Source organism: Ailuropoda melanoleuca, chromosome 19 (genome assembly GCF_002007445.2).
Source record: "Ailuropoda melanoleuca isolate Jingjing chromosome 19, ASM200744v2, whole genome shotgun sequence".
In the NCBI taxonomy this organism is placed as follows: Eukaryota; Metazoa; Chordata; class Mammalia; order Carnivora; family Ursidae; genus Ailuropoda; species Ailuropoda melanoleuca.
The window spans coordinates 5,577,971-5,722,149 of NC_048236.1; the positions used below are offsets into that span (position 1 = coordinate 5,577,971).

Genomic DNA, 144,179 nt, shown 5'->3' on the forward strand with positions numbered 1-144,179 from the left:
AGGTATCTTCCTTCTTCCCTAAATAATGAATGATTAATTTCCCTGAAATACTTTTAAGTTTTCAAAAGAAAGAAACTTTCTTTCGAAGGAATACTACCTTGTTTCTATAAGACCATTTCGTTAGTCCAGACAATTTAAATTTTTTTTTAAAGATTTTATTTATTTATTTGACAGAGAGGCAGCCAGTGAGAGAGGGAACACACCAGGGGGAGTGGGAGAGGAAGAAGCAGGCTCCTAGTGGAGGAGCCTGTTGTGGGGCTCGATCCCAGAATGCTGGGATCATGCCCTGAGCCGAAGGCAGATGCTTAACGACTGTGACACCCAGGCACCCCTAGACAATTTAAATTTTACTCTGGTCTTCCTAAATATTGATCGCAGTATCTCATTTTGCACTATTTTCAAAGTTAATTAATGCCATTTTCATTTTCCCCTACTTACTAATAATGGTAGAGAATAAAACTGTCTCCAAGTCAATGCCAAAGAATCACCATTTGCGAACGTCCCTTCTCCCCATCCTCCCCTCCTAGCACTGAGTCACCAACCATCCTCCCTCTGAGCTGGCGGTGCCCTTGGCTCCTCATAATAGTGATTCCTACCACTTACCCTGCCGCCGCTGGCCGTGACCCAAGGGCCTGGATGCTCTTTTTTTGCTACAGAAAACTCCCAAAATCAACTCAGGCTGCAAACTCTTCCATCTATTCTGCTGTCCAACCAGCTGAATGAAAGTTAAGAAGCAAGTAAAGAAGTTTTGCTGCTTCTGTGACCAAATTCCTCAAGAGAAACGATTACTAACCACAGTAAGTTTTTATTTTTTTTATTTTTTTTAAAAGATTTTATTTATTTATTTGTCAGAGATAGAGACAGCCAGAGAGAGAGGGAACACAAGCAGGGGGAGTGGGAGAGGAAAGCAGGCTCATAGCGGAGGAGCCTGATGTGGGGCCCGATCCCACAACACGGGGATCACGCCCTGAGCCGAAGGCAGACGCTTAACCGCTGTGCCACCCAGGTGCCCCCACAGTAAGTTTTTAATATCCTACATAATATATTTCCCCTGTTGAAGAACGTGGTCATGATGTTACCACTTTTAAGGAAATTGGGTAGAGAAGGGTCAGGCCATCCAAAGTGATAGTCCCTCCCATACCATGTGTCTGATCACAAGCTCCTTAGATTGATCCTGAAAACCATCAGCAAAAAAGAAGTTCGGTGTTAGGTCCTGGATAGCTCGCAGGGCTAAAAAATGGGGTGCAATGGGGCCCCTGGGTGGCACAGCGGTTCAGCGTCTGCCTTCGGCTCAGGGCGTGATCCCGGCGTTCTGGGATCAAGCCCCACATCAGGTTCCTCTGCTATGAGCCTGCTTCTTCCTCTCCCACTCCCCCTGCTTGTGTCCCCTCTCTCGCTGGTGTGAAAAAAAAAATAGGGTGCAATGCTCAGAAGGATGGGACAGAAAGCAGTTCTGGGGATCTTGGTAACCAGAACTAACGGAGGGCCCTTTGGGGAGTGAGCCCCGGGATCACATAGTGCCACAAGCATCGTTGATGCCACGCAGACCACAGGGATCGGGGAAGGAAAACCTCCTCAAAGAAAAGTGACAGTCTCTTTAAAAGGAAGAAAGAAGAATACTGAGCATGCTAGTGTGCAAGCGTTTGTGTACATGCCTGTGTTGCAAGTGGGAAGAAGAAAAACCTGTTCATAAAAACCGTCCAAGTCACAGCCATAAGGAATTACAGGAGCGGTATTTGCATCTAAATAAAGGCAGCCAAGAGACTGTTCAAAGCTGGGCTTTACCAGCCACTGGCTTCCACCAACTCTCTAAAAGACTGAACTGCAGTTTGGGAAGTTTTGTCATTTGTAGTGTTGGCTTTCCTGGAGTAAGGGGGATGGGATTACCTGAAGTTGGAAAACGTTTGGAATACTGGCTACAATATGCTTGAGAGTGTCTCCCAAAAAGGTCCGTGAGCTGTTGTAAGCTTCTCTATAGGTCTGGTACTGACGTGCACAGGTCAGCCAAGCGCGGCCCTGGAGCCATGAAAGCAGCCTGGGAACCTCCTTGCCAGCTCAGCTCTGATGATCCTTCCAGCAAAATGTGCTTCGCTCACCGTCTTATGCCTTGGGGGGGAGGGGTCATCCAGTAGAGGTGCTTATCCTCTCTGTGCAGGAGGAAGGCCTGGCCAGACTGTTCACATTTCTTAACTTCCTAGCCCTGGAGAAAGCCCTGTTTATGTGACAAAGGGTCATGAAATTCAGCCTGAGAGCCCAGAACGAGTCCATGCTGTTTTCACCTAAAAGCTTCTTCAGCTTTCTGTAATCAGCATTTTTCTTCTTTTCCTTTATGTAGCCCTTCAAAGCAGAAACTTGAGGCCCTGGCCCCTGAGGTCAGTCATGGGTGGGGGAACCATGGGGGAGTTGGGGGAACACTGCCTGGGTTTTTATGCAGCAAGAGCTAACTCTGTCACTTCACACCTCAGTCACTGACACTTCTCCAAGAGACACAACCACACCTGTCCATTCATGACTAGCTACATAATTTGAACAACATGAAAATGCGGGGCCCTGCAAAGTACTAAGTACAGGGTCTGTGGCCCAGGTTGTGTGCCCATTCAGGTTTCTGACGGATTGAATGAGGCCCACCCACAATTAGAAGGGTAATCTGCTTTATTCTGTGTATCAGTTCAAATGTTCATCTCATCTGGTAACACCCTCGCAGACCTACCCAGGATAATGCTTAACCACATATCTGGGCAACTCTGGCCCAATCAAACTGACACACAAAATCAACCATCCCAGTGCTCTTTCTCTCCCTTGTCCCGATCCTTTGCTAGAATGCTCATCGTAGTTTTGGCCCCTCCAGCAGAAGGTGAGAGCCAAACCCAGCTTTCCAGAGAGTCGTGAAGCCTGTGAAAGAAGTCTGTCTCCCCACCCTGGCCTCAGACCTGCTCTCCTCCCTCAGGAGTTATGTGCACCCACTCTGTGTAGCCAGGGAACTCTTCCTCATCCTCTGTGGTGGCCATCAGTCCCTCCAGCATCGGAGTTAGGCTCCCTCAGCTTTTTCTCAGCCTAACTACTTAGCATATCTCTCCCAGCAGAAAGTCTCAGTAGACCATCTGCACTCTCCATTCCCAACATGTGAGTGTTTTCACAGCAACTTTCTAATAACAGACCTTTTTCTTCTTTTGATTATTTCATCCATTTGCTACCCTGGGGGTTGAGCTAACATGTCAGACAGAAAGAGCCATGATAGGTCACTTGGGACATTTGGGGGCAAATTTCTCTGTTTGGCAGAGCAACCCTGGATGACACACAAGGGCATTTGTGGGAGTCGGGGTAGCTGGGCTTAATTTTCTGATGTTTTCCCTGTTCCTGCCAGAGGAATAGGGTTACTCCCTTCGTGCGGCCCTTGGCTATACCTGCTTGGTAGGGAAGAAAGAGTTGAGTTTTGGAGTGAGACCTTCTCATTAGAGCGAGACCTGAATTAATTGCTGACTTGCTTTGTGGGCCTGGACACAGTTCTTAAAGTTTCTATCTGCATCTTGGCTTCCTCATCTGCAAAATGGGAAGGCTAATATTTACTCCGTGAGATTGATATGTAAAGCACCTGGCATGTAACAGAGGCTCAGAAGACGGCTGCTCACAGCCAGGTTCCTTGTTCTACGACTCCATCCTTGCTCCCTCATTCTGAAAACCTGGGAACGATGAGCACGCATGCTGGGGGAAACTTGGACAGGCTGGGTGTGGTGTCCCTCTTCAAAGGAGTGGCCTGGGGTGTGGTGAGCCTCTTGCTTTCCTTTCCCCAAATCACTTCCCTTACTGGCTTCCTGCAGCTCATACCACCCTGGGGTCACCTCAAGCTTCCTGCCAGCATCCTGCCCCTCCCTCACTCCTCCCAGGGCAAACATGTCAGCACTTGGTGTTCAGAAACAGTTTTGAGGCCCATCCCCAGTGTACCCAGTGGCCATAAAAGAACCACTTGGCCTTGATCCACATTTGGCAATTAGAGAGCACCTAAGGATATGCAGCTTGAGATCTATGACTCAGGCAAAGAAATCCCCTTTCTCCTTTTCCTTCTTAATGTGCTGTTTGCAGAATGCCATCCATAATTGCTTAATAATTACATACACAGACCAGTATCTTTCTACCTCGGACTTCCCCACACACGTGCCTTAAACTCTTGAGGCTCCAGGGCAACTAAGATTTATTCTCCACCCCATACATAAAAGTTAAAAGGCAAGGCTTCTAGGTTCCCACATTCCTCAGGGGTTATTCAAGGTATACATCCAGCTATTCTTAATGGACACATAAAACTAGCCTCCCTTCTGTTTTGAGACCCAGGCCTGCGTCCCACTGAGGCTTTCTTGGCCTCCCTCAATCAACCCCTTCGTCCTTCCCACCACCCTCTCAGTGGTCAGCCCTGCCTGTGTGGCTACTCCTTGTATCATCAACCTTTGAATGACCCCTCAGGCTGACTGAGGGTCTCCGACACAGGTTTCTGTATGGCGGGGATTGGCCCAGGTGTTCTGTAAAGGGCCGGATTGTAAATAGTTCAGGCTCTATAAGCCAAGAGGCAAAAATCAAAGGTATTATGTGGGCACATCTACAACCCTTTAAAATGCAATGATTTTTTTTTTTTTACTTTTGTTAAATGTAATTTTCACTTCTTTTTTTTTTTTTTTAAGATTTTATTTATTTATTTATTTGACACAGAGAGAGACAGCCAGAGAGAGAGGGAACACAAGCAGGGGGAGTGGGAGAGGAAGAAGCAGGCTTCCAGTGGAGCAGGGAGCCCAATGTGGGGCTCGATCCCAGCACCCAGGGATCACTCCCTGAGCCGAAGGCAGACACCTAACAACTGAGCCACCAGGCGCCCCTAGTTTTCACTTCTGAACATTCTATTTGGTTGTCAAAGAGGACTTGTCACTTCAATAGTCTCTTGTTTTTCACTGCTCCACTTGATAATGTCTTTTCTTTGTTAAACATATTAAATAAACTTAAATTTATTCCATAATCAACAGCCAAATATCTGAAGTGTTTGTCAGCCTGATTTGCTGGTTTTTGTTGGTTCTCTCTAATGATGCCTCAATTCCTTGAGTATACCATGATTTTTTTTTTAAATCGTGAACCCCAGTTCAATGGAATGTTATATCTGGGAATCTTTGAGGTTTCTTTTTTTTTTTTTTAAGATTTTATTTATTTAACAGAGAGAGACAGCCAGCGAGAGAGGGAACACAAGCAGGGAGTGGGAGAGGAAGAAGCAGGCTCCCAGCAGAGGAGCCTGATGTGGGGCTCGATCCCAGAGCACCAGGATCATGCCCTGAGCCCAACGCAGATGCTTAACAACTGCACGACCCAGGTGCCCCTCTTTGAGGTTTCTGATAAGGATGATGCCTTCAGTGAGGATTTGATTTTTTTCTACACTGAGTGCTGCCAACTCTGGACCACAGGAAAACAAATTATCCATTCAGGTTTTTCAAACTATACTGAGAGCGTCAACTTGGCTGCAAGCTTGCATAGAGGTTAGTGTGTAGTTATCAATTCTCAGATTTTTCTTCCTGCTATCTAGAGCCAGGGCTAAGACAGGCAAGTTTCCTTTCTATCCTCTTCAGTGAGGAAATGGAGTCCCAGAAATTCCTGGTTTAAACTGTCATTGAGGAGGGGCCCCTGGGTGGCTCAGTCAGTTAAGCATCCAACCCTTGATCTCAGCTCAGGTCTTGCTTTCAGGGTTGCAGTTTCAAGCCCCATGTTGGGGCTACTTTAAAAAGTAGACTCCATGTGGAGTCTACTAAAAAAAAAAAATTAAACTGTCACTGAGGAGACATCCTTTGGGGTCCGAGGTAATGCTTGAGGGTCTCTGATCTGACTTCTCAGGTTCCCCGAGACTTTGTCTCACGCTTGCCATGCAGACATTAAACCAACTCTTTGGGTCACTGGAGGGCAGAAAGATGCCCCCGGGGCAGCCTTCAGCTTAAACACTCATTTAAATCTCTGGATTCATTCTTCCTCGTTTGCTTCCTCGTTTCTTGTTTATTTTGCCCCTTCTTTTCCAGTAAGCATAGCAGTGCCTTCTTAAAGATTTTTAAAGTTTTTTGTTAAGAATATTTAGGTGTTTAGGGTGCATGGGTGGCTCAGTCATTGAGTGTCTGCCTTCGGTTAAGATCTTGATCCCGGGATTGAGCCCCATGTCTGGCTTCCTGCTCAGTGGGGAGTCTGCTTCTCCCTCTGCCTCTGCCCCTCCCCCTGCTCATGCTCTCGTGCTCGCTCTGTCTCTCTCAAATAAACAAAATCTTAAGGAAAAAAAAAAAGAATATTTAGGTGTTTTAAAGAAGGAAACTTTTAGGATATCCAGAGCATCGTATTACCTGTGGTATATGTTTTGAAAGCTCTAGTGTCCCCAAAATATGATTTTGTGGTACCAGAATATTTGAGATGGTCCCCAGTGCTCCCCAATTTTATTTATCCCCTTATATAATTTCCTTCCATGTTGTATCCTGGGGAGTCTGAGTGACCAGTAAAGTATAGCAGAAGTGATGCTTTGTCAGAGGCTAGGTCATAAAAGCCACTGAGCTTTCTGTTTGTTCTTTCTTTCTTGATCACTCATTCTGGTGTGGGCCAGTTGTGAGAATATTCCCATATGGAAATACACATAAAACTGAAGCCCCCCTGCCAATGGCCAGATAAGTGAGCTTCCAGGCAGATCCTTCAGCCCCAGTCAAGCCTTCAGATGATACAGCCCTGGCCAATACCTTGATAGAAACTTCATGAAAGACCCTAAATCACACCTACCCAGCAGAATGGTTTCTGAATTCCTGACCCTGAGAAACGGTGTGACATAAATGTTTGTTGTTGCTAAGTTTGGGGGAGAATTTATTGCATTATGATAGGTATCAAATATAAACTCTTTCTCTCTACCTGTAATCCCAAAAGTTTTAGAAACGTTTTATGGCAATATATCCAGAAATTCCTCATTACAATATCTCTCTGTTATGTGGGTGGGTTAATATATTAATATTTCACCCCAGATTCTCTTATATAACTAGCTACCACCCTTCAGAAAGCAGACCTGAGGTGTGTGAGACATAGGATGGGTAAGTTATGTCAAAAAGAGGGTTGTGGTCTGCAGTGAAGATTGCACTTAAGAATGGGGAAGAGGAAGGAGAGTGGGTGACATGATGTCATGGAGTGACTGGGGTCACCAATATGGAGCCCCTCTCCAACAATTGTGCACACTGCTTTCTTCCCTTACAATCCTGCTTGGTCTTCTCTGGTTTTCTGATCCCTATCCTTTCTTTGTTCAACTCAAGTTTCATCTCAGTGCAGCCTTCTCCAACTGCAAAGAAAAGAGTGATTATTGCTCTCTCTTATGAGCTCCTGTGGCTCTCACGGTCTACAGGGCTCAGGCAGCACAGAGCATGCAGCACCTACCTTCAGAGTCAGGTTTGAGACATCTAGGCATCTATGCAGCCCACCGTATCCTAGAACCTAGCAGAGTGTGCAACAGTGACACTGACCAAGGCCGACATCGGGAATGGCTTTTCTCCCAAGCAAAGCCTATTACTATTTATGTTGTAGCCTTATATGAGATGTTTCAGTCTTCTAGCACTTAGCTTCCTCATTGGCAAAAGGGGGTGCACCTATAGTAGAGCAGATGAAAGTTTTCTAGGGCCACCGTGTATAGTTACAGTGTGTCTACATTTCATCACAGACCCAACTGAGGGGTTGGTAGGGGTTGAAATCCAGCCACCACTCCCCTCCCCAAATCTTGTGCCAGCTCAGAAGAAAAGTCACATTTTGTCATTCATCCACCCAGAGGGCACCTTTTGTAACACACACAGCGGTGGTCAATGTGCTGGCAGGGCCCTAAGCCCTTCACACTACAGAGTGGCATGGTCTTGCCAGCTAAGACCTTCCCTAAAGGACAAGCCCTGGGCTCTGCTGGGTCTCCCAGAGTCCTGGGATCATCAAGGAGGCATCAAAGACAGGCAGGAAGTTGGTTCTGTTTCTTGAGCAAATGGTAAAGAAGTGAGTGCTATTTGCTCTCTTCCCAGTGTGACTGATTGTAACTGACTATGACCTTGATTTGGATATTTCTTCCCTGCCTAGGATTCCTGTGGGTTGCCACGTTGCTCTTTCCTGACTCTTGTTCATTCTCTCCTTTTTGTGCATCTTAATGCTCATTGTTTCCTGGTTAAACCAGTTTTCAGTGTTGATATTTAATACATCTGCTTTTAGTAAACCTTGTAGGGTGTTTCCATTTATGTAAACAGAAGAAAAAGTCAAATAAATGGGCCTCACAACTGCCATTTGAATGAGCTAATGATAAAACCATGGCCCTTTTGTTCAGATGTACAATAGCATGGCCACTCCTTCCCACCCTCTTTCTAAAGGCTTCCTGTATCTCATTAGACACCTCCTATGACCAGGAGAAGATACTTGTATTTCCTTTGACTACCAGGGTATGTTCCGGATTATTTACCTGTTTGTAAACCTAAAACTTATCTTCACCAAATTTCTAACACATTCTAACTGATAGGAAGTTGACGCATATTCTCAAATTTACCAAATCCTTTCTTATTATGTCTTTCTGCAACAAGACAAAAACTGCCATTCCAAAACCCCTATTAAGATCATAGATACCTTGGGGCGCCTGGGTGGCACAGCGGTTAAGCGTCTGCCTTCGGCTCAGGGCGTGATCCCGGCGTTATGGGATCGAGCCCCACGTCAGGCTCCTCTGCTATGAGCCTGCCTCTTCCTCTCCCACTCCCCCTGCTTGTGTTCCCTCTCTCGCTGGCTGTCTCTATCTCTGTCGAATAAATAAATAAAATCTTTAAAAAAAAAAAAAAGATCATAGATACCTTTCCAAAGAAATGGCCTACATGCACCTTTGTATCGCTATGAAATGGTTAATTATTTCTAACGTTTTCCACCTACATGGTAAATAATAGGTATGAGAGAAGGCCTAAAAGCCAGAGATCAGAGTCTCCTAATTCTCTCAGCCATCCTGGATGCCTGGGATTCTAATACTTAGTTGTTCCCCAAAGTGCCAAAGGATAGCCTGCTTCTGTCTCCCATTGTTCACCTGTTCTTTTCATTGTTATTTTTTCAACTCGGACCTTGTTTTCCTTCATGTGGGTCAGCATCATGAAGATGTAATGTTGGAGGTTTTCTATGGGCCAATTAAGAGAGAAGTAGGGAAGACTTCCTAAAATACAGATACTGACAAGTACCACATGCCCGAAATCCAGCACGAATGAGTCTTCCTTGGGCTTAGGTCTTGCTTTTCCCTAGGGTCCCCAACTTTCTTTTTCCTCCCAATATTTTATTATGAAAAATGTCAAGCATATGGAAATATTGACAAAATTGTGCGCTGAACACCACTAACCCTTAGATTCTATAATGAGCATTTTGCTGGCCAGTTGACCTTTGAACAACACAGGTTTGAACTGTGTGGGTCCACTCATATGTGGGTTTTTTTATGGGAGAACACTGTAAATGTATTTTCTCTTCCTTGTGAGTTTCTTAGTAACCTTTACTTCTCTCTAGCTTACTCTATTGTAAGAATACAGTACATAATACATATAATATATAAAATATGTGCTAATCGACTGTTTATGTTATCAGTAAGGCTTCTGGTCAAAAGTAGTTAAATTTAGGGGAAGTCACAAGTTATACATGGCTCTTTGACAGCATGGGGAGTTGATACCCCCTAACTCCTGTGTTGTTCAGGCTCAACTGTATTTGCTTTATCACATAGCCAGGCATCTCTCCATTCTCCATTCATCAATGCATCGTATTTTTAAATGCATTTCAGAGTGAGTTGCAAACATCCGGACAGTTTACCCCCAAATCCTGCAACATGTGTATCATTAACTGTAGTTCAACATTTGTATAGTTTCTTTTTTTTTTTAAGTATTATTTACATACAATGAAATGCACAGATCTTAAATGTGGCAATGAGTCTTCAGTTGAGTCTTCTTTCAAAATACAATTACACACACACACACACACACACCTCAGAATAACTCCTGAAGTCATTCATATCTGCTCATAAACTGAATTTACTTCTTTGTTTTTCTCTCCAAAAGGAGTAACACACCCCAGGATGAAAATACACAGCAAAGGGGGCGCCTGCGTAGCGCAGTCGTTAAGCATCTGCCTTCGGCTCAGGGCGTGATCCCGGCGTTCTGGGATCAAGCCCCACATCAGGCTCCTCTGCTATGAGCCTGCCTCTTCCTCTCCCACTCCCCCTGCTTGTGCTCCCTCTCTCGCTGGCTGTCTCTATCTCTGTCGAATAAATAAATAAAATCTTTAAAAAAAAGAAAAGAAAATACGCAGCAAAAAGCAAGTGTACACATTCTACCTCATTAATTTCCCTCATTGAAGCTTCATAGCTATTTTTTTTAAGTATGTAGCTCTCAAATTTGAAATATATTTCTGGTTTCCAACAATAATATTGTGGAAATCAATATTTCTAGGTAACAAGGTCGTCTTCACCAGCACATCATTGACCATGCACTGAACTGATTTCTTTAAGGGCATACGTCATTCGGTCTTTGCTACAACCATCTTGAATTTATTATTACCATTATCATTATTTTACAGTTATAGAAATGAAGGTCCAGAGAAGTTAAACAACTCGCTCAAGGACACACAGCTTGTAAGTGGTGCAGCAGAAGCTCAGAACTCAGCATGTCTGACTCCCAAGGCCGCTCAACAGTCACTATTCCACCAATATTTACTGAGCATCTCCTAAATCCCACCACAATTCCAGGCACCAGACCCACAATGGAAATCAAAACAGAGTTGGTGCCTAGAAGAGCTTATAGTGGTGCAGATGCATTAAACAAATAAACACACCAATTCTGTTTGCTTAACGAATTTTCATGGAAATCATGGGTGGTAGATTTTTATTAACCCTGATTTAGCAATGAACAAAACTGAGATTACCAAAAATAAAACTGGCCCCAGATTACAGTCCTAATAAGCAGGCCAATGGTATTGAAACAAAGAGCACCTCCAAATGTGGATCATTAATAATAGCACAAAACAGATTTCTTTTTTTTTTTTTAAGATTTTGTTTATTTATTTAAGGGAGAGACCGTGCATGATCAGGGTAAGGAGCAGAGGGAGAAAATAGCTCGTGACAGTTTTGTTTTTTTTTTTTTAAGATTTTATTTATTTATTTGAGAGAGGAAGCAAGAGAGGGCAGGCATGAGCAGGGTGAGGGGCAGAAGGAGAAGCAGACACCCCACTGAGCAGGGAGCCTGAGGCAGGGCTCGATCCCAGGACTCCAAGATCATGACCTAAGCCGAAGGCACACGCTTAACCAACTGAGCCACCCAGGCGCCCCACATGATAGTTTTTGATGGGGAAGACTTTCTAAAGCACATTGAGGGGCGCCTGGGTGGCACAGCGGTTTAGCATCTGCCTTCGGCTCAGGGCGTGATCCCGGTGTTATGGGATCGAGCCCCACATCAGGCTCCTCCGCCATGAGCCTGCTTCTTCCTCTCCCGCTCCCCCTGCTTGTGTTCCCTCTCTCGCTGGCTGTCTCTATCTCTGTCGAATAAATAAATAAAATCTTTTAAAAAAATAATAAAGTACATTGAAAGCAAAAGAAAAGGTAACAGTGATTACAATCAAAAAAATCCTGAAATACAACAAAAAAGAAGACAAATTCAACTGAGCACAGAAAACAAATCATAGAGCCTGAGCCTGGCCTAAAGAAAGATGAGGTAGCCTGTGGAGTAAAGATTGGCCAAAAAGAAACAAATCTCTGGAAACTGGGTAAATTGCAGCAAAGTTTCCTCAAAAAAAGCAATGTGAAATAGACTTGGGAGGGATCATCAAAATACCTTTTTAAAGATTCGTCTCACATGATGGAAGAGCAACATCGGCTATGGTTTCCACTTTGGCACTGTTATACCCACATTTCTGTAGTTACACAGAGCACGTATACGTCTAGGATCAATCTACAAGAATCGAGACCAAAAAATCTTTGAATAAAAATCATAGGAAAGTTTTAGGACCCATGCTCGATAAATAGCGATGATGGAGGATCAAATTAGATTGTGCCAGATCCTTTTAATTCATGTCCCAGTGTATGTGATGATGGTGGACCAATATCATTGCAGTGATCTCAAAAATAATTAAATCAGAATTTCTGGGGAGGGCGTCTAGACATCAGTACATTGGAAAGGCTCTCTGGGTCCTGGGTTAATTCTAATGAGCAAACGGGGTAAAGAACCATTGACATTGAAGAAGAGACTGAGGGTCAGAGTCAGGGAACTGAGTTTGAACTGCACCTAGAAGTTACCTGATTTGTGGCCTTAAAGGAAGCTACTAATCTTTCTCATTATGTTTCCCCATTCATAAAATTGAGATGAGAACATCTACCTCATAGAGATGTTGTGATTATTCAGGGGGACGATATAAGCAAAGTGTCTGACATAATGCCTGCTAGAGCGTAGAGGCCCCATTAGAGTCACTGAGGGTGTTCTGGGCACATCGTCTAGTAGTAATAAACACTGTCAGATTTAAGAGATTTTGCTAATGGCCACCCACCCTACTGTGCCTGGATGAATAGGAGACACCAAAACAACCCTTTTCTTCCCCCATTACACATTGTGTGTGTGTGTGTAAATGTGTGTATATGTACACACACACACACACACACACACACAGCAATGCTATCCAAGGGAAGCCGCAAATAATTTCTGGTTGGGAAACTATGCCCCCAGGACCAGGGGAAAGGGGACTAGGAAAGTAAAACATAGTCACAAAGGGCTGAATGAGGAGCTAGGACATCTCAGCAGGCTGGGGAAGGCAGGCTTAGAACAAGAGATGAACTGACATCTTAGAAGGGCGAACAAGGGCCAAGAACATGCCCTTCACCTAGGAAACTAAAAGGGACAACCAAGTGAGTTAAGAACTCTCCAAAGGAAGACCAGGGTCCATCCTGCATTTTGTTTCCAAACTACATACGGTTAGTTCCTTTATATAGCCTTGACTGTTTGTAGCAAAGTAGTTGCCGCTAGAGCCAAGCTAGCTGGTCTGAATGTGTTCCATCATTTCCAGTAGCCAGAGCTAACAACGAAGGAGCCTCTCCTATGGACCACACACCACACTAAGCCCTTTATATGCATATGGTGAATGAAGGTAGGGAATGCCTTCCGAATAGGTATATTCCTCCTCCCATTTTACAGATAAGCGTATATGAGAATGGGGTAACTTGTTAAGGAACATGTAGTTAGTCCAGGGATGGCAACATGACACATTCTGGTCCATTTGATTCCAAAGCTGAGGCTCTCAGAAGCTGTGCTCTGCGCTCAGACCTGCAGGTGTGACAATCCCTACACCGATCAATAAAGATTTAGGAAGCAACTGCTTCAAGGAAGAAACACTGGGGGATGCAAAGATAAATGAGACGAGATTGCTACCGTCACATAATGTGCGACCCAGTGCAGGAACCAGAGAAGCAAACGCACAACTATCCATTAAAAAGAGTCCGGTGTGAAAGGCTGCCAGATTTAGCGTGTGTGCAATACAGGCTGTTCAGTTAAATCTTGATTTCAGATAAATGACAGAAATTTTTTAATATAAGTATTTCCCGTGCAATACTTGGGCCATACTTACACTAAACCAATTTACTCATTGTTTATCGGAAATTGAAACTGCACTGGGTGTCCTGTATTTTATCTGGCAACCCTACTATGTAATGGGTTTTATGACAGAGAATCGTGGTAGAAATACGGAAGAGAGAAAGCTCTGGGAACCATTAAAATCAAGATATGAAAAATGGCCAACAGATGGGGCTGAGATGATCCAGGAGAAGAGATCTCACTTAGTTGCTAGGAAGGGCTACAGGTGGTATTTGTGCTTGACCTTAGAAGGTGAGTAGGTTTGCCTATATGCGAAGGAGTAGAGAGAGACTGCATCTCAGGCCAAGATAATGGTGTAAGCAACGGCGTGGGTGTGGGGAAAAGTACTTATAGCTCAATATAGCTAAGAATAATGAATAGAGCTGGATTAGAACCCAGGTTTTTCTGTTGCCAGAGTCCATGCCTATCATTCTAGTGTTAGAGAAGAATTCTCTACTAGTTAGAGAAGAATGAGGTCTGCTCAGTGTAAAAGCCAGTGACAACGGTTGGTTGGGAATAGACTGTCCAGGGACTAGAATACCAGGCTGGGTCCTGTGGGCTTAATTAAGAATAACTCAGTATAAGGAAAGATACAAACTTCCAAGGACACCACGTGCCCAAACCACAGCTAAAAGAAGGATTCCAGAAACTCTTGGGGCTATGGGTGAAGAGCACCGCAGGGGTTCACAAAGCTGGTCAATTGGCCAAATGCTGTCTCCACCACCCCCAAGCCATACCCTCTGTGGAACTCTGCAGCACGTATAACTTAGTGTGGCTGGAAACCAGACAGGCCTGTGGCATTTTACTGGCCAAAGATGCATTTGACTTCAGCTAAGTATCAGTGTTCCATGCACTGCATCCATTTTGTGCTGGTTTTTACCAAAAAAGTTGCGAACGTGTGCATCTCCATTATAAAGTCAGGGAAAAAGAGAAAGGCAATTTAATAAGCTCATCCATGATTGTGCAGAAAACATCTTCCTGATGAAGAGCTGGGTTACAGCAACAGTCATTCTAACCTTATCCTGGTTGCAAAAATATGTCTTCCCACCCAGTTGTGGGGTTGGGGGAGTTGGTGGTGGAGGGAGGGTCCAGGGCAGGGAAAGCGGGCAAACCGTGTGTGGTGTCTCGTCTGCTTGTTACTAATGACACATTAAGGATACCTGAGCTCTGGGGGCTGCATGTTAGAGCAAACCTGCCCGCCACACAGGCATTTGCCTGGTTACTCATCCATATGAAGCCGTGGAGGGAGTTAGGAAACTGTCCCATTCATAACCATGCTCCTGATCTCTATATTAAAGAGCTTTGTGCGTGATGTTCCCTGGGGGGGAGGAGAGCCCTTTAGGAAGTTGGCTCCTCGTAGGCAGGGTGTTGAATGAAACCTTTCCTGGCCTGAGAAAGGACAGTATGCATGGGTTAGCAGCACAACCCAAGAAACTGCTGTTTGCCAGTACCTGCTATGTACCCTGCACTGTGTATCTTTGAAAAGTGGGCAAGTTTCTTCTTTGATTCTGATGTTAAACTCCCTTAAAATGTTTTTCCCTGGGGCGTCTGGGTGGATCAGTCAGTTAGTTAAGTGTCTGATTCTTGGTTTTGGCTCAGGTTCTGATCTCAGGACAGGGAGATGGAGCCCCGCGTTGGGCTCTGCACTCAGCGGGGAGTCTGCTTAAAAATTCTCCCTCTCCCTCTGCCCCTCCTCCCCTTTAAAAAAAACAAAATAAACAAAAAACGTTTTTATCCTGACCACTCTGAATGTGGCTCAAAGACACATGTTTAGCAAAACTAATTTATGGGGACACAAATCAGAATATTATTATACCTGGGTGGAGAAAAAGTTGACTAGAAAGGGCATGAGATAATTTTCTGGGGTGATGAAAATAGTCAGGTCTTATTTGAGGTATTGGTTTCAGAGGGTATGCATTTGTTAAAATTCATCAAACAGTACATTTAAGATCTATGCAATTTAGTGTATATAATTACACCTCAATTTTAAAAAAACTTTTTAATTCCTGCTTTCTGATCCTACATCTTAGAGCCAGTTCCTGCCACATGCCCTTGGAAATCAACTCTCATCTGAAGCCTGGCTAGCCCTGTGGCCCAGGAAGGGAACTCAGCAAATTCTACACCCCCGCAAAGCAATCCAGAAAACCCCTGGTAGTGACAGTCCAGTTTCTTACGTCTGCTATTTAAATTCTTTGTAGCTATGCATTTAAGGTTTTAATTTCTGTTCTGCATTTTAACATGTGTTAGGCCAGCTGGCCCATAAGTACATGGTTATACAGCTATTTCTTAAATGAGACTGACTAGGTGATGGATTTCTCCACTTGCTTCGACGATCTCATCCTCTTCCTTTATTCACAGAACTCAAGTTTTTTTCAGGTCACAATATTCCCAGTTAAAAAAATATTTATCTCCCCAGACTCCCCTGCAGCTATGAGTGGTATGTGACCCAGTTCAGACCAATGAGATGTAAACAAACGTCTACTGAATGAGAATTTCTGATGGAAAGGGTCAGACAGTTGGCAGATGTCTTTTCTGTTCACTTCTCTTGGATCTCCCCATCTCCGGCCCAGAAGTCAGGTAAAACGGCTAGACGAGGTATAGATATCTTGGACCATGAAGCTACTAAGCATGAGAGAGGAGGAAGAAAGAAAGAAGCTGTTTCGTTGAGCAGCTGTCTATGTCTTCAACTTTCTAACCGTCATTTCTTTATTACATGAAAAACAACCCCCTTATTGGGTTAAGCCACTGCAGTTGGGTTTCTTTTATATCTAGCCAAATCCAATTCTGTACTTTAAATTTCAAATTTTCAACTTGAAAATATAAGTGATCCATGATTATGCAAAAAATATGAGACTAAAGTGATGACATCTAAGTGTGAGATGACATCATAAATATAAGACCCAAGTGATGACATGTAGGTGTGATGATGGCCCAAGTATGAGACCTGAGTGATGACTTTACTACACTGTGACCTCCTTGGGGACAGGGACCATGTCTAATTGTTGTTACACCTTTTCATGAGCCCAGAACTGGAACACAGTGTATGCCCAATTTATATTTGCTGGATGGAATCTCCTTACAACTCAAGGAAGGAGCCACGTTTCAAGAGGACCTATCTCTCAGGTCCCCAAATTTGTTCTCTCTGTAGCAACCTGACCTGATAGAGACAGACCTTGTATTTAAAACTTTTTCAACCAAACTTGAATTCTTCCTGAGCCTATGGTAAGGATTCTACACACTCCTTTCCCCCAGATTTACTGAGATGTAATTGACCTATTATATTGTACTAGTGTTAGTCCAAGGTATACAATATAATGATTTGATAAATTTTTAATAAATGTATATAATGCAAAATGATTACTACCAGAAGTCTAGTTAACATTCTTCACTTCACATAGTTAAAATTTTTTCCTATGATGAGAACCTTTAAGATCTATTCTCTTAGCAAGTTCCAACATACAATGCAGTATTGTTAACCATAGTCACCATGTTGTACATTGCATCCCCAGGATTTATTTACCTTATAGCTAGAAGTTTTTACCTTCTGACCACATTCCCTCTTGATCTTCCCTTATTCAGGGCAGAGATACTCCCATTCAGAAAAGTACAAACTTTAACCCAGTACAGATTCTGAAAGCAGGTTATTTCCCTGATGGTACCACTGAGCTCAGTGTAATGTTCTGGCCTGCCTGTGTGAGGGTTATCTTGAGACCCCGCCACCCACCATGAGCATTTTTTATGCTTTTTTGTGTGTGTGTGTGTGTGTGTGTGTGTGTGTGTGTGTGTGTGTGTGTGCTGGGGGCAGAATTTGAGCTTCTGTAGTGGTGTATTGGAACTGCTCTGTGCCCATCTTCGCCCCACTCTTGGCTCAGGGACTTAATGTTGTAACTTGAGCTCAGCCATCATGGGAATATTTATGCTGTGGAAATAGGTAAATGCTATAAAACAGTGCTCCCCTCACCCCATCTTTGTTCCAAAAGCCTGTTATTACATTTTTATGAGCACACCACTCTGCTTATCTGTCAATGGTCCTTGTTTCACGTAATCACTCTAATGCTGAGAATGACAGGGCCTTACAGAGGTATCCCCACACCTTTCCAAAGTTTGCATTAGGCCACTTTGCTTTTACACAAGACCTACATTAGTCTTTGTTTTTGTTAACTGAAAGAAATCCAAAGACGATCTTTGCACTTACTAAAAAAGGAGAAATGCAAAAATAGCAGTCAGCATTTGTTTTTGCAGCAAGCTGTTATGAAGACGGCACACCTGAGCTGGAAGAGTGGCCCCGCCAAGCTCCTTCCCCAGGAACTACACTTGGCATCCCAGCATCAAGCTGACAAAACTTTAAGCTGTGTCTGGGAGCATCTATGTTTTATCTCCATTTATCCTGTCCACTCATTAGCAAGATGTGTCCTAAAGTATCTGAAAGGCCTAAGAGAGATTATTTGGGGGGTCTGGGAACCCTCAAAAATTTTGCATCTAAATTAAGGGAGATTGCTTCTTCCCTTTACTCCATTTCATATTATGAAAGATTTCACAGGAAATGTTCCAGTTATGAGTAGTGGGGAAACCTGTATTTGGATGGTGTGTTACAATATTTAAAGTGGCATCACATAAATGATTTCATTTGCCTCTCACGGCAACCCTAAGAAGTAGACAAGGAGGGGCGCCTGGGTGGCACAGCAGTTAAGCGTCTGCCTTCGGCTCAGGGCGTGATCCCGGCGTTGTGGGATCGAGCCCCACTATATATATATATATATATATATATATATATATATATATAAAATCTTACAGTATCTGTAGGTCAGAAGTCTGAAATGGGTCCTAAGGGACTAAAATCAAGGTGTCAACAGGGCTGTGTGTCTTCTGGACGCCAGGAGGGGAGAATCAGTTTCTCACCTTTTCCAGTTTGTGTCCCTAGGCTGCCTGCATTCCCGGTCTAGTGGTCCCCTTCCGTCTTCAAAGCCAGCAACCCTATCGCTCCGACCTCAGCTTCTGTGCTCACACCTCTTCCAGCACTGACGCTTCTGCCCCTCTTTCACTTATAAGGATTCCTGTGATCACGTTGGGTTCACCTAGATAACATAGGATAATCTACCCATCTCAAGACCATTAATCACATCTGAAAATCTCCTTTTGCCATTTAAAGTAGCGTATTCACAGGTTCCAGGGATTATGATGTGGACATTTGGGGGAGGTCATTACTCTATTTATGACACACCCTTTTATCAACCGGGAAGCCAGCTCTGAAAGATAACAGTCCTGCTCAAGTTCATGAATGTGTCAGTGGCAAGAAGGGACTTGGGCCAAGGCCAGTGCTCTGTCCACTGTGGTGCGCTGCCTCTCTTTGTAAATATTTGTCCAACAGCTAGCCCAGGAGGGGGCACACACTGGGGCAATGGGTACAGCACAGCTAAGGATAGACAGAGCCTCTGGGGGACTGATTTTAAGATTTATGAGCCCTCCCGGGCCCAATCTTCCACCAACCAAACATTCTTAGTTTTCCTTCCCAGCATCCCGGGGAGACTTCAAGGTCGAAGTATAGTGACCTGAAGTCCTTAAGAGCTGGATTTTCTAAGTGTTGGTCAAGATATAACTGAGGACTTGCCAAGACACATGAAGATGTTTCCTTCCACCCACTCTAGCCATTCACCAATTTGATTAACCCCTTTCCTTTCTGGAGCTTTGCCTCCAGCCTCGGGATGATCCATGGCCCCTTATTCTCTCCCATGTGGCAACCACCACCTCCATCAGTCAGATGAAACAGTGGGTAAGTGTGGGAAACCATTAGAATATCAAAACACCGTAAGGGCATCTGTGACACTCACACGGATTAGAAGGTGACCGCCTTGGGAATCCAAATTGGAAGAGAGAGTAGAGTTCTTGCCTGCTCCTGCTGCCCTATGTCAAAAGAAGGTAACCTACAAGATGCTGGATTAGGAAGCCTGTTTCCTCATTCACATTTGTCTTCCAATTCATTGCATGACTTCTTGTCCTTATCTGGATGGACAAAAGGAGTGGTTCACTCTGTGAGGTCCGATGCCATGATGTGACCGATGGTGCCAGATCTAGCGTCAGACCCCCTGTGTTCCTAACCCTGCTTCCACCACTGGTTGGAAGCCTGAAGTTGGGCAGAAGACAACCTCTCTGTGTCTCATTTTTCTTATAAATAAAATGGAGATCCTAATAACATCACCATCCTTAGACTTATTGTGTGTAAGGATTAAATGATATAGTGTAATTAATGCACTTAGCCAGTGCCTGGCACATCATAAGCCCTTGATAAATGTTATTGTTGTAGCAGATTAGTGGTTCTTAAAGAGTGGTCCCTGAACCAGCAACATCAGCCTCATCTGGGAACTTGTTAGAAACACACATTTTCAGTCCCATCCCAAACCTTGTGAACCAGAAACTCTGGGGGACTGGGGCACAGCAGTCTGTGTTTTAACAAACCCTCCAGAGGATTCTAAAGCTACATGTTAAAGCTTGAGAACCAAACGCTGGTGCAGATGATTCTAAGATCCCTTCCAATTTGGGAATTCTATTTTTTTCCTGCAAATGTATACGTTTACCCAGGGCCCCAGGAAATCATTAGTATTTACCCACATCATCCCACAAACATTTATTAAAACTTCTCTTCGTACTGGAATCTAGGGATAAAAAGTGAAACAAGAAATGGCATATGAGCTCAAGAAGGTGACGGTTCACCCCACTACACTTAATTTATAGCTTCAAAAATATGACTTGGTAAATGTTTCTGCATTTGTTCATGATACCGGAGTTTCACTCTATGAAAATAGTATCTTTTTTAAAGAAAAGTATTTTCTTCAGGTTACAATTAGAGCAAGATACTAGCTAAGTGGCCTTGAGTCTCAGTGTCTTTATTTCTAGAACAGGATTAATTATACCTATCTCACTCGTTTGTCGTGAAGATTAATATGATTAAATGTGATGACATGTGTGAAATGACAGCTCATTATCGATGTCCAGTAATGCTTAGTTAGATCTCAGTTAAAATCTAGTTCATAATTAAGTATTGTTGATTAGTATTGATTTGGCTTTATGGTGTGCAGGACTGATACAGAGAATTTTTTAAAAAAATAAATAAATCCATTATGTGTTGAAATCCAAGGCCTGAGTGCTGTAAGATATGTTCATCCTTTCACTTTCTCTTTTCTGGAATTCAGGCAGTGAAGGCCCGGAAGTACAAACAGGCTCATTATACTTCAGAGGTAAGTCGGAGAACTGGCTGGTGTTTATCCAAAGGCAACCCTGAAGGCCAGGAGTCAAAGCAAAGTTCAGTCTTGGTTCCAGGCTCCTCAGCTGCTTACAGTAAACACTTTGAAATCCCCCCTGGAAACGTCCCTTTTAATTCTATCAGAATCAGATTTTATCTGATTCACCAGGCAGTCCACAGATTCCAAAAGAGTCCCATCCCTCTCTGTGTAAAAGCCAGTACCTGCCTTGAGCTTGAACTGGAAATGGGGCTCTTTGCGGTTCCCCAAATTTAATTCAACAAAGATTGAATTGCTGAAAGACCACAGGGGACTGCTTTCGAAGTCTGTGGCTTCTTCAAGCAAGAAGGCTGGCTGAGGGCTCGAAAACATTCTACGCGTGCAGAGAAGGCACCCCCAGTGACTGGCACATAGTAAGTGTTCAGCAATTTTCTTGGGATGAAAAAGAGTGAAGGCAGTATATGACAAGGGTGTTACAAAGAAAACCGTGGGCCCAAAGTGGCTTCACTTAAGCCAAGTAACCAGACTGGGGCTTAATATCTAACTTAATGTCAGTTTCAACCTCCCCCAGGAATGTAATCTTAACTGGTCAGTCGGGAATTTTCCGATCAGCACCAATAGTCATCTGTCATATGGGCCCTCCCAAAGAAAGAAAGATGAGGTAATCTACCTAATAAGATCCCCTGCCTGGAGGTGACCTTGCCTGGAACATCCTTTTATTTTGTTTTATTTTGTTTTATTTTATTTTATTTTATTTTATTTTATTTTATTGTTTTGTTTTGTTTTGTTTTGTTTTGTTTTGTTTTATTTTATTTTATTTTATTTTATTTTATTTTATTTTATTTTATTTTATTTTAGTATTTTATTTTGCTAGCAGATTCTTTGCCCTACCCTCCTACCTATACAAACCTTCCATTTGGTACAACTTCTAGGAGCTCCCTCTGCTTGCTGCCCGATTCATGAATCACTTAATAGAGCCAATTAGATCTTCAGGTTTATTCCACTGATTTTTTGTTCTTTAATAAGAGACAAGTTGTACAGAAAACAAGATCGAAAGAGCTACTAAAAATTTTGAGAGAAGGAGAAGACAGTAGTGGGCTGGAGCACCCAGCATTCTCACATTATGTAAGAGAAAACTGAGGCACAGAAAGGTTAAGTGAGGTACCCAAAGTCACACAGCTTGTAAGTGGTGGAGGTAAGATTAGACACAAGTTGTCGGGTGCCAGGTCCCATGCTCTACCTGTATAATCAGTTCGTATTTTAAGTCATATATTTCATCTGTACTGGATAAAAATATAAGTATGAACCAGTGATTTCATGGATATTATTGCTTAGAATGAGGATAAGAAAGTCCATTTAAAGAAAATAATAAGAGGATGGTTCTCCAGAGAACGAGAATCAGGAAGGTGGAATGCTGATGACTAAATAATTATCTTTATGAAACATGTAATTAACTGTGATAAAAGTTAACAGACCCATTATTTACATACCTGGGCAAATAACTGATGAGATACATTATGATGTCAGGTTGACTTGACCCAATGGAAATTTATTGGCTGGTTAAACCTTGCTACTATAACCTTAGGAACTCTCATTCCATTGTCAATAAATTCCTTTACACTTTGGACCTTTGCCCTCAATGCTTTCATCTTTTCCTCTTTCTTCCACTTGCTTCCATCACCGAAAAACTAGCTCTGTCTTTAACCTGGCTTTTCACCCTCTTGAGTAGAGTTTACTTTCTTCCTCATTTCTCCTTTACCTCAAAGTCACCAGTGGGGCACATTCTCATTGCCTTCTCCCCCCTTTGCCTCCGACCATTTTTGCATTGCTTTTCACCTTTTAAATTCAACTATCTCTCCTCTCTTAAAACCCATATCAGATTATCACCTTCTCTCCATCTTTGCTCTGTGATCCACCAACTTTCAAGTTATTTTTCCGCATTCTGAAGATTCTGATCTCAAAAATAGTTGAATGTGACTACCTTCTCCTTTTTGAAAACTTTTCCTTTGTTCTTTGCTGTCTTTGTGTCCCTCCACCAAAAAGGTAGGATTTCTTCAAGGTCCCACATGCCGCCCTTAACTCTTTTCCTTTCGTCTTCTCTTTCTGGTGAACTTCAAAGCTTCCACTTCTATCTCTTTTCAAATGTCTCTCCAACCCACATCTCTTGCTCAAACCTTCTCTCAACTACAGGTTGGAATTTCCAGATGTCTTTGCACTATCCCCATGATATCCTACCAGATCCAACAAATTTTATCAAAAATGACACTCACTTTCTTCTGGTTCCCCATCTGGACCCCTTTTCTCAGTGAAGGGTAGTGTTGTAGAAGAGAATGCTCAGAGTTACTTCCAATGCCTTTCTCTCTTTCATCATCCCAATATGCCTTTGGTCACCATGCCTCGTCAATAAATCACTATCCTTCTGTTCTTACAGTTGCTCAATCTGACTCTCCTGTATGCTTCACCTCATGGGTCATGCATCCTACACCTGCTAACAAAACAGACTACTTAAGGTGATGGTAGAATGTGTCATTTTCAGGCTCAGGGCTCTTCCAAATATTTTGCCTATACAATGGAGTTAAAACATTTTAGTTGAAAGACCAAGATTCTCTCCTGACCTATTTTCCCCCTCACCTGTTCCTATATACACCCTATTTTAACCAACCCAAATTTCTTGATGGTCCCTGAATCATTCATTCATTCAAGAATTATTCATTCAAAAAATATTTATTAAGCATTTGGTATTAGCCCAACACTGTCCTAAGTGTTGGAAATATAATGGGGGACGTGACTTCTGGGTTTAGACTTAGATGATAAAATCAGTGGAAAGATGCATGGGAAGTACTAATCTAGGAGGACAGCTGGGTACTATGAGCAATCACCTGGCTGCTCCTAACTGCACAGGGGCAAGATTTGGGGAATAGGGAGGTAGGGAAGGCTTCCCAAGGGAAGTAATAACTGAGCTGAGAACTGAAGCTAAATAAGAATTATTCAGATATAATGGGGGGGCATTGTTATTAATACAGAAGGAAATGTATGCAAAAAGACTTGGGGCAAGAAAGGATGTCCAGAGAAAAGGGAAATGAGAATAGAGATCAGAGGAAAAGGAGGAAAAACAAGGTATTTTTGGCAGAAGCAAAGGGATGAGTGAGAAGGCAAGAGTGGACCACAGTATTGTCAAGAAATCAGATAAGATGAGGACTAGAGTGTCCATTGGATTTAGTGTGGAAAAATCACTAACAAGCTGGCCAGGAGCCATTTGAGCAAACAATGTAGGCAAGGCCAGATCACAGTGGAAAAAGAAATGTATGGAAGGTAAGGCACGGAAGACTAGAATTTTAGCCAAATCTTTATGAAAATTCGAAACTCATTACATCTTTATGCCGTTTGCTCATTCTGTAGTTTCCTCCTGTCCTGCTTCTTTCCCTGTTTTGCTTATGCTGTTATTCCCAATTCTCTTCCCACTGAAACGCTGGCTATCTCTCAAGACCAAATCAAATACTACCGTATCTTGTGCTTTTTTGAACTCCTGGCGGTTTGAATGGATTACGCAGGACTTGCCACATAAATCGTTGCTGCATTAGCAAAGTGTTTTCGCTGGTCACATGGAATTTCCCTGTACATCTCTTACAGCACTTGCTTCTTACTAGGTTGTGGTCTATTTATTTGCACATACCTGTTTCCCTGACTACATAACTTGATGGCAAGATAGCTGTATGTTAGTCATCTTTGAACTTCTCATAGTTTCCAACTAAGTGCATTGGGAACTGTTGTCATCTAAATTGAACTCAACTGACTGTTCTCTCTCTTGCACTGATGTAAGCACATGCTATGTACGACATGATTTTTGTCCTTGCGGACAATGATTTCTAATAGCGTCTATAATGAGAATGGAAAATCTTAGGATTTGCTAGAGTTAACTTTAATCTCTCAAAATATATCCACTATTATTCACGTTTTGCATATTCCAAATGCTATCGATCATTTTCAGCTTGGTTCTCTGTATGAATGAATACTCTACAAACCAACTTTCTGATTCAAGTGAAATGACCCACTCAACTTTTCAGCTCAGAGTACTCAAGTAGCCATTCATTAATGAGGTTGAGTTAATATTCACACATCTCTCTCTTTTCAAAGAACAACCTAGGAAGTTGTTAAACTAAGCCAAAATAGAAAAGTGATATTGAACTTTTGGCTTTCTAAGGACTGAAACCAAAAGAATAAGTCATATTCTTAAATTCTAAGTGCCTAATGATCGTTCAGACGTGCTAATTTCTGGAAGGCAAGGACAATAGTTAGAATGATAGATGAATTTGTTATCTTGTAGGCAGACTTGCAAAATCTTTCAAAAATTTTAGTGGTTAGGGAAATTAAGATCCACTTCCACTCTGTTTGATGAATACAATTGATAAACTCCATTAAAAATATTTTAGAATTTCTATCTATCAAGCATATTTTATAATTCTTCTGCAACAGAATCTGGAACTTCAGTCACCTCCCCCTTCTCAAAGCCTAACCTTTCACTGCATTTAGCAGCACAGAGATAACCAAATCATTCCTAAATCACAACATAGAATTGGGATTAAGTACAAAGCTCCATTTCTTCGAAAAATAAAGCAACATTGGCAAAATATTAGTATCTAACAAAACTGGATAGCGGATATCCAGGTTATTGCAATGTTACTCTGTTCTTTTCTCTTAGTGTGAAATGTTTCATACCTTTAGAATGAGAGAAAAAATATCCATGCAGTGCAAAATTACTGGAGAACTCAATAACTGAAAGAATTTCTTATACAGATTCGAAACTATCCTATTTCTCTGCTGTTCCATGAATACTTAGGTCAGAGTTGTAGTCTTCAATTTCTAGAGGAAGGAACAAATTTAGTTAAGAGAAATTAAGTGATTCTGAAGCAACAGCAGGTCCAAGATCAAGTCAGAATTAAAAGTCCCAAGGTATCAAAGGACGGGAGGCTGCCTCCAAATACTGAGTGGCACGATAGACATTCAATTAGTATTTATTTGATTAATTGATTGCTTGTTTAACAGGAACAAGAGCTCAGCCCCTTGGGAAAGATGGCATATGTCACCTTCCATCCATCACTGACCATGGCTGTGTTGGCCCAAACTCAAGAGACCCTTGTGTGACTTCAATATTGGCAACAGTTTAATGTGGAGCCAATGTCATACTCTCAGCGGTCCCTGCATTTAGAGAGTGGCTGGCCGAGCGTTATGGGTACTGGTAATAGCCTTGGTGTGAAGCAAAATTAATTAATCCAAGACTAGGAAGAACCACAGAACTTAAGGACAAGAAAGAGCAAAACTATCTCCAAAGACATTGGCTTCCTAGCTGCTCCCTCCTGTTGCCAGCATTTCTGTTGCGAAGGGCATGGCTGCATGGTGCTGACTTGGGTTGATGGAAGAGTCCACCAAACAAGAAAGGGAATGATGGAAGGCACTTCCACAATGGTGGTCCCAGCACAGCTTTTTAATTCTGCTGTGTTCTTGAGTTCAACACAGCAGCATTTATTAAGCACTGACATTTACTGACCATTAGCAGTAAGGCACTACACTGTCTTTTCTTTCCTCCCTTCTCAACCTCAATGTGTTATCTGTCAGTCTCTCTCTCTCTCTCTCTCTCTCTCTCACACACACACACACACACACACACACACCTAATATTGCTAGCAATTTGTCCTGCCCACAGGAAACCCATGTTCAAAGTCTGTGAGGCATCACTGTAAGCAATTATAGTGACTGGAACAGACAAAGGAAGGCCAAACACTCCAAGGCAAGATATTGGCTGAAAAAACAAACTGACCTCTTGTCAATGCTCATTTCCTCAAAGCTGCTTAGGATTTCTTAGCAGTGCTGACAACCAAGTCTCTGCAATCGACTGCCTGTCCCACGAGAACCTTAGAGGCAACACACACAACTTTCCAGACGCAGGCTGTTCAGCTTATCCCCAGTGCCCTTGACAGGTGTCTCCTCTGTCTCCAACATCATCTCCCACTACCCGTGAAGCTGCCTCACACCGACAAGTGCAGGCTTGCCAGGGGCCTCCTCTTTCCTGTGCTTCTAGGAGATCTCCCTGTGAATACTCCACTTACCAGATCCCCCCAATCCTTCCCATCTTCACTGCAGATGCATCCTCTGGAAACCCTCCCTGGGCTTATCTGCTCCTCAGCTGGAAGGAGGACTCTTATGGCCTCTCTCCTCCCTGGGGATTTACCAGATAAGCTTCTCTATGGGATTGAGGGTTGGTACCGGTCTCCTTTAACCAGACTGAAATGTTCCTTCCACCTGAAACCCTGGCCTGTGCACATCTGAGACGGCCCTGTGGATATGCATCTCCTATTGACCGTTGTTGACATGGGCTCAGAACAGCAGAGAAGAGTCTGGCAATTCAAAGGAATGGGGCAGAGCAGAGACCCCAGGCAGTGGTGTGACTTGGGGATCACACAGGCAAATTCAACATAGAATTTCCCTTAGCTCGGTCTCCATGACAGGCCTTAACGTGTGCGGGAGGATTAGCTTCTTGGGGAAAATGTGATTTACATCCCTCCTTCCCAGAGAGAGAGGAGTCAGGGTCACAGGAAGCAAAGCTTGTGCATGTGTCGGTCAGTATGACCACGTATGTGACTGTTGCTTGTAGGCACGGTTTCTACACGGTGCTCACTTCCATGTACCCACACTGGGCAGCCACAGCCCCAGCAGGAGCCAGGATTCTACCCAGCCAACACACTGAGAATGGGAAGGTGGTCAGGGAATCCTGGAAGCTGGGGATCCTGAAGGCCCCCTGTCACACCAATGGAGAAGTGGGACCTGGAGATGGTGCAGAGCTTGGATCAGGCCACGGCTGAGCAAGGGCTGTAACTCAGACTCACTTCCGACCTGCCTTGGGGTGGGGCACAAATGCCCGCCGGGAGCCTTCTTTGTCACCCATAAACCTCTGCCAGTGAGGGAGAGTGGGAGTAATGAGACTCACCTCTCATTAAGTCCCCATCCTAAGCTTGGCAGGACATAGTGTCTTTCTAAACCTTGCCACTGGAGCTGGCAGTACAATTTCTCCTCAGAGCCTCCAGAGAGTTAGAGAAGGCTGAAATAAGTGCAATGAATAACAGGTGGGAGAAAGGGCCACACAAGAGGAGAGGAATAGGAGGTGAGCCAAAGAGAAGGCCAGGTGAGCTGTGGCCACATGACTGCCAAGGTCCCTGGTCCAGTTGAGCAATGTGTTTTCTCCTCTCTGCAGGGGAGGAAAGCCAGAGCAGGCAAGTTCAGGGAGTTGCCTCTGAAAACCCCAGCCTGCTGAGTCCTGTGGTTTGCATCAGCTAGAAATGTCTGGTGAGAAGATAGCAGAGAAGCAAAGCTGGTGGGAGGACGAGTCCCAGAAATGCATAGGGAGGTCCTCTAGATCATTCCAGCCTTCTTACGAAGACTACCGTCACCACAGCTGGGAGCCCAGAGCTGGGCTAAACCTCAGAATAGGGCAGTTCCTTTGGGACTTCTTGTCAACCCTTGGTCTGAACCTGCCCAAGACCAAGTCAGCTTGTGCCTCAGCCAGCCTAATCCTTCTGAAAAATGCTTTCATCTCACCCCTCCCCGGATCAGAGCACTCCCCGGGCTCCATACTGCCTCCTGCTTCAAGTCTAAACTGCTCTGCCCCCAGTCCAGCCCTGCCTCCCTCCCCATCCTTGGCACCCCCCTCACCTGATACCCACTTCAGTCAGAACAGCCCTTTACTTCTCCCCGGGCTCTCTGTGTACACTTCTCTCTTGCCTCTTGCCCTCCTCTCTTACCTGGGGAGATCCTGTCTTCTCCCCCTGTCTAGAAATGATTTGCCTATCCATAATGTGTGGCTTAGGCTTACTTCCTCCAGGAATACTTCTTTTCCAGTCCACATTGATCTCTCCCTTCTCAAAATGTCCTTGCAAAATCCAGTGTACCCCAGGCAATGTCAAAGCTCTGTAGAAAGTTCAGGCTTACTCCTGGGGGGATCAAGGCTTGAAGTTCCAAATGCCAAGTCGGCTGGGCCCGGGTTCACACGGCTTCTACCAATCAGCACGGCACCTGTGTGCCCATCAGAAAGACCTGGGCAAAGGTACCCAGCAGCCTCAGTGCAAATCCCTCCTCTGCTGCCCAGCAGCTGTCTGACCTGAGGCAAGTCCTTAACTTGTCAGCCTCAGCCCCTCACTTGTAAAATGGAGAGCATCGTGCCTACCCTGCTGGGTTGTTCTAAGAGCTAAGTAGAAATGCTCTAAAGGGCTGGGCACTAGAATCCACTGCGTGGTCACTAAATGTTGGCTGTGACTGTCATTAGGCTCCTACCTCTTCCATGAGCTGTCTCTTGAAAGAAGAGGGGGCATCAGTAAGATAGCAGCTGCCATCTCCTTCCTTCTCCTCTTCGTCCTTTGCCATCATAGCACCACATCTTATAAATGGCAATTTCAAAGACCCCAGAATCAAAACTAATTTAGTTGTGGGGAAAAATTATATCTGAGGGCTGCCGTAGTCATATTTAGCCTAAGGCAATCCAGGCCTCAGGTATATGAGAGAGAGAGAGAGAGAGAATTACCCTCTAAAGCCGGGGAAAGGGAGTGAGGAAGTTTTCTCTAAAGCCAGTATTTGAGAGTGGGAAAACATAAGACCAACTGAAGTAGATACAGAAATCAGCCCATGTAAGGATATAAGGCTGACTTGGGCGTTTCTTAATGATTCGATGAATTGACTTGGGGGTCTAACACCCTAAAGTTCAATTCCTCTATCTGCCCCTTACTGGCTGTGTGACATTGGACAAGATACTTAACTTCTCTGTGCCTTAATTTCCTTATCTAAGGATAGTAGATGAATGAAACCACATAAGAGATATAGCGTGGCGGTGGTAAGTGTCCCCATATGTTGTGGATACTTACTGTGTAAGAGGCCCTCGGTGGTACCCAATGACAGGAGAAAACTGTCCATTCCTCAGCTATGAGGCCATTGATAACCCTTACCAACTCCCCCAAAATCATTCCTGAACCAAGGGTCTTGGAAAACCAGGATTCAGGTTGAGGAGGAAGAAGGAAAAATAGGAACATTTGCATTTATCACAGTAATTCTCTTATCCCTCATCACATACCTGACAAATTACACATGTACATGGAATTCAGCTGAAGGCGTGTATAAACATCCAGTTAGTATTTAATGTAGCCTGCTGAATTATTTAACTAGAGCAGAGCTCATGCTTCCTGAATTTATTTTGTATTTTTTTATTGTGAATAATTTACACAAAAGTAGAAAAGTTTAATAAACCCCAGTGTATTCATCACCTGGCTTCGAGAATAATCAACTCACAGCCAGTCATGTTTCATTTATGTCCCACTCTCTCCCTGTCCAAACCCAAATTATTTCGAATGAAATCCCAAACACCGAATCATTTCATCATGAGAATATTTTTAACAGAAAGGAAAGGGAGAAGGGACATATGCCTTTTTTTTTAAGATTTTATTTATTTATTTGCCAGAGATTTTATTTATTTATTTGCCACAAGCAGGTGGAGTGGCAAGCAGAAGCAGACTCCCCGCTGAGCAGGGAGCCCGATGTGGGACTCGATTCCAGGGCCCCGGGATCATGACCTGAGCCAAAGTCAGACACGTAACCAACTGAGCCACCCAGGCACCTGGGACACATACTTTTTACATAAATTTTACTTTTCCTGAAACAAGGCATGGGGCATGGCAAAGAAGAAAGCAAGAAACCCAGTTGCCAGGATGGGCAGAATGTGACTAATTCTGTGCCATTTTAATTGCTTCTCCCCCGTGCATTTATTCCATTTATTCTTTATCATTGTTGTTATATAGCTGCCCTGTAATCTGTAGCTGTAATAGTCTCACTTGGGTTTGCCTCACCAACTGCAATTGAATTGGAAACACCTGCTAGCAAGAGCCACGTTTTCTTCTCACTGAATTTAACGTTGTATGTTCTAGTGAGCCATATGACATCTGGCCTACCTACCTCCTTTTCTTCGTAATGTTCCGTCTTCCTCCTAACCTCCTAATGACTCCTAAACTTCCTGTTATTAATTCCATCAACTGGAATTTACTGGGCACAGCTCCTGCCGTACAGCCGACAAAAATTAGATGGGAACAGCTAGCAGACCTCTGGAGGCTGAGAGGTAGCAGGAAGCTGGGAGTGCAGCTGAGTCTTGCTGGGAAATTAGCCAACCAAGGAGGAGGTTGGGGGCAGCTGAGGGTGCAGGAAGGGCGTTCTACATAAGAACTGGGGAGATCGGTAGGGGAAGAAAGGGATAAAGAAAGGGGGGCTGATCAGAAGGGGGAATGAAGCATGAGAGACTATGGACTATGAAAAACAAACTGGGGGCCTCAGAGGGGAGGGGGATGGGGGAATGGGATAGACTGGTGATGGGTAGTAAGGAGGGCATGTATTGCATGGTGCACTGGGTGTTATATGCAACTAATGAATCATCGAACTTCATTTTTTAAAATTTTTTTTTAAAGATTTTATTTATTTATGTGACAGAGAGACAGCCAGCGAGAGAGGGAACACAAGCAGGGGGAGTGGGAGAGGAAGAAGCAGGCTCCCAGCGGAGGAGCCCGATGTGGGACTCGATCCCAGAACGCCGGGATCACGCCCTGAGCTGAAGGCAGACGCTTTAACGACTGCACTACCCAGGCGCCCCTCATCACACTTTACATCGGAAACCGGGGATGTACTGTATGGTGACTAACATAATATAATAAAAAAACATTAAAAAAAAAAAAAAAGGAAGGGCGTTCTAGGCAGAGGAAGTAGCCCTGACAAGGGTCTATGAAGAAAATTTGGGGCCTACGTGGGGGACTGCAAAATATATCATTGGGCTAGACCAATAAATTTGAGTGGATAAAAAGGGGAGAAGGATGAGGGTTGAAAGTATAGAATTAAGCACAGTCCAGGTCCTCGGAGGTCAGTACTGATAGGATCAGGATGGGAGCTGGCTGGAGTTGCACTGGCGGGAGAGAAGTGTCCCAACAGGATGGAGACACAGCCATGACACACTCCCTAAGCTCCTGGATTCACCGTGGCACTTTTCACCTTCTGCAACGTCTCCTGTGAGCACACGCCCTCCCAGGACTAGCATATCTCTTGGATAGTTTCCTAGAGACTGATGCCTCCCCCAAAGATGCTTCCTTGATATAGAGCCTACATGCCAGACTAGGCATATTATTCAGGCATGCACATTTCGTTTGCAAACATTTGTTTTCTGTGAAAATGTTTTCAAAACAGAAAGCAGACCAGACCTTATTATTTTCATGTATTTCTTTCGGTGCAACAAAATAACTGCTAATTGGAACGAAAGGGTGGTAATGTAGATAAATTGTTTTTACTGCGCCTGTTATTAGGTTCACTGTATCTGCAAATGCACCTGTGGAAATATATTTGGAAATATTCACTTCGTAGCGCAAGAGCTATGTACTCACGTAGCTGAGGCTTTGAGCGAGATTCGTAGAACTCAAAATGAAATCCAGAGTTGCCGTTTGGCTGCTGAATTGTAGTGCGTAAATAATCATTGCCATGGAATTATCTCTTCTGGCTATCGTCACCGCCCCAATTTGCTTGGCAGTTGAACATCCCACACTTTGCACTTGAGTGGTTGCACTCGACTGGTTTCAGAGCTCAAGGGCTGGAGGGATGTTTGTCAGTTTCAGGGGTCATGAATTTGAATTGCAGTGAAGTATGCGATAGGGAGTTCTGGAGTGAGAAGTGTGATTAAGTGACCTCTAATGTTCCTTCCATTTACATAACCCCCTGTCCTTGGGCTGCAGATATCTGAGGCTACTACATTTATAATCATTTTCTTCTAAAATAAAGTTAACCAAACTTTAGCCGGATGACTCAACGACCAGTTGGAATGGTGGAGGGGAGAATTAGACCACGTTGAGATCTAGTTTCATACTTTATGAGATTTAGAACCTTGCTCAAGGACAATGCCGAGTCCCCTGCATCCAGACATGACTTACTTCCACTCATTTGTCCCCCATTTGTGTCAGGGGTTCACTCGCCCATTTTCCTCATTTGTGGCCCTTGGTTTTCAATGCCCTGACTGTGTTGTCTTGCTGGGCTTCTGTTCACACGTCTCACCCTCATCTTTAAGCTCAATTGTGTCCCCCAGGGATAGAGCTAGTCTTATTAGAGAAGAAGGGCTATTTGGGGGTACTTGGAGACTAAAATCCTCTTTAATGCCCCCACTCTCAGACCATCCCTAGTGTGGATCTTACCTCTGTTTCCCATCTTTGAGGGGCGGCTGACCTGACACATGCCGCTTGCCTTCTAGATACTAACACCCTGCTCTCTGGGCCTTGGCTGATCTCCCACCCTATTCCTGCTCAAAGCCACCACTGGATTTGAAAACTGTCCTTGTGACCTCTAAATTCTAGATACCTGGGACACATCCTATCTAGAACCATACCCCCATATATCTCCCAGCTGGGCTTCCATGTGGACCTTCAGGCCTGACGCCTTGACATCTCAGCTTGGGCTCGGAACCACACAGATGCCGAGTCTGTCCCAGCCCCCGCCAGGCCAGAGGCCCCACTTAGGACCCTGGACTTGGCTTCTGACTGAAGTCGAGGTAAAAATCTCTGGCTCTGTCAAAGCCTTGCCTCGGTCATCAGCACCACATTATCACTTTCTAAGTGGCTTTGCCAAGTAGTGATTATTTTGCTACACATCTGAAAGCTGGTCGTTGACCCAGAGCTTGACCTGACCGTGGTATCAGGAACCATTTTATGCCTCTTGCTTCCATGGAACTCTCGGGGCCTCTTCAGCCACCAGGTTATTACGTTAACTCTGACAGCTGGCTCACATGTGCTCAGACCTTCCCGGCCTTAACCAACAGACCGGCGGGCCCAGATCTTCTGACAGTAAATCACTGTTCTTTCTATATGCCACAATGCTATGATCTATCGCACCATCTTCTAGACTCTTCTCTGTAGAAAATTACTATTCCATGAGACAATAGGCATTTGTAGAACAAGCAAATGAATTCACTAAAAAGCATTTATATGTGTGTGTATTTCGTGGTCATGTGAATTTGGAAAACGCTGTGTTAAACGATGTTAAATGGGTTACCTCGTTACAAGACTTCTAGGGCCCCTAATATGCTACTGTAGGGCATTGTAATATTCAAGAGGTGGAAAGAGAGAAGCAGAGTACATAACCTTTTCAAATTTATTGGCCTATGTAGTTTTTTCTGTGGAACTCTCCAAACATGTCACCAGACTTAAGTGCCATTCTTTGACACTGACCTGGAGTCACCTGAACAAATTTCTCTCAGACTTAAAGTAAAGGGAGCAGGGGAGTCAAGACTTCCCTAAAAATTAGAATAAAACTGGACCCTTATCCTACACCATTCACAAAACCCAACTCAAAATGGAGTTTATGATTTGAAACTATAAAACTCCTAGAAAAAACACAGGGGAAAACTTGACATTGGTCTTGACAATGATTTCATGGGTAGGATGCCAAAAGCACAGAAAACAACAGCAAAATAGGCAAGTGGGGGCTCCTGCATGGCTCAGCTGGTTAAGCGACTGACTCTTGATTTTGACTCTGGTCATGATCTCAGGGTCATGAAATCGAGCCCCGTTTAGGGCTCTGTCTTGGGCATGGAGCCTGCTTAGGATTCTCTCCCTCTCCCACTGAAGGAAACGGTCAACAGTGAAAAAGCAACGAGTCGGATGGGAGAAAGTATTTGCAAACCATTTATCTAATAAGGAGTTAATTTCCAAAATATATAAAGAACTCCGACAACTTGGTAGCAAAAAATAACCGTAAAAATATGGGCTAAAGACACGAATAGACATTTCTCCAAAGAAGACATACAAATGGCCAAGAGGTATACAAAAAAAGATGCTCAATGTCACCAATCATCAGAGAAATACAAATCAAAACCACAGGGAGATGCCACCTCAAACCTGTTAGGATGGTTATTATCAAAAAGTCAAAAGATAAAGGTTAACTAGACTTACTGTGGTGATCAGTTTACAATATATACAAATATCAAATCATTATGTTGCACACCTGAACTAACATAATGCTGTATGTCAATTATAACTCATTTTTTTAAAAAAGGCAAAAGATAACATCTTGGTGAGGATGTGGAGAAAAGGGAATTTTTGTACAGTATTACTAAAAATGTAAATTGGTTATAGCCCTTAGGGAAAACAATATGGATATTCCTCAAAAAATAAAAAAATAGAATGACTATATGATCCAGCAATCCCACCTCTGGGAATTTATCCAAAATACTTGAAATCAGAATCTCAAAGAGATACTAGTTCCCTCATGCTCATTGCAGCCCTATTCGCAACAGCCAGGATATGGAAACAGACTAAATTTCCATCGAGAGATGAATGGATCAGGAAAATCTGGTCTATACATACAATAGAATATTATTTAGACTTTAAAAAAGAAGAAAATTCTGCAACGTGTGACAACATGGGTGAACCTTGAGCTCATGCCTGTGAAATAGCCGGTCACGGAAAGACACTGTGATTTCATTTACGCGAAGTATCTAAGATACTCAAACTCATAGAATCAAAGAATGGAATAGTGGTTGCCAGGAGCTGGGAGTAGGGAGAAAATTGGGAGTTACTAATCAAAGGTGATAAATTTCAATGAGACTGCCCTGTACACTTAAAAATCTGTCACGAGGTCGATCTCATGTTTAAGTATCCAATAAATGAAATTTTTTAAAGAATGAAATTATGGCAATTAAATAGAAGTGAGCATCTGAAAGGTAGCACTTTTTGATTTTAAACTCTTACCCATTTGCCTGTTTCCATAACTATAAATTCAGGTTTCTACTACTAGACACATACTAGAATGACTAAAATAAAAAATACTGAAAATATTGAGGACTCACAAGGATGCAGTTATGGGATCTCTCATGTATCAACAGTCCCACCACTGCGAAAGCAGTTGGTTGGTTTACTAATAAAGTTAAAAATGCACTTAGCACTTTATCTGACAATCCTACACCTGAGTATTTATCCTAAGGAAGTGAAATTTGTTTCCACATAAAGCCTACACACAAATGGTCCTAGCAGCTTTATTTGTAATAGCCAAGAAAATAGAAACAGTCCAGATGTTTTCCGATGCATGAATGTTTAAATGCACTATGGTACTTCCCTACCGTGGAATGCCACTCAGCAGTGAAAAGGAACAAAGTGCTCATAGATGGAACAATTTGGTTAGATGGCAATGGAATTATGCTGTGAAAATAAGCCAATCTCAGATACATCCTGCATGGTTCCATGTATATAACACTTTCTAAATGACAAACTCGTGATGGGAAGCAGTGGTCAGGGTTTAGGGTAGAGGGGAAGGTGTCATTATAAAGAGGCAGCAGGAGGGAGTTTCTTTGTGGTGGTAAAGCAGTTCCTGGGATGCCTGGGGGCTCAGTCGTTTGAGCGTCTGACTCTTGGTTTTGGCTCAGGTCGTGATCTCAGTGTTGTGAGATCCAGCCCCAGGATGGGTTCTGCGCTCGGCAGGAGTCTGCTTGAGATTCTTTCTCTCCCTCTCTCTCAGCCCATCACCCTCTCCCACGTGCACTTTCTCTCTCAAAAAATAAAATCTTAAAAACAAAAGCAGTTCTGTATTCTGCTTATGGTAGTGGTTTCATGAATCCACATGTGATAAAATTGCATAGTACCATACACACATCAAAAACAAAAACAAAAACAAAAAAAACCAAAGTGCTTGTAACACTGGTGTGAACTGAGTAAGGTCTATAACTCAGTTAATAAAGTTGTTTGAATGTCAATTTCCTGGTTTGGGTAATACTATGGCTATTAAAGATGTTATCCTGGGGAAGCTAGGGTAGATAGGAACTCCCTACATTACTTTAGAACTTCCTGTGTATCTTAAATTATTTGAAAGTTAAAAAAAAAATTTTAACAAGGAAAAAGCCCCCCACCCCCCGAAAAACAGAAAGAAAGAAAAAAGAAAAAGAAATACAGCAATTCGACTTTGGTTGAGTCCAGATGAGAGGCTCTAGAAAGACAGGCATCCACTCCATCCTATTTGTCATTTAGGACCACGCCTGGCTCACGCAGTTCTACAATAGCCTTCCAGGTTCCACCACTTACTGGCTGTGTGACACGGGGGAAGGCACAAGCTATCTGTCCATCAGTTTGCCCATCAGCAGAAGGGAAGTTCAACAGTTCCTGCATCAGAAGATCAACCTTAAGATTAGAGTGAATTATACTAAGAGCTGTGGATACTTTATGGGAGGAGGAAGCGGAGTCCCGTGAAGGGACACATACATTCGGTCCGCTGAACATGTGATACGTGCAAAGCAGCCACAAGCCTGAGCCTCATGTCTCATAAGGATGGTCAGCCGATGTAGAAACAATATGAACTCCTTGTTTGCATAATAATGTCTACAACACCTATGTTTTCCTTCTGGATTGCTTCTCCTTTTCAATCTCATTCCCCAAAGCTTTGAAATACATGACACTGCAACTGTCAGCCCTTTGTTTCAGGCGCAGTTTTCTTTGAAATTAATAGGAAGGGAGACTTCCACTAAAAAGCTTTGTGATCTTTTCCCTTAATTCATATTCAGTTTCTAACTCTCCTAATATCCTCTTTGTATTTCTATCATTTCATTTAGATACATTGGATTATAACGACCCTATGTCTGTTTCCTTTCTGAGACGTGAACTTGAGGTCAGGCCCTACATGCTGTCCTTTATTCAACGTGCAGTAACAGAGCACCTACCACATTCCAGGGACTGTTCTAGATACTGAGGATACAGCATCAAACAGAAAAATGCCCTGGTATCGATGGTAGCTACCATAGTCTTGTATGCAATTCTTCTTTGTATTCTTAGCTGCTGGCATAGCGCCTGACCCACTGTGGGTGTTCAACTGTTTCGTGGATGGATGAGTGTAGTGATAAAATGAACATTTCCGCTGGTGAGTACCCTATATTTGAACAAAATGAGCCAAAACCTAGTGTGGAATCAGCTGTGCTAATTTCTAAAGAGAATGAGGAACAATTTTCATAGGACTATTGGAAATGAGCTCCCTTTTTGTCTCTTCCACCTCCCTCATGAGCTCTCCAGTTTGGCGTCCTGCTATGGACACGGCAATAGGTAAGTGAAAGCGAGACCATGCTGGTGCAGAACAGAAGCATATCCTCTGGACAGACGAAGATCCACCCAAAGACTCTTAAGAAATCTTTGACCTTTTTCCTCCTGAAGCTATTAATTACAAGTGATTCCCATATTGAGAAATAGAAAAAGATTGGCCAGAAAATCGCCGCGATGTTCCACGTCTCTAAATTTCTAAGTTTGAAGTCTCTCCATTTCAATTTTGCATTAATTAAGTCTGTTTGGGAGCCAACTCCAGGAAAAGAATCTAAAATCATAGAGGTTGGGGTTGGTGGTGAGCAGAGCAGGACACCATCTCCCTGCGGATTTTACAAAAATGCCCCTTACGAAACTATTACTGACATTTTAAGTCTGGTTCACGCGACTCTTACCTTGGTCTTCACGAGCGTATATTCCCTGGATGCCTCAGAAATATTCTAAAAATAGTTTTTATTTATAATTTTTTCAATTCCACAACATACGTACATGGTACAAACCTCAAAAGGCTGCCAAGAACAAATCATGAAAAGAACATGTCCTTCCTTTCCCCTTCCTGTCTCCTGGACAGCCGGTTCCTCTCCCTGGAGGTATCCACTGCTATGTTTTTGATATACCCTTGTAAGGTATTTTATGAATATCTGTATTTTGGAAATGATAAAGACGCTGGCATCCAACATGCTTCACATGTTCAGCTCCTTGACGTCAACTAGGGTAAAAACTGTTTTGGATTTCTAATTCAAATAATTCTTGTTCGAATCGTTCACTTCATGTTCTATTTCCTTTCAAGAAAGAGGCAAAATAAGGATCTTGGAACAGTGTAAGAGTGCTGGCAGGGACTAAGGTAACCGGGCTCTGCCATTAGGTAGCAGAAATGAGCCTAACTTCCCACCTGAAGGCCACACGATTTCTACAACATGTCCAAGTGTCCTTACAAAGGTAAGGGCCACAACTCTGCTAACCGAGAGATGGATCACATCTCCTTTGCTCAAATCGCAGTTTAAGATCAGTGCCTGATGCATCTACAGGACTTACAATAGGACTGATGCTGCCAGAGCCCAGGGGCTACAACAGTCTGAGATTCTATGACATAGTGCGGTTTATGGCTCATCAGCTCTTTATTTTTTGCAAATTGGCAAACCTTCAATCAAACATATATAGAAACACAAATCAGAATAACATCACATCCCAAATGTTCTTGGTTAATCATACCTTATACATAATGCTCAAGGCCACGAAGCATTGATTGGTTGCATCAGTTAATTGTTCATCAATGCAATGAAGCTTTAAGATGTTGCCCCCCTCCATGCTTGGTTGTGTATCAACACAGAATTTTACAGTAGGGTTATAGGTCCTAACGCAAGTCTGCAGAGGTAAGTGGGACTATGTATAGCAAAATCACAATTGCAGATTTCCAGGTTAACTCCCTGCTAAGATTTATCCATCAGATCTGGGGTGAGGATTGAGAAGCACTGTCTTCACAAACTCTTAAATCAGTGGCTGTCCAAGCTGACTACACATTGGTGTCTCCTGGGGAGTGTTAAAAAATGCTCATGCCTGGGTCCCAGGCCCTTAAAACTCTGGCATAAGTGATACGGAGTTTAGCCTGGGCACTGGATTTCCCGAGTCTCCCCTGCTGATTTCGATGTGCAACCAGGATCAAGTCACTGCGTGGACCTTGACCAGGACTGCCTGACTCTGGAAATCTCCTTGGATCGTCAGGAATTGTTTACTTCTCTCTTTGGAATTGGTGTAATCTTCTCCCATATCAGCACTACTCTGCCGGAAACAGAGGCATAGTCGCGGGCTTTTCAGGGTGATCTGGAGGCCAGCGGCACCCACATCACCTAGGCACCCACCCCCCTCAACAACTGAAACAGAATCTGCATTTTAACAAGATCCCCAAGTGATTCATTTGCTCATTAAAGTTTAAGGAGCATAGCAAAGTGGCCTCAAGTTATGCATTGTAACAAGCTCCCAGGTGCTGTGGCCGTCCACTGTGGCCAGGATCTCAAGCACTTAGCCCAACGTGAGTTTCCAGGAAAAAAGGAGTGAGATGCTGGATCTCTCCTTCACTGCAAACCTTCTGAATCGAACTCTCTGGGAACCTGCCTTTATAAGACTGCTCATTCCCAGGTGATCATTTACAGGCAAGGTTGAGAACCGCTGAAGCCCGTCCAACGTTTCCCCAGAGTAGGAGTCATTTTCTCCTTTGAAAAGCAGCCTGCTCTAATTGTTTAAAAGCTCCTGTGCATTTAACCTAAACTGGCCTAGAGGAAACAGTATTACTCTCTAAAGAAAAAGAAATTGCCTCTTCCTTAGCCCTGCAAATAACTGAAGATAGTTTTTCTCCCACTCAAACGATCTCTGTTGTAAGGTTTAGATTTCTCAACAACTGCTCCTGATTCTGTTTCTTATTCTTCTGGTTATCCCTCCAACCCCCACATTGGAAACCTTCTAGTTCAGCATAGCCCTCGAAGGCAGGCAGCTCAAACCAGAGAAAATCTCCAAAGTGAGCCACATCATACATAAATCAGACTGTCATAAACTCTGACCCAAACATTGTGTGTGTGTGTGTGTTTATTTTTATTTTTTACTTTTTTTTTAATAATGCAGCTTGGGGTTGCTTTTTTGGAGGGGGTAAGCTCTATATTAATTCAATATTAAGCTTCTGCTTTACCACAACTTCTATGCCCCTTTCCCTTGGATCATCACCCCATTCCTATACGTTCACGATTATTTATTGAATTTAAGAATCAGGCTTTCCTTATAAGCCAAATAAATTCCATCACTGTGATCTCTGTGTCCACTGATTCAGACTGACAAAGCAGTTCTGGTTATCATCAGCCCTGAGTAAACAGCCTTGGATTCAGATTTAAGTCTGATCTCTCCAGCTCTGTTGGGGAGCCTTAAGCAAGCTGCATAGCCTTTAAAGCTTATTTTTTCATCTACAGAATGGGTACCATAATAGTACCTGTAAGATACTTCTGAGGTTTCAACAAGATAATGTAAAAAACACTTTTTAAAGTATAAAGCTGCATAAATGGTTAAGAAAATAATAATCCCCAAGCTAGGAATAACTTACAAACTTAATAACCACAACACTGATTTATGTTTTCAACCCCCACAAAAAGAAGTGGCAGTCTTTAAATCCTCTGAAAAACACACTCTGTCTCCTCCGCTACTATCTCTAACCCACGCTAGTTTGCTTTTTGTTTGTGAAGTTTCTGTCTTCCGTTGACAAAAGAGGAAGGGAAACCTGGCCTGAGAACCATAAAACCAAATGCCAGAATGGTTCTCTAGAAACCAGCCACATGGAAGTGGATGAAAGCAGAAAACCCCTTTAAGGTCACTGACATGGGAGTCAAAGTGTTGGGAGAGGCCACCTACTGCTACTTTCCCACTGAAAGAGGAACTCAGAATTGCTGATGTCCTGGTCATTGGAATTCTATAGAGTCGGGGTTCCCAGGCTAAGGCAGTTAAGTGATCAAATATGAGATACAATATAATATACAACAATACATACAATATGATGTAATATATCCCATCAACGTAAGACTTTGCCTTGCCCTATGCCGAAGAAAGCCCCTTGAAGTTACTCAGGGAGAAAGAAGTTTCACACAGAAGCCTGTGAACGGCTATAGACCCCCCACGACTGGTAAACTTCCTAGATGGACACGAGTAAGAATATATTCCAGGGCCTGGTGATTATTTCTACCTCTCCCCCTCCAAATCCTCAGTTCTTAAAATAGGGACAAACTCCAGAACAGGAGCCTCAGATATACCCTCGAAAGACAGTAACCTGGAAATGTTCGGTCATCTTTAATGCTGGGCCATCCTTCCCCTACGTTTCTCCAGATACTCTTCCAGACACAAAGCTTTGTTGATCTGCGTGATTTACAGACCCGAAAGGCTGAGATTTTTAGGATACACACGTCTTTTTCCAAGAGACTCATCAAAGAGTTGTAACTTGAGCACATGTATAAGGCAAGTAGTGAATACACTCAAACCACTCGAGTAACAAACACCTAATATTTATTAATAAATTAGTACACTTGAAGGCATTTTTCTGTTATCAGTCCCTCACCAAGACCCATAAACCCCACCCACACAAAAGGAGTCCACACCACCTTTGCATCTGAGCCTGCCAACGGAGCATTAGAAAGAGCAGGTTTGTAAATGGGAGCAGAGTTGCAAATATATCAGACAGGAGTTCTTACAGCTGCAGCCATTTTTAATTAAAGTGATTGAAGGACGAAGGAGACCCACCAAGACCAAGGCCTTGAGGCGGACTGGACCTACCGACTATGTGTGTATAAAAAACAAGACATCTTTTAAAGCAAAGCTGGGCAAATTCCCAACTGGCACTCAGTTGTGACTTTCCAAAGTGCAGCAGTGTGTTCCAGAACAGCTCAATTCCTAAAAGATGAAGTTCAAGTTCTTTGGTGGCCCAGTTGTCAAGCCACTTAAATAGCAAGTTCTGCTGGCTTGAGGATTTCAGGTCTCCAGCCCAGAGCATATTAGCGTAAGAGGAGCACAAGTAATCAAGCATTCTACACGGTGCTCCAGTGAGAACCATACAATCAGCAACAGTGTGGTCAAGTTTCGGCCATGAATATGAACTATACACCAAGGCATACTACAAAGAGAACTCAAGATCTAATTGTATTACAGTAACTCAACGGGGTATTACATTTCCTCAACCCTTAAGAAAATTGGTAAATTACAAATAATAAAAATAGTAATCATTTAAAAAAAATGCAGATGTGGATGTTGAGACATATATAGACTGCTTAGAGAATTGACAAGATGCCATTATACTTTTAAGATGTTAAGAGCCTCACAATCCAGTGTGCAGGGAAAGCCACACTGCATTCATGGTACATTAAGTGAATTTAAAGTGCACAGAACAATTCTGAAAATACATAAAGAAGTCAAAACAGAAAATATGGAACCTAAAAAACTTTAGTGGTGGGTATTTTTCAACAGTTACACCTTGAGAAGACTTATAAACTAACTTCCTAGAAGGGTTAAAAAAAGAAAGAACTCAAAACACTGGCCATATATTCTGTTAAACACACACACACACGTGCACGCGCGCGCACACACACCCAAAAAAACTAGAAAAACAAAAACAAAACCAACGAAAACCACCCTGCCACTAAACTGAGTCATTTCCAGAGTGCAGTATCCCTCGGCTCTACAACAGGTCGGGAAGATGGCTATACACAGAGTCCAAGAGGGTCTGACTGGCTTCCTGGCTCTTGACTCCGATAATCTCAAACAGCCGGTCCAGCTTGTCCTCAGCCTGAGGAATCTCTTCAATCACCCGCAGCTCCTCAGGATTCAGAATGTGGAGCATGTCGTCAAAAATAGGCTGCAAGTCACAGGGGTCCAGGCGTACCTGCCGCAACACTGTGTCCTTCTTTTCTGCAGGGAGGAGAGAGGAGGGAAGGGGACAGACGTAAGGGACTGTACTGGGGAAACCGAGGAGAGAAGGAGCGCTAGGAGGGACAGCTCCCCTCCCCGCAGGCTGTCCCCACCCCCACCCTCAAGGTGAGGAAGGGAACCTTTGGCACATTTTAAAGAACACAGTAGCTTGTACGTGCCCTGCACTTAAGATAACAAACAAGATTTGACTCCTGGAGATCAGACGAGGAACCACTTGAATGGGTCGTCGATTGTCATTAGTATGACTTTGCCTAGACTTAAAAGACTTCTAGATTCTTCTAAAACTCGGGAGAATGCTGACATACTTACAGAAACTTAAAGAAATAAAACAAAACAAAAAACCACTCTCCCCATCTGTGTTTACCAAACAAAAGACATCAGCTCACCTACGCCCCTCAAAAATTCCAAGTCAATCTAATCTGCTCATCTGACTTTCTAATTACACTGATAAATTTTAAAACTAAACTGCTAAAAATGAAAGCACACAAATAAGAAAATACTGCTTCTTGGGTCAGACCTTACACAAGGAGGGGAAGGACTATAACTTTCATTACTATTATAAAAAGCTTTCCCTAAAATAGAACATGGAACATAAAATACAAACTAAAACATAAATCTTTCATATAAATACAAAATAGATCATCTAAATGGGTGAAGTATAGAAAATAGGACATATTTTATAATCATAAACTACAGCATAACATAAAATATAACCCTTTCACGAAAATTATAACTGGAATTACCCAAAGCGGGAAATTTCAAACAAAAATCTGTCATCAATACAGCGTGCCTGCCAATCCCTATCCTGCTATTAAAAACTGCCAAGTGGCAAATTATTTACCAAATGTACTAACCCACAATATTTAAAACACTGCTATTCCAATTTGTTTGCGTCACCGAAACCAACACTTCTGACTCAGAAGATAGGTTATACTTTAAATCCTTGGATTCTACAAACCTGGTAAATAATTTTCAAAAAAACCTGCCAGACTACATTTTATCAGACCTTCCTGAAACACCTTCGATAGCATCTTGAGGATAAAGGGCGACCAAAGCAGACTCTCAGCCAGAGATAATCAGAGCTGTAAAGACCTGGGTGGGTCCCGGCTGGCTGGCTGGTGACGTCCTGGGGTCTACGATAGGTCTTGCCGGGCAAGTCACCCAAATGACCCAAATCCCACTGGATTGTGGAACTGGCCAGGGAGAAGCCCCGGGGGCTCCTCTGGGGGAGGCTTACAGAACGAATACTCCTTACAGCGGTCCTGCCAATGTCCCTACCTTTGGTAATAAAGGAGCCCGTCCTGCTCAGCGCTGAGGAGCCGCTGGATGTGGAGTCACAGCGAAGAAGGGGCTCCGACTCATCCACGAAAAAGCCCTTGTTCTTATCCAGAGGGGAAGGCTCCACTGTCAGCAGAGTGGAATTCTCAAGTTTCGTGTTGGGGCTGGGGATGGGGCTGGGGCTAAGGGGGCTGGGGCTCATCGGGAGAGCCAGCTTGTCAGTTTCCAGCTGGGGGAGGAAACAAACAAAAATGTTTTTTATTATATACTTCAAAAACTGTTGAGAAAAAATGAAACTGAAACCCCCTCAGGTGTTCTTTTTGTTCCATTTAATGTTTTATAGATAAATGCTGCTGTTCTGACAGCCCACAACTTACATCATTGCGAGACACTACATATGTACACACACACACACACACACACTTTTTAAACTCTTTAAAAATATACATGGGGCTACGTATAAGCATTAAAAATTAGGAAGCCGGGGTGCCTGGGTGGCTCAGCTGGTTAAGCATCTGCCTTCGGTTCAGGTCATGATCCCAGAATCCTGGGATGGAGCCCTGCATTGGGCTCCTTGCTCAGTGGGGAGTCTGCTTCTCCCACCAGCACCCTCCCCCTCGCTCAAGCTCTCGCTCTCTCTCAAATAAATAAAATCTAAAAAAAAAAAATCAGGAAGCATATGCACCAAGCTGTTACCTCTCAGGAGAGGAACAGGACAAGGGAGTGAAGAGGAAGAACTGCAGCTTCAAGTATAATTTCATAGAGCTGGGAAAGGTCTTAGATAATATCTAGCACATTCCCCTCTGTCTGGGTTGAATTATATCCCCCCAAATTCATATGTTGAAGTCGAAACTTCCTGAGCCTCAGAATATGACTGTACGTGGAGACAGGGCCAACTAAGTAACTTCAGAAAGAGGTGATTAGGGGATAACTGGGTCCTACTCCAATATGACTGGAGTCCTTATGAGAAGCCATCAGAACACAGACACACATAGTGTGAAGACAGAGGGTGAAGGTTACCATCTTCTACAAGCCAAGGAGAGAAGCCTGATGACACCTTTCAACTTCTAGCCTCCAGAATTGTGACAAAAGAAGCTTCCAGTCTGTGGTACTCTATCATGGTAGCCCAAGCAAACTAATACACCCTCTCTTTACAAGCAAGGAAACTGGGGTCTAGAGAAATGATGTGACTTTCTCAATTATGGGCCAGTAAGAGGCAGAACTAAGGCTAGACCCTAGGCTTCCTGACTCCCACTTCAAAGCAGCTCAGGAGAACACCAGAGGCAAAAGCAGCTGAACGGAGAGCGTGAGGACCACCCCACTGGAGCCAGGGTACCACTCTGAAGGATTTAATGGAGACAGTGAAGCTCGCATTCTGGAAGGCTGGGTCAGAAAGACAATAACAAGGAAGCAAGCAAACAAAATGTTTTCAGATGGAGACGGTGAACTTCATGACATTGGCTGGTACATGGAGAATGGATTTTAGGGAGGCAAGAAACAAAATAAACCAGTTAGGATGTTGCTACAGCTGGCCGGGGGAGGTAAAAACCACCGAGGCGGGGAGTGAGGAGATGATAGGTGATATCACCCCATTTTACAGGTGAAATGAGTAAGGCCCAGAGAGGGCACACAGCCATTGGGAGAAGGCTAGTCCTCAACTCAGGTCTGCTTGATATCTCTACTTGGCCTGTCGTTTGCCACTAGGCTTTAGAACTCTGGCAGGCACTTGTGGCATCTTCCCAGTCCATTGACCTTAATCTTTTTATTGGCTCTTCTGGCACGGATGCAAGTCTGGAAGCCAGGTGGCCAGATCCCATGGGGCAGGGTTCAGTTAGAACCCTCATGACTTCACTCACACATGACAAGCAAAAGATTTTCAAGTTCCTCAATCGGGAAGACATTGACCCTAATTTCAAAGTATTAGGCTGAAGAGTTGGAAAAAGCACAAAGCAAACACAACTGCCTCTTTTACTACCTGTAAGTCCTGAGAAATTCTTGCAACCGACTGCAGATTCCAAAGACCACCAGTTATGGCACGTGTCTACTGTTCCAACAGCATTTGTCCTCTGCACAACCACCCACACCCCGCTTCTGCCGCCAGTACAAGTTTAAGACCTGGGTAATGCATTCCCAGCTGCCCCCTTTTGGTCCACAGACAAGTTTTATGTATATGCTTTTAAATTTTTTTAATTTAATAGGGCCCTGGCATGTGCCCCTCCTCTCCAAAAATGCACATGGCCATTCATGCCAATACACATTTTTTATTCACTCAATTAGACAAAGAGCACTTGTCTACACTTTGGTTCTCAGGGACAACATTACATTGGACAACATGGTCAGTCAATGTAGTGCACTGTTCTTGCTTAAAAAAAGAAATTCCTGCCCACAAATCACACGCCAACAGACTAAGGAGTCCACCCACCCATTTCCTGAACTTAGTTCAAAACTTTAAATATTTAATTTTTCCCCACTTTTGTCAAAGGATCCTATCCATGGAAATTAAGTACATGATTTCCAACATCATTCAGAAAGACAGCAGGCTGCAGAATGCTCTCTTGTAATTAACAATGAGTCGAGTGAATATGAGAAAATGCCCCTAAGAATGGTTTTAGCGTGGCCACAGTGGGGCTAACAACCATAGCCAAAGGCCGAGATCATGTGACAATCATCTTTCTAAAAAAATCTATTCAGCTACTAAGTATAGGTATCCCTTGTTTTATGCAGGATACACAGCAGACAGTTGCATTCCAGATTTCTCTAAAGTTATTTGCATTTTTTTCCTATAAGAAGAGAAAACCTTAATCATAGAAACTTAACTTCTTTCCTCCCTTGACCTATTTATATATCCATCAAAATTGATTGCAACACAGCAGTTCAAGCATTGTATGACCTACGATAGCTCTAATCGGAAATGAAGTCATCAGGATATGTGGAATAAATTAATTCTGTATTGATTCAGAAAGTGCACTGTTGAGTTCACAGCAAATAAAGAATACCTCTAATGAGATCTAGATACTAAAAGATTTAGATACTAAAAGATATTTTAAACAAGAAAGCCAGAAAAGGGTCTCATCCTCTTGCAAAAGCTGTAAGCATAAGCTTATCCAAATATTCATAAAATAGATTACAAGTGACTTAATTTATTCCTTATGCATCTTTGAGCCTTCCAAATTCTCCACAGGGACATATGAACTTTTATAATTATAAAAACAATAGATGTTATTTTTAAAAGCAGTTACCACTGTATGTTTTCCTTTTGCTAACTTGAAAATGTTATGGCTGCCGTGGTTCCTATTTATATCGGTAGCCAAGGAACAGGAGGGTTGGAAGATCACCTACTTGGCCGAGCGCCTCTGTGGCTTTTGTTTAGAGTTCACAGGCACAAAAGGGCAACACTGCCCCCCAACTTATTGCAGTGAGGTAGATATTAAACCTTGAGAGAAAGGCCTCTCGGGAAACTTGGCCAGCGAAGGCCATCTATCCACCAGATAATCGAAGTCCCTTTGCAGGAACTTAAAAAATGTAATTCTTTTTGCCTTTCAGCCATGAGAGAATCATGCTTCCTTGGAAGACTCACTGGGGAAATGAGCCAGAGACGGTAAGACCCACAGGAAGGGGAGGAGGCAGGGATAATGAGGGGAGAGCTCCCCAAGCAGCCAAAACCAGACTGGTTCTACTGCGTGAACTTCAAGAGCATGCAATTTATTTTGGGCCAAATGAGCCCCCAAATGTCCTCCTGATTGGTCTCCATGCAAGCACACTTAGTCCTTCCAGATATTTGTATTTATTAGTCCCAAGTTATAGGGGAAGAGAGATAAACGGTTCACCTCAACTCCACGGCTGAGTCACTCCTGGAGCTCCTCTCCTGACCTGACTGTTTTCCTTTCTGATCACCAGAACCACTGAAGACAAGGAACCAGCCAGATGGATGAGGTAAACAAGGTATTGATTGAAATTTGTGGGCTCGAACATCTCTGGGCTATAGAGGTATGTTGTGGCATTTGTGATTGAACTTGCATTTGGGCTACGGTGGAATAAGCCATTTCCAGCCGTGAACCCGTAACCCTCTGCTCCTACAGGTTCCAAAGTGAAGTGCCTGCTCCGGGCGCTCGGCTAAATTACAACTGGAAACAAGTTCAAAAAGAAGTCTTCTCTTTTAATATCAAACCAAAACGCACTTTCCCCGTTGACTGGCCCTTCTTAAGAGGATACACTGTGGAAGGCTGAAGAGTTTTCTAGTCCTTGGGGACGGTGCACCCATGGGTGGTAAAGGGACATCCTTGCAAGGCTTGGTCACGGCAAAAGTGATTTATAAATGAAACAGGGTTCTAGGACCACCTTTCTTCCCTCCTGTGATCTAGCAGCTTTCCTAAGTACACATTCAGCCTCAGAAGCGGTCTTTCCAGCATGCACTGTATGTTCCCCACTGTCAACTCCTAGACATCAAAGTCATTAATATCCTGGGATGTCATTGCAAGGGAAGAAAGGGAATAGACCTCTAACTAGCTGTGTGGTCTTAGAAAAACCCCTGCCCTCCTTAGACTTGTTTCCTCACTTCTGAACAAAAAAGATTAGACCAGGTCATCTCTGTTCAACTTATGTTTTATTCCTTATCTGCCCTACAATTGCTATGTCATTCTCCCCACCCCCAACCCACCCACCCCAACGCCCTTTCTCCTTCCAAGTTACCCCCAACTGGTTCACTCAACTAAGGTTTACCAGAGTTATTTTCAATTACTACCCAATTACAATCTCCCTGCAGTTGCACAATCTGTTTTCATAAAACTAATTAACAATTTTGATGCATCAATGACCCCCTGAAATGAAGCATTAATTACCCAGCCGAGATGCTCCTTGCCAATCTGCTAAAGTGGTTCAACTTAACCCCTTGGCTCCTGGCATTACCCAGCTGGATTCCACAAGGTCTCCCTTTCCCCCTAGATAGCCAGATATCCCGATAGACTCAAGAAGAAGCTTCTTCACAGTCAAAGGCTACCACTGAACTTTCCCTCCAGATCTCATCTAACACTGAGAAAGAAGAGAAAATCCTATGCCACATTTGTGAAATTTTCCATCACTTTAATAATGGTTTTTAAAAGCCCATTTGCTGAAGTCAATGAAAACGAATTGCTATTCCATCTGAGCTGACCAACTTGTTGCTCAGATCCAGTAAACAAGAGGGACTTTAAGAAATAAAGCATTACCAGTGCTGTGCAAAACAATTCAGCATGAAATATAAGTAATCCGTTTGCTGTGAAGGTAGCTCTTATCAGCTTCATCTGACATGAGAAAACGGAGCCACTAAGAGGGTTGCATAACCTGCCCAAGGTCACAAAGTGAGGATTCAAGATCAGGTCCATCTGGTTTCCAAGTGATCCTCCTTGCTGAGCCATGTCACTTCTCTGTCCGGACCCACTAGACATTTACAGGAAATGTCAAACCTCTGTACACTCGATACAAGCAATCACATGTCCACAAGGAGCTGCTCCAGCTTCTGAGCCAGAGGGAAGGGGCAAAAGGCAGGGTCTGCGAGCTTCCACTCTGGCCCTGAGATAAAGATGAGAGATGCTGTAAATATCAGACACCTCAACTGTGGCCCAATAACTTGGTTTTGTATTTGCAAATATTCCAGATCCCAACAGACCAGTGACTGTTTAAAAAAACAAACACATTCAATTTCCACTAAAGCTTTATCTCAAAGGAATTACAGTCACAAATAAATACATAACTAAAATTATTTAAGGATGATGATAGTATCTCGAGCTTGTTTCCCCTGCTCTCCCACGTGCTCATGTCATCGAAATCAAATTAGATTTCATGACCTCCTATAGGTCTAATAAGTATGTAAGAACAGGCTCTGATAAAAGCAAGGGCCATCTCCCTTGCCATACGGGTATCTAGATATCTGAATCTATGCAGCTCCTACGTTTAGAGAACAGGAATGCAGATAATAAGGAAAGCTTTGTTATCTAAATCTATGTAGTTCCACGATTTCAGATATAAATGAGGATTCAGATAATGACAATTACCAACTGTCTCTCAAAAAATTATCTGAATCTATCCAATTTCCAAGTTCAGATAGTAAAGAACACCTGAGAAATACAATGATTTCTTCCTTAAAAAAATGAAACAAACACAGCGGTGGTCCCCAACTTAATAAAAGGGAAAAATGGGTAGGAGACAATGACTTTATTCTTCTAGTGTGAATTCTTATTAAATTCAACTCAGAATAGAGGTCTTGGCAAGAATAACCCAAATTTACGCAGTAATTTTTTTGGGGGGGGGCAAACAAAAAGAAAAAAAAGAAGGGCATGGGAAGATGCTGATTCCTTAGTCCTTAGAAGTAGTTTCAGTTTTAAGAAATTTAGAGGTAAGTTTTGGAAGTGGAAATATGAGCTAGAAATACACATGCATAGATCGATCGATAGATAGATAGATAGATAGATAGATAGATAGATAGATAGATGATTGATAGAGCAGATGTTAAAATGTGAATTAATTATTAAATCTAGGTGGTACGTTTATAGGTGTTTACTGTACTGTGTTTTCAACTTTTCTGTGTTTCCTAAGCCTTATTTTTTTAGTTCAGAAAATAATTTTACAAACGGGCTAAGAGCCAAATAACTATAAGACAAAAATTCCCCAAACTTTTCCTAGGCTTCTGATTCTTTAGCCTGTTGTTATCTTTCCTTCTTTCTTCTCTTGCCCAGCCCCTGCCACAGGAAAGCAAGACAAGGGGGTGCTTCCATTGCATCAGCAGGGAACGGGGCTAACACTTAAATCGCAATCATCAGCTGCCCGGTGGACATTGCTGGGCTTATGTGGTCTAGATCCCCCCAGGGCCACTGGAGGTCATGGGATGGAAGCAGGAACAGGAGTGCAATGCCAAGAAGCCCTGCTCAGCTTCCCTGGGAAGCCCTGTGTCACACCAGGAGGGTAGCAGGGCTGAGTGGACACTGAGCTCTGCATTGCCCCCCAGGGAGCTGGGAGCCCCAGCAGAGCCGACAGAACGAAGGAACTCACCCTTGGGAAGCTCAGAGGATTAATTTGGGCAGAAAATGGTAAAGGCACTGGGAAATTATTTTAAAAGACATCTCACACCCACCCTAGATCTATCCAAGCATAGCATAATGAAAGTATTTTGTATCGATTGCAATCTCACTTAAGGCTATATTTAAACTTTATCCCAGGTTAGCTGGCCAGAGTGTGTTGTTTCTCCTTTAACTACCCCAAGCCCAAGTCAAGGTAGTTGCAAGTCTTGCGTGTATATGTCATATGTCATCTGTCAATTCTGTTTATTTCTAAGAGTTAACTTCAAAACTGAATCCCAAAGGCTACGAATCCACCCACATTTAAGTGGAGGTGGCTAATCCTTGCCCGAAACAAGGGATCTGTTCCTCTCCTGGATGTAGAGAGCCACAGGAAGCCACAAGGAGTGCTGTACGAAGCTGCCAGAGCTGGTAAGAACCAGCTGGCTCTGGAGGGAGAAGGAAGGGAGGGTGAGCCCCGCCCAGCTGCTGGCGCATGTGTCTGCAAGCTGTCCAGGCTGCTGACATCAACGGTAGTGTTGCAGCCCTGAGCTGACTCACTGACTAGCGTTCTCGAAAAAGGAAGTGATGATAGAAAGAGTAAGTGGGCTCTCCTGGTTCAGAGCTGGAGCTCACTCACATTCAGACATTCTGCTGAGCCTTACAAGACTCAGCCCCACGGACACATGAGGAGATCATACTGTTGGAAATGACGTGGGCTTCCCTAAACTTCACTCACTGAGAACCCATTAGGGAGCCCTTCCCATAAAAAAGCCTTTGAACAATTCTAACCATGAAAAGAAGTGGCATGAATCTTACGAGCTTGCCTTAGGCGTTGTAGAAGATAGAAAGTAACTTCATAGGAAACTCGTGACCTTGAGGTAAGAAGGCTCAGGCTCATCTCAGGGACTCAAAGTGTTTTGAGCTTGCTCAATTTGATTAAATTAGTTTATTTAATAAAATCATTAGCTGGGTGCATGCCATTAGAATTAGAATATACCTGGTACACAATTCCAAAAGTATGAAAGGGGCTACTGTGAAAAGTACTTCTCCCTTATTCACCTCTGACTTACAGTACTCAGCTACTCGGTCCCCTGCTGGTGGTGACTCTTAACAATTCCTCGAGTCCTCTTCCACACAGTCCATACACCAGTAAATAAGTAATATATATATTCTCCACCCGACCCCAGCTCTTCTGTTTTTATTACACTTTTCTACTTTTACTTTTTTTTTTTTTAAACACAATATGGCGGCCAGGGGCACCCACTGTGCTGCACTGTGCCTTTTTTTCATTTAAAAATAGTTCTTGAGGTAAGCACACAAATGGCTGACTCGCTCCTTTCGACAAGTGCAGACTGTTCCACTGTGTGGATGTTCCGCAACTTCCACAACCAGTTTTCTGCTGAAGGGCATTTATGCTGTCTCCACTCTTATTTACAAATGATGCTACGAGCAATATTTGGACTTGTAATATTCTACACACATGGTGGAGGTAGGTGAGACTATACGTAGGACATATTCCTGGGAGTGCAAGATCAGTAGTCAACTGCCATATACTTTGGGAGATAATACCAGATGGTTCTCCATAAGGGTTGGGCTAATGTACACACATATGAGCAATGGCTACTGTACTTCTTTCCCTACACCCTCACAACACAAAAATGGTGTCATACCTTTCCCTCCCTACCATCTAAGAGCTTAAAATTGTGTATCTCCGTGTAAGTTTCCATTTTAATTGTTCTTGTTCCAAGCAAGGCTAAAAAACCGATACACCTTTAAGAATCTTCAGTATTTCCTTTTCTCTGAACTCTCCTGTTCACAGACTGCCCATTTTTCTTTTGGATCACTGGTCTCTTCATTAATTTGTAAAACCTCTTCATTTTTTTTTTTTAAGGCTATTAACCCTATGTTGCGAACAACTTCTCCCAGTCATTATTCTGCCTTTTGATTCTGCCTATGATGTTTTCTGGCTTGTACAGTAATTGTTAAGTACTTGAATCTTTCTTGAATGACTTCAGTGTTTTCTATCATTGTCAGAAGAGACTTACCTACTGTTATGAGAATAAAAACAAAGAAGAATTTCCCCATGTTTTTTTTTTTCTAGTTCTTTTTTGGTGACAAGTCATTTTAATGGTTGGTCATTCCAGACTGTTCCCTGACAAAGCCCAACTGTGGATAAATCAAACATTCTCTGTGAAAAAAAAAAAAAATTAATGGGAAAATCAAGAGTGACAGTTGATGCTCCCAAAAAATAGGAGGAATAGGTTTAAAATGTTGAAATCAACTGCTGTATCATAAAACCTACTGTTGACCATGATGCAATTTGTCATTAGCAAGTGTGACTGCTATTGGCACATGAGTTATAACAGATCAAGAGACAGCCTCGTAAACATAGGATGGAGAATCTAGGCCCAAACTGGAAGCTGTGAAGCTTTATCCAGATATGAGTTTGGGCTTCAAAAATAAATAAAAATATGATATTCGACACAGGTAGTCAATGGAGAAAATAAGCTTGTTTTCGCGATATTGATTCTGATTCCCTCTCAGTGGATTCTCCGAGAAAGCCAGGAAGGGTGTGGATTAAGGGGTGGAAAGTTGTCATCAGCTAATAAATTCTTCTACCTTTTCTGAACACGGAGACACTGCGTCGCAGGAAAAAAATAAAAGCCCACTTCAAATCCACAGAACACCCTCGAAATTGTGGCTCACGTAGCTAACCCTCTTATAAAACTGTCAGCATATCTTCAGACAGGATTCCCTGTCTTTGTGCTTTGTTTTGTGTGTATTTTGTATGCATGTGTGTTTATCTAACATCTCCAGTGCCCGGCACAGGGCTCGAAATATAGTGTTTACCAAATAAGCTGCTTATGTCAATCCATCTTATCCTTAAAGGCAATCTTAAAAAGAAAAAAAAAAAAAAAAAAAAGCCTGTGTGAATACATGTTAGGATAGAGTGTGTGTCGATCTCAAGACCCCAAGAATCTGTTCCTAGACTTCTCCTTATAAACTGTACACTCAAGCTCAACTATCATATTTGATTAATCCTATGATGTAAATTTTTTCACATTTTAACGTCTCTCAAATAGGGATGTATCTTATAACTATAAATGGCAATGTTTTAATAGCTTCCTCAGTCATGTGTATAATGGTGCTTCATACACTGAACATGGCCTTCAACAAAATACAGAAATATGTCTGAAATCTAATACCGACCTATACCTCTCAGGACCGTGAAAGCTTGCTAGGTCATCACAGATGTCAAGCACCCAGACAGTGTTTGGGACACAGTAGATACTCAGCAAATGTTGGTTCCCTTTCTCCTTAACGTGCAGAGTGGTATCATTTGCTCTTGAGTCAAAAAAGGAAAATGCAGAATTCAAATTTCAACATAGAAGATAGCAGCAAACATGTATGGAGCCCCTACTCAATATCAAGTGCAGGACTGGGCATTTACACTCGTGATCTGCAGTATCTATGCTCTGTCTCTAATCCTCCCCAGATCCTTACAGCTAGTTATGAATTTAAGAAGTCAAAAGTCAAACTGTTGGATCCACCAGTCCCTTCTATTAGTTCTTAGAGATTCAAAGTTCGAACTCCAGCCCTTCCACGAAGTGAGACTCTACACCTTTATTCCTGTACTTTTCATACTGCACAACACTGAAAGCTTTCTGAAAAGCTTGCAACTGAGCAAAAACACAACAAGGTTCTCAGTAAAACAAATGTTCTTCGCAGAGTCAATGGCTTGAGAAGCCCTTGGTGTGATCAAGTAGGTAGGGCTCCGTAGGCAGAAACCAGATGGAAAATCTCAGAGATGAGGACCAAAACCCAGTCTCGAAAGAAACTACAGGCTGGTTTTTTTCTTTAAAAATGACTTTCAAATGGATAAATAGATGTCTGCTATTGTTTTCCATGTATTTTTTGGTGGGTCAGTACCCCTGCCTTCCTCTACAACCTTCTTTTTTTTTAATTTTATTTATTTATTCAACAGAGATAGAGACAGCCAGCGAGAGAGGGAACACAAGCAGGGGGAGTGAGANTCTACAACCTTCTTTTTTTTTAATTTTATTTATTTATTCAACAGAGATAGAGACAGCCAGCGAGAGAGGGAACACAAGCAGGGGGAGTGGAGAGGAAGAAGCAGGCTCACAGCGGAGGAGCCTGATGTGGGGCTCGATCCCATAACGCTGCGAATCACACCCTGAGCCGAAGGCAGACGCTTAACCGCTGTGCCACCCAGGTGCCCCCTCTGCTACAACCTTATAATTTCCTGTGCACCCTTCTGTTCTAACATCTGCTGATCACACTGAATTGTCATTATTTGCACAAGAGTCCTCATCTCGGTGACTGAGCTACTCAAACCCGGGAGACCACCTTCCTTCTTTACATAGTATCAGACACACAGCTGGTGTTCCACAAAAGGTTGTTGACTAACTGAACAAAACCCTGGACTTTGATAATAAGTAGAATGGCCTGAAATGACATTGAACACCTGAAGGCTTATTCACAGATCTCGCCTCTTTGTACACGATGACCAACTTCCACACAAGCACCACTAAATGGACCTGGGCCTATGGTGTGGCAGCAATCCCTTTATAAATTCCCCTTCTCACCATACCAGGGGTTCCCCAGAGCCACAGTCACACCCTGCAAAGGAACTTGCCCTTAAATGACCCTCGGCGCTGTGGTCACAGGGCAGAGGGCAGGCGCAAGATACAGGCAAGTTCAGCTAACAACTTAGGGCCTGGGGATAATAATCCCCATTTTCTCTGAGATGACCAACAGGCAAATTAAAGACAAAGACAAATTTGAATAGCCAGAAAGCCAGCAGTTAAACGTACAGCTGGTATTTGCCTCAACTCGCCCTCACTGTATTGCATTTCTGAAAATAGCTGGTCTCAGTCAGACCGTAGATAAGGACAGCTGCATCCTGCAGCTGGTCAACAAAAAAAAAAATCAGCGACTGTAGTTCCCTCCGCAGCAGAAGCAGTGGTACTGTCCTGGCCAAAACAGAATGCCCAGTGCTCTCGGTGCTGTTGAGATTCTCGCAGTTGATTATACAGAGCAAAGCCATCCAGCCGCCAAACACTGTCTACTATAGTTGGGGGCGGGGGGAGGACTCTGTCTCTGGGACATAGGTCTCCTGCATGATTTCTGGAAGGGATCAAGAATCTCTAACAAAGGATCATTCTGCTACACAGCAGCCCACAACAGCAACGGTGGCTTCAGGTCCACTAGTTAAATTATGGTGTCATTTTACTCAATCTTTTTTTTTTTTAAGATTTTATTTATTTATTTGACAGAGAGAGAGAAAGAGCCAGCGAGACAGAGAACACAAGCAAGGGGAGCGGGAGAGGAAGAAGCAGGCTCCCAGCAGAGGAGCGGAGGAGCCTGATGCGGGGCTCGATCCCAGAATGCCTTTGGCAGACACTTAACGACTAAGCCTCCCAGGTGCCCCCGTTTTACTCTATCTAATCTACTGGAAGGAGGGAAGGAGCGATAAGATACCCAACTCCCCTGCCTGATGAGCCCCAATTCTTTTTTATTTTTTTTATTTTAAATATTTTATTTATTTATTTACTTATTTATTTATGGATGTGGGGGAGGAACAGAGGGAGAGAGAGAGAGAATCTCAAGCAACCTCTGCGCTGATCATGGAGAGCCCGACGTGGGGCTCGATCTCACAACCCTGAGATCATGACCTGAGCCAAAACCAAGAGCTGGATGCTTAACCAACTGAGGCACCCAGGCGTCCCCCCTCCCCCAGGCACCAATTCTTTCTGTTTGTGAATCTCTGGTCAAAGCAGACAGCTGAAGTAACACTTTATAGTATTTTAAATTATTGTGGTTGTTTTTAAGATGATCATTTTTTAACATACTTAAAATTCCTTTTTCCATCTTTTATCCAAATGAGACAATGAAGGAATACTGAAATTCAAAACACAATTACTGCTGAACCCAGCCAGTAAGCATTGCTTTCCTACCTCCCTTTCTTATATCGCACAGTTTAACAAACCAATACCTCATTTAATTCTGATAACCACTTGATTTCCCATGTTAAATAGAAAAAACTGAGTCCAAGAAATCATTTTCCCAAGGTTTTCCAATAAGAAAAAACCCAAGTCCACCCCCTCCAAGCAGGAGAAAAAAAGAAAAGCAAAAGATTACACTGGTGAAGCCTATTTGACTATACCAAGTCCAGGAAAGAAAAGAAAAGAGAGGAGAGGAGAGAAGGTGGGTGGGAGGGGAGGGGAGGGGAGGAGAGGAGAGGAGAGGAGAGGAGAGGAGAGGAGAGGAGTCAACCTAGAAACTCAGCTGCTCAATTTTGTCTCCCTTTTTCTGACAGCCAGTGAGAAAGCAGGAGAGGAGAGGAGAGGAGAGGAGAGGAGAGGAGTCAACCTAGAAACTCAGCTGCTCAATTTTGTCTCCCTTTTTCTGACAGCCAGTGAGAAAGCAGACCGTTATCTTCACACATACCACCACCTTTGTTTCTCCACTAGAGGAAACATCCCTAGCCTAGGAACATTTGCTCAGGCAGTAAGGAATAAATATTTACCATGAGCTGGAATTCCCAGTTCTCGGGCACTGAACCCGGATGGCAAGCCTGACACTCAACCGTCCAGTTGAAGCTGTGCTGGAACTGGAAGTACCTCCCCACCCAACAGTAACAAAGCCCCAGAGCTCAGGGTTTAAAGGACCCACTATGTGTATGAGAGCTGGAGCTACTTAGGAACAGTCTTCCATCTCTCTTGCCTCTAGAGCTGGGAAATAATGGCAACTATGAATAGTAAACATTCACCAAATACTGACTGTGGGACACACTCAACTAATTCTCACAACAGCTCACAGGACAGGCACTAATGATGCTCCCCTTTCCTCAGGAACAAACTGAGGCAGAAAGGCCAGGTAACTTACCAGAATGTTCCCAAAGTGATAAGCTGCCAGGGCAGGAATTTAACCTGGCACACATCTTCACACTCATGTTCCCGCTTAGAGCCATAATGGCCAATTAGCTGTACACCCAGCACCTTCCCTCCTTCCACCCTTTTGGATTTAGTCCCTTAAACTATGTAAGTATATATGCTTCTTCCATTCAACCGTAAGCTTCCTTGACGCACAGACCCTGTCTTACACTCATCTTTGAGTTGCGTGGTGTCTGGTATAATACTGCACACCTACTTTGTTATGTAATATAGATACGAACATCAAATCACATCATCCCGCTTGCTCTTTAGCAGGGGAGACTTAAATCTAGATAGGAAAGCATCGAAAGGAAATGACAAACTAAATTCTCTTTTCCAGCTATCCTTCAAAAACAAAGGGCAGGTGCGCCTGGGTGGTTCAGCTGGCAGCAACCGCTTTTAGCTCAGGTCATGATCTCAGGATCTCAGGATCCTGGGATCCCCAAGTTGGGCTCCCTGCTCAGCAGAGAGCCTGCTTCTCCCTCTCCCTCTGCCTCCCCGCCCCCTGCTCATGCTCTCTTTCTCTGAGTTCTGTCAAATAAATAAATAAAATCTCTTTAAAAAGGGCAAATAACGTAGTTGGCATTTTCCAGACACAGGAAAAACAGCATTTGTTGCTGGAAACCTACACTAAGTATTCTTGAGGCCNTGCTCATGCTCTCTTTCTCTGAGTTCTGTCAAATAAATAAATAAAATCTCTTAAAAAAGGGCAAATAACGCAAGTTATTTATTTAGTTGGCATTTTCCAGACACAGGAAAAACAGCATTTGTTGCTGGAAACCTACACTAAGTATTCTTGAGGCCAAAGAAAAATGACCTCACGTAGAAGTTGAATCGGCAGAAAGGAATGAAGAACAACAGAAAAAAATCAATATGCAGGTAAATCCATGTGAATCCTGATGTGTAAAACCATAATAATTATGCCTTTTGGGGGCTAAGAAATGTGCAGTGTTAAAATTCATGACAATAAAAAAACAAAATGCGAGAGAAGGACAAATAGAATTAAAGTCTCCTAAGGCTGTTGTGCTGTTTGGAAACAGTAGGAAGTACACACTCAGGAAACGTCTCCCATGATTCAAGTGTGCAAGTTGTAATCTCTACGGGGACCATTAAAAGTAAAGTAAAACATTTGTAACAAGCCAAAAGAGGAGGAAAAGTGGAATAATAAAAAATACCTGATTAATTCAAAAGAAGGCAAGAAAGAGGAGAAAAAAGAGAGAGAGACAGGAAAAATACAAAATGAATAATCAGGTGCTAGATTTAAACCCAAATATATGAGTAATTACATGAGAAATGTAACCACACTGAAATTCTCTAATTCACTGACAAACACCGTCCGACTAGATTTTTTCGAAACCTTAAGTCTATGCTACTTACAAAAGACTTCCTTTAAATAAAGCCTCAGGGGGAAAAAAATCAAAGTAAAAGGATGGGAAAAAAAAAAAGAGAGAGCATACCATTTGAAATGCTGTATTAGGGTTTTTAAATAGCTTTGGCAAAGTCCCAGTAACTTCCAACCATTGTCCCCCTGCTTTACCACTTCTACCAAATGCTGGTGCCCTTGACGGGAAGAACGCATAGGATTCTGGAAGGCTTCAGACGCTGAACTGAAAACCACAACTCATACCTCTGATAAAGAAAGAATCAGGGAAGTGCATGGCTAAATAAACTGGTACAATCAGACAATGGCATGGTATTCAGAGCTAAGAACTGAGCCGTCAGGTCATGTAAAGACATGATGGAACCTTAACGGCATGTGAGTTCAGTGAAAGAAGCCAATCCGAAAGGGCTACAGACTCCATGATTCCCACTATATGACATTCTGGAAAAGGCAAAACCATGGAGACAGTAAAAAGATTAGTGGTTGTCAGCGGTGGGGTAGGGGGGAGAGACAGACAGGCACAGCACAGTGGCCTTTTAGGGCAGTCTCAATATTCTGTATGCTAGCATCATGATGGATACATGCTGTTATACATTCGTCCACACCTATAGAATACACAAGCTAGTGAGCTCTAACGTATGGACTTAGGGTGATTATTATATGTCAATGTAGGTTCACCCCTGGTAAGAAAATGTACCATTCTGGTAAGTGTGTTGACAGTGGGAGAGGCTATGCATAAGTTGGGGCAGAAGGTATATGGGAAATCTCTGTCCTTCCCTCTCAATTTTGTTTTAAACCTAAAACTGCTCCTAAAACCTTCAGTTTCCTTAAAAAAGGACTCCACGGTGCACCAAAAAGTGAATATTACTATATAATATTTTTAGTACATAAAGAAGTGTACTTCTTTAAAAAAAAAAAAAAAAAGAAAAGCAAAAGGGGCGCCTGGGTGGCACAGCGGATAAGCGTCTGCCTTCAGCTCAGGGCGTGATCCCAGCATTATGGGATCGAGCCCCACATCGGGCTCCTCCGCTATGAGCCTGCTTCTTCCTCTCCCACTCCCTCTGCTTGTGTTCCCTCTCTCGCTGGCTGTCTCTATCTCTGTCAAATAAATAAATAAAATCTAAAAAAAAGAAAGAAAGAAAGAAAGAAAAAGGCAGACTCTAGATGTGTTTAATTTAAAAATGGCTAATAGACCACCATGGTTAATAACGGACCAGCTGTTCCTGACAGAGGTGACTAAAAGGCACACCAGGCTAATCCTTTGAGTGGAACATAATGTGGGTGCTCTCAGGTTCATGAATAGGAAAAAAACATTAGCCATTTTCAAACATACACACACACAGTCATTTTTACACATTAAGGTTCCATTAACTCCTAGGGCCAAGTCTCAAGTCGCCAGCACTACCACAATACACAAAGAATACAAATCCATCATAAAGTGGGAAGAGTAATTCTCAATTATGCCCCCCGCACTCTGTGTCTTTTTTGACTCAACTAATCTCAGAGACAACCTGCAGACAATCACATACTGTGTGATTAGTAAGAGCTGGCAGGCAGAAATCCATGCTCATTGGCTATTAAAATCAGAGTCAAGAGCTGGGTCCACAATGTCGCTAGACAATGATGGGCATTATTAAAACCCGGAGCAAGAAGCTTAATATCGGCTTCTTAGCCTCTGTCATCACACAGAGGCTACACGAGAACCTCAGAGAAAGCTACAGGATGCACTGATGCCACTCTCCCTCATAAAATAAATAACAAAGTAGATATTAGAATCTTGCTGGATATAGATGAGATAACAGGAAAGAATTAAAGGGTCCAAGAGTTTGGCACTGGGGACTAGGCACTTTGTTTTGCTTTCTTATTCACTGACTCCGTGTTTTTTGTTATGAATCACTCCCCTTGATATGCAGTCTCCTCCACAGAGACTTTGGGCCCACCTTTCCCAGCACCTACGACAGTGCCTGGAATAAAGCAGGTGCTCAATAGACATGTATGGACCTCAACAGAACCATCAGAGAAACATACGAAAGCCATTTGTTACGGTCAATACTCTACCACCATCCACACTCCCCCCCAAAAGAGAAGTACTGCAAAGACTAGGACCAAATTCTAAATGCTAAATGTACAACAGAAAATGAGACAGACTTGCAGAATCCAAAAGCAAAGTAAGTTTTAGGAATTTTTTTGACAAATCTGATCCAACATGACAAACCTCGGTCAATCCTGACAAGGAAGGATGGATTGTCACACAAACCACTATCTGCCCCCAAAACCGAATTGAGGAGGGCCTCCCTCTCTCCATTTAGCACAAACAGAGCCCCACCTATCCTTTTTCTGGTGCCCCTTCAGCTTGGTCATCTGAAGAAATACTTTATTTTTTTTTTTTTAAGATTTTATTTATTTATTTGACAGAGATAGAAACAGCCAGCGAGAGAGGGAACACAAGCAGGGGGAGTGGGAGAGGAAGAAGCAGGCTCACAGCAGAGGAGCCTGACGTGGGGGCTCGATCCCATAACGCCGGGATCACGCCCTGAGCCGAAGGCAGACGCTTAACCGCTGTGCCACCCAGGCGCCCCCTGAAGAAATACTTTAAATCACAAAAGAAACATGTTTTCATTACAGAAAATAAAAAAAAGAAAAATTACTTCTAATCGTGCCACCTGGATTTAGTAATACAGCATTAACATTTATGCTTTTCCAATTCCCCATGTTTATGTTTCCCCATGTTTACGTTTTCCCACGGTTTTACTTCTAATGAGAAACCTCCTTTTCCCTTAAAAATTCATCATGATCATCTTTCCACTTTATCAAACATTCCATTTAACCAAATCCTAACATTGCATCAACCACATTTTACCTCTCTTGTAAGTATCATCAAAAAGCTCTAATGGCTTATTCTCCAGTATCTGGCTCCTTCTTCAGGTCTGCTGATCCTACCAGCTCATTCCTTAAAGTCGACATTCCAAGGAAGCCCATTCATTTTTGAGCCATACTTCTGGTATCGTTCTCAGGAAGTCACAAAACACTAGGGTGTCCCTTTGAATGTTTACCACCCCATCTATTCATAAATATTTTTTTCTGCAATTCCACATCTCGAAGAAGTTAAAAATACACCAGGAGTTTAAAGACCACTTTTGGGGGCGCCTGGGTGGCACAGCGGTTGGGCATCTGCCTTCGGCTCAGGGCGTGATCCCGGCGTTATGGGATCGAGCCCCACATCGGGCTCCTCTGCTATGAGCCTGCTTCTTCCTCTCCCACTCCCCCTGCTTGTGTTCCCTCTCTCGCTGGCTGTCTCTATCTCTGTCAAATAAATAAATAAAATCTTTAAAAAAAAAAATAAAGACCACTTTTGGCATCGATTAGCACCTATAAATTTTAACCAGCCACTTAAATAAAAGATCCACCTGATGGACGTTTACTTCCGTAGAGAAGAAAGACTACACTGTTAGTATAAAAAAAATAAACCTCTTCATATATAAAATTGAATCCCTTGATGTACAAAATTTGGTACAGAATGGTCATGAATTAGAGTTGATGGGGAAAAGTCTCTCTCCAGCTCTTTAGGTAATGAGTTTAGAGCCCTGGAAAGTAACAGCGACAGAATGGCCTTTTAAATTTTAAGTGGGTTTTATCAGGTCTCGGTGGCAATATTTCCTTTACTTTGGAAATATATTCGGAAACTTTACTCGAAGTCTGTGAGACATGTAAGTCAATATCCAAATGTGTACTTAATTCATGGCCCTTCAGGGACACGTACTATGATTAAGGAAAGAAACTAAGTAAAATCAGTTATGTTATGACCATAACTACCATTTGTAAAACACCTTCAATGCATCAGGCATTCCATGTACTTCATTTCTAATCTTAATTAGCCCATTAAGGCTGGCTTACACATGAGAAAACAGAAGCAGAGAAAGCTGAAGGAACTTGCCCACGATCAACCACCTAGTAAGTGTCAGAGCCAGGATTCAAATCCAGTGCTGCCTGGCTCCCAAGGCAAAGCTCAGTGACCAGCGACTATTAATCAATCACACTCCTGGGTCCCCTCAGTTCCCATCTGATATCCAGGCTGAACAAGCCCAAGAGAAAGGACCGCTCAGTCCTGTTACCCACTGCTGTCAGCACCGACTGCATCCCCAGAAGCTAGACTGAGCCTCCCTAAACTACATCACAAAAAACATCCTGGGGATTAGTGGGTAGGAGGGGAGAGAAGAGGAAAAAAAAAAGTCTTCCTTCTTGGATTTGTTCCAAGTGTGTTATGCAAAATGAGACTGTAAATGGGATAACAAGCAGCAGATCTGGCTGTGCAGTCTGATGCTAGAACATCCCCCAAACACGATTCTCAACTCTGCACATTAGCATGATGTAGGGAACTTTTTAAAAACTGATTTGTGGTCCTCCCCCTAGACATTCTGATCTAACTGTTCTACAGTGGGGTCCAAATATCAGAATTCTTTTAAAGTTTCTAGATAGGGGCGCCTGGGTGACTCAATCAGTTAAGTGTCTGCCTTCTGCTCGGGTCATGATCCCGGGGACCTGGGGTGGAGTCCCACGTTGAAAGAGTCTGCTTCTCCCTCTCTCCCTCCCCCCACCCCACCCCCCACTTGTGAGCACGCTCACTCTCACTCTAATAAATAAGTAAACTCTTTTTTAAAAAACACAGGTTAAAAAAAAATAAAGTTTCTAGACGATTGTCATGGACAGCCACTGAGAACCACTGCCCTAGAGGTGCGTGTGTGAACCAAAACACCTAATATCAGTATTTTTCCTTATTATATATCCCTGTTAAAATCTGAGCACGGGACCGAGAGGTTAGTTGGAAAGACCAGCAACCCAGGTACATTACCTGGGCTGTATCTTCCATCAGTCCCCGAATCTTCTCCACGACATCGTTGCGCCGGTGCTGGCGCAGGGCGCTGATTAACTGGGCGAGGCTGGCCTCGGGACCCCGGATGGTCCAGTGCTGCAGAGCAGCGTAGGCCCGCTCGTGGTCGGCCGTGTACCCATTGGAGAAAGCAGCCACTTCTCTCTCACTGGCATTGCACAGAAACTGATAGATGTCCTTCCATTGGCTTCCCACTTGGGCTGCAACGAGTTTCAGGATGTCAATCCCTAAACCAGAGAAAAAATAAAATTAAAGACAAATACAGGCACAGGAGGGAAGGTCTTTATACATGGCTACCCTCTTCTCATGAACTAAAAAAAAAAAGCACACACTCCCATTGTTACACGTCAAAGGAATGGACCGCCTTCTCTGAGCACTCAGCATCCGCAGCCCCTCCTGGGGACTAATTAGGTCCCTCCTGCAAATTTCACTTCCTGAATGCCGAGCCACAAGAAGGAGCGAATCCTAGAAGGACGATAAATAGCCCCTGAAACAGCTGTTTTGAAAGCCAAACCCAAGCAAAATCATCAGTGATTCCTTTGCTACTGCTAAAAACAAGTATAACCCAATAGAGGCCCCCAGACCAAAAAAGTGGTGATTTCATGAAATTAAGAAAAAAAGTAAGCCACGGATTAAAACTGCCGCGGAGCTGATCCAGCACTGCCTGGGTGAAGGGTCTGCAGATTCTGGCAATAGTGTCCTTTATGTCAACCACGAGTGTGCCCAGCCATTCCAGCCCCAGGGAGGCACTCCTGATGGACTTCTTGCTCCCGGCGCTCTCATCCTATGCTCAACAAGCAATTTTCTGATCTATTATTCAGTCCTGTAAGTTGACCTGTACAGTTATAATGGACACAACAACCGAAATGCCAGTATAATAACCATCACTATAGTCTCCCTGGTTTTATGTTAAGGCATTGGCTCTTGGAACATCTTTATAAACCATTAACATTCCAAGTGCACAGATAAGACAGTACACCTAGAAAACTTGTGATTTGCCCAGTATCACAAAGGTAGCTAGTTGGGTGGGAACTGAACCCAACTCACTGGACAGCATATTCTACTGTCATTCTGGCTTCTCAGTCACTTGTAAACTGAATTGGTGTGGGTCTGCAGTACGCCGATCTGATGAGTACAGGGTGAAATGCCAAGTCAAATCTCGAAGCTGCAAGCTCAAAATGAGCTCTTGGCACTGACCCTCTCTGAGGGGCAGCTTTCCCTGAGCAGCACACTCTGGTGTCTTCCTCTTCAAGCGCCTTCTCTCTGCATTTACACACTGGTTTTGCCCAAACTGATACACGGGGTCACAGGGAACCTCACAGTATGGGATCTGGCAGCTTACCACACAGGGGGTGAGTCTTCTCAGCCAATACCACGTCGCTGAATAAAGCCATACCCACATGCCCAGATATCAGAGTTATAATAGTCAACAATGTCTTTAAAACACTAACAACAACAACAACAACAAAAAAGGGTCAAGTTTCCAAGTGAAGTAGGAAAAAAAAAAGAGAAATAAAAAAGAGAATAAAAGAGAAAAAAAAGAGAATAAAGAGAAGCTTCTTATTACAGAGAATTGAATTTTTCAATTAACTAGAGGTTAACCAGGGGAAAACAATATTTTTTTGCTCCCATCAGTTATTGGGGAAAATATCTATCAAGTTAGCTCTCGATTTTTGCCTAAGAAAAGAGCAACACTAATTCCAGAAGTTCCTTTGAAAATGGAGGATTTGGTGTTTCCCTCAACATAAATCCTTACTCTGCCCGGCCAACCGGGAGAGGCAGAAGGTCCGCAAGAGCGCGTACACATCCTGAATCAACCACCCACAAATGGCATTTGAAAAATAAGTTCTTAGGAGAAGGCTGCTTTCTCGTCAACTCTAAGAGTACAATGCCACAGAATGAGGCATTACTGCACTTTTCACGGGATTTTCCCTGGCAGTGTGAAACACACTTGAACCAGTTGCTTTTCAATTTTCAGGGCAATGTTTAGCCAGATACAGAGCTTGTGATTTCAAGCAACAGACGCCTTAAAAAAAAAAAAAAAAAAAAATCCATGTCCTATTTAAAACCCTGCAGGTAACGTGAAGGAGCAAATCAGCTCTTCGTGCTTAATGTGGTAGGTTCTTCCAAATACCAAAAGGCATGTTAGTCCCTGAATCTTAATTTAGGTTAATTTGACGAAGGCCCACAGTGTCTTACATGAAAACATGACTGCCTTTTCTTGTACATGGGACCTTTGCTTAAATCTTCATAATGCCGATGACAGCGTGGCTTTGGGCAAACCACTAACTGTCATGTCCATTTCCTCATTTGTACAATGGACATACTCACTATGGTCCCTGGGGATGAGCCGATTAACATTTTCTATAGAGCTGATTTATTTTTGGAAGTACCCCATCATTATAAATGTTCCATATACTGAACACTAAAACTTAAGACTAAATGCATTTCTGATGCAAATACGCAGCTTTATAGAGTAATTACAGAGTTTAAAAGGCTCAAACATAACAACAGTTCCCTCTTCCAAAACCCAGTATTTATACTTTCTTTTCAGCCACAAAATAAAGAAAAAAGAGGAAAAAAGAAAAACACAAAGAATGGATACAATGAGATTTTTCCTTCAACCAACATTGACTGGAAGCTAAATTTAAGGCCCACAAATCAGGTCTCATCTCATTTTTTTTACTCTGAAAACATGGAGTCAATGCGCGGGAGCTGCCCCCGGGGTCAGCAATGTTCTTCTCCTCCCCCTCTCCCATGGCACAGTTGATAAATCTGAAGATGCCAGGGAGAACCAGCCTTCCAACATGGCTCGGGGTCACAACACTGCAGCAGGGGAGGGGCCCCTAAGCGTGCTGCACCTTGTCCCCACCCCACCAAAGGGGAAAGAAAAGCTTGCAGGGTATTTCAAGAATATTTGTTGAGCAGTCACTGCAGGTTACTGGGTTTGCTGGACTGATAACCCTTACAAAATTTTAATGCAGAAAGAATTTATCCCCAAGAAAATCAAGTAATGCCAATGAAACATAAAATGTGATGGGCTCTGAAAGTGTTCTTTGTTCAGAAAAAAGTTTTAGGCAAAACTAAAGAATACAACTACGGAGAAACACAGCTCAGTTAATTAAACCAAATTAAGATAGTTACCTGGGGGCTGGGGGCAGGAGGTGGAGGTTACTGGGTAAAGAAACAGAAGGGACTTCAAAGGGAGTCACAAGGCTCTATTTGCTAAACTGGGTGCTGGGGAAATGGGTCTTCCTTTTAGCTTATTACTTTATTATTGGTTCGCGGTCAGCTAGCTAGTTAACGGTACCCCTGCTGTGGTTCATAGGGAATGTGGTGAAATACAGGAGCTTTACTATACGCTGGAATTATGAATGCACCGGGCTTGGATATGGTGTGTATGCTTCTTCCTGGCCTGTCATTACTGACCAAGCAGATGCTGGGGAAGTTTTCTCTGGGGCTGAAAAGTTTATTTCTTTTCTTTAAAATTATGGTATGTAGGGGCGCCTGGGTAGCACAGTCCTTAAGCGTCTGCCTTCGGCTCAGGGCGTGATCCCGGCGTTCCAGGATCGAGTCCCGCATCCGGCCCCTCCGCTGGGAGCCTGCTTCTTCCTCTCCCACTCCCCTGCTGTGTTCCCTCTCTCGCTGGCTGTCTCTCTGTCACATAAATAAATAAAATCTTTAAAAAAAAATTATGCTATGTACCCTAAGGGGGGGGGGGAGAGAGGTCAACAAACTTTTTCCGTAAAGGGCAACAATAAACATATTAAGTTTTGAGTAGGGAGGTCTCTTGCAATTCCTGGGCTCCAGCAACATGAGATGGCCCATAGCTATAATTCACCAAACCCTGAAACTGGTGCAATTTTAAGGGACCGTAGCTAAATTATCCAACGGAACAAAGATTTAGAAAAGCATTTTGTGAAAAGAAACACCCCTCCACACACACACAAGGCAATGCAAGTTCCCACCCCAATTATGAATGTGACACGAGGTGGAGCGAAACGGAGACCAACTCTCTGGCTGACAGAGTGCCCCGGTCCCCTGTCCCATCCGAGTTCCAAGTTTTCATTGAGACTGGAGACAGATGTGTTGAATCGATCTGACTCATGTAGCTGAAAGTGATGCCAAGTCTCTTTTTCCTTAGGTTGAAAAACAACATATCCCTCAACCCACCCAAGTGCTGACAGGAGCGTGGAGCTTAACTTTGCTTTTCCTGTGATGTCAGGTCCTAGAGCTCCGAGAATGAAGCTTTTAAAAGAAATCATCACAGGAGTCAAGCAAGCCCTTATCCACCAGATGCTGTTCTTGCCAGGAGCTGGTTGTGAGAAGGTCCCCCTGGCCCCAGGACAGAGCTTTTGAATTTCAAGGTGTAGGTAGTGGAAAGATCATGAACTTGGCCATCATGATATATGGTTTCAAATGCCATGACTTGTTAGTCGTGTGACCTTAGAAAATGACCACCTCTACAATTTCAGTGTCCACATCAATAAAATGACACCACCACCTCTCATCTCATAGGGTCGGGAAGGTGATTTATGGGATCAGATAGTAAAACCGGCAAGCCGAGAGCCTGAGTGCACATGGGTTTCGCTTCCTCCATCCCCTCCACCTCTGCACGGATAAGTCATCGGGGCAATGGACCGAAAAGGTGGCAGGAGTTTTGCAGAGACATAGGTTTTGGCACCAAGACTGTAGGTACTGAACGATGAAGGCAAGCGCCACAATCCTGGCTCCCTGTGCTTTTCGGAACCTCACCAGTACACGTCAGAAGGGGCACCACTACACAGAAGGGCCCCATCCACAGAAAGGCAAACGCCAAAGAAAAAGACAGGCAGGACGTCCCATCAGTACTCGCTGCTGCCACTGCCCAGATCCCCCAGCAGGGAACTCAAGAACAGAGGCATGAGGTCATCAACCAGGCTATAGTGGAAGAAATGGCATTTTCTAGTGCATTCTAAAACCCTGAATTAGATATCATCTGGGTGACAACATTAATTTGAGGCTCATTTTTTTAAAGCTCCATGTCAGCACCAGTATGCAAAAGAAAAAAAAAAAAAGAACAGTTCCACCTCTTCTCATTAAACCTGAATTGACCTTTATAATCGGAGAGGGTATTAAAGCTCTTTCTTTTTAGAGATAAATATCTGAAATGAGGGCCATCCTTAAGAACCCACATTAAAGCCTCACTGGACGAGGGATGAAGGACAGTGATGACGAAGCCAGAGGAAACAAAGGCCATCTATAACACACAACACAGCACCCCGTTTCACACTCTGCACTGGGCTTCACACAGAATGGGTGCATGGGAGAGATGAGTAGGTGATAAGCTCTGCGATTCTCATCATTTAAAATATTCGAGCATTCCCACGGAATCTCCATACTTGTGAAATGTAAAGACAGTTCTCATTATTCTCTTTCTAGAGAAAGAGAAGTAGAAAGACAAATAATGAGAACATTCCCATCGTGGCAATTAATACACGACCTCCTCCCAGGACAGATGACTCCATAGTTAGCCCCGTGCGGGTTTCTCTACACACAGCAGTCTCCTGTGAGGTACGCAAGAAACAGGAGGCAATGAACTCAAGATTCTCTGCCTTCTACCATCACCCTAATTCCTGCCCCCCCAGACACTGCTCTTTATTAGCATATGCTGTGACCTCAGGCTTACCAACTGCAAATGCAGGGGCAAAGATGAATACAGCGCGTTCAATGTATGCACAGAGCAATGAACGTCAAGCTTGAAATCTGAATACAAGCATGGCTTTAGCCTTCCTAGAATTGTTCTTCCCTATACAATGGCCATGTCCTCACTGATGCCTTTTCTGACCACCTGCTGCCCAAGTCCCATGCCAACTTTGACTACCATTATCTCCAGCACCTCCTAGAGCCTAGGAATACAATGAACATCTTGAATGAATGAACAAATGAATGAATGAATGAATGAGAGCCTTTTTTGTCAGCTTTCCCCTTTTGCCTTGACCCCCCTCCCCCACCTTTTATCATCTCATTAATCTCTATAACTGCAGCCATTGAGAACCTGGGGGGCCACATGCCAACACACCCTTGTCGTGAAGCCATGCCAAATCTCATGGGGTCATCGACGGGCAGAAGCTGGGCTTCCTGGCACAGGAGCCCAGTTCTCATGGAAGCACCTCTCCCTCTGGTTGTGCCCTCTTACCCATGAGGGTGGTCCACCACATCCACGTCCGGCACCAGAGGAAAAGTCTCCTGGGTTCTGCCCCTGCAGGGAGATGCTGTCTAGACCAAGGTCTGTCTGGCCCAATTACACAGTAAGTGTTTCTAAAAGCAACAAACCCAAAACAAGCACATGTGTTTTGTAGTAACTAGTATATCACAGGATGATTTAAAAACGAGCTATCAACAGGGATCACTCCCAATGCATCACATGGGAAACTGCTTTATCAGCGCCTGGGAGCTCAGAATGCCCCAAGTTAAAAATATTCCTTCCCTAGTTGAAGCACAAATGTTAAAGGAACTGCTTAGACTTCATTTTAACCAAAAAAGTGACTTCTGAAGCAGAATGAATCACTAGCTTATTGAAGGTTCAATGGGCAATCATCGTATGCTCAGATGAATCCCATAAGCTACTAAAAAACCACTGTGCAAAGGTCTCATAAAGCTAATGCTGGACTGTTTACCAATGACAAGTTCTATCAAAACAGCAGACAATTTTCCAGATGGGAAAAACAGATACCGCTGATGCTGTGAGGAAAACCAATAACCTTCTATTTCATTCCATGGAGGAAAACAAAAAGCACAAAGCCAAAAATGCCTCCTTCCTCCTGGTCTTAGTCTGTGTCTGAAGCTGTTCATTTATTTATCCAACAAAAATGCATGGAACAGTGACTCCACCCCTGACACTATTCAGGGCACTGGGGACATGGGGGGACAGAGAGCAAAACCAAAGCCTTTTCTCATGAAGCCTGCATTCTACTGGGAGACACGGGAAGTAATAAAATCTTTAGCGATAGATAGTGAGGCATGCTAAAGAGAAAAACAGAGCAGGGACGGGGGATGGGAGGGCAGAAATGCCATGTTAGAATTGGGGCCCTCTCCCTCATATCTAAAAGAAGGCCTTGCTGAGGTAACATCTGAATCAAGACCTGAAGGACAGAAGACAGCAAGTCATGCAGGTATGTGAGGGAATGGACCCCCAGGCAGAGGGAACAGCAGGTCTGGAGGAAGGGAGGGTGGTGGCATGCACAAGGAGCAGCAAGGAGGCTGGTGTGGCAGAAGCCAGTGGGCAAGGGGGAGGGTGACGGGGGTCACAGGCTGAGAGACAAACGGGGAGTACGGACTGCGCTAGGTCTTGAAGCTTCTACTCTGCTTGCAACAAAAAGTCACTGGAGACTTTCAGAGTCTCAATGTCTCAGTCTTGAATGGCACCATCTGACTTCCATTTGGGCAGGATCCTTCTGGCTGCTGTGTCAGGAATGCACGGAATACCAGTCAGAGGCCACAGCCATCATCCAAGGAAAGGGACTGACTTCCTTTGGGCCAGAGGGGGCCTAGTGGAAATGATAGGAAATGGTCAACTTCTGTATATATTTTGAAGGAAGAGCTGATGGGATTTGCTACCGGGATTGCTAACTATGGGGTGCGAGAGAAGGGAAGGAGGAACTCTCTAACATTCTGGCCTGAGCAACTGGAAGGCTGGAGGGGTGTCTTTCTGCAATGGGTGACTGACGTGGCGTTGCGGTTTGGGATTTGGCTTAAACATCTTAGGTGTCGAGCATCTAGACCTCTGGGTTAGTCACTCAAGGGAGAGGATGTTCACGTGTTGCATTGGGGTACAAGAACCAGGCTGGATCTACGCACTTGGGAATCACCAGCAGACAAGACGGTCTTTAAAGGTCTGGGTCCCCACGGGAGGGAGAGGGTGCAGGCAGAGAAGAGGTGCAAGTCCTCCGCCCTGGGGCTGTCCACTGAACACACGTCAAGTGAAAGAGGAGGAACCAGCCCAGGAGATGGAGAAGGAACAGCAGAGAACCATGTCCCAGAGGCCAAGGTAAGGAAGTGTTCGGCGGAGAAGGGAGTCAAGTGTGTTCAATGCTGCCAACAGGCCAGGCAGAGGAACCTAAACTGACAGTGCGGTTAGAGTCATGTTGTCAGACTCTACGGAAAAGACGCAAGACTGTGGCTAAGATACAGCCACAGTTCACGGATTCTAAGACATCTGAATGTGTATTTGAATCGATGCCCTTCCATAGCTTGGTTCCAGTGGGTTTTCTTCCTTAGTGGAACAGAAAAAAAATATGTCACCATCAGTGGTGTCTCAGATTTGATAAAATTTAGTAAGAGTCATTATTTTTTAAACATATAAACTTGAACCAACCTATTTTTTAAAAGTCGACATACCATCAACACACTCAACGTGTCAAATTCTGTGCATACCCTACAATGTAAACAACCGGTGACTCCTGAAGAATGACCAACAGAAATCCAGAAACTCCTCCTCGGCAAAATCTGCTTACATAACACCTGACCAGGTTGATTCAAGGGCACTCATTTTTAAGGATTTTTTTGTTTCTATTTGTATTTTAGCCCTACGTGAGGAAAACGCTAATTTGTCTTTCGACATCCCAAATAGCTTAAACTCAAGTTAGATAAACTTGATAAATTTTAGTTAGATAAATTACAAAATAAAATACACATTTAAAAATAAATACCTTCCCCCTAAAGCCTAGAGGAAGATGTCATCGGTGGGTGAGCCCAGGCCGGTGGGGGGGGAGGGAGGACAGCAGCCTGTGACACCCAAGGGCAAAAGCCCCTCTCTAGCCACTTTGTGCACAGATAATGCTTTTTAGGGAGCGCCTGGGTGGCACAGCAGTTAAGCGTCTGCCTTCGGCTCAGGGCGTGACCCCGGTGTTATGGGATCGAGCCCCACATCAGGCTCCTCCGTTATGAGCCTGCTTCTTCCTCTCCCACTCCCCCTGCTTATGTTCCCTCTCTCGCTGGCTGTCTCTATCTCTGTCGAATAAATAAATAAAATCTTTAAAAAAAAAAAAGATAATGCTTTTTAGGCTGCAGTGATGAAAAGAGGCTTTTCTCTTGCAACAGTTCTGTCTGCTGTATAATCCTCAGACATCGTCAGAGCTTAAACAGAAAGGTGCTGCCTGCTGGAAATGGCATCCCTGGACACAGAGGTGGAGAAGGCAGGGGGGTGAGGGGTGAGGGGGGGAAAAAGCCTCTTCCAGCCGCTGGAAAATCACTGCCATAGGGCAGCCCTGGGAACCGGACAAAGGACATAGCAGCCTCCTCAGTGAACCAGCCCACTCCCTTCAGCCCAGCTTCCCAGTGTTTACACTTCAAGTCTACTTCCCAGAGGAAATTTGGGCTGACAAGGAGGTGACCGTCTGGAATTTTCAGTCGAGGAGGCTTCGGGCAAAGAAGGAAGGTTTCTTCGGTTGCAGCTGTCTGCTGCCTGGGGCTGAGAAAACCACCAAGTTCAACAGATGTGACTTCCGATTAGCAGGACTCCAGCACCTCTGACTTACCTGTCACAGCCTTTCTTTTTACAAGAACACTCGGAGCCTTGAGCCCATTGGGTATCTGGCTTTCGAATGTTCCCCTTCCAAGCAATCGAAGAAAAAAGCGGAAAGCAGGAAACCAGTGTGACTTCTACAAAGGACAGCTCCTTGCTGAGGACAAGTTTAGCATTGTTCTACTTCAGGACAAGCTGGGCTTTGCTAAGGGAAATAGTATTTTCTTAATGCAGCATGATTGCAAACAAAAATCAACCACAGAAACCCAGACATTTCTAGCCTCAGGTGATTCATGGGAAATCCAGACTGTAAGAATCAAGGGGCAGTATCTAGAGTCAGACTGGTGCCCAAGTGTAAAACCTGGCTTTGCCACTTCCTAGCTGTGTGACCTGGAGCTAGTGACTCCGTCTGCCTCAGTTTCCCCATCCGTAAAATGGTGATGATAGCGGCCTACCTCCCAGGGTTATGGAAATTAGGTTAATATTTAGAAAATACTTACAGCAAGATATGGCGCTCCGTCAGCATAAGTCTTTGTGGAAGAAAAGTAAACAAGACTTAATGGCAGCAGAGACCTTTCTTATAAGGTTAGAAAAATATATTTCATAATCACTGTGTAACAGGTCATCTTTGCATGCCAGAATCACTTCGTGATCTTGCCTATGTCTGTACTAAGAAACACTCCACAATGTCACTTTGGGGGGGGGGAGAGGAGTGGAGAAGTACTTATTATCAAATTCCTAACACCTCATTTTTTCTCCTCTGAACGCTGGATGGAACAGTTTTCATAATTCAGTTGAAATGTTTTACGTCATTCCTAAAACCTGATGGAAGAGAATACTGACACTGTTCAAATACATGCGGGGCACAGCTTCCGCTTACTCAACACCTGTCCCCTGACCAGTCACTGCAGCCTCGGGCAAAGATTCATGCCAGAAACACCATCCCAACTGGACTGCATCCTTGGAAAGAGGAGGAAGGCTGCAGAGCTGGGAATCCAAGAGAAGGGTTTCCTTCACAACCCCCATAAAGACCTATTCTCCCGCACCTGACCCATCCTAAAGGAGAAACCCCAATTTGGGAAGAAAGGAAACACATTTCCTAAGCCTATCGTTGGGATTCATAAGGACCTAGAACCAAGAATGCTGTTCTTGAGTAAAACCTAAAGACAACACAGATGAGAAGGGACAGGTTTTGTGTGTTTGCTGGGTAACGTGGGACGATGTCGTGTACCGCTTTGCTTGAGCAGTGGCTTGTGGATAGGGGACAGGACGGAAGACACAAAAATATATTACCAGAAACCGTCCATGCCTACAATGCAGCTCAGTTCAAGGACTGTGTCTGAACTTTTTAAATAAGAACACAAGCAAATTATGTCCCAGTTCTGAAGCAGCACTCTTTCCCCAAAGAACAGTCCTTACGCCCAGAGTAGGATATCAATCTTATACAAATAAAGCTATGCAATCAAGTTATGCAAATAAGAGGTTTAACCACCAAGCCAGCTGGTCCGCACTTGAACTTCATCTGAGGGTTTCAAGCCTGAGATACAGAAGCAGTTTGGTTGTGGGCCGTGTTTAACGTCACCGTTCAGTTTCTGCAGCACTGAAGGATGGGATTTTAGAATGGAAGATGTTAGAGATGCTTGAATCCAAGACCTTCATCATACCAATGAGCACCACCAGGCCCCACGAGCTCCCTCCCTTCTGCATGGCTTCCCTCACAGCCAACACTGCCCCACTGCACCTGCCCCCTGAGTGCTCCCCCTTCCCATGGCCCCAGGCCCCCCATCGCCTCAGCAGTGCTCCTCCCACCACGGAAGCAGGCTGGGTGAGCAAAAATTCTTCATCTCACCCTCGAGAATACTGAGAACCAGAGGCCATGTGGCACACTGTCAGTTCCTTTCAAGCTGTTTTTGTACTGCTCAATCAGGCCTTGAGGCATGTTATGGCCAACGTTCTTAACATAGATGTTTTCTCTGCTGCCATTTCTCCCGGCCCTTAGGACTCGTTAAGTCTCACCCTTAATGGAGTCCTACTTGTGTTGAACAACAGATACAACTGTCCCTCCGCCCTGACCTCAGCTCTCCATGAATGCTTAGTACAGCTTAGCTTCCTGACCTTCCCGTGAGGAAAGAGAGAAAGAAAAAGAAGCCATGCTGGCAGCTTGATCAATATTACCTATGATCTCATTCGATCTTCAGAAACAAACCCAAGAGATGGGAGTTATGTCCACACTCCAGACAGAAAGACTAAGGACAGTTTCAGTAGCTCGGCACCATTGCCTAGTGAAAGCTGAGAGTCAAAACCCAGGTCAGTCCGACCCGTCCGCCCTCACCACTCACTGCACCACGCTGCCTCCTGGGACTAAGCAGTGTTACCAACCCCGTCTTCCTCGAGTCTTGGTTGCTTCTCTGAACATAAATCTTTTGAATATGTCTCCCACCAACCCTTACTCCCCTTCGTGGCATCATAGAAAAGGAGACAAATGGAAATAAAGGGGAAATCTGTTACAACGACATATTTACAATAGTCTAGGTTTCAACTGTCTGCCCACACCCCACCCCTCCTCCTCCCAACAATGGAGACACACAAGTGAGCAGCAGTGTTGCACACCAGTTACCAGCTGAGTGCCAGCCCTGGCTCACCATGGGCTTGAGGCGTGACCTTTGTCAGGTCACATAACCCTTCTGTGCCTCTACGTTCTTAATATGTAAAATGGGCATGATCCTGACATTAGAAGGTTGTTCTAAGAATTAAGTAAGAAAGTACATATAAATCCCACAGAACAGTGCCTGGCACACAGTAAGCATTCAATAACCATGAAGTATTATTTCTCTCTCTCCCCCCAAACCAGTGTGTCAATAATAAGGCCTTACACTGGTTCCCTTGGAGCAATTTGCTTATAGAATAATCCTGGACAAGGACATCTTCAAGTAAAACCGAGTTCAAGTCAGAGAATGTCAACAGCAACCAGGAAGGAGCTCAAGTGCCTGAGAGACAGGCGAAGAGGGTGTAAAGAAAGGATAAATGAAGGGGGGGATGATTTTGCCTCTTCAAGGTCAAGGTGGGAAGGTTCCATGTAGATTCTGAGAGTTAAGCATTTCTTTCCTTTCACCTGCAGCCAAGATCTAATTCATCCCCAGCCATCAGCTCCTTTACCTCCTCCCGTCTGAAATCATCCAAGATGGTCGGGAAAAGCAGCTGAGCACCCCCACCACCTCTGGCCCCCACCGAATGACCACCTAGGGACCATCACCATTCCCATGAAGGCAATCCAGGGAGAAACATGCCAAAGGATGTCCCCTTCGAAACACGCCTTCAACTCTCTCTCCCTCATCCACTCCTGAGTCCCTGAGGCCAAAGGTTCCAGCTCCCCCAGCCACAGCCTTCAGTAGCCTCACAGGCAAAGAGCCCCTCCATTTAGTCATTCAAGAAACTGGAGTAACTTGCTTTCAAACCACGACAGCCTCTGTTGTGAGCAGAGCCCTGTGGTCCTCTGAGCAGAGAGGCAACATGGGAAATTTAAAAAGCCCTGTCCCAGGAGTCAGGAAACTCAGTTCTAGTCTCTTCTCTAACCCTACTGGCCACGTAACCTTGGGCAAGGCACTGTTCTTCCCTGGGACTCAGTTTCAGCTTCCGTAAAATGATGGGTTAGACACATACACACACAAAACACACATCCCCCCCCCAACACACACACAATGCTCCATGATCTCCAACCTGAGGCTCTCCCCAAAGAAAACTAAAACAAATACCTTTGTGTTACTAAAGCCTAGTCCTAGGACAGTACCATGAACTTGGTGTTCACATACATATAATTAATGGAAAATAACAGAAGTTAAGCAGTTTAATGAGTCATGTTTGAAATTTCCTAATTTTTTTTCTTTTTCTTTTTCTTTCTTTTTTTTTTGCCTTGGGATTCCTTCAAGGTAAACCTGGTTACAAACAGGAAAAGTTTACTTCAGATCCTATAGTTCCCTACTTCAGCCAAAGAATCCGGCAGATTGACCACTGAGTTTCTCTTTAGGAAAATAACTCAACATCCGGACAACAACTCTCAAACAGGAGATAATACAGCAAAAGACCAAAAAGAGAGGGAGAAACATGTAACTAAGAGGGAGAATAGCTCCTCTCCAATCTAATATCTCTCACAGCATTTTTCCCTGGAGACATTCACGGCCGTCCTGACAAATCCTGTGGCCAAGAGCCCTGCCTGGGCCTCTGGAGTGCCTGGCAGGGCACCTAGCCTGTTCCCTGCAGGTGAAACCAGACTTGGACATTGCTTTCTGGAAGTGAAATAAATTCTTTCTGTAACCATGGCCTTCCACTCTTGTATGAGTGATATTTCCCCCATCCTCAAGGATTACTGTTGGATTATCTTGTAAAATTTCAAGCACAAAGTCCCAACGAATTACAAAGAAACATGGATCTGTGGTGAACATGTAATTTAATAAGTCCTTTTTTTAAATTAATTTATTTATTTGACAGGGAGAGAGTGACAGTGGCAGGCAGTGGGAGAGGGAGAAGCGGGCTCCCCACTGAGCAGAGAGCCCAACGTGGGGCTCGATCCCAGGACCCTGAGAGCATGACCTGAGCCGAGGGCAGATGCTTAACTGACTGAGCCACCCAGGCGCTCCTGGGGACAGTAACACTCCCACTAACGAGCTAATAAGAATACATGAAAGTTAAAGAAGGTTTCAGTATAGAAAAGTCTGAGCTTCTTTACTGATACTTAGGTAGACTGAGAGGAAAGTACTGCCTAAACACATGGTAGAAACTGCCCACTCTTGACAGGTGGATATGAGCTGCCGGCCTCCCGCCAGCCAGTACGAGTCGAGGAACTTTGCCAAAACAGGAAAGCATGTACCAAGTACGCCCTTCTTGTGAGTGGTGCAAAGCCATTCTCAGGAATTCTGTTGTGGCTGGGGCTCCCTGGCCCATAGGAGGAGACCAAGGTCTCCCTCAGCTCAAAAACTCAGAAATGCATGAGAACCTTGGACACAGCTTCTCCACTGCAATCGAGGTGACACACTTGAAGGGACTAAAAGACCCAAAAGTAGTTCTCTAACAGCTGCTCAATCTCTACCATGCTACAAAAATGTCGCACTCTCTCTAAAAGCATGTGCAGTCACCGCACGTTCTCCTGGGCCTCCCCAACTCTGTGTCCTGACTTAAGTGGAAATTTCCACTGCCCTGACCTTGCTCTATTGTAAGCACGAGGGAAAGCTCTTCTGTGTGGTGGCGAGCACAGAGACAGTCCCTCTTCGGCATTGGTTTGGGGTTAAGCCTGGCCTCTTCCCTCTGCCTGGCAGCCCCTGTACTCCACTCTACAGCACCCCGCAGGGTCAATCAGGGCAGTGTTTCCTGGGACAGGCACCGGCGGGACAGCAGTATAACTCGGTTACAGCAAAACGGTCACATAGATCAAAATCGGGTGACCCTGTTGTGAGGGGTTCAAGTTTCCTCATTTTACAAACAAAGATGAGATTCAAAGAGAGCTAGCCTTCTGCTGGGGATCACGCAGCCCTTTAGTAGAAGAATCAGATGAGGGCGTCAGGTCCATTGTCATTTCTGCTGCCACGGCTCCTCCTGTGGACTGCAAGCCAGACTCTGAAGCATGAGCCCATGGGTCCGCTCAATCAGCTCATACATGTTAAAAGGACTGCATCTGGGAGATCCTTACTACCCTGTGTAGCAATCCAGCATGCCTCCCTTCCAACTCTCCTCCACGGCACTATTCGGGCGCCGAACTAAGAAGATATTCACGATCATTCACTCTCTGGGTTTCTCTCTGGAATTTACAGCTGGTTTTGCTATCTACTGTCCCTCTTGGCCCCTCTCTCCACTCAAAGTGTATCTGTTCCCTGAGCAAACAGATGAATGGTAGGCGGACAGATTGCACCCAAGCTACTGTCTCTCCCCCTCTATGGCTCCAGTCTGCCTGAGAGACACGTTGTAGCAAGTGTGGCGGGTACCTCTGTGGGGTAGACCCACAGGGTAAGACTGAGATTGCCTGGTAAAAGCTAGTATTTTCCAGGAGGGGACGAAGGAAGAATGGAGTAATTTTTGAGCAAAATACAGGATAACTGCCACCTTTTCCTCACTCCCACGTGTATCTGATGGTCCTGTTTTATAACTCAAGCCTTCCGCAGTCCACAGACTAGAGAAGAGTTACTGCTAAATATAAGGAGGGACTCTAGTGGCTAGAACTCAAGAAGTTGTCCGAGAAGAACCAGACCACTTCCTTAAATACAGTCGCATGCGTTATAAAGGAGAATGCTTTCTGCCTTTTTCATGGTCATTCTTTCTGTGAGTGAATCAGGAAACAAACCAAGAGATTACCAGAGAGGACAGAGGTGACGATGAGTCATCTCCACCACCATCACCGCTCTCATCACTGCTAGCACATACCATGCGGCCAGCAATGTGCGGAACACTGGGCACACAGTCCCTTAGGTAGTTCTCACAACAAACTGTGTTCTATTATGATTCCCATTTTATCCATAAGGAAAATGAGGCACAGAGTAGTTAACTAATTGGACCTTGACCACACAGCTAGTAAGTGGAACCAGATTCCAGAATCTTTGCTCTTAAGTGCCTATGACAACACCCTTTTTTTTTTAACCTTCTAAACAGAGGCCCAGAGAAGAAAAAGGTCTTCACCGAAATGAACAGGGAATGGAAAATCTAGAATTTGATAGCCCAAGTTTATTGCTGTCATTTCCAGGTTGTGACACTGCTTTCCTCCCAAAGCCCCCTTACCTCCACTGCCCCTGCTGCTCTCACCTCCGACCCAACCACAGGACTCCCACAGCCTTCTCTGTTTAAGGCCACCCACCAGACTAAGCCATTCCCATTCTGCTTCAACACAAGCACTGAAGCATTCACAAATTAGCATCTTTCTCTCTCTTCACATCACCCAGCTCCCCAGGGTCCGTGGGCCAAAGTGTTCCACTTTGAAGAAGAAAATCAGATGGCGGAGTATCAGCAGGTTTTTGTAGCTGTTTTTGCATATTTTAAAGCACTGCAGTCACAGAAGACCCCTTTAGCTCTGAGTAATAATTCTTGGTATCTATGGCACTTTCGTGTCAAGAACCCACCTTAAGATCTTTATGTTAATTCCCAAACACCAAATATTATTGTAAGTCAAACAGAAAAATATCCAATAGTTCAATGGGTTGAAAACAATCCAACCTGGAAAAGGATTAAGTAGATTAATTAGTTCATGGTCGCTCTAGACTAGTGTTATCTAGTAGAACTTTCTATGATGGAAATGTTTTCTATCTGTCCTGTCCAATATGGTAATTACTAGCCACATGTGGCTACTGAGCCTTTGAACCGTGGCTGGTACAACTGAGGTACTGAATTTTTTATTTTAGTTCGTTTTACCTTTAAATTAAATAGCTCAGGTGGCTACCATCTGGGCCAACCGGGCTCCAGACCACCCCTCCCAGGCCCCCGTGCTATTGACCAGGCAGAGAGTCACACAATAAAACCCAGTGTCTGCTCTCTAAGGACTTATAAGCAATGTGGGCAGACAAACCACACACACACACACACACACACACACACACACAGTTAAGCAGTGACAGACAATAGGAGCTACAGAAATTAAGAAAGAGCATCTTAGAACCTAGTTCTACAGAATGAGTCCTTTACCCTTTTGCTACCGGGATTACAAAAGCCTGCTTGAGAAAGAGCGTGCTAGCTGCTTGCACTGTCGCTTTTGTGGTCCATTCAAAGGAGACGCCACTGTCCTTATATGTCACGTGCTTGAAGTAGCTTCATCCGAAGGGATCGCTGCCCATCAGATGCTTACTATCTCCCAAGACACGGGACTAAGAAAGTGCAATCAGGAACTAAGCTCAGTGTAAAGGAGATAAATCCAATTCCTTTCTCTCGCATTTTATTCCTCATCTATCCTCATAGCCTGAAGTCTGAGAGAAAAAGGAAAAATGATCGGGGAGAAATACTGTCCATTTCTTGCTCCTTTTATCATCTTGCAGGGCCCTCCTCTCTGGATTTTCCTCTCATCTGTACAAGCACTTTCAGGGGGATTTCTACTCCTCGACCTGCTTTTTGAAATTCCCCTCCAAAGCCCTAGGCCAACAGGTTGGCTGGGAAGCCAACTGCCCACCTTTTGCAAATAGTTGAAAAGAGGGGGCATAAAGGAAGCAAAAAGAGAGACAAGTAGGGAAGGGAGAGAGAAGAGGGAAAAGGGAAGGAAAGGTAAATAGAAATGGCCCATAAAAGAACAGTGAGGAGACAACAGCAGTTGAAGACCGTTGTCAGCTGTCCCCACTCTCAAGGGCGACTGGACTACAGATCTCGATCTTCCATGGTTACCAGGAAGTGAATGGCACAACTATTTTGAGATCATTTGAGCCTCTCCCATTGCAATGTATGGCCATTTGGGTACAGACAAAGTTTCAGTATCTTTACTTTTGTGCCTTTTGTGACGAAACAAACAGAACAAAAACTATTGTTTCCCATGTAACCTCCCAATTAATGTGAACCCACACTCTTTCTAACTTTAAGTGGGACATTTTGGACCTACCACTTGCCTCATTGTGTTGGGGTTATACAACAGAAAGAACTAAAGTTTTTAAAAGTGACAAAAACATGATAAATGGAGCGTTAACAATAGACTTACACCTTGATAACACTCGGACCCGGTAATAAAGTCTCACACAGACTTTGGGTCTAAACATTCTGAAGGGACTTCTAATTCTGTTGCTGTGGGAGACATATTACAGGCAACCTCGGTACAGTCCTAACCTACCAGAAGTAACATTGCTATGACTTCAGAAAGGAAGGAGATATACGAGGGACCACAGTGCCTTTGCTCAACCTCCTGGCCCCATAATGTCTCATCTGGTGTTTCCAACACTAGCATTCCGTGAAAGTGGGTTGCAGTTTTGCAGAGTTCAACTTTAAAAACTCTAAGTCCATGGTAGGTAGAGAGGGGTCAGTGGGGCCTAACAGAGAAGAGGCTCTTGCTGGTGACAAAGATGGGAACCAATAGCCCGGCTTCAGAATGCTTGACGGTCTACCTTCAGCCAGGTCAGCTGAAGGTAGGCAGGAGTAATAAGGGAGGTCCTACACGACCTCTTACAGAGCACGTCCCAGAGCTAGGTGATTGTGTCCCCTCTTTCATCCTCATGATGAGGATGGGAAATGGATGAGGACCATAGAAAGATCTTACTACACAGGATCACCCGCTGCCCAGAACTCACTGCAATCTGATCAAACACGTAGTGTTTCTAGAGGCTTCTCTGAGCCCCTGGGATGGTTTTTATGAAACAGAAACTCACTTCGTGATGGCTTTTACCTGGTTGTACCTTTGAGAACAGCAATTTGGAAAGAAGAGACCATCCTTAGGAAAAAACCAAAACAAAACAAAAAACACCTTAAATATAAACATTGCAATGCAAAAACCTGGGGGGAATGGTTAAACTATGGGAAGAGGTGGTTGCACCTGAAGGAGACTACTGTGATTTAGCTGGAAAAGCATGTCGCCCAGGTCCCTATTGCAGGAGGCTTTGTTTGAGTTGGCACGTCTACTGTTTTTACAAAACAGGATATCGTTTCAAGGACACAGGCACGGAAGTTTACAAGGCGAGAGTGGTCATAAGAATGTCTAAGGTCGGGGCGCCTGGGTGGCACAGCGGTTGGGCATCTGCCTTCGGCTTAGGGCGTGATCCCGGCGTTATGGGATCGAGAGTGGTCATAAGAATGTCTAAGGTCGGGGCGCCTGGGTGGCACAGCGGTTGGGCATCTGCCTTCGGCTTAGGGCGTGATCCCGGCGTTATGGGATCGAGCCCCACATCAGGCTCTTCTGCTGTGAGCCTGCTTCTTCCTCTCCCATTCCCCCTGATCGTGTTCCCTCTCTCGCCTGGCTGTCTCTATCTCTGTCAAATAAATAAATAAAATCTTTAAAAAAAAAAAAAAAAAGAATGTCTAAGGTCATTGCATTAGGCTGCTTTCTGATGCTGGACCCAATTCTACTTCTGCAACTCCCGGTATTCCCAAGAATTCTGACATCTAGGCTGCAAAAGAGCATTTAGAAATACAGCTGACTGAGCTCTCATCCGTAAGTGCAACCACTAGAAGAATGGGGTCACTTCTTTAATAAAGTGGGAGGAGAGTTCCAGACATTTACAAATCCAGCAGGATGTTCTCTGCTAATTTTCTCCTAATTAGATAGATCAGAACGAGTGTTCTGACTGGCCACTTAAAGGGCAATTCAATGAAATAGCTGATCCTAGGCTGATCCTAGACCAGAAGAAGAAGGGATGCTATCCATCAAGGGCTCTACTGGGTCAACTGGCAACACTGGAATATGGACAGTGAATTAAAATATCATATCCATGTTCAATTAATTGAGGTTGAAAATGACCTTTTTTTTTTTTTAAAAAGACTGTCCTTATTGTTAGGAAATACATAAAGTGCCATGAAATGATTCAGAAAAATTACTGTATAATAATGACTTATGATGGGGTAATATCCTGATAAACCCAGTGCAGGTTGAAAATATCATTTAATACAGTAAGTTGTAAATGCATTTCCGACATCTAACCCATTATTCTCAATTAAAAAAAAAACAAAAAAACACACACCTCATCTACAAAACATCACAGCTTAGCCTAGCCTACCTTAAACATGCTCAGAACACTCCTGTTAGCCCACATTGGGCAAAATCCACTAACGCAAAGCCTATTTTAAAATAAAGGGTTGAATATCTCATGTAATTTATTGAATGCTCTACCGAAAGTGAAAAACAGAATGGTTATTCGGGGACGTAACGGTTATGAGCTCACCGGTTATTCACCCTTGTGACTGCACGGCTGACTGGGAGCTGCTGTCGCCCAGCATCATGAAAGAGGAACACACTGCCGCCCAGGAAAAAATCAAAATTCATTATTCGAAGGACGATTTCTACTGAATGCATATCATTTTGGCATCATCGTAATGTTAACAAATCTTAAGCTGAACCATCCTTAAGTCAGGGACAGTCTGTATATATACACTATATATTGTCTATTATAAAACATGGGGGGCACCTGGGTGGCTCCATCGGTTAAGTGTCTGACCTAGGCTCAGGTCATGATCCCGGGGTCCCAAGATCGAGCCCCACATCGGGCTCCGTGCTCAGTGGGAAGTCTGCTCTGCCTCTCCCTCTGCCCCTCCCTTGGCTCATGCTCTCTCTCATATAAATAAATAAAATCTCTTTTAAAAAATTATGTTATATATATTATATAACATTATATGTAATAAACTAGACTATATTATACATATGTCATAAAGTCTGTATGTACTTTTATGTAAAAAGAGCAAATAACAAAGCAGAAGGGCAAAAGGTAACAACAGTTCAATCTGGGCACAAGTATGTGGTTATTCTTTGTACTACTGCAAATTTTTCCAAAGTCTGAAATTACATCCAATTAAAAATATGTTTTATTAAAACGAGGGGAGAATTGAAGCCTTCCTTCCCCCACTGGGTTGCCAGCAAAGAGATGTCTTATTCAAGTCTATGAAGGCTCTGTCCCAGGTAGGACATTGGCCTCAGTGTGATTTTCACTTGGTTTGGTCGTTCATACAGACTAGCAAAAGGAAGGAAAATGAAGTTTTGGGGGTTTTTTCCTTAACTTTCTATAAATTTCTGATTATAAAAATTCCAGGTGCTTATTATAGAAAATTTGGGGAAAAGAACAGAAAACTAATAAAGAAGAAAAAAAATAATAAATTCCCCCATATCTCCCAAACTGGAAGAAACATTATTTTTATTTTGGCATATTTCTTTTCAGCCTTTTTCCCACCGTTTTGAGAATTGGGATTATTATTGTATAAAGTGTGTAGCCTGGTTTGGTTTTGTTGTTTTTCCTTTAACCTAGTATTAACATTTTCCTATGTCATGGGTAAAAAGGAAAAAAAAAAAGCTTCATTAAATCTTCAATGTCAACACAGTATTCCACTATATGGATATGCCATAATTTACTTATTTGCCTAAAACTGGACATTTGATTATTTCTAATTTTTATTTATTACCCATAACGTTGAGTTAAAAGTTTAAGACCTGGGGCGCCTGGGTGGCACAGCGATTAAGCGTCTGCCTTCGGCTCAGGGCGTGATTCCAGCATTATGGGATCAAGCCCCACATCAGGCTCCTCCGCTATGAGCCTGCTTCTTCCTCTCCCACTCCCNCATGATTCCAGCATTATGGGATGGAGCCCCACATCAGGCTCCTCCGCTAGGAGCCTGCTTCTTCCTCTCCCACTCCCCCTGCTTGTGTTCCCTCTCTCGCTAGCTGTCTCTATCTCTGTCAAATAAATAAACAAAATCTTTAAAAAAAAAAAAAAAAAGTTTAGGAACTGTGTGCTTAAAACTTTTTTTTTTTTTTTTTTTTTGTATTTCTGGTTTATACCTTTATGACAGATTCACAAAAATTCAGTTACTGGGGCAAAGGGTATAGACATTTTTAACACTCAATGCAAAACAGTCAAATGACTTTTTTAGAAAATTAGGCTTATGCCTTTATCTTAAAAGAGAAAGGAGACACCTGAAGGGGATTATCAAAACTTTGGGCTGATATCTCATTGCAGATTTAAAGGAAGGGTAGTTACTGCCCCAAGCTAAAACCTGCAGTCTTCAGACCAAATTTTGCTGCAGAGACAAGTTCTGTAAGCTACTGTTTGTCCTCAGAAAAGGAAAAACTGATATTCCAGCCTAGATCAACACATGCTGGCTGCTGGGTAGAAGATGTAGGGCCCAGTCTCAGATGATAACCAGTATATTAAGCCTTGGGTGTCTAAAATCTAAAAGACCTTTCTGTCCTCCTCATAGAAATGGGATCCTAAAAATCCAAGAAGGGGAAAAGCACATGTGAGAAAGTGATAGGAATCGATAAGCAAGGTTCAGATTTAAAAAGGCAAACTTAATTAAGACAAGTTGGGTTTTTTGCCCTCTCATTTTTTAGTAGTCTGGTATTATAGAAGCAAGCCACCCAGGGGCGCCTGGGTGGCACAGCGGTTAAGCGTCTGCCTTGGGCTCAGGGCGTGGTCCCGGCCCAGCGTTATGGGATCGAACCCCACATCAGGCTCCTCTGCTGGGAGCCTGCTTCTTCCTCTCCCACTCCCCNTGGCCCGGCATTATGGGATCGAACCCCACATCAGGCTCCTCTGCTGGGAGCCTGCTTCTTCCTCTCCCACTCCCCCTGCTTGTGTTCCCTCTTCTCGCTGGCTGTCTCTATCTCTGTCAAATAAATAAATAAAATCTTTAAAAAAAAAAAAAAGCAAGCCACCCAACAGTCAGACGAGACGTAGAGTCAGTCCCGTCTGTCCTGAACAAACAACCAGCCTGGGTCAAGGACACAGCCAAAGCTCCCCGAACTCAACCTCCTTGCTTGTTAAATGACATGGCTGAACAAAGTCCCTAAAGGTCATTCTCAGGTCTCTGGTTTGCCAACATTCTCCTTTAATGTGTTGGGGAGAAAAGGGCAGAGTGGTTATTCTTTCTGAACATATTATATCAAATGCTGACCACCTCACTTTTCAGAACACAACTAGATCAAATAGCCCTTGGTAGACAGTAGCTTGTAGAACCTTTGCATTTCCCACTCTTTCAGGCAGCAAGGACTAAGAAAGGGAAGGCGGGGGATCTGTGAGCAGGGAGAAAAAGAGGCTCACCGTGGCCATTGCAGTAGTAGATCCACTTCTCCCGGGTCTGGGTGGGGGTCGTGGATTTCTTCAGCCCCGCCTTTTCCACAATGGTGCTGGGATCCTGCCGGGGCCCCTTTTTCAGAGTCCTTGAGCTTTTCCGGACACTGCATACCACTATCACCACAAGCACCAGCAGCAGGAAAAGCACAATCATCCAGGGCAAATGTTCATTGATGTCAAAATGCTTGTGTAAGTTCTGTCTGGGGTGACCCCGCTTGAGGCCTTTGATGGGAGTGCTGGACTTCTCACCCCCCGTGGCCTCCATGGATGGCAGCAGCTTCAGGATGTGTCTGTGGTGGGGGCCTTGCTGGTGGTTGACTACCTGGAGGTTTGGGAGGGTCTTGTTCACGCCTTCCTCACCCCTCGCTGAGCTTGTGTTGTCAGGGACTGTCCCTTCCTGGATGCCACTCGGTACCTTTGGTCTAACAGAGGCAGAGGAGTTGGATTCTGTTGAGTTCACGCCTAGAAAAAAGGAGGGGGGAGAGCTTTTCTATATTTGGGGATCTGTACATTCCTCCTCTTCCTGCTCATCTCCAAGCCAGGCCAGATAATGAAAGAAGAGATGAACTTTGGAGCTTAAGAATAAGTTATACTGCACATTTTCGTCAAGACGCTAACAGCACCTTTACGGGGAAGATAAAAACTAAACTTAACAGCTACACTCGCTTCCTCATGGCAAAACCAACAGCATCCTCAGGGATCCAACATCTGAGCTTCCCAGAAGCTTCCCCTATGCTTCACATCCAGAACAGACTCAGGTATGTTCAGGGTTCTCGTCAACCCTTAATTGTGTCGAGTTCACAGAACTCGTTCAAATTTAATCCCTTTATTCTTCCTCTCCCACCTTTTGGCCATTTCAAGATACAATGGTAAAACTGAGAATATGACTAAGGGAAAAGAGCTCAAACTCAAATCCAGATTTGACCAGCTTAAGCTTTGGTGAGACCAATCAGTGACTAAAGCAAGTCAGGACTTTCTTAGGATCTATTATTAAAACATGAGTTTTGGGCTGGCAGCTTAGTGGACTTCCTTCAGAGAAGCTTCCCCAGCAGTCTTCACTAAGGAGCCAGGGATTTCAAGTCCCAAGAGACAGGACCTGGATTGCATCAGTCCCTGAGAAAACCTGGACAGGTCATTCGAGCTCTCCGAGCCTGTTTCTTCATTTCAAAATGGTGGTCGTAAGGCCCTCCTTACAGAGTTATCATGAAGGTAAAATGTCATCACACATGAAGAGTATGCTAGAAAGCCCAACACAAGTTGGCTATCACCTCGAGAAAATTAATCAAAAAGGATTTGAAAATAAAGAACACATTTTCTATTCTGCCTGGGCTCAAAATCCTGAGAACAACTAGGATACTTGATGAGGGCATAAAATTAAAATCGCTTGAAAAAATTAAACTTATTAATTTCCAGATGTGAATGCTAGTTATCCTCAACAGGTACAAACTTGTTTGTTTCCCAAAGCTCCTAACTTTCTTTCCTCTTTTTTGCCCCTCCCTGGTTCCAATATTTATCCCTCCCTTTCGGGCATCATGGTATTTTCTCCTCTTCTCCTTCCTTCTTTACTTCTGGCTGTGTCTATCCAGGATTGATGCCATGTTGGAAAGCTCTGAATCTGGAAGGAACCTTGAACATCTAAATCACTCATGTATTTGACAAGTTTGAAATCAAGGCCTGAAGAAGTGACTTACATAAGGCCACGCACTGTCCTTATTTCTCACTGTTCTTTCTTTTTAAGCTTGTTGTGACCTAGTTTTTAGATATTTGATTCCCCCCAACAGAAAATCTGAGTCTAAATGTTTCTAATACAGCCAAAGAAGACAGATTAAATGAGCCACGGAACGAAGGCCCCTTCTTCAAGGGATGAATTTGGAATATACAAAATGGAGGAAACATCCTTGGTACAAGCCCATTTTTGGTAGTTCCACTGGGCTCAAAGACTTTTTCAAATTAATAACGCATGAGGTTAAGTTACCTTTGGGAACATAAGTGGAGGAAGGGACTTCATGGGATTCCGTGTGCTCCGGGTGTGAAAAGATGGCTGTGCCAGGGGCAGGTGAGGTCGTGCTGGAGGATGGAAGTGTGCCACAGACATTGTCTGCTTCCTTGGTCCCCGGCTTGATCACCGCCAGGTTCTGACTCAGACAGTCTGTGTATGCTTTGCATTTCATCACACTAGAAGGCACATCAGAGAAGGTACCCCGAGCACATTGCTTACACCGCACGTCCTCGGTCTCTGTCCCTTTCTTCCGCACACCCCAACCCACGGGACACACCGTATGGGGGGCGCAGGTACCATTAAACTGGAACATGCCAGGTGGGCAAGCACATTCTCGGTCCGTCAAGGCAGCACAAGGTAATTTCTCAACCATTGGCCATGGGCATGGCTGACTACAGTCATGGCATTTCTCTATGCCATTCTCATGCCTGGTAAAGGTCCCCACAGGGCAACTGGTACAGACACGCAGGCTAGTGTTGGTACAGTGCTCAGACACATAGGTTCCTGCCGGACACTTGTCACAGGTTAGCACCTGGCCGGTGGCACGGTCAACATGGCGGTATTTGCCAACGAGATTTGGGGCCTTCGGTCCTGGCTGAGCGGTGGTGGTGCTAAGGAATCCGAGCTGAAAGAAATAAAAGAGGATGGAAAAGGAAGAAAAACGAAGAAGGGGTTACACAGGAACAGAGAGGAAAGGACGAATACTCCCACCACCACCACCATCATCCCCATTTCAGATCTGACCAGAACTTCATCCTCTTAATGCTATTAGAGTGACACTGTAGAGAGAAAGACCCCGATTCCATCTGGGGCCTGACCTACTAGCTACGAAGCTTTGGTTTGGTTGTGTGACCTTTGCCTCAACTTCCTTTTTTTCTGTCTATTAAATGAAGCTGACAATCCCGCTCAAATCGATTATAAAAATCAATGGAGAGGGGCACCTGGGTGGCACAGCGGTTAAGCGTCTGCCTTTGGCTCAGGGCGTGATCCTGGCGTTGTGGGATCAAGCCCCATATCAGGCTCTTCTGCTATGAGCCTGCTTCTTCCTCTCCCACTCCCCCTGCTTGTGTTCCCTCTCTCGCGCTGTCTCTATCTCTGTCAAATAAATAAACAAAATCTTTAAAAAAAAAAAAATCAATGGAGAGTATGAACGTGTAAGCGCTTCGTTGTTCATTTTCAAAATGCTACATAGAGGTGCCTGGCTGGCTCAGTTGGTAGAGCAGGTGACCCTTGATCTCAGGGTCATGAGTTCAAGCCCCATGTTGGGGATGTAGAGCTTACTTACACAAAACAAAATTTTTTTCCTCAAATTTAAATTTTTTTTTAAAAACCTGCATAGAAGTGAAAAATCCTAATGCAAGAAGAAAATAACTTGCTGAACAGCTGCCTTCCTTCCCATGATGCAAATGTTAAGTTGCCATTTCTTAGCACCGGGACAAAGCAATGGAGAAGGAGAATGATTTATGTTCAAGCCGCTTCTGCTGAGAGCACCAGATTACCCCCATGGAGTTACGTGATAATGCTGGAGTTTTTCAAAGCTTTTGTCTACGCAAAGCCAAACGTCTTTTGGTTTTGGTTTTGTTTTATTTGCAAAACAGAGGCAGGCCCTTGGCATTCTTCATTTGCTTTAAGCAACAGAGTTGATGCGTTTAAAGGTATATCCTGTTTGTTTAGCCTCTAAAGGCCATGGTCACTGGAGCATGGGCCTGAAGACACCTAGGAGGTCCAAGCACAAAGCTGGGCCCAGCAGAGACTCAACACAAGTGAATTTAATTCATAGGACAGAAATTTCACCCAGCTAGACAGCATTTTATACTACTTGGGAGAAAGGAAATTATATTTGTGATGGTAAATCCTGAGGTCCTTCGGGGTGGAGGGATTAAGAAAGAATATTGAGAGAGAGCTTTTCTGCATGAATGAAGATTGAGAGGTTCCAACGAGGAAGTTTCCATGGCCTTCTACAAAATGGAGAATGGTTATGTGTTAAGAAAATAGAGGCCGGCCCAAACTACCAGATGCCCGCCAGGACAAGTTCCTTCTAAATGAGTACCTGGAACTAAGAGAATAAAACAACAATCTCTTCAAAAATTTATCAGAGTTCCTGTCTCCTTAGAGCCTTGAAAGTTAACACAAGATTCGGTTCCCCTCCATCTCAAAATTTAACGATCTGAATCGGAAGTATCTCCCTTGAAGTCCCTCACTCTAGCCAGAGCTGCCTCCCATTAAGCAACAATATTGAAAACAAATTTCTGGCTTGTGAGAATCTATTCATCTTTTCCTTAATAGGAGACACACAAAAAAGGGCTAGTGGTTGATTTTTCTCAGTAAGAAACTTAATGGCATCTTGGACTGAAGAGAAAGAAATCTCCTGCTTGATAATGGTAAATTCTGCACTATCTCCCCTTTTTGGTTTCTGGCTTTCTTTCCTTTTTCTTGGTCCTCCTATTTGCAAAATGAGCCCAGCCACCCTCTTCTGAGCCTTCCAGGTGTTATGAGATGGGGGGCAGAGAGCCGCCCCCAACACGTGGAGCGCCGGTTCCATGCGGCAAGTACCTGAGGACAAATCTCTCTCCGTCTCCTTGACTCTAAGGACCCACCCAAGAGGTCGCAAAAGCAGCTCTGCTCTGTATTTCTCCGAGTTCCTTTACATCTAGTTTCTAAGTGCAAAAGCACTTTTAGATGCCCACAGGGTTCTAGAATTTGAAAGATGTATATAAATAACCTAAATGGCAGGTTATGACACTTGTGCAAAGGAGTTAAAAGCAGAGAAGGTGACAGGAGATCTGGCCAGAGGGCGATGGTTGGGAACAAACATCACCCTGCTGGGCCTCGGGCTCTGAGTCGGGCCCCCCTACCTGTGCAGGGAGGTTGGGCAGTCAGCCAGGCACACACCCCCAGGCAGTCTGCAGAACAGGCACTGGGGGGGAGGGGTGGCGAATAGCATTGTGCATGTGTGCGCGCACGTGTGTGTGTGTGTGTGTGTGTGTGTGTGTGTGTTTGCAAGCACACACTCGTCCAGGCATAAAGTTGGGGCTTGTCTTCCTACAGCTTCACTTCTCTCCCCAGGGCACATACTCGTTGGGGATCCATCAGCCCCCTGACTACCGAATTACCAGAGGTCCCCCCAGCAGCACACAAAACCCGCCTCCAAATCCCATGGCACCCACACTCTGCCCCACTCATTAGGTAGATTTTTCAGTTCTTGGTTCACACCATCAAGTGTCTCACTAAAGCAAGGCCCGGGGATCTTTAACCGCATCATACTAAGCAGCGCACTTGAGACAATGTGGCTCCATAAATGGACCTTTCGTTACCTCATGTTGCAGGAGGCAATTCCAGCTCCTCCACAGAGTTAACAATGATGCCTCAGGATCGCACCTGGACTGAACACTAGAAATGAGATTTGTGCAACAACTAGGCATTATGAATGCACCGGACAAATATGTATTGAAGACCTACTACGTGTAATCAAGGCACTATGCCCCAGGCTGACAACAGAGCCTAGTGAACTCTATTCCAGCCCCACGGAGTTCACCTTCTACAGCAGGACAGAAACACCTAATTACATCAGGAATTACTTAATTAGAATTGAGATTACTGCTGAGGAGAAACACGAGAGAACTGAGAGGGGGAGGTTTCCAGGTGCTTCCCCACTGAGGGATGTTACAGAAGTGTTCACAGCCGTTCTGAAGGACAGAGAAGCAGAATGCAATTCTGGGCGGGTGGGAAGAGACGGCCGATTGGGCAGAGGGAGCCCCACAGCAAAAATTGGAAGCAGAAGGAAGCTCAGCTCAGGAACTAAGAAGTTTATGGGGCTCTCCCTCAAATGCAACATGGCGGCCACAGTTAAATTTGGAGAGGCTCCGCATTTTGATCCTAATCCAAAACGCAATGAGAAGTCACTCTCCGTTTATATCGGGGGGTGGAGGGGAAGGGACATACAAACACATGTGTGAATAAAAAAGTTAACTAGCAGCAGAGCAGAAGATGAAAGTGGTTGGGGGGAGAGTGGATGGAAATCCCCACTTAGAAGGTGAAAGTCGGGGTGGCTTGGATTAAGGGGGTGGCCGTGGAAAGAGAAGACGGCAATAGATTTGAGAGGTCAGGGCAGCTAGACTTGGTGAATGATTACCTATGGAAGGAGAAAAAGGAAAAAAATCAATCATCTTCACATTAGACTCAAGAGAGCACAGGATGGAACCCTGTTCTCGAGGGTACCCCTCGAGCCGGGAGGGTGCACCTGTGGGCCCATGGCAGGGTCAGGAGGTAGGGCTCCGAACTCCCCATTTCTGCCTCAAACACAGCAGCTCCAATTTGCCAATTTGCTAAGGGGGGGGGGTGAGGGGGGAAAGGTACAATTCATTTGAAGAAAGGATTACTCCTAAAATAAGTTTGCAAATCACTGCGCTTGAGGGACCTCTAAGATCTCTCCCAATTCCCAAGTTCATGGCAAAACCAATCTGAGCTACAAAGCTGGAGGACCTGCTCCTTGGGTTTCTTCATCATCACCGAACGGTCCTGAAGGGAAGAGGAGGCAACACCCCTTTCTCTTGACAGAGAACAGGTGGCACCTGAGAACTTATTTTCCTAAAGGCTTTTCGTTGCCTGAAGGCTGGTGACCTAACTAGAGCTTTTCCCTCTAGCCTGGCGGCAAGTCCCCGGTTTCTAAGAAAATTGAAATGATGTAAACCTTATACCCCAAGACAGTTCTGGGGGTGAAGCAATGGGCAGTGGAGAGGGGGTGAATCAAGTTCAAAAAACAATACTTAGGGGCGCCTGGGTGGCGCAGTCGTTAAGCGTCTGCCTTCAGCTCAGGGCGTGATCCCGGCGTTATGAGATCGAGCCCCACATCAGGCTCCTCCGCTATAAGCCTGCTTCTTCCTCTCCCATTCCCCCTGCTTGTGTTCCCTCTCTCACTGGCTGTTTCTATCTCTGTCAAATAAATAAATAAATCTTTAAAAAAACACACACACACAATATTTAAGAATGTTCCCAGGGCACCTGCGTGGCTCAGTCCGTTAAGCATCCAACTCTTGATTTCGTCTCAGGTCGTGAGATCGAGCCCCATGTTGGGCTCCATGCTCAGCACAGAGTCTGCTTGTCCCTCTCCCTCTGCTCCTCCCCCTGCTCGCTCTCATGCTCTCTCTCAAATAAATAAATAAATAAAAATCTTTTTTATTTATTTATTTTTTTTTTATTTAAAGATAGAGACAGCCAGCGAGAGAGGGAACATCAAGCAAGGGGGAGTGGGAGAGGAAGAAGCAGGCTCATAGCAGAGGAGCCTGANGCACAGAGTCTGCTTGTCCCTCTCCCTCTGCTCCTCCCCCTGCTCGCTCTCATGCTCTCTCTCAAATAAATAAATAAATAAAAATCTTTTTTAAAAAATGTTCCCTACAAAATGTAAAAACAAGTTTAGATGATACCTAAAAGCAAAAGTTCGGAAGACACCAAAATCAGGAGACACAGTCATTGAAAACTTCGAGAGAGGGAAGCAGAGCGCTTGAGGCTGGTNTTTATTTATTTTTTTTTTATTTAAAGATAGAGACAGCCAGCGAGAGAGGGAACATCAAGCAAGGGGGAGTGGGAGAGGAAGAAGCAGGCTCATAGCAGAGGAGCCTGANGAGCGCTTGAGGCTGGTTCCACCAGATCAAGATTTTTAATTCTCTCATTTGCACAGAGGCAGAAAAACTAAATCAGAGGTTCCCTCCAAAGCCTCAGGCTTCAAACACAGCATCGAAGAAGTAACCTGGGAAGCTTTTTTTTAAANATCTTTTTTAAAAATGTTCCCTACAAAATGTAAAAACAAGTTTAGATGATACCTAAAAGCAAAAGTTAGGAAGACACCAAAATCAGGAGACACAGTCATTGAAAACTTCGAGAGAGGGAAGCAGAGCGCTTGAGGCTGGTTCCACCAGATCAAGATTTTTAATTCTCTCATTTGCACAGAGGCAGAAAAACTAAATCAGAGGTTCCCTCCAAAGCCTCAGGCTTCAAACACAGCATCGAAGAAGTAACCTGGGAAGCTTTTTTTTAAAAAAAAAAAACTCACATCTCCAGTCCCATCACCTGAGACTACTGTGGGTCTGCAATAGAGGCAGGAATGTGTTTTGTTCTTAAGCTTTCCAAGTGATTCCGATGCTCTGGCCAAGTTTTGTTCCCCCAACCCCCGCCCCGAACTCTGGCTCTCATCTTCCCTGATTCTAAGAACTCCTTTGGAGAACCCCCAGTTCCAATATCAGGGTCCCTCCCTCTACCTCCTATTCAACCCACTACTTTTTGTTTTACAACAAAAAATAAACCTTCTTGTAACAATTCCAACAAGTACAAAATAGAGGAAAATGTTTAAGTCTCTACCTAAACGCACTCATCCTCAGAGAAACTCACAGGTAATTTCGGTGCGTATCTTCCCAGACCCTCTTCTCAGCTTTCACACATACCACAAACACATGAACTTCGAGCTGGCTGTTTCCGTTACTTTTGGCTTTGTTTTGTCTCACATACCGAAAAGGGACAGACCATACAAACTGTTCTGTGATTTGTTTTTGTTCATCACTGAAATCTTTCCATGTCAGAACACACAGACTACTTTATTCCTTATAATGGCCCAAGTTCTCTTCAACAGGATGGATACATCTTAACTTTGGGGTTTTTTCCTACCGAGAACATGTGAGTAGCCTCCTTATCCATGTGTCAGGGTGTTCATGCATTCTTCTGCATTGCATATTCCCCTCCTTGCCTTCCCACTCGACACCCCAGTTTCCCTTTTCTGTCCTTTCCACCCCCAAATGGCAATACAACCATACTGCTCTCAGTCTTTCGAGAACCACTTTCTTCAATGGACAAAAGAGGTCTTTATATAACCCATAACTTGGAAGCTCTCACTCACACCCCTCTTCCCTATCAATAAGAATCTACTATATTAGTGTTCTCAGCCTGTGGGAGGACCAGACCTGAATAAGAAAGAATACTTGGGCAAAGATTTAGAAAACAGAAGACATGTTTTTGTCCAGGCTCTGCCTTAAGATCAGTTGGACCTTGTCTTACTTGCGTGTAAAATTAGTATGTTGGATTAGGTCATACTGAACTCTAACCTTCGAGGTGCCTGCGACTATTGGTCCATTCCACCTTCCCCATGAAGGCTTTACAATGACTCCTAGACACCCAGATTCCAAACAGATGAGCAAACTCTTCATCACATTTCCTGTTTCTGTTCTTCATTTCAGGACCTAATTACATCTTGCTGGTAATGTTTGTTGATGGCCTCACAGGTGCATATATTTATCTTCCCATAATGATTATAAGCAGCTCAAGGACAGGGACGACCACACAGATTGCATTTCCTTCCTTGCTCAACCACCTCAATAATGAAGACCATGGAAATCATAAACAAAGCAGCCTCTGAGCCAGGGGTCAGCAAATGAAATCCCACATGCCACTTATTCTTGTAAATAAGCTTTATTGGAGTTCAGCTATTCATTGAGGTATTGCCCATAGTACCTTTCACACTGTAATGGCCGAGGTGGATAGCTGCAAAAGAGACCATATGGCCCACAGATTTAAAATATTTACTATCTGGGGGCGCCTGGGTGGCACAGCAGTTAAGCATCTGCCTTCGGCTCAGGGCGTGATCCCGGCGTTATGGGATCAGCCCCACGTCAGGCTCCTCCGCTATGAGCCTGCTTCTTCCTCTCCCGCTCCCCCTGCTTGTGTTCCCTCTCTTGCTGGCTGTCTCTATCTCTGTCGAATAAATAAATAAAATCTTTAAAAAAAAAAAGATATTTACTATCTGGCACTGTACAGAAAAAAAAAAAAAAAGCCAGCCAATACCTGCTCTGAGCAGTCCAAGGAAATGTCAAAAAAAATGCAGGGATCAGGGGGCCCATTCACAGGAACCCTCAGACCTCCTCTAGAGTCTAGCAATGAATACTGAGCTCTTGGCTTCCTTTAGTGACATTCCAACTCACACACCAAATCTGATCCTTTTATCCCCTGCTTAAAACTCAATGGATTCACATAGGACCTGGGATGAAATGTGAACTCTCTTTTCAGAGATCAGACTTCCAGGGAAAGATCCTCCCTGACCTCCTCTTCCTAACCTAAAATGGGTTTCACATACTCCCCTCCCTTGTCTTCCTGTATGACTACCATAATTTTGTAGTTGTACATTTTTCGGTGTGGTCTATTTTACATACTGATGCTGTCCAAGCCCCCCAAGGCCAGTACCTGACTCGTGATATACCTGACAAGTGTGTGTTGATTGAATGAACAGATTTGCAGACCATAAATAATCAGAAGCAACAAATTCAAGGGGGATGGCAGAAGCGATTGCTGGAGCACATTATAGGAGCAAGTGTGAGAAAGACCAAAAAGCCTCTGCAACGTAGCCATAATAATTCAAGGGATAGAAGCTGTCTGGCACCCTTCAGTGGAAGGGCAAACAGTGCGTTTCACCTCCAAAGACCCGAAAGCCCCACCACTGTTTTAACAAAACCATAACTGGTTTACAAGAATTATGCTCAGCGCGGTGCTTCCAATGACAAGCGCATGTAATGAAGAATTTAAAACCTCCCCCCCATTTTATAAAAAAAATGACACTAATTTGATACTTGGAATTGTTAGAGGTATAATGAGATTATTCTTCAGAAGTCATCTATGTTTCGTCCTGGTTTAAACTTCAGTTATTTGGAAAACTTCATCTATCCAGGACACTGTTTTCACCGACAATAATGAATGAACTACCAAATATCAGTGTATCATCCCAAAGTGTACAGGAGGAAGGACGGCTATAATTACCTGTTGAGTAACCAAAAGGTAAACCCCAGGACAAAGCAAATTTTGAAAGAAGGAAGAAGCAGCTCTAACATGACCAGCTATAAAGGCCTCCAAGTCTTCCACACTCACCTTGGTGGCCCATGTCACACTGGTCCTGTTGTCATTTCTCCTCTAGGGCAGTAGGATGGGACTGAAGCACCCAGATGTGCAAACAAATGTCAGATTGCTGATGCCTATTTATCTGTAACGATTCTCATCCCATGACCTCATCCTTCAAACAAATGGGGAAAAAATCCCCTGCAGTTTATGAGTACAGCACATTTATGCCCTTCTTGTTCTGTATTAAATTCCAATAATTTTTCACGGAAAATGAGTAAACTCAAGGCAGTGATAAACTTGTGTCTGCTCATAATGGGCAAGCAAGAAGACGGACTGTGAGTTTGCTATAGAAAATGTTTAATGGTGCATAAAACTAATATTTTAAGAGGGATCTCAGTTACTGTGATATTATAACAAAGATAAGGCAAGCAAATTATTCCTGAGACGGTGGCCATAAAATATGCCAACTGATGATCAAAAAGCAAAAGCCAGGGAGAGCGAGGGACCCCCAGAATTTCTGACCATTTTATTATGAGAATCACATTAAATCTACAATAACAAGACCCCGACTGCTGGGAGTTCTCCATACTTGAAGGGAAAAAAGAACGGTATAAAAAGGAAAACTCCAAGGGTAAAGCTTCCACAAAACACAGATGGAACTGTTCCTAGGTATGTTACATAAATGTGGTCAGCTCTTGCATTTCCTATTATCTTCCCTGACTTAAAAAAGTCTTCTGTTGCTAAGGCAAAAGCAGGGACTGCTGTTAATGCCGGAGAATATAAAGAACGCCAAGACTAGAATGTGCTGACTCCGGGACTGGAAGGAGACAAGCTTGGGGCACACTGGGAAGAGGAAAAAAACAGGCTCGACTTAACCCAGATGCTGTCTTCCCTGGAACCGGCAACGCATAAGAGCATGCGCACTCGGCCCGGAGTCCTCGGACCACAAACTTCTCCTCCCTTCCACGCCCACGGCTCCTTCTGTAAGCTAAGACCCCCGCCTGCCTGGAGAAGCCACGTTATAAACAAGACAGTGATAAAGGTTTAGGGGGAAACGCTCTGCTGTGCTTACTGAGAATTTCCAGAATCTGCATATAAACCAAGGCAAAATTAACACCACCAGCCAGCACAGCAGTTCCGCCAAGAAAGCATCAACAAAACCTATTTTAGCCTGGCGTGTGCTCAGCACGCTCCGCTCTACCAGGTCCTGGCTGCGCGATCTTGGCGAGTGACCCAACCGGTGTCTCCATTTCCTCATCAGCAGAGTGTAGATAATGGTAATACCTACCCTCCTAAGATTGTTTTCAGAATTGTTAAGACAGATCAAGCAGGTGGGACATGAGTGACCCAAGACCCCCAAATAGTTTAGTTATTTTAATGATCACTCCTTCTATGTTAATAATAACACGTTAATATTACTATAGTTTAGCTTCACTTCCTGAGGATCAGGCAATCTTTTTTCTTAAGATTAGTTTTTTTATTTGGGGGAGAGAGAGAGAGAAGACTCCCCACTGAACAGGGACTGCCCAACTGGATTCTGGATTCCAGGACCTGGCGATCATGCCCTGAGCCAAAGGCAGACCCTTAACGGACTGAGCCATGCAGGCATCCAGGATTAGACAATCTTTTAAAACAGCCCAATTAAAATGCCAATGTCCAGTTCCTGAGAAGTGTATCACATACTACAGATTTTAAACATCCTGAAACATCCCCTACTAGACTTGGAGCATTCTACCAAACAAAAAACACAAACGAAATACAGACTGCATGGTGATGAATTAAAAGACAAACAAAGGCCAACCAACATTTCAAAAAAGGCTTAACAAGGCACCTGGGTGGCACAGTCAGGCAACCGACTCTTGATTTCAGCTCAGGTCACGATCTCGGGGTCATGGGATCAAGCCCTCCCACCAGCTCTGCACTTAGTGTGGAATCTACTTGTCTTTCTCCCTTTGTCTGCCCTCCCGGTCCCTCTCCCTCTCTCAAATAAATAAATAAATAAAATCCTCAAAAAAGGCTTATTAGCATATCAACAACATGTAGCAAATGACAAAGCACAAGAGAGAAGAAAGGGTTTCCTATTAATAAAAGGGCACTTTAGGGGCGCCTGGGTGGCACAGCGGTCAAGCGTCTACCTTCGGCTCAGGGCGTGATCCCAGCGTTGTGGGATCGAGCCCCACATCAGGCTCCTCCGCTATGAGCCTGCTTCTTCCTCTCCCACTCCCCCTGCTTGTGTTCCCTCTCTCGCTGGCTGTCTCTCTCTCTGTCGAATAAATAAATAAAATCTTTAAAAAAATAAAATAAAATAAATAAAATAAAGTGCACTTTAGACAAATGGAGCAGAATTTCAGCAAGCACTTTCTGGAATGATTTTCCCTGACCGAGTCTCACAGGATGCTGAGGACCTCGGGTATGAAACACCAGCGAACAAACTCCTGCCAGTTGCCTGCTTTTTTATAGCCCGCATGCTAAGAATGACTTTCACATTTTAAATAGTTGCAGCAGGGGGTGGGAATCAAATGAAGAATAAAATTTTGTGACACGTGAAAATTTGAAATTCAGATTTCAGTGTCCACAAAGTCAGATTTAGTGGAACACAGCCACACCCCTTCTTTTAGGTACTGCTCAGAGCTGCAAAGTACAAAGGCGGAGTTGAGTAGTTTCCACAGAGATCACAGGGCCTGCAAAGCCGAAAACACTATCTAGCTCTTTACAGATAAAGTTTACCACGCCCTGGCCTACAAGTTGAGGAAATGCTCCTGATGGCAGCCCTCATCGAGGCGCAATTAATACTAGCCCGTGGACGGCTCCAGGAGGCCCAGCAGGAGGGCTGCAGAGAACAGTGACTTGGTTGAATCTGGCATTTCCCAAAACGTATTTGTCCATACAATCCTTTACTCATGCAAGATGTATGAACATCCTGCAAAACACACACGGATGCAGTTTCCACCACCAACACGGTGCTGAAGTCCAGAAAAGTCAACAAACCCGCAACACACGGATATAAAATTCAAAGTAACAGGAATAGTTTATTTTGGCCATCCGTACAGAGATCAATTTCTGACTATTAAAATAGAACCAATGGCAACAAAAAAGAAGACACAAGAAAGAAGAGGTTTAAGAATGTTAACCTAAATTTTTGTTATTAAATGTAGCATGAAAAGTAGAATATAAAAATGTATGCGAGGGGCACCTGGGTGTCTCCATGCATTAAGTGGCTGCCTCTTGATTTCAGCACAGGTCTTGATCTCAGGGTCGTGAGTTTAAGCCCCATGTTGGGCTCCACGCTGGGTGTGGAACCTACTTTAAAAAAAAATGTATGCCAAACACAGCTAATAAAAGCTTATCACCAAAAACGTAAAGAATAATGTAAATGAGGTTAACATAAATTCCACTCAATAGTTGAGCCGGAGGACGACAAGAGTAATTACATAGGTAATTTTCACATGGATAACTTATGACATCCTTAGCAACTCCTGAAATGTACATGTGCGCAACCAAGGACCCTTACATATCTATATTAAAGCAGCATAAATAAATGAAAATGATAAACTCCAATGTTGGCAGCCTTGTGGGGTAGAAGGCACATTTATAGTTTCCTGGTGGCACTCTAAATTAATTCGGTCTTTCTAAAGACAATTGGGCAAAATGCTGCTAGAGCCATAAAACCATTCATTCATTTCCCGTGACCCAGCAATCCACTTTGGGCAATATACCCCAAATATACCTCATTTCTGGGAACAACCCAAAAGGAAAAAGAGCCATTGATCTGTACAGAGACAACTTCATCAGGGCTGCTGGCTTGCAAAACAATGAGAACAACCCAAGTGTGGAACAACATCAGAATGGCTCCACACACTGCCCACCCAGAGGAGACAGAGGGCTTGGCAGGCCGGAAGCTTGAACTGCAGGAATCACAGGCACCTCAAACTTACTAACACACCCCCAAACTTTGGGGCTTCCGACCTGCCTCACCCCTCCCCAGCTTTGCCCTTCAAAGTTGTCGGACCACCAAAGACTCTGCTCAGGAACCAGAGAGTCAGCCCTGACTACTGAGTGAAAGTGGTCATGCTTTCCTTCCACTCCTGCCCTCTCACATCTCACCGGCAGTAGATCTTCTTTTTAAAAATCTTTAAAATCTATAGTAATCCCCATCTTCACTGCCACTGCCCCCCAGAACGATCGGCTCCCCCCACCCTGAACTAACTGCAAAAGAATCCAACTGGCCTCCTGCATCTCTACTTCCCCTTTCGAATCCATTCTCCACAGAACTGCCAGAGTGATCTTAAAAAAAAAAATCTCATTAAAACCATATTACAGGGGCACCTGGGTGGCTCAGTTGGTTAAGCATCTGCCTTCAGCTCAGATCATGATCCCAGGGTGGTGGGACTGAGTCCCCACATCAGGCTCCTTGCTCAGTGGGGAGCCTGCTTCTCCCTCTGCCTGCCGCTCCCCATGCTTGTGCTCTATCAAATAAATAAATAAAATCTTTAAAAAAAATAAAAATAAAACCATATTATAACCTTGCCGACAATTGTATGCCTAGCACCATCCTGACACGTTCAGACCTTTAAAGGGCTTGTCCAATCTGGCCCCTGCCTGCCTGCGCAACCTCAATCCATACTCCCTTTGCCCGCATTTGCTGAGCTCCAACCACAGTGGCCTTCCTTCTACTCTCTGAGCACATAGACTCTTTCCTACCTCTGGCCCACTGTACACGCTGTTCCTTCACACTGCTATACTCTTCCTTCTGCTCTTCTAAAACATCACTCTTTCTCCCATCTCCATGAACTATTAACTCCAAAACGGAAGGACCACGAGTAACCTTTTACTATCATATACCCAAAGTCTAGCAATGCCTGACATTTTGCACTGTAATTTAGCAATGCACCAGAAACATTTATTAAATGAATGAAGAAATATAAATATATCTCTGTAAGATAAAATAGCTACATAAAGCAAAGCAGAATACACGCAAGTACATACACATGAGTTTTAACTGTACATAAATGTTGCATACTGTCAAAGAATAAAAATGAATTGGGAAGAGAAATCCATATCCACTAGGTTCTTCTAGTTGGCAATTCGCTTGAGGTTAAAATGTTCTTTGTTAATAACTCAAATACCCTTCAGTTGTAGTTCAAAGTATTGAGATGTAGCTTGGGACCCAACTACCCTTTAACCTATCTAGAATGAATGAACAGTTAGTTTAGAGCAAGATCCTTCTGGAATTCATTCAACAATCCTTTACTGCTTAACTACTATGTGTCAGCGCATTAAACCAAAAACACAAAGATGAATAGCACATTGTATGTTGTCTTTAAGAACCTGAAATGGGGATAACAACATTGGCCCTGAGTATTCCAAATGAGGAATGAAGCACACCCAAACCTTGTCTAATTTGGTATTTTTTTCCTGGACCAGATACAAAAGATTCAAACCAAAGAGAGAGGGGCCATGGACTCCTAGAAGTTAAGGAAGAGCAAGGAGTGAATAATAACCAGTTAAATTATTCCAGAAACCTGTCACCATGTGCCTCTGAATCTTCTCCATCCCCTGCCCCCCATTTCTCTTAATTCTGGTTACACTGACCTGGCCATACCTAGTATGAAGTCAAAGAATCGTCTCGTCTCGGGAGTTCTTTGGGAAAGCAGAATTCCATCCTCTTTCCCAGAACCAATGACTAAAATTACTTCTCACTCTTTGCCTTTCTTTAATCTACTCAGTATGTGCAATCTAGGAAGAGACAAGTTTAAAAGTCTGCTTACGAGAATGCGAAAAAGTGAGTGGGATAAACCACACACAAAAACAAGACTTACGGGACCACGCATATCAGCACATTAAACCAGTTTCTATGAGACCCAAAAAGTGAACAAAGTAAATAGTGATAACAGATGATGCAAACCTATGCCCTAATCCTATACAAATAATCAGGCTGGCAGCAAAGAAAACCCGACCCCAGTCCTCAAGTTCTCAGGAGAAGTGAGTGAAAACTCCTTGCTAAGCAGAACCCATGTCACACTGTTACTCACTAAGCAAATATTTGTCAAAATGACCCGAGTAGCAGGAAAGCAAAGTATCCATTCCCTATTTTTAACATTTCAATTTGCAAGAGGATCTTTCCATCTTACCCATGGCACCATTGCCCGTCAGAGTCACACCATAGGAAAATGCTTGCCATGACTCCACACCCTCGGCTTTCAATCCGCACACACAGGTTGCTCTCACTTTATAATCGGCTCCTCTGGCTAAACTTCCAGGCGCCATCATGGAGCCAAACTGCTTCTCAGGGAGAAAGGGAATGTTCAGCTCTCAGGTAAAATCTTTCCCTTAACAAGACACAAAATTCCAGGGGCGCCTGGGTGGCTCCGTCAGTTCAGCGGCTGCCTTAGGCTCAGGTCATGATCCCTGAGCCCCTGGGGATCAAGACCGCATCAGACTCTCAGCGCCTGCTTCTCCCTCTCCCTTTGCCCCTCCCCCTGCTTGTGCTCTCTTTCTATCTCAAATAAATAAATAAGAGAAAGAAAGAAAGAAAGAAAGAAAGAAAGAAAGAAAGAAAGAAAGGAAGAAAGAAAGAAAGAAAGAAAATTCCAGTAAATTAAGGTCACTTGTCCCCTACCCACATCTTGGCAGAAAAAAAGCAGTATGTATCAAGCCACTCGGACCCAGATGTGAATCATCTCCCTGGAAGCTGCCAATTGCTCGACCCTAACTTCTCTTACACCTCAAACCCTCATCTATAAAATGGGGCGAATGCTACTACATCATGCACTTGAAAGATTTACTGAGATCATTTGTAGACGTAGACGGTACTCAACACAATGCCAGGGGGGTAAGTACTCAATCAATAGAAGCTTAGTAATTCAATATAAATGATCAATATTAACAGCCATTAATATTTCTCCCCTCTGGGCTCTCAGCGGTGAAGCCCTCTTGAATCCACAGCGGCTCTCATTTGATTCCAGGACTCACGGACTCACCCCTCCCCCCACAAATCCACTAAACTCCTGTTTGTCTCCCAGAACAGATCTGCATACAGCTCCAAGCAGCTGCTCCCCGCCGTTCTGGGGGCAGAAGAGCAAAGGGAAAATTGTGTGAGGATCGGAGAATGAGCCTGGCTATGACTTCGCTTACGGAGACCCCTCTCCTTTACGTTGTTTTGGTTTTGATCTTTAGTTTAGAACAAAGCCTTAGACAGGATGTTCAAATCTTCTAAAGAGGAGATGGGGCTACATACAGCTCAGGGCCCTGCCTCCTCACCCCCACCAGCCCCACCCCACCCTGTCTGAGGTCCCTCTGAGCAAACTCTCCCACCACTGCAAGCATCTGTCTCTACAAGGCCATGTGCTGACATCCATGGAAAAAACATCCAGAGAGCCAGAATCCAGGAAGAAATGCACCGCTCCTGGCGGACTTCCCACCTCTCAAGAAGAACGAGGTCAACAGCCTCAATATCAGCTTTGAATCAACAGCCCGAATAGCAGTGCGCCCCACCTGTCTGTAGCCCCAAGGTGAGCACACACTCCCTGACATCTGCCAGGTCCCTCCCTGGTTATAACCTCTGCCCGGCTCCTCTCCCGTGGACTCAGGCTGGAAATGGGAGCTGGTAGGAAAGCCAGATGGCAGCATACAAGCCAATTTAGGATTCTTGTTTATTTTTTGGTGTTTGACAAATACAAACACTGGGGCAAGGCCTGTATTTATTCATGATCTGCACCCCCTTCCTAAAAAAAAAAAAATCAAAGCTCAATAGCCACTATCCCAGCGGCAACAAAGCCCAGTGTCTTCACGCTAGAGGGGGATTCAATTTTGGGGAACAAGTTGACTCCTATTAAGGCTTCTGTCTTCATTCCATCACACATGTATCTGCGCCTGATGGGCCAGACTGAATGCTTCAGATGGTCATCCGGCACATGCCCAAAGGCGATGACATACCCGGGGCTCCTCCTGTCACAGAAGAGCAAGCATTTGAGTTTTCCAGGAAGTTGCCAGTGACCTGGCCTCCCCGGAATTTGCCAGGCCTGTTTGGGGGAAGAAGGCCAACAGCGTTTAGCGCTTACTGGAAAACACACATTGCCGTTTATGCAGTAAAAAGTCACTCAATTCATACTGACTCCTGAATAGCCTGGCAACGCATCTGACCATTTCCCAGCACCAATCAATCAATCAATCAATCAAGTTTCCTTAAGCCAATTATGCTTTATAAAGGGCCGGCGGGGTACAAAACCAATTTGCAGCTTGTCTATGGAGTCACCGAAGCCGCTGTACCCCTCATCTTCAGAGATGGAGTCAAAGGTGCAGTTCAAGTGTGCCGTCTCCACATTCTGATCTACGATGCACAAGTACACAGACCACCTGTTACTTAGGCCACGCCTCCTTGCCTCTATCCAATCAGGCACACCTGGAGAAGGCGCCTTCCGCAACACGTCTTGGAAAATAGGGTGTTAACTGTTCGGACCACATCCAGCTTGGCAGCCTCTGTGCAAATGTGGCCACACTAAAGCAAATACTTGAGCTGGCTGACGGATCTATGTCGATGTAGTCTTGGTTTTTTCTCAATATAAGTNAGCCTCTGTGCAAATGTGGCCACACTAAAGCAAATACTTGAGCTGGCTGACGGATCTATGTCGATGTAGTCTCGGGGTTTTTTCTCAATATAAGGTAGTATAGTACACATTCCATTACAAGGAATTTTTTTCTTGCTGGTTTGGTTTGCTTGTGTATTTTATTTATACTGGAGGTCTCCCTGTTTGTTTTGGGCTGAACCTGAGGCAGATACAGCCATACGCCTTTAGAAACAGTTCAGATCGAGAAAGCTCGATCCTCTACTATACATTTTGAGATCAGGGATGGGAGATTCATGGGGTAAGTCAGAAATCCTGCATTCCAGCACACGTCCGCCCTCCCTATTCTGAGTGTAAGTGGCTCTCCCTACCAATGCTAATGTATGTTACTCTGAGATTTGTGAAGGTTCTTCTTCTGCTGGCTTTCAAACTGGCTAGCCCAAACTAGCTCAAAGTTACTTTAGGCAGTTTAAAGATTTTAACACCAACCACATTTTGTGTTTACTTTGAGTACATTCATCCACTAATTCCATATCAGCTCGTGAAACCCAACCCTCACCACTGATAGCCAGATACGTTTTACATACCATAAAAACTGCGCCTGTGGGGCCAGATCCAAATCCTAATTCATCCCTAGGCTCCCACTGGCTAGTACAGTGTCCCTCTCAGAACAGGCGCTCAGTGTAGGTTTGCGAACATGGAACCTTATCCACTATGGTTCCCTTCTCTTCTGACTGCCTCACTACCAACACTCTATAGGTCCAGGCAAAGCAAGCTCCCTGAGGGCAAGAGACATCTCTGAATGTGTCCTGTCATGCTGGACAAGCCCTTCTAGGGCATTTCTTAACACTGGCACAAACTTAAAGGCTTCCCTTATCTTCCCTCCAGACTTCTGGCCTGAACACATAACATTTTATCTTTCTGTTTGTGGTTTACTTCCCAGTATCAAGCAGGCACTTCAACTCATCAGAAACAGAAGTACAAGGAGCAAGAACACTTTCTTCCAAAGGCACTCACGTAATTCTTATTAATATTCTGCAACAAACCAAACCACCAGTCTCAACTTTGCTCCAGGGAGCCTTCTCTGTTGCTACATTTCATCGTCTAGCAATTCGGATTTGTGAAATAGGTAATGTGGCACAGGAGGGAGCAAGGGCATGAGCTGCGGAGTCAGGCGCCCCCAGTTCCCGGCCTGAGTGCCATCAGAGGCGAGCTGTGAGGTCAGGGACAAACCAGTGAAGTTTGCCCAGCCTACATCTTCTCATCTGTAAAATGGAGATAACACCTTCCTGCTTCACAGAGATGTTGGGAATAAATGAGATACTATATATAAAGCATCTGACACACACACACACACACACATATATGTGACATTATATGTTTATATATGTGACATTATATATATATATGACATTGTATGTTAGGCATCATATTTTTTTTAAAGCTTATTAAAGCCATATGAAAGTTCTCTTTCATACAGTTAGCCGGTCATCGCAAGAAAAAAAAAGTGTCAATGATGACAATAACAAATATTGTCAGAAAAAAGGAGATACCTGAAAAACAACAGTACCTAAGCCATTATAAACAGGACACTTTACTGAGTTTATTTTTTTTTAATCTAACCGCAATATATGGGTAGGGCACTAACTTCCCCCACTTCCTCCCCCCCACCAACTGTCTGAGCACCTGCTATGTTTAGCTGGGCTCCAGTGCTGGTGTCAGTCATTTCCACATGGCTAAGAATCCCAATGGGATAAATAATCCTTATACCAATATCATGAGAGCATCATTTTATGCATGAGCAGTGTCTATCCTGAGGACTGGAGCTTGCACACCGGGGATGGAAAAAAAGAAAAGACATTGCCTCCCCACCCGGGTTCCGGATTACAGCAAAGTCCCTGGTGCTCCCTGGTACACCCTCTCCATCACTCTTCAGGACAGCAGGCTCAACCCCAAGCCATTCCATGGACGGAAGCAGAGCCCTTCTATGAGTTAACCAGGAGAAGATGGATTCTTATTTTAGTTAACAACTTGAGACTGCTTCTAAGCTCCATTACAAATTTCATTTTTTAAAAAAAGACAGCCAAACCTAAATTCTCAGGTCTTTAGTGGCAAATCCAGTGCACAATTTTCAGATAAACTGACTTTAATGATTTAAGAAAAGGAACTGAGCTCTTTCTCAGTTGGTTAAAGCAACCTGCACTTTCATTACATGGAGACCTTACTTTAAAACACCGACCTATCTCATGCTCAATTGTAAAATGAATGAAATATCACACTAACTTAAGATTTAATCTAGGAGTGGACTCTGTAGGGCATGTAATAATCAGATATGTTGGAGGGACGGGATGGGCATGGGGGTGGGGGGTAGACTAGTAGATGGAAGGAGGAAACTCCAGGATTGATTTAACTCCACTGACGTTAGGGTCAGCGTTCCGTAGACTGAAATGGCTTTTTCTACACACCAACACTATCAATCCAGGTTCAGGGCTGGAAGAGACCCCTCCTTACAGCTCAGCAGCCCCCACACTTGTTTGGAGGGTACAGATCTTGATTTTGCCATTACTTTAAATGGGCGGAAAAGACTTTCTGAAAGGAGACTCATTATAAATGCTAACAGCACCAAACTTTTCTTCAGTGTCTCTTCCCCCCTTAAAACCCACACTCACACAGGGAACCAGAGCGTCTGTAGGATGAATTCCCAGGCCATAGCAACTGCAATGCCCTGAGATCTAAGAGATCTTGGCTGACCAGGCATTAAGCCCTTTTTGGGAAGGAGACAGCAAGCCTGCCTTTCCCTTACACAGCCCTGCCGTGAAAATTGGCTGTTGTCTTTTGTTTTCGTTTGGGTTTCAGCTAAGAATCTGTCCTCCCTGCAGAGACAAAAAGATAGGCATGGGAAGCTTATAGTGGCTCAAGGGTTAGCTCTCAAATTTTCTTCCACCTAACTCGGCCCCTCTCCTCTAACTTTTGGAAAGGGGAAGGGATCTGGGGGAAGTTGGGGATAAGTTTTTGGGTCTAGGGTGGTTTCAGGCTTTGACCAGGTTAAGTGAGGGAGGACGAGGTATAGGGCACGCCTTGGAGCTGAATGCAGCTTGGGTGCTTAAGAAGGAACCCGCTCCACTTTGCACGGTCACCTGCCTCGCCACAGGTAAACAAGGGATCGGAAAGACTGGAGAAATTCATCTTCCTTTATGTAGCTCCCTCTCCCCCTCCCCCACTCAAGTGCCAGCGTGCTGGCTGGCTGGGAGCCGGCGCTTTGGAGGCGCCTGAGAGTGGGTCTAAGGGTTCTTTTTTTGGCGTACAGAAACTGGGACCCACCCGAGCCAAGGAGGCGAGGTGGGGGAGGGGCTTCGCGCCCTGCTCGGGAATGCACCGCGCGGACGCACCCGGGTCCCCGGCGGCCGGCGCGCACCGGTACCGCTCTCCCACTGCGGTAGCATCCCGACATGACACTGCAGCTGCAACAAAGCGGCGGCCGCCGCCAGCCCTCGGCGCCCCGCACCGCAGCCCAGGCCACACACCAAGCGGAGTGGGCAGCGGCCGGTGGCTGTGGGGGTGTGTGGAGGGGGGTGGGGGCACCAGGGGTCAGAGGAAAGGGGAAAGCCCTGAAATGCGCAGGAAGCCGGGTGGCCACCTCTAGCGCCTCCTCCAGCGCAGCCAGACTGCAAGAAACACAGTTCGCCTCCGTTCCAGAGTTCCCGGCTGAGCCCGGTGGCTCCCCCAAACGACCCGGGTACCTTCCCCTGCTTCCAAGCCCCCCAACCCAGCCTGGTCGACCCCGCGCCTCCCGCAGCCCCGGCCGGGGGACCCGCCCCGATTCCGGAGAGCGGCGCCTTCGGCTCCGGCGCGGCCGCCGCCCCCGGTCCCCCAGCGCGCTCACCAGGAGAAGGGAGCCCGCGATCATCATAGCTCTGGCGACGCGGCTGCAGGAGGCGAGGGCGCTGCTGCTGCTCGCGGAGGTCCCCATGGCTGAGCCCGGAGCTCGCAGGGGCGCCCGGGGCGCGTGGCCCCCCGGCAGCTGGAGTCGGCGGATGCTTCTGCCCAGCGCCGCATCCACCGCCGCCTCCCGGGCCGGGAGCCCATCTACCTCCAACACCCCATGTGCACTGCGGCAGCCGGGCAGCCGAGCAGAGGAGGGAGGCGGCGAGGGAGGCTCCGGGGGCGCTCAGCACCTGCCCAGCGGCGCGGCCGCCCGGGCGGGGAGAGGCAGCGGCCGCTGCAGCCCGCTCCTCCCCGTGCTCTCCTCCGACAGCGGCTGCGGAGAACCAGGGAGGAGGGCTGGGCGCGAGAGAGCAAAGGAACAACTTCCCATAGCGAAGCCTCCAGCCACTGCCAACCACCCTCCACCGCTGCCCAGACCGGCCGGCGAGGGACTGAGTCGGGTGGCCGCCGGGCGCGGGGACACACGTGGTGGCGCCGAAGGGGCGGGGGATCGGCCCTTTGTGATGTCACCCGGGAGGAGGCCGGGCTCTTTGTGCGATCAGAACTGGGAAGGCGTTCCAGGTAGAGCGAAGAGGGAGAGGGTGCCCCTTGGCGTTGGCCGAGGAAATTGCAGCTGCTTATTGACCCAGGGAAACCGCTGCGGAGGTCTGCACCCCTGACCCAAATTTACTTATTTTTTCTAATATGATTCTAAGTAAATTATTTCTGCGACAGGCGCCGTTCTGCTGTTTTTGACAGTGATTAGAAACAACCAACGACCCTGGAACATTTAGATCAACTGCGTGCCAAAAATATACGGGACTTGGTTCTCAAACCTGGCTGCGCTTCAGCATAACCTAGAGAGTTGAAAGCATATGTATGTATGAATGGTCCCACCCCAGAGATTCTGATTTAATGGAAAACGGGGTGTGGCCCGGGCATTGGGATTTTCAAAGGTTCTCCGGGTGATTTTTCAGATGGAGCAAAGTTTGAAAACTTCTAGGCTAATGAATACAGTTAAGGAAGTCCAGACTAAGGGTTCCAAACTCAGAGTCGGTGGAGTTGGTTGCGTCCGTGGGTGGTCTTTGAGAAACCTCGGAAATCCCTGAAATGTGTGGGCAGTTGCATCTTCCTAATTAAGGATCCAGTGTTTTGAATCTGATTATCACAGAGATTAAAAAAAAAATTCTTCACCCCAAAAAGCATTACAATTTTTGAGTTGAGTTTCAAATGCCTTTGTGGGCTGTGGGTGGGTGGAAAGGAAGGTAGCACGCTGCTTCAGAAGTAAGAAAACCAGAACGTGATCCTGGCTGTTTGACATCTCCTACATTTCTGAATGTGAGCTAGGACCTGGCATCCCCTTCTTTGTTTCACCTGCAGGGAGTCAGTCCCCTGACCATGACCACCGTGTGTGGGACAGTGGTGTTCGTCATCTGGCTGCTGACAGTTCACAGTATGCTATATTGAAATTACCACTTTCCCCATGTCAGCCCATCACTTCCTTGGAGCCCTGGTGGTGCTGGGCTTACCGTAGCTTTCCTCTATTTAAATATAAACACACTTTCTCAATTACCTGCTTCAAGAAGCACTACCAGTACTCCCGGGTACTCTATAAAATGCAAGTGTGAACTATTAACTTTCTGATGAATATATTTTGTTTTGGCCTTTGTTCTGTGCACACTTCAAAGATAATAAAAAATATGAACATTCATTCCAATTTCTTATTTCAAACATCTATTAGGAAAGAGAAGGATTATCCGTAAATATTGGAGGAGGGAAAAGCCATAATATAAAACCTCTGGGGAACTCCAAAGAAGTTCTGAAAAATATTATCACTAAATATGTGGTTTTGGGGAGAGGGTAATGTTTGGACTTGAATGTGTCTAGCTATTTCCAGGAGTTCAAAAGAGTGAGGGTTATTTGTGTCCCCATATATAACAGTTTCAATTATTTCTTTAAAAATTCAAATGACTGGTCAATATCATGTTTTTTAAAAAGTTACATAGGTGTAAAAGGGGGGGCGTGGAGGGTGAAAGCCCTTGTTTGTTAGCTAGTTTGTGTAACTCCTTATAACCAAACCTACTCAAAGTTGGGTCTGATTGATGTGCTCCATGCAGTTAGCAAATTTCAAGTTTAGAATTTGGGTTACTATGCAGGCATGAGGAGCCCTTTCTTAACTATCTCTCTTCCTGAAACCTAAAGGAAGTTTGAATTGTGCTTTCGCCACTTGGGAATTTTGTCATTTCCTGAATTAGTATTGATCACATCAAGTTGAAACTGAATATCCATTTTGAGGGATGAAAAATTCCCTCAATCTTGTTTGCCACTAACAAATAAATGTTCCTCCAAATGAGTCATAAATGGATTATGAATAATTTGAATCTATCAGGGTGTGAAACTTTATTACTTTGAATTAAAATACATAAATGTTTTTATTTCACTTTGTAAAAATTCTTCAACTATTGATAAACTCATTGCAACATTTTTAGTATGGTCACTTAGACGTGTTTATTTTCTGGGAAGGGATGGAAATCCAGTAATCCATAAGGATTATTTTTGTCATATCTTTGCCATTATATCACTCTCCAGCCCCCGTCTCCTTGCACACATTCCCACTTTGGGCTTTTTTAAAATTTCTGCCAGTGCTATACATTTCTCCTAGTCTCCTAGGTTCAAAATCACTGCGGATTCCTTTCCCTCTCTTAATGCATTTCCAGCCAATCTGCTTTTTCTACCCTCCAATTTGCCCATTTTCTCTGTCTTTCTAGCTAAATCCTTATTACATATTTGGACACTGGAGAAATCACCAAAATTACCATCTTGCCTTCAGTGTTGCCTTATACTTGTATTTATCCTGCACACTTTGGGCAGTTCTAATAAACTTTCAATTTTCAAAAATGTGAGTACCCAGTTTTTATAATGAAAATAGCTGTTGTCCACATTCTGAGTAGTGCTTGCTTTATGGCCAACCTCCTGAGCCGATCCTTGTGATGGAATGGCAGGAATTGACAGGAATAGACGTGAGTGTGCAGAAGGTACCAGAACCTGCTGAAGCCAAGCTCAGAGGGCAGAAGAGCACGAAACGTGTCTAAGCAACAGCAAGATTATTTCATTGCAACATGTACCAAGTATCTATTATGTGTCGGGACTGCAAAAACAATAATAAGAAATGATCCTGGGGCGCCTGAGTGGCTCAGTCGTTAAGCGTCTGCCTTCGGCTCAGGACATGGTCCTGGAGTTCTGGGATCGAGCCCCACGTCGGGCTCTTCTGCTGGGAGCCTGCTTCTTCCTCTCCCACTCCCCCTGCTTGTGTTCCCTCTCTGGCTGGCTGTCTCACTGTCAAATAAATAAATAAATAAATAAATAAATAAATAAATAAATCTTTTAAAAAAATGATCCTGTCTTTGAGTTGACAGTCTCACGGAGGGGAAATAGTATGGTGGGTGTGGGTAGTAAAGGTTGCTGTTGTACCCCCATTACAGGTGCACACCTATTTCAACTCTGATGCAGCTGCCCGGAATAAAAGATTACCTTTCCTAGCCTCCAGTACTCCTGAGCACCTGACTCCTGTTTCTGCCAAGCAGAACCGTCATGCATGTCTTCTGGAAAACATTCCCATTGACTAGAACTTAGTGATCCATCACCCCTGCTATTCAAACTTTACTAAGCTATCTCAATCAATTCTTTTTTTTTTAATTTTATTTTATTATATTATGTTAATCACCATACAGTACATCCCCAGATTCCGATGTAAAGTTTGATGCTTCATTAGTTGCGTATAACACCCAGTGCACCATGCAATACGTGCCCTCCTTACTACCCATCACCAGTCTATCCCCTTCCCCCACCCCCTCCCCTCTGAAGTCTTCAGTTTGTTTCTCATAGTCCATAGTCTCTCATGTTTCATTCCCCCTTCTGATTACCCCCCTTTTCTTTATCCCTTTCTTCCTCAATCAATTCTGATCTAATTCTATGTCAGTTATTTTCCTCTTCCTCCTCCTCTATATCCCTTCTGCCCTTACCTATACACAAATCTCATGATTGGCACCCCTGCCTCTAGTTTTGCTTGGCCCTCTCAGGTCCACGATAAATCTCTTCTTCACACCCTAAGGAAAATGAGCTTTTTACAACCCAAGTCTGATCATGTCATTCCTTTGCCAAAAGCCCAACAAAGAACCCTCATTATACTCAATTTGAGTTCAAAGTCCTAATTAAACTATTCATATTCTGAACTCTGCTTATGAGTCAACCCTCGCCACTGCCACAAGGTTGAGTAAACATCACAAAGCCTTTCCTTCCTATATCCAGCTCAGTTTTCCACCCCCATTGCTGCCAATCCCTACAGACCCCAAGGTCTACATACTAATCCCATTAGATCACTGTGTTTCTTGACTACCTCGTCCCTGTGATTCTTCTAGACCTTTGTTAGGTATTGTTTTCTTTTTATTTCCCCTCCTCTGCTTTGGAATTCCTGTGAATCCACCCTTTAAGACCAATCTCAAGTGGTACTTCATCTAAGAAGCCTTCCGTGATGTTCTCTCTTCACCTTCTCTACCCTCCTTTGGAAAGACTTAGCTGTTCCTACCTCTCGTTTTTTCCCAGATGGCTCTGTTACAGCATATATGACATTGTACTATAGTTTGCTTACCTCTCCATGTCCCTAGCCAAATTTTGAGCTCTTTGGGGCCAAAGTCTATATCTTAATCATCTTCATATCTCCGTAGTCAAGATTCAAGATATTTACCTAACTCAGTAAATATTAGTTAAGTGAAGCAAACTTGGAAAATTTGACAAGCAGCAGAATAGTTAACACACCTGTTTGTACATTTTCTTTTTCCAAGCCTTAATTTAAACATCCTGAGCTGTGTGATGCAACAATAGATTTAATCTTGTATATTACCAAAGTGCCACATCCTACACTTGGGTTAAGCCTTTTGTCCGCAGCTCTGTTTCCTTCAAAAATTCATTTACGAGCTTGCCATTCTTTGGCCTAAGAAAGAATATCAGCCATTCAGCAACAGATTGCAAGATTAAGTGCGTGAACATGAGTTTGATCAAGTCTCCATGGTGACATTCTACAAAGAAGGCACTCTTGGATTAGATCAAATGGGAATAGACTTGCAAAGTAGACACAGTTCCAGCAGCTTCCTTCTCTCTTGGATGATAAGAGAGGGATGATTTGAAAAATAAAATAGACAATCCTTTGAAGGTATGACACTTGGTCTCCCTCACGAGAACAGTGAGGTGATTAAATTAGTTCATTTCCCTGAAGGAGAGAATGTTGGCATTGGGAAAAGTGGGGCTCACCTTCAATTGCCATCATCCACACACTTCAGGAGTCCATGCCTGTAATGTTGCCATTTTGCCATAAGCTTTTGTAAAAATAATTTTTCACTTCATGTGAGAGTTGATGAGAAAGTTTAATAAGTTTAATATTTAATTTTTATATTTACATACTTATATTATATAATTTTAGGGATCATATGTTTTATATATTTATAAAATATATTTTTATATTTGTCATTTAATAGTTTAATCGAAAGACAATGGGTTTGAGGAGTCACCAGATATGGGATCAAATCTCTGTTATACCACTTACCGATTGGGTAGGTATAAGAAAGTACCTTAATTTTTTTGAACCTCTCCATTTGTAAGACATAAGAACTATCTCACAGTGGTGATATGAGGAATAAATGGAGTAAAATATATAAAACCCCTAATACATTGCTTATCCTTTAGTATGTACTCAATAAATCAACTCCCCTTCTCCGGTCCCCTTTTGAGAGTATGATCTTTCATAAACTAATTACGGGAAACTGGGAAAGTGTAATATTTCTTCATAGACACATTAGAATTTAGGATTAGAACAGATTTTTTTAAAATTGCTTACTCTGATATAATGCGATGTAGTGTCAAGAAAGATACAACAAGCAATCTGACTCCTGGTCTTGGGTCCCCCCCTGAGCCAGCCGTGCCCATTTGGACAAGGCACTGCACTGCTCTGTGTCTGTTTGGGTTTGTTGAAGCTTCCTGACATGCAAAGTGATAAAGCTGAACTAAGTGATCATGTGTGGCTGTTTTGACGACCAAAGTCCTGGGATTCTAATTGGCTCCAATAGCATACTTTCTCCTGGCCCAGAGAGGTTCAATTAGTTTAAAGTCTGAAGGCAGAGAAGATTGAAGAAGAAAGTGTTTGGGGAGGAGGAAGTCCAACCCGATGCGGGGAGGCGTGGAGGGAGCGTGATGCAGCACAGTTCGCTTCAGTTCAAGAGTTGCTTGTCCATTCGGGGATTCATCGAGTAGTGGGCTTCTCACCTTTCCTCACTTGCTCCCTCTGCCTGACCTTTCATCCCCTTAGTGACTAAGTAGTTACGGTGAGTCTGCTCAGTCGTGGCAAGCAGGCTTTTTTCTTATACTTCTCTTGCCCTCAAATCCTCTCCCCACCCCCCTTCACCCTCATCAGACCATCTTGCTGATCCTGGTTCTGCAATGTAAGCTTCTCCACGAGCCTGAATTGTTCTCTGACTTCACCTCCTTTCCTATCATTGTTACTTCCGTTTCAGTGTTTGAGGCACCTGTCCTTGCCAAGGCTGACGCTTCCTTTTATGCTCTTGAGGTCACTGTTGCTGCCTCTAAAATCATGACTCTTTCTCCCTCTGCATCTCAAAAATCTCTCTTTTCTGGTTTTCTCCATCCTTATAATATCCAAGGACCTTCATCCTTAAATACGTAAATACAGTAAGTAAATATATAAACAAAGAAACCCTTATATTTCTCCATGTCTTTCCTAAATACACCAATGCCTCTTTTTGCAATCACTGCTTTGTTAATGGCACCACACTTCTCTCGCCCACAGACCTGGATTCCAAACCCTCCCTGACTCCTCCTTTTCTTCGCCTTCTGTCTCCCACCTCCCAACCTTCTCATCTACTTTGCTGCTAAGACCTGTACTTTACCAAAGTCTCCTGTGTCTTTGTATCTTTCCATTTCTCTCTACAAACAATCTAATCAAAGTTCTTAACATCTTTGCTTAGATGAATTAATGTTTGATTATTGGCCTACTTCTCTTACGGCTCATCTGCCCTAAGACTCTTACATACCGTGGCCAAAGTTGGCTTCCTAAATCACGGGTTTAGTATTCCTCACATCTGCTGAAGAACAATCGATGGCTCCCCACTGCCTGAAAAATTAAGTATAAAATTTTTGTTTTGGCCTTTAAGTCTCTCTACAGCATGGCCTCAGCCTCCCTCTCCTGCGCCATCCTTCACCACTACCTTAGCTATAGAGAAGAAGAACTTCTCACCGTTTCTAGAACGCACCATGCATCTTCCTAAGTGATTTTGTGATGTCCATTTTCTCTACTTGGAATCTCTACCAGCTGAAATCCTCAATCAAGACTCATCTTAGTATTTCGCCTCTCATTTAATTCCATTCAATTCAGCAAACATCTATTGAGGACCGACTATGTTCAATGCAGTATGCTAGGCAACATAAGTCATACAACGGTGAATAAGGGTGACTTCTGCCGTCAGGGGCTGGCAGTATTCTTGAGAGACTTGTTATTGGAAGCGTATAAATGCATTCAGATTTTGACACTCTGCCTTAAATACCTAGCTAGAGCCTGGCACACAGATTATGCGATACATGTTCGCTGAATGACTAAATAATTATTATGTGAGATTCAGATGTAATGCTGTAGTACAGTACAGGAAGCAAAGATTCATTTCAAGTGGGAGCCCATCTGGGAAGGCCTGAAGAAAGAGTTAGATTTCCAGGAGAGGAAGGCCCTGCAGTGTAGTGGTTATGACCATGAGCACAACACACAGTTAGGTTATGTGCTGTTGTTCTGAGGTCCCTTTGCCTGTGAAAGGGAAGCTGAGCCAAGCAGCCTTCTGTCTCCTGAAGATTCCCACTTTGCTTCTTGGGCCAGCCTTCTCTACAGAGTCTTTTATAAATAACATCTTTCCTCTTCCGAGCCTCCCTGCACTTCCCCAAACCTTTCTAAGGTCTATCCCAAAAGAACCCCAAATGATTTTGCATGGAAAAATCTAAACACCCTAGGGAAGAAATATGTTACATTTTAGGTACAGCCCTTTAGTGTCCTTCCTCTTGACACTGAGAACCTTGCCTTTCAATGAGGCATTTTGCAAAACAAAGGAGCAGTTTTCTCCTTTTCCCAACCTCAACTGGAGAAACCTGATTCCATTTCTGATGGGAGCAGGGACAGGGTTTGGGGCACTGCAATCAGAGTGACACTAACAGTCAGCAACACGTATTGAACAATTCCTATATACCAGGCGCCATAGAAGCCCTTCACATGCATTATTTCATTTGATCCATACAGCCGACTTCTGGGATATGTATTATTAAAGTCATCATTCCCTCTTGTTTGTTTTTTTTTAAGATTTTATTTATCTATTTGATAGAGAGAGCACGAGCAGCAGGGAGTGTCAGAGGGAGAAGCAGGCTCCCCGCTGAACAGGGAGCCCACGTGGGGCTGAATCCCAGGACCCTGGGATCATGACCCGAGCCGAAGGCAGACGCTCAACAGACTGAGCCACCCAGGCGCCCCTCATCATCCCCTTTGTACCAATGGACAAACTGAGTTTTATAGAGGTTTTGTAACTTGCCGATGGTCCCACACCCAGACATTGATGGAGACAGGATTCGAACCTAAGTTTTAGGGCTTCAGAGCTCCCCCGCTTAGCCAATAGGTAACTTAGCTCACAAGAGTAGGTTGTCGGTTGCAGAAGATCCCTTTGATTGACAGGTACTGCAGCAGCTCCCTGGAGCCATTCTTTCAGCTTTTATAAATGACAAGGGCAGCATTAAAAGCCTCTGACAAATGGATGGAGAAACAACTTCATCCGCAAGAGAAAACTGGGTCCTGAGTCATTTAAGCGATGGAAATGTCGGTAATATAATCTCATATCCCAATTCCCCACCCCACATACACCCTGCCTCACCCCTTCAAAGACCTTTACAGTTTTCTAGATGATTGGTCCTTGGTGCCTGCCTGCAGCCACTGAGCTGAGGAAACGGGGATTTTTTTTTTCTTGAGAGGAAATTTCCCCTTCTGATTAAATCTCTTTCACTTTTATCCCTCACAGCACTTACTATACAGACTGTTTTCCAAGGGGTGCCCCCAAAGTCTTAATGCAGTTTCAAACATCAATACTTACAGAAGTATCCATGTTACAAACTTACCAAAAAACATTTGAAAGTTTAATTTTTAAGCTTTTTTTGTATAGCTACAACATTTTTTGTTTTTTGGAATAACGCACATTTAGTTTTAACTTTTGTCCCTCTAACTGAAGATGGTGAACATTGACCCCCCCCAAAAGAAGGAAAAGAAAATTAAAATAAAACATCGATTTTTCAAAATTCATAAAGGTAAAAAAATTGAAATAACAGCATTTTCAAATGATTTGTTATTATTGTTTGCAACATATACACTTTTACAGTAATTAAAGCTTAAAACTGCATTAAGAGTTTAGGACATCCTGCATATATTATGCCTTAAGCTCAGTTGAAGTAATTTGCTTCAATCTGAAGTCAATTCTCAAGTGACATGGACAACCAGAGTTGTCTCGGAAAAGAATCATTTCACTGAAATATTTAAAATATTTAAAAGGCTTAGTTTAACCAAAAATGTTGTTTCAGGGGCGCTTGGGTGGCACAGCGGTTAAGCATCTGCCTTTGGCTCAGGGCATGATCCCGGCGTTATGGGATCGAGCCCCACATCAGGCTCTTCCTCTATGAGCCTGCTTCTTCCCTCTCCCACTCCCCCTGCTTGTGTTCCCTCTCTCGCTGGCTGTCTCTATCTCTGTTGAATAAAGAAATTAAAAAATCTTTAAAAAAAATGTTTCAACCTTCCCTCTTCACAGCAGTAAAACTAATACTAAATAAAGAATTCATAATGATGAGCACAATAGATATTTTATCTTAAAGCAGTCGTTTCTAGAAACGACTCATGAACACTATTATTTGAAAATCCATCCACTTACGTGCCTACTCCACAAATCAGTTAAACTCTGTCTTTAATATAGAACTGTTTACTCTTTTAAAAAGCAAAGGTTGTACATGATTTTATCGGTTGCTAAGTTGGTATTTTATGCAATTCTTCTCTTCGAAGTAGTTGTAAAAATGAGTTTCATTTTAGGCATTAAATTACTGTTTCTCTAATACAATAATTTATCTATTTACGAGCCATGAAAAAAAAAACACACCCTCATTTCCATTGCTTCTTTTTCAAATTCTTCTGTCAGTGGGCTGAGACAGAAGGATTTAGAAGGCAGAGAACAATACTTAAGGATGGGGAAGACAGGGTTAAGGGGTAGAGTGTTATCTCTGTAGAGCTCTGAGAAGGATATAACTTGAAATTTCATGGATCAGAAACTTTACCTTGAATGAATACTATATGCCAGACATTTTCACAAATATCTCTTATTAATCCTGTGAGGCAAGAACACTTAACCAGATTTTGCAGAGGAAGAAACAAATTTTCAGAGAGGCAAGCAACTGGTCCAAGCTCACGTGGCCAAATGATAAAGGTAGACACTTTCCCAGCCCCTTGAGGAGGACACCTGTTGGTGGCAGGAACAAAGACACAGTTTGAGAAATGCAGCGCTATGCAGCCAAGAACCAGCTCAGATCCGAGAAGAAGCTGAGACCTGTCTCCCCCTGACCAGCTGACCCTCACTGAAGACAGCTTTCTCAATTCGCAATGTGTATCGCCCCCAGCCGTTACGTATCCAAACTTTGAAAGATTACTTAGGCTTTCTTATCTATTGCTTTACTATCTATTCATTTCAAATGTTGATTAATCATCCACTATGGGTCAGCCATTTTTCTGAGTTCTGGGTACTTGGCAACAAACAAAACAGACAATACCCCTTCCCATCTTGGAACTTACTAAGAAACAGATAAAAACAAATACTTAAGTTATTTTTATGGGCTGGATTGTGTCCCCCGCCCCCGTACCTCAGAACATGACTATATTTGGAGATGGGGTCTTTAAAGAGGTATTTAAGATAAAATGAGGGCATTAGGCTGAACCCTACTCCAGTATGACTGCTGTCTTCATAAGAAGAGATGAGGACACAGGCATGAACAGAGAGAAGACCAAGTAAAGACACAGGGAGACAGAGGCCATTTAAAGCCAAGGAGAGAGACTTCAGAATAAACCAATCCTGCGGACACTGTGATCACTTCCTTCCGGCCTCTAGGACTGTGAGAAAATGAATTTCTGTTATTAAGCCACCCAGTCTGTGGTACTTTGTGACGGCAGCTCCAGCAAACTGATAGAGTTCTACAGTATGATAGCGACAAGGCAAAGCAGAGAGAGAGAGATTGCAGTTTCTAAATAAGGTGATCAAGAAAGACCATATTTGCATAAAGATCTGAGGAAAGAGAGGGAGGGAGACAAGCAGGTGTCTGGGAGAAGCAGTGACTGCAGAAGCCCTGGCAGGAGTGTCCCGTTATTGTAGAGGAACCCTAAGAAAGCCAAGTGCCGGGGCGCCTGGGTGGTTTGGTCCATTGAGTGTCTGCCTTTGGCTCAGGTTATAATCCCAGAGTCCTGGAATTGAGCCCCACGTTGGGCTCCCTACTCAGCAGGGAGTTTGCTTCTCCATCCAACCCCACCCCGGTCTCATGCTCTCACTCTCTCTCTCGAATAAATAAATAAATAAAATCTTTAGAAAGAGAAAGAAAAGGAAGGAAGGAAGGAAGGAAGGAAGGAAGGAAGGAAGGAAGGAAGGAAGGAAGGAAGGGAAAGAATGCAGGCCAAGTATTAGAGAGTAGCAGGAGAGAGGACAGAGTAACAAGGACAGGATGTGGAAGGCCTTGAGGACCATGGATAAGACGTTGATTTTCCCCCAGTAATTCAGGAAGCCATTGAGCAGTTTCATGATCTGATTTGTGTTGTCTGGATCAGTCTGGCTGTTGTGTTGAGGATAGACTGGGGGGGGGGGCGTGGCATACCAGTCAAGAGGTTACTGGAATGACCCAGACTGGAGAGGGTGGTGGTTTGGATCAGGGTTGGTGTCAAGAGCGCCAGCTTTGCCCCACATCCTCCTACCCTCAAGCACATGTAGGAAGGACAATTAGGTTATTTGGTTCTAACACATGCTCTTTTTATGCATGGCTGTCTGCATTGCATTATAGTCGTTGTACTTCCATAATATTATATGTGAATATAGCTAGAGTACTAGCCCCTTGAAAGGAGAGACCTTTCTTATTCATGTTTGTATCACTGTCCATACAGAGGCTGAAAAAACTTTTGCTTACTTAACTAACGCAAGATTAACAGTAAATCTACTTTTTTCTTCTGGAATACATTTCTTGTGTTGATATAAAAATATATAAAAACTTGCCCTCCCAGGAATTTACATTCTGAGAAAAAGAGACAAACGGGGGCGGGGGGGCGGTATCACGGGTGGGGGGGAGGAGAAAGGAAATTATGTAAGCTTTTCCTTCCTTTTCTTCTCCTCCCTCTCCTTATCATTACTTTGAGTTTTGTATGACACCTGCTATAAACACTGACACGTTTCCTTAGAAAAATATCCACATTTTTATTAAAATTCTTTTTGGACACTTGTACTTTCTAAATATCTTTGGAATGCCATACAGCTCTTTAAGCAATCAGAAGGAAGAGGGGGAGAGAGGAAGGGAGGAAAGAAAGTTAAGAAGGGGGAGTGGGCCTCCCTACAGGTCAGGCAACTTGCTAGATATATCCCATTAGTTAATCCACCCGTTGATAAGCCGGGTATTTTTATCCGCATTTACACACAACAGAAACTCTGGTATGAAGAAATGTAGCCATACACCCAAAGTTTTACAGTTGTTAAGTATCAGAATTAGAACTTGACCACAGCCCTGACCAGCAAGCCTACTCTTTGCACTCTTTTTAAGTGATGAGACCGGTCAAAAACAAAAAAGTACATTTTGTTTTCGTTATCATTGTTATTGTTAATACTGTGTTTTATCTTTAAGTTTTCAATTTTGACCAGTGAATGGCCAAATTTAAAACCGGAGGCACAAATATACAGACATCTGTTGCATTTCTATAAAAAACTGTCATAGAGAAATTAAGAAAAAAAATCCCATTTATAATCATATCAAAAAGAATAAAATACCTAGGAATAAATCTAACCAAGAAGGTGAAAGACCTGTACACTGGAAACTACAAGACATTGATGAAAGAAATCGAAGACACAGGGGCGCCTGGGTGGCGCAGTCCTTAAGCATCTGCCTTCAGCTCAGGGCGTGATCCTGGCGTTCCAGGATGGAGCCCCATGTCAGGCTTCTCCTCTGGGAGCCTGCTTCTTCCTCTCCCACTCCCCCTGCTTCTGTTCCCTCTCTCGCTGGCTGTCTCTCTCTCTGTCAAATAAATAAATAAAATCTTTAAAAGAAAAATCAAAGACACAGATAAATAGAAAGATATTCATGCTCATGAATTGGAAGAATTAGTATTACTAAAATGTCTATGCTCCTCAAAGCAATCTACAGATTCAATGAAATTCCTATCAAAATTCCAATGACATTTTCACAAAAATAGAACAAACAACCCTAAAATTTGTATGGAACCACAATAGAACCGGAATAGGCAGAGCAATGTTGAGAGTGAAGAGCAAAGCTGGAAGCATCACACTCCCTGATGTCAAACTATATTTCAAAGCTATAGTAATCAAAACAAAAACAGAGTGTTGGCATTAAAACAGATACATAGATCAACAGAACAGAATAGAGTCCAGGAATAAAACCACACATAGACAGTCAATTAATTGACAATAAAGAAGGCAAGAATGTACAATGGGGAAAGGACAGTCTTTTTAGTAAATGGTGCTGGGAAAACTGGACAGCAACATGCAAAAGAATGAAACTGGACCACTATCTTCCATTCCACAAAAACAAACTCAAAATGGATTAAAGACTTGAATGTAAGACGTGAAACCATAAAACACCTAGAACAAAAAAGGCACGAAGCTCCTTGACATTGGTTTTGGTGATGATTTTTTGGATTTGACACCAACAACAAAGGCAACAAAAGCAGAAATAAGCAAGCGGGATTACATCAAACTGGAAATCTTCTCCACAGGAAAGAAATCCATCAACAAAATGAAAAGGCAACCTACCAAATGGGGGGAAATGTTTGCAAATGAAATATCTGATAAAAGGTTAATATTCAAAATATATAAAGAACTCAAACAACTCTATAGTAAAAACAAAAACAATCCAATAAAAAAAAACAGGCAGAGGATTTTAATAGATATTTTTCCAAAGAAGATCTACAAATGGCCAACAGGTATGTGAGAAAATGCTCAACATCACTCATCATCAGGGATATGCATCTATCAGAACTGACCTAGGACAGAACCTTAGTTCCTGATTCGTGGCTCTGGCAATGGCTCCCTAGTAGAGACCCCAGGAAAAATAATAATTGGCATTTTACAAGCCTACTGTGTACCAGACACACTAAATAGACTTTCTGATCTCTACAACTATCCTACATTGTTGGTGTTGTTACTGACATTTTACAGATGAGAAACTAAATCTCAGCTAGATTAAAGGACTTGTTCAAGGCTATCTAGCTAGTTTGTAAGTAGCTAATCTCAGATTCAGACCAAAGCTTAATGGCACAGTCCATGTTGTTTCAATTACACTAGGCCACTTTCTGATATTACTCAACTACCACAAACAGAGGCACATCATCATGTCCATTCAGGCTTACACTCAACTTTGACTTCAGTATCTGGTCTTATCTTCATTTTACTTGGACTTCAATGGGTGCTGTGACTATTGCAATTTGGATTTCTGCTGAGCTTGGTACTTAAAAGAGCCTGGGCCTTGAACTGAGATCACAGCTACCCCAGCCTTGGGGTTGGTTGGCTATTTTGCCAAACAAACCTTAGTATTTCATTCTGAAATATTCCGTTTCCAGGGATGAAGACATGGACATCTTTGAAGGACGTTATTCAACCACCACATCAGGAAATGCAGATCAACCCAAACTTGGACCTGTAACCCGAGTCCCTCCCTTCAAAATCTGGCTTTAGATTCCACATCTCGTCTTACTGTGCACTTTGTCCCACTGCCACAGCTGGCCAAATTCATCAGAAATTCAACAACAAATAGTCACGCACCGCCTACTACAAGCCAGTCACTGTATTAAGCTCCAGGGATTCTAGATTTTCCGTGGTGTGCCCAGAACCTGCTCTCCCATCACGCATGAGAAGGAATGCTTAAGACTGAATCCTAAAGGAAAAGAAAGAGCTAGGTCATGTAAACATTGTGGGAAAGAATCTTCCAGACAGAGAGGAAAGGTTGAACTAAGGCTTGTTAGAGAGCTTGGCATGTTCGAGCCACTGAAGGAAGCTAAGGAAGGGAAAAGTGTCACAAGATGGCAGGAAAGGCAGTCAGAGGCCAGGTGGTGTGGATGTTGTGGGCTCTGGATTCTATTCTAAGAGTAGTCAGAAGGCCATTGAAGGGAGAGTATGGTTTAAGCAAAGAATGGGAGTTGGCCAATGATGTTAGAGGACTGACTTGTTCTCCAAGCTCTGGTCTACATTTCTCCAACAAAAAGGTGGACAAAATGGAAGTAACACCTCAAGTGGGCTCCCTTCCCATGATAAAGGAAACAGGGTGTTGACTCATAAAGTTTTCTCCATACTTGCGAGAGAGGGTCCTGGCATTTCTCCTAGATCGGCCCCTGCATCTTCTTCACAACTCAGCCTCAAAGATAATTTTTTTTTAAGATTTCTGTATTTATTTGTCAGAAAGAGAGAGGGAGAGAGAGAGGAGCAAGGGGAGGGGCAGACAGAGAGAAAAACAGGCTCTGTGCTGAGCAAGGAGCCTGATGTGGGACTTGATCCCAAGACACTAGGATCATGACCTGAGCCGAAGGCAGATGCTTAGCAGACTGAGCCCCCCAGGCGTCCCAAAGATGACTTTTTCTTTACTTGAAAAATCATCATGTTCTTTGGCCTACTATTTCTAGATCTGAGAATCTATCTTAAGGAATAATAATCAATGCAAATAAGGATTTATGTAAAAGGATATTTACAGCATCATTGCAATAGTGAAAATTTGAAAACGACCTAAATATCCACCAAGAGGGGAATATTTAATGTACACAATGTATCAAAGTGGTGGGATATTATGTAGTTTATTAGGATAACATCTTTTGAGAATAACATCTTTCCACATGTTCAGTTACATAAAAATCCCTGTAACATAACATGAAATTAGACAAATAGAATGTAAGTACATACGTATGCATATACATACATGCACATATTCTCAGTTTTATTTGAAACATATATGAAATAAATGTGAAACTAGAAATATTTACATTGGATATCTCCAAAGGGGCTGCTCGCTCAGGACTGGGCACTAACTGGTACTTCTTAAATCAAACCCAGTCTGTAGTAGGAATGAGGATAATACTGTTGATCAATAACCCTCCAGGAATACAAGACAACTAATTCCAGCTCCGTGAATCACAATGTACTTCTGCCTTGCAGGAGTGCAATGGGTAATAGAAAGTTTGAGAGTTCTTTAAATTAGAAAAAAATTCCCTTATTCAGGGTCTTTTCATCCTTCACCTTGTGTTGCATAAGCTTGTTTTGGACCATAAAAAGTGGTTATATGTGCCAGTCTCAACATCCCTAATCTGGGTTGTACCCAGAAAATTTATTAACTTCTTAATCTTCATCAGTGAAATAAAGGTGGTGGTGACAGAGGAAATGATGTATGCAGAAGAGGCTGGAAGCTCTATTTATTGGCATACGGAGTAAGTTGCTGTTTGTGTGGTAATTGGAGCAGCCCTAGAAAATTTGCTCCCTCCCAAATTCTTCTTTCCTTCTTGAGCAGTCTGAAATGCCACGTTAGAGGGTAATTTGCTCAGCTTAAAGCATGATTAAAATGCAAATACCCAAGGGGGCGCCTGGGTGGCACAGCGGTTAAGCGTCTGCCTTCGGCTCAGGGCGTGATCCTGGCGTTATGGGATCGCCCCACATCAGGCTCCTCTCCTGTGAGCCTGCTTCTTCCTCTCCCACTCCCCCTGCTTGTGTTCCCTCTCTCACTGGCTGTCTCTATCTCTGTCAAATAAATAAATAAAATCTTTAAAAAAAAAAAAATGCAAATACCCAAGGAAAGAGACTAAGCCATTCTTAGTTATAATTACTTTATCGGGTCCTTTTCAATCATTTCAGGATCGAAGCGTGGGCCTTGCTGTATGGGAGAGCGAATGCAATAGGATGCCACGCACAGATTGAGAAGCGAAGGGGTAGGCACGTGGTGAGGAAGAAATACACAGAACCATCGAGAACCCAGGCGAGTCTGGCATAATGGAAAGGACACTCATCTAGGAGTCTGAACCTGGACTCAAGCCCTATCTTCGTAACTAATAGTTATGGAATGTCTGCTTGGAGAGGACGTTCAACACTGCCACCTGCCCAGTCCCATCTTACAAAAGCAAACTCCTGCACCCTGGTCACAGGTGAAGGGCCAAGGACAGTGGATCCATAGGCCAGGTGGCTGTCTCCAAGAAGGGCTGGCACAAGAATTTTGACCACAACAAAGAATAACTATGGGACTAAATGAACCAATCAGTACCTCTCTCTTAGGGAGTTTGAAGGCTAGACAAGGAGAGAGAGTTAGCAATGGGCACGAGCTGAATTATCCACAGAGAGAACCGACAAGCAGAAACCACAATCAGGAGAAGCCAAGAGTCAGCATAAGCCTTAAAGAAGACAGATGAGGTGTTTCTCAAGTCGTTATCCTGAGATAGTAGAAGCAGAGATCGAGAGGAATGGGGATACCAAAGGTATAACCCTCACGTAGGAGCTAAGAGTTCCTGGCGCTGAGCGCACGGCCAGATGGCCTAGATTTGGTGCTCATTCGACTCCTGCAGAGCCTAAAGAATGTTCCAGCATCCATAAAGCCCGGCTGTATGGCTGTTGGGATTGTGTCTTACCTTTTCCACTTTCCCACATAGCCCTGTGGCTTCCTACCACACACTCCTCTTCGACACACATGCATGCACACACATACACACACACACACACACTCTTAACACACACGTATCCCCCATTGATTAAGAAACCAGAAAGTGCTTGTGTCGCTTTCAACTCCGGAGCTTTTTTAACTTCAGATAAATTTCTCTGAGACACTTTTTTTTTTTTTTGAAAATGAAGGAGGTATATTTCACTAGACAGTCTCTAAGATCCTGTCCAGATCTTGCCTTTACAATTTCATGAATCTAATAAAGATGTGAGGAGATTAGAATCAGACTATGTTTCTTTTCTTCTAGTGCCTTCCCCTACATTAAGGGAGATAGGTCCTAAGAATTTACCCCTTCCTTGTTATGGCAATCCAGTGACTATTATGACTAGTCCTCACAAGAACTAAGACAACAGGAGAGAGATGGAGTTGGGCAATGTGTGTGTGTGTGTGTGCACGCATGCGTGCACATGCACACTCATGTAGGGGAAAAGGGAATGAGGGGTGGGGAGATAGGGGAGTAGAAATTCAGTAGGGAGACAGCCTGAGCAGCAGAGTGGGCTGAACCAATCAGGACTGAATTAGGAAGGCCTGGAGTTTGCTGCTTTCAAACTAGTCCTAATCATGTTATTTGAGTGTGTATAATGGGTCTGGTGCCTTTTCTCCAAATGATGTTGACACATGTCTGCTCAAATAAATTAATGCTCCTATCTCCACTGACTCATTTGGTGGGAATGACAAGCATGAGCGCTGACTGGAATACAGAGGAGGAGAGGGCACGGCCGTGGGGCAAAAAGAAGGCAGAGACATTGCACAATTAATGAAACCCTCCCGTCACCACAGGATAATACCCAGACTCCCAGCTCTGTGCCTGATAGGCCCTGCCCCATCTCCTTCCATCTTTGGCATCCCACCACACATCTTATGAGCCAACCATATTAAGTTTCTTAGGGGTTTAATTATATTTCATGCTATTTCTTTCCTTTATGCCTTTGTATGTCCTATCCTCTCTACTGGAAGTCTTGACTCCCTTACCTACACAGTGAACCCCTATCCTTCCTGCAAGTCATGAATCAAAATTCACATCCCCCTACTAGCATATAAACCCTGGTAGGGTACAGCCCTTGCTGTCTTGTTCATGACTATATGCCGATGGCCAGACCAGTATCTGGCCCATAGCTGGCTCTCAGTCAATGTTGGGTGGATGGATGGATAGATTAATGGATGGATGGATGGATGGATGGATGGATGGACGGATGGATGATTACTCATACAGCTTTCTCTTAATCCCCACAAGTACCTTTGAGTGCAAGTCTCTCCTTTCCTGATATCCTTCCAGCACTTTGCACATATCTTTATTAGGCCTTATTCCCAAGAGACTAAAATCTCCCAAAGGGAAGATATCGTGTAACAGTAGATGTGGAGAGTGAACGGATTGGAAGGATACAGGGAGACCCGCTATTTACAACCACAAATCGCCAGCTAAGAAGGCTGGATTCTGTTCGGTATAGACCCCTACATTGCTGTCGAGCTCTTGAACACCCAGGGGGTCTGATAGGGTGGGCTGTTGGGAACTTTTCTCAGAAAACAAAGAGAAGAATTTCAAGGGGAACTGGGAGTCTGTGCTGAGACAGTGGAAGATCAGTGTCAGTGATAAGGTTGAGCGACTTGTAGATTTGAATATATTTGCCTTTCTGCAATATATATCCTCCCTTTGAACCCCTAGGTCTTTAGTGAGTCCTATATTGCATGCCTGGAGTGAAAGCTTGAGCAAGAAGAAGAGACCCAGAATTTTGCTGGGTGATTCGTCAACCTGTGAGCTCAGAGAAAAACGGGAGCTCGGATCAGAACACGTTGTATGCCTCCTGGGAATAAAGGCATCTTAGAGTGGGCTTTGAAGTCCTATTGGGCATGGAGCGGGGTTCAAGACAATCAAGTCTAGATATTGGAGGAGAGGGAAGGTCCAGTTCATGACTAACTCATAGAAACCTCATTTGTTGGGGGAGAAGATATAAATATTTGTATCTTATTTTAAGAACTGAGTCCCCTTTTAGAGTCAGATTTTTATTTTAAAAATCTGATCTGCCAATTTGGTGTCTTCCACCAACTAGGGGAGCAGAAACCTTCCCAGGCTTCGCAATCTTTTGCATAGTTGCTGCCTTTGTGGGAGACTGGTGGGAGCCACTGTTATCTTTCGCAGGTGGTTCTTGGCCTCTTTTGCTTCCATGCTAGCCCCATTTGCTTGTTCTAAGTGAGCTTCTGTGATCCCTCTTGGCCATTATTTCAGCAAAAGATGCACCCAGATGGCCCTCTGGGATCTGCGTGCACCGTGTGTTCTTTTCTTTTGAATTTCTTCAGGCTGTCCCCTGTTTTCTGTAGTGGGCAGTCCAGTTTGTCTGCCAAGGATTCCTCTTGGAAAGGATTGCCAACTTTCATTTTGCCTTAAGAAATTGGAAACCTTCCCGTCGATCCTGGCAGAGTCTCCCATATCCAGGGTAAATACTCCTCCTAGGCAGATTTTGACCTCTCATTCACTTTCTCCCTAGATGTCAGACATTCACCCAAAAACATTTGCATTGCTGAAAGGCAACTTTCTAATGCTAAAAGACCTCTCAATGAAAAAATTTCATGTGTGATAAGGGAGGGAAACTTTAGGATTCTCTTCCTTTTCTCTGGGTTCATGAAGCTGCCACTGGATTAGGGAATAATTAGAGAGATTCAACCTGGCATCTCATACCCTTGCCCACTGCAGTCCTCCTGCCCAGTAGAGAGCACATAGACGACCTTCGTAACTAATTGCACGTTCACAGTGCACATATTCTCCACCATCTCCCCGCACCTTCCCTTCCCCACACTCATGGCCCTAATTTAGGATCCCAGTGTCTCCCATCTTATTCTCAGGCTGCTATCATAACTTCCTGACTGGACTAACAATTTATCTCCTTGCAATTGATTTCCATCCTATCATCAACGAATCTTAAAATGCCATTTTGATTCTGCTTTCACCTGTGCCCTGTTATCTGAAGAATTAACAATAGACTCTGCACTCGGCATGTCTCCTGGGCTTGTTCTTCAAGTCTCTACTACCTTGGGCAGAATTTAGTCCTTTCTGTTCTCTAGACAGAGTGCTTTTTATGCATTCCTACTGTTAGAATTAATTGCTTTTGTGTCTGCTTCCACACAAGATTGTGATTCCCCCCCAGACACAATCACGTCTTAGTCCTCTGCAGCTCGGTGGCTCTGGTCCACAGCATGCACGCCATGACCACTTGTTGAGTGAAGGATGGGCATGAAATCGATATTTTCTTAAAGATTTTATGTACTTATCTGAGAGAGAGAGAGAGCATGCGAGCGGGGTGAGGGGCAGAGGGAGAAGCAGACTCCCACTGAGCAGGGCTTGATCCTGGAACTCTGGGATCACGACCTGAAGCAGAAGGCAGACGCTTAACCGACTGAGCCACCCAGGTGCCACTGAAATAGATATTTTTTAAGTAATTTGGAAGCTGCACTATTCAAAGCTCCCTACAATTAGGAGCGAAACGACTGTGAGGTAGTGGAAAAATCAAGATTTGGGAATAGACAAACTCAAGTGTCCCTCGAATCTGTGTGACTGAGTAGCTATGTTGGGCACGTTCCATACACTCTCAGAGCCTCAAACACTTCGGTTCAGTCGGTATGAGGATGAGATGCAAGCCTGTTCTCAAATCCTGGCTTGACCACTTGCCAGCTACGAGATCTTATACAAGTTACTCCACCTCTTTGCACTTGAGTTTTTTCATCTATAAATGAGAAAATAATGGTCCCTATCTCACAAAGTGGTTTGAGAAGATTAAATAAGATGATATATGTCATATGCTGAGGAGAGTGCCTGTAAATGTAAAATAACATTAGCTTTTGTTACTATGATACCCAGGCACACCCCCTACGTTTAAGCCTCTTACCTTTGTTTATGCTATTCCTCCTTACTAATTCTATTGAAATCCTACCCATTTTGCTAATTTTCCAAGCCGGAATTTTTAGCTAGCTTATTTTTTTTAATACTCATTTAGTATTTATGAACACACCATAATGACCATCCCCAAACTTGGATGACCATAGAAATCATTTGTGGCACTTGTAGAAAGTACAGAGTCACAAAACTTCCGAATCTGTAGATGTGAATTTTTAATGACGTACCAGGTGGCTCTTCTGATGAGCGGGTTTAAGAAGCACTGTCATAGAGCACAGCTCCCAAATACTCTGGCTTTCAAGTCAGACCCATCTGCTTCTTAAGCCTTCCTCGTTACCAAACTCCCAAGACCGCGGTAATTTCATCAACTTAAGGCCCTAAGTTTCAACTTAAAGACGTACCCAGATCTGCAAACTGGGGATGATCATTATCCATAATTAATAAGGTTGTAGTAAAGATGAAATGTGATATTATGTAATGAATTTACCACAATGTCTGGCAGAGTAAAGGTCCAATTAATGTAAGTCTCTATCAAGTGCCTACTGTGCGCTAATTCTTGGCGACTCCCTCTACACTTCCTGCCAAGGTGTCATTACCTTCATTTTGCAGATAATACTAAGCTACCTATATACTGAATGGTTGCTATGAGAAAATAGGTTCATAAAATTTGGCTACCTTTATCCAAGATCATAAAGCCAGCCACTGGCAGAGCCAGGATATCAGTCTAAACGTTTGTTGCTTCAAAGCCCACCATCGTTGACGCTGTACCACACTGAGACACACAGGAGAGCTTTTCTTCTTTAAGCCGCTACAGCATTTTTTTTTTTTTTGTATCTCTCATGGTATTACTATGTTTCTGTCAAGTTTTCAATGGATTTCTGGTCATGTCTTGCTGCCTTTGTAAACCATTGGTTCTCAACTGGGGCCAGTTTCCCCCGGAGGACATTTGGCAACGTCTGGAATTATTTTTGGTGGTTACGATTTGGGAATAGGGGGAGACGGTGCTACTAGTGCGTAGGGGCCAACGATGCTGCTAAACGCCATACGGTGCACAGGAGAGCCCTTCACAGCAAAGAATTATCCAGCTCGAAGTGTTGCTAGTGCCAAGGTTGGGACGGCTGTAGACCGTAAGTTCCGTACGAGTGGGAACTACGAACGAACCATCTTTGTATCTTCTGCAGCAGTCCTTCTCAACATGCTGCATTCCACAACCACTTGGGAAGCTGCCTAAATCATTGCAAAAAGTCTGACTACATGTATCCTGGTGGCCCGGGCATCCAAAATTTTTTAGGCCTCCTGACATGATGGAAATGTTCCAAACTTGCATTGTGACAATGTCTTATAAATTCTGCAAATGTCCTATAAATCATTGAATCATACCCTTAAAATGGGTCAATTTTATGAGTATGTAAATTAAACCTCAACAAAACTGTTCCAAATAAGGAAAAGAAAAGCTCCCCAGGTCGTCTTCTATTCCCTCCATGACTGAGAACTGCTGGTCTTGAGCATTTATATAATGCTTCGTTCACAGTAGCCGCTCCGCAAATATAAATAGTGTTTATAGTGTAAACTGAAATCTAACTGGATTGATGCAAATGTGTGGAACAAATGACCTCTATATTGAAGTCAAAATATAATTGCTTTCACTTCCTTTGAGGGTTCTAAGCTCTTCATAGAAATTTGTATTACATGAAGAGGGATAGACCTTTGACCAGTGAGCTTGGCAGTTGGACCCCCTGGAGCTGGCTGAATGACAGGCTTCCTGGGGACCACTATGGCATGGAAACTGAAAGGGCACCCCACGTGCATTCACACCAAGCAGAGCACCCAGCTTTCTGCACCCAGAAAAATAGGGAGCATCTCTTTTTCCGGTGAATCTTAAGGATTCACTAGGAAAATTCACTGGGAAATTGGAAAGCCATGAATTCATCCATATGGCTTAAAGATTTTGTTTTAAGATGTATTTATTTATTTGAGAGAGAGAGGGTGCATGTGTGCAAATGAGTAGAAAAAGGAGCAGAAGGAGAGAGAATCTCAAGCAGACTGCCTGATGAGCAGGAGCCCGACCAAGGCTTGACCTCACTACCCTGAAATCATGACCTGAGCTGCCCAGGCACCCCTGGCTTAAAGATTTTATTAAAAAAATCGAGCTATCACTACCCCCCTTACCAATTAAACTCTATTTCTCTGATTGGGAGCAGTTGGATGAAACGGACCTATTTTTGTGGTTTGGTGTATCATCATAGGCCCATGGGAAATTATGAGTTTAAATGAACCCTTTTGATTGCAAATGTTGCCCTATTATCTGGAGAAAAGAGGGATTATCTACTTTAGATTTATCATAGAAGAAATAAATTGTCCACCTCCATTGGTAGCAGCAAGATGAGGAGAAGTTGGGGTCACGGGGGAGGAGAAAAGAGAAACCAATTGGAAAAGGCCTCTGGTTGCCTGAGGTTGGTGCTATAAGGACTAAGGTGGCTCTGGGTACACACAGAAATACTTGGCACTACCCTCTGCATTAAGACTGTCGGTCCAACAGTGACATTTTGCTTCACTTTCTGATAATGAGCTTTTCCTGCACACCCATCCAGACATTTTGCACCTGGAGGCTTTTGGGAAGGCTGAGAGCATCCTTATCATGATGCCCACAAGGGTTTAATAAGTACCAGGTCTGCTAAGCACAGGAGGGGGGAAATGGGGAGAGAGGCAGGGAGTAAGGTGAAAAGAAGGGAAAGAAAGTCCATGCCAAGCTCTTCCTGGTGAGATAAGACTTAGACCATGAAATGAGATTACAATCAAGGTAGGAAGTTATTGAGGGGCGCCTGGGTGGCTCAGTTGGTTAAGTGTCTGCCTTTGGCTCAGGTCATAATCTCAGGGTCCTGAGATCGAGCCCCGCATCAGACTCCCTGCTCAGTAGGGACCCTGCTTCCCTCTCTCCTTCTGCCGCTCCTCCTGCTTGTGCTCTCTGGCTCTCTCTCTCTGTCAAAGAAATAAATAAAATCCTTAAAAACAACAACAACAACAACAATAAAAGTAGGAAGTTATTGAGTTGCACCTACATGTGTTGGGGAAGTTCCAAAAAGGAAGAGATGGCAGGGACAGGAGTAGTCAAGTCACGTGAAGAGGAAATAATGTGCAAATATTGATCCAAGCATCTGCACTGATTTTTTCATTCTCACAACAACTTGAAAGTTTGGTATTCCATACACCCCCACCATTTTACTCAGGAAATCACAGCACAGTAAAATTTAAAACTATGTCCAAGTGGGGTGCCTGGGTGGCTCAGTCTATTAAGCGTCTGACTCTTGATTTCAGCTCAGGTCATGATCTCAGGCTTGTGAGACTAAGCCTTGCGCAGGCTCTGTGCTGGGTGTGAAGCCTGCTTGAGATTCTCTCTTTCCATCTCCCTCTGCACCCCCCACCCCCTCTAAAAAAAACCCAGAAGACAAAACGAATGAACAAAAAAAAAACCCTCAAAAAAAATTATACAACTATGTCCAAGTTCACGTGGCCAATAAGAAGTTGATCTCAATTTGAACCCAAGTTTGTGTGTAGCCAATGCCCTTTCTTGTTCCACTCTCTCTTGGACTTGAGATGAAATTTGAAGAGCGATTATGAATTGGATGGGTGGTGGTAATCAGGTAGAGACACTCCTGGATTTAGTTCAGTAAAAGTAAGTTTAGGGGCGCCTGGGTGGCACAGCGGTTAAGCGTCTGCCTTCGGCTCAGGGCGTGATCCCGGCGTTATGGGATCGAGCCCCACGTCAGGCTCCTCTGCCGTGAGCCTGCTTCTTCCTCTCCCACTTCCCCTGCTTGTGTTCCCTCTCTCGATGGCTGTCTCTATCTCTGTCAAATAAATAAATAAAATCTTTAAAAAAAAAAAAAAGTAAGTTTAGTTTGGGCTGGTGTTTTATGAAGGAAAATCCTCATTTTCTTTACTTGTGGGATAGTTGTACAGAAACAAGGCAAGAAGAGTGAAAGCATCTCTGTGGCCTTCTCCCCTTGGAAATGCTCCGGATGATCCAGTGCCACAGAATTTCGTGGAGACAGTCCAACCCCGTGCTGGAAAGTTCCAATAGCCTCTCCATGATTTTATGAGCAGATGGCACCATTTGGACCATATTTCCAGACTTACAGATTTTGTCCAGGAATTTTTGTTTTCATTTTTTGTGAATAATTCATATGTGCCTTGACCTCTTTCCTTGTTGAAATATTTTCTTTCTAAACTCTGTCTTCCCTGTTGATCTCTACTTGACTCAACCCCTGGCCAGTTTAAAGGAATGAACAGTCATTTTTATAATAGTAATTCATACCTAATTTTTACAAAGGTAATTCAAACTATAATTTTTGCAGGAAGCTGCAAAGTCTATCTTGAGTGTTTATCTCCCAAATTCTGCTGCTATACCTGTAAGTTATTCAGAAATGGAAGGAGAACTAGCAAAGATGGTAGCACTACTGGTCACTCATACACATGTTATCTCATTTTATTGTCATCAAAAAACATTATTGGACTCTGGGCACACAGAATTGCATTAATGGGACAAATCATACTCCTTAGTTTGGGACGTATTACTGACATCACTACCTGCACGGTCTTTTTTTTCTTTTCCTGTGCCTTTGCATCGTCCATTTTTAACTTCCTTTTTTTGCATTTTTTTGTCATTTTTATCTCCCCTACACACTGCCATTTGCCATCTTATCTCCCACCGTGTGTACCCATGCTCCCTTATTTCAGGAATATTATTCCACCATCCCTATCTTTATTCACAAATTTGTGTAACAATGAACTACATAAAGTATTATTTTATGTTCCACATCATTTTGCTTTGCTTTCACTCTTTATACTCAATATCGTGTCTGTAAACTATCCTTATTGATATTTCTAGTTCACTTTTTGATTGATACACGGTATTTGATAATATGTATATGCCACATGTGTTCATTCATTCCCTGTTGATGCACTTTCAGGTGGATTTCAGATCTTCACTCTGACAGATATTAATAACAATGCTGCCATGAATCACCTTCCCCTAGTTTCTTTGTGAAGATTTTTCTAAAGTATTTACCAGAGCACGGAATTTCCTGGGTCATAGGCTAAATGCATAGTCAATTGTATTAAATGCTACCAAATTGTTCTCCAAAAGCTTACAATCTCACCAACAGTATGTGAGGCTCTTGTTCCCCATTTTTCATCAGTATTTGATAGCAAATAATTTAATTTGCCCAATGTTGGGATTAAAGTAGAATCTTATTTTAACTGCATTCTTGGGCACCCGGTGGCTCAGTCAGTTAAGCATATGTCTTTGGCTCAGGTCATAATCCTAGAGTCGCAGGATCAAGCCCCACATCAGGCCCCTTGCTCAGCGGGGCGGGGAGTCTGCTTCTCTCTCTGACCTCCCCCATCTCATTCTCTTTCTCAAATAAATAAAATCTTTTATAAACTGCATTTTTATGACTACTCATGAGGCTAAGTCTCTCCTCATGAACTTATTCGCTCTACGAGTTTCCTCCTCCTGTGAACTGCTTATTCCCATCCATTGCCCATTTTCCTATGAGCTTCCCCATCATTTCCTTGAAGATTTATGGGAATGCCTATACATTCTGTATATTCCATTAAAATACGTAATATTTTATTTATCGATGTCTTCTCTAAATATTTTATCATAGTCTGCCACCTGATAGTGACCAGTTAACTTCTTATATGCCACCCATTCTTGAACAAAAACCTTTTATTCTAATACAGTAAAAACCAATAAATGTCCCCTTTATGGTTTTGGAGTTTTGTTTAAAAAAATTATTACTACATCCACTTCCACAATGGCAGCACGAGGAGCTCTGTGGACTCACTCCACAGGAAACAACAATGATTTGGTGAAAATAATATAAAAACAACCATTTAGGGTTTCTGAAAGTTGTTGTAATGGCATACAACAAATGAAGAAACATTTATTCAAGAAAATCTACTCAATCTCAGTAGTCTCAGTGGTAACACCAAGGATCTGTGGTGCTTGAGCCAACACCACTCCTTTCTTCCCTCAGCTGCATCTTGGTGCCATGACAGAAGCGCCAATCCAGATGGGTGTGGCCAAGAAAACAAGGCTCCCTTTCCTCTTATATTCCAAACAAGGAATATACCAGTTTCCCAGAGGGGGCAAAGCTTTGGCGTTTCTCATTCCCTCCAGCTCCAAGTTGCTGAAGTTAAATTCCTGGTGAGTGTGACCAAAAGATAGGGGACTCCCTTCCTCCATTCATCTCACACTTACAAGGGCCACAGGCTTGGCCCCAGATGTGGCAGGTGGAAAACATTGGGGCCCTGACCAGCCTTGCCCTAGCTCACTCATAGGGCAGAGATTCCACGCTGGGAGAGGCAAACTGAAAAGACCAGAAGCTATTACCTTCATCTAGTACCCCGCTTGTTTTTGTTTTGTTTGTTTGCTTTGTTTTTTCCTTGCCCTGCTTGTTAAGCAGCAGTATCACTAAAGAAGTGAGCCACTGTTTCTACATCCAAAGCAGAAGCTCAGGGATTTTGCCCAGGGCAAGAAGCAGTCCATAAGAGCAGAGAGTTCCAAAGCTATTCCCGGGAGGAACTGACTTTATTTGAAACAAAATATGGGGAAACTCAAGGCTTGGAGATTTGGGGGGTAGCAATTAAGAGGAGGCTAGTAGTTCCTTTAGAGTAACAAGTTAAACCATCAATCAGCTAGTTTATCAAAAAGAACCAGGCAAACAAAGAGCTAAGAAGAACCCTCCAGGGGTCAAAACAAACCTCAAAGTCTTCCCTCAAAAACTACCTCCATAAAGGACTCAAGTTTAGCTGGATCAGAAGGAGAGCAAGCTGACAACCAGGGCATTGTCTAAGCAACAGCACCATCAGCCCGCAATCAGAGGAGGATGGAGACTGGGTGTGAAACCCCCAGAGGCAGACAGCTTAACAGGGACATCAGGGGCAGGGGTCAAAGCCAGTCTTGATGAAATCACTATCATCCCAGTGCGACAATTCCACTTACAAGAGAATCAATAAATAAAATAAAAGTTCGTGGGGAAAGATTTAACCAAGTTTTTGTGTACGCTGAAAGCTACACAACACTGCAGAATGAAGTCAAAGAAGACCTAAGTAAATCTTCATGGACTGGAAGACGTACCACTGTGAAGATAGTGATATTGCCCAATATTCTAACTACAGATTCAGTGATGATCTCTATAAGAATTTCAACTGCCTTTTTTGCAGAAATGGACAAGCTGGTCTTAAAATTCACATGGAAATGCAAAGGACCCAGAATAGCCAAAACAATCTTAAAAAGGAGACTTGGGGCGCCTGGGTGGCTTAGTCGGTTTAGCGTCTGACCCTTGATTTCAGGTCAGGTCATGATCTCAGTGTTATGAGATTGAGCCCCTGAGTAGGGCTCCATGCTTAGCGGGGAGACTGCCAAAGGCACAGAGAAAATATTTTCAAATCATTTATCTGATAAGAGTCTAGTATCCAGAATAATAAAGAACACTTATAATTTACAACAAAAAGACAGACAACCCAATTTAAACACGGGCAGACAATTTGAATAAACATTTCTCCAAAGATATACCAATGGCCAATAAAAATATAATGTGAGCACAGATGCAATTTTAAATTTTCTAGCAGGGGCATTACAAAAGGTAAAAAGAAACTAGTAAGATTCATTTTAATAGTATATTGCATTTAACTCAATATGTCCAAAATATTGATATTTTGACATGTCATTAATATAATAAAATTATTTGTGAGTTAGCTTACTTTTTTTTGTTTACTAAGTCTTCAAAATTTGGTGTATGTTACATTCACAGCACACCTCAATTTGGAAAAAGACAATTCAAATACTCAATGGCCACATGTGGTTAGTGGCTGCTGCATTAGCCCACACAGTTCATTCGAGAGCAACCTGGGCTCACCCTTGTCATATACACACCACACAGGATTGTCATTCTGCTTTACGAGCCTATCACCCCTTAGACCGTAAGCCCCCTGAAGCCAGAGACTATCTTCACCACTATTATATCCTTGGCATTTAGGGTTTATATGTTTGTTAAGCTTATTTGGTTAGAAGGTAAGTGTGCCAACCTTATTCTACTTGAGATTTTCACCCTTGTGGTCCTTCTACCACCTCAGGGTATTCAGAAAAAAATGGGACTTGAGAGCGCTTCCCTGGAGGAAATGCCATTAGCACCTTCTCCGGCTAACATTAATATTAGTCATTACTACTCGCAGTCATTTTCAGGTTTTCATTGTTATTTGACACAAAATCCCTGTGAGATGGGTAGAATGTGTGTATTCTCCTCCACCTCAAGGTAAAGGGACTGAGACTCAAAGATGTCAAGTTACCTGGTCAGCACCCAGAGGTGTACTGATAAATATGTACCAACAAGCTCTCTAGGGAGGGGAGTGGATAAGAAAGCCTGACTGATGGCATTTGCCAATTTCCGTGGTGTAAATAATCCCACCGTAGCAAATTTCGAGCTACCAACATGATATCCCTGAAATTAAAGTGGGGCAGAAATTCATGCAATTGACTCTAGTGTGAGCCAATTCCAACACATCACTATATAAGAAAGAGGATCTGTGGTGATGGGTAGTAAGGAGGGCACGTATTGCATGGTGCACTGGGTGTTACACGCAACTAATGAATCATCGAACTTTGCATCAAAAACCAGGGATGTACTGTATGGTGACTAACATAATATAATAAAAAATCATTTTAAAAAAAAGAAAGAAAGAGGATCTGTGGAAGGATGCGTCAGTTGATATTTTTTAGTGCCTGTTAAATACCGGGTAATCTACAGGGCACTTCACCAACATTATCTTACTTAATCACAATAATAAACATTTGAGATAGATATTCATTACCCTCATCTCAAAGCTGTGGAAAATAAGACTGAGGTTAGGTAACATGCTCAAGGTTCCTTGCTAATATATAGGATGATATCTTGGCTAAACCAATAGTAACCTCCCCCCTTCTCCTTTACTTTTCAACTCTCCCCTTATATATTTGGGTTCTCCATTCCTGACCTTTGTAAAAGTCTTATTTTTACCTGAACTTCATTTCTATGTTAGCTCCCTTGAGGCTCTGCCCAAAACCAGGGTAACACCCATTTAGCTCACACAAGATTCTGCTGGCTGCATTTCTTGCCCCAAGAAACTTCACGGGTTCTTCTAAAATATTTTAGGGTTTCCACAGAAGAGAAGGCTCACAGTTACTGTGGTGAGGACCTCTCAAGGCAGGCAAGTAGAAGGGCTCGTGTGGTCACTCTGGCTCTAGAACTTCTTTCTGCAGGCTTGAGTCCATAGTTAGTGCCTGTGTAAGCAGGAACACACAGAATAAGCCAACATCACCAATGTGCTCGGGATGGGAGAAGAAACCCATCAGGATGAGACAAGTTTGCATTTCATTGTTCAATCCTGCCCAGTAACAGTTACACTTGAGGGTGAGTCTGTAAGAGATGTTTCAGGAGAAAAGCAAAACTAAACAAAGCTGATGGGTAAGGGAGGCAAGGGACTATTTTTGAAGCAAAATTTCATCTTCAAAATCCATCTAACAGTAACTAGTAGTTAATAGTTTCTCCTAGCATGTTCTTTCTTCCACCTGAACGTACAAGGGGAGTTACCAAACCTTACCTTCTCTCTCCCCAGGGTGTCCGGACCCGTATCAGCGAGTAGTTACTGAGTGATACGATGGGGCATGTGGTTTACATACGCATATCTGATTCTCATGGCAACCCCAGAACGTTTGCATGACGATCCCCATTTTAGTCTCGGAAATAGCGCTCAGACCTTTCAGTAACTCACAGAAAGTCCCTCATCTGGGATTTGAAGCTGAGCTCGCCTAACCTCCAAACACATGATGTCTCAATCACACCATCCTGAAACCCAGGACCCAAACCAAAGCTCTGTTACTCAGCAGCCTCTCTCGGGTTCCTTTTTCTGCTTTTTGTTTCTTTGGCTCCATGTTTCTTTCCTTGGCTGGTCTATTTGATGCCAATCTCCGTCTGAAAGCTGGATGAGTGAGCATGTGAGCAGACAGATAATTAAAAAACACTTTCCACCTCTCCTGTGTTCTCTTTGGTTAGGCAAACAGCAGCTAATGAAGCTTGCTGACGTCAAAGTTATAGTCCTTAGGGAAGGTGTGGCGTTCACACACCCATTTCATAGATCAGGCAAACAGAGGACTAGGGAAAGAACCAGACACACTCAAAACAAACAGGTGGGGAAAAGCCCAACACTTTTTCCCGTTGCCTCATCATGACATTAGTACCTGTTCACATAGATTACCTTTGAGATAATGTCATTATTCTAAAGCTTGATATCTGGAGGTACATTTCGGAACTTTTCCTGAGGGACAAATTATCTCGGCTAGATGAATGCTTTTTGCCCAGACTGTCCAAGACCTCGCTAATATGATTCGGTGCTCCCTTTCATGGCAGAGAATGGTTTATTTGCTCATGGAGGGGACTTCAGATATGTATTTTTGCAAAGAAATCTGAAGATAGCAGTGACACTGGAAAACTTACAAAGGCAGACGAGAAAAACTCTCCCCAGGGAAAAAGAAAAACATTCACAAAACACCCTGGGATCCATGAGGATGCACAACACAGTTTCCACGATGTAGTGGTGACATAGCCTGTGGCATAAAGAATGGTGTGACATCAGAGTACGA

At 43.8% G+C, this 144,179-nt stretch overlaps 1 protein-coding gene across 2 annotated transcripts; it reads right to left on the reverse strand.

Annotated features, from left to right (window-relative positions):
- Window positions 1-41,996: 41,996 nt before the first annotated feature.
- Window positions 41,997-112,074, reverse strand: TNFRSF21 (TNF receptor superfamily member 21). 2 transcript variants are annotated; one of them, XM_034647814.1, is made up of 6 exons: window positions 111,506-112,072; window positions 90,164-90,812; window positions 88,156-88,650; window positions 64,930-65,195; window positions 44,713-44,941; window positions 41,997-43,413 (listed from the first exon to the last, which is right to left on the reverse strand). In XM_034647814.1, exons 1-6 carry the CDS (start codon window positions 111,590-111,592, stop codon window positions 43,184-43,186), a joined length of 1,956 nt encoding a protein of 651 aa, XP_034503705.1. In that variant the 5' UTR covers window positions 111,593-112,072; the 3' UTR covers window positions 41,997-43,183. The 2 variants fall into 2 exon arrangements, with proteins under 2 accessions (XP_034503705.1, XP_034503706.1); XM_034647815.1 differs by lacking the exon at window positions 44,713-44,941 and having other exon boundaries at window positions 43,180-43,413; window positions 111,506-112,074.
- Between the last annotated feature and the right edge of the window lie 32,105 nt (window positions 112,075-144,179).

Coding starts and splice junctions, on each gene's coding strand:
- TNFRSF21 (XM_034647814.1), bottom strand. CDS start 111,592: ATGGGGACCTCCGCGAGCAGCAGCAGCGCCCTCGCCTCCTGCAGCCGC. Junction 90,813..111,505: donor TCGCGGGCTCCCTTCTCCTG/GTGAGCGCGCTG, acceptor TATTTCTTTCAG/CTCGGATTCCTTAGCACCAC. Junction 88,651..90,163: donor CTCCACTTATGTTCCCAAAG/GTAACTTAACCT, acceptor CCTTTTTTCTAG/GCGTGAACTCAACAGAATCC.